The sequence below is a fragment of the Myodes glareolus genome, chromosome 16, assembly GCF_982192425.1.
Source record: "Myodes glareolus chromosome 16, mMyoGla1.1, whole genome shotgun sequence".
NCBI lineage: Eukaryota > Metazoa > Chordata > Mammalia > Rodentia > Cricetidae > Myodes > Myodes glareolus.
The window spans coordinates 48,049,217-48,174,339 of record NC_142041.1 but is presented as its reverse complement, the minus strand read 5'-3'; the positions used below and the strand labels follow the sequence as shown (position 1 = coordinate 48,174,339).

The window sequence follows — 125,123 nt, the reverse complement described above, 5'->3', positions numbered from 1 at the left end:
CTCCATCCTATGACATACCATCACATGGTTCCAACCGGTTATTCCTGGAAATAACTGTGCCCTGCCCCCTCCTGGTAAATGAGAGATCCTCTGACATAGTCTCCCGGGTATTCTTTCCCAGCATACTCACCCCTGCTCAGGATCTTCCTTCTGCCCCAGCTGGGTTTGGTGCCTCTCCCTGCCTCAGCCCCAGGTCGGGTTAGTGTGCAACAGTCCGCCATACCATACTGGTATCCAATGGGACTCAAGTCTGGCGTGAGTGAAACCCAAACACTGGATACTGAGTTGTTTACAGTGTTGGAGTTTGGTGTGGGAGAATTATCTGTATTCTGTCAATCATATTTTAATAAAACGCTGATTGGCCAGGCAGGCAGTATAGGCAGGAAAGCCAGACAGGAAGTAGGGGTGGAGCAAAGAGACTGGGAGTATTCTGGAAGCAGAACCTCCCTAGCCACTCCTGTGCAGACCACCGAAGAGGCAACATGTAAGCTGTCACACTGAGAAAGGTACTGAGCCCATGTGGCTAACATAGATAAGGATAATGGGGTAATATATGTTATAAGAGTTAACAAAAAGCCTGACCTAATGAGCCAATCAGCTTTATAACCTTATGGAGTCTTGTGTGTGATTTTTCCTTGGGACTTGCTGGCTTGTTGGGGTACTGGGAGGGACAGAAACCCCAACAAGCTGGCCCACATACTACAGGAGTTTGGTCTTGCTTGTTCAGATTGTGTCTGTGTCCTGGTTTTTCTTGGATTTGTTATGCCCAGATCTGTGAAGTCTCCCCAAACCAACAAGTAGACCGAGTCCTGTGTGTAAAAGCAAAGAGCCTTTATTTTTTGCAAGTTTGCAAATTCAGTCTCTCCACGTGTCCAACTTATCGGAATTATTGGAGAGCCCCGAGCTCTGCCAGAGTTGGGTTTTCATAGTAGTAAAGGTGGGGGTGAGGAATTTCTAAGGTTCAGGACCCCTAATTGGCTGGCATTTGCTGGGGACGTCCTGGTGAGAGTGTGTTGGCTGGTGAGCCTATTTACATTGGTTGGAACATTAGGAATTTCCTCTGGATGGTCTGTTCTTGGGTGGTGCCTGGGTAACCTCAGTTTGTGGCCCTTCCTGAAACCAGGATTGCCTAAGGATGAACTACTGAGACTCGGGCCTCTGTTAAACTTATTGATGGCTGAGTTCTCCACTGGCAGGTGATAATGGCTGGAAGCTAAGAACTTCCTTTGGGTGGTGTGTTCCAATTAAGCTTATCATGGCTGGCTGAGTCCTACAGATTAAAAATGTATTTAACTTTTATGGTTTTACAGGAGCCCACAGTTGAGAGACTTTAGATGTTTTAAAGAGATAGAGTTTTTAAAGACTGGGAATTTTAAAGTTTGGAATATGTTTTATATTTGTGGTGTTGATATTAGTATGACAACTTAGAGACAAGAAGAAAGAGAAGATAATGGTTTAAAAGTGATGTATTTGTGTGTCAGGAAGAACCTAAATATTCATAGCCAGATTAATTAAAGCAAGCTTTTTTATTTTACTACATGGGCTGCCTCTCCCTAAGATGGGGGTTCAAGAGGCCAGAATTGGATGTAGGGAAGGTAAGGGCTTTTATAGCTCAGGTGTAGGGGGATCCTAATGGGGACTTGGCAAGAAAATAGGTGGGGTTCCAGAAGTAGAACATAGCAAGGTGGGTATAGCAAGGAAGTCATAATAATCCTTTGAAACAAAGGTCGGGTTGGTTGTAAGATGGCCATGGTTATAAAGTAGTAATAGCTTTTTAAAAACAAAAACATAGTTGTCATTTTCTGGAATAGGCAGTAGAGACTGTAGTTAAAGTTACAGGTGGGACATAGGCTAATCCTTGAGAAACAGGTTAATCATAAACAGGAATGAACCTAGTGTGTCTTTACTATAAGATGGCTTTCAAACCCAAGATGGAGGCAGGCTGGTTCATCAATTTGACTTAAAAATTTAAGTTTTTCTCCCTTGTTTTAGTTGCTATTATCTCTTCAGAAATATTTGAAATTATGTTGTTATTATTATTGTTCCTGAACTGAAGATCAACTCAGCCTGGATTTACGTTGACAAAATTACCAGGGGTTCTAGATTATGGCCTCTTAGATTGTATTTGACGGATTTTCTCCTATTCTAATGCAAAGGGACTGTCTTTATAGGGGGAAGTGGGTTAGTCATTGTGGTGGATTGACTGAGAAATGTCCCTTGTGGGAACCTGTGTCAGAAAGCTGTGAACTTACTGTGAACTATGAATGGGGCTAAGTGCAGAGTGTTCTTCCCACAAAGTGGCTTTCTAGAAAGAATTGCATAAACTATGGCAAATGAATGCACTTGAGAGCGAGGGTATAAAGGGAATTTCCTGCCATGTCCACATTATCTCAGTGGGAAAGACAAAGGCCTGGGAAGAATATTCTTGGTTCTTTTTCACATAGCCAAGATGATAAGACATAATACGAGCTATATTCCCTCTATTCCCTCACCGTACTTCTATTTGCTTAAGCTAACTCATGTTAAGGAAACACCACCTCATGTTTTCATGTTTTGATTTCTTTAATAATAAAGATGAGAGGAGCTTTTTTTTTTTTTTTTAGATACTTTTGAGTAGAGAACCCTCGAGTCCCTGGTTATTTCACTCAGATTTTGCCATTTGCTTCAATCTGTGGAGGTCTGACTCAGCTGGCTGGAGCAAGTTCACAGCCCCTCATAGGCTCATGCATTTGAATACTTGTCTCTAGCCCTGTTTGGGGAGGTTGAGAAGCTTTCAGGAGGTGCAGCTCCATGAAGGAGGGAGGGCTCAGCCCACTTCCAGCTTGCCCTCTCTGCTTCTGCTCTGCAGTTGAGGTGTGAATGCTCAGCTTCCTGCAGCAGCATGGACTCTCCCTTTGAATCCAAAATAAGCATTGCTTCTTACATTGTTTCTGGTTGTGGTGTTTAATCCCAGCGACAGAAAAGTAACTAAAGCAGTTATGCATACTTCAGAGGAATTAATGAATAAAAAAATGCAGAAAAGCATGCCAGTGTTATATTTAGAAGGGGCTGTATGTATGTATGTATGTATGTACATTATATTTAAAGTCAGGATCTAACTAGCTCAAAGTTAATAAGTGGTTTTTTTGTTTGTTTGTTTGTTTTTGTTTTGTTTTTCTACCCAGAGTGTGGATTTCCAGGACCATTTGTTCTAGGCTTTCTTCTCTTCCAGAGGGACTTTTGGTGGTCTTTTCCTCCCCTATTAACTCCTCCCGATATTCTTATAGTCCATGTGGAAAGAACAGATGAGATATTCACTTAGGATTCGTGCAGTGTTCCCGGCTGAGCTAAAGCACATGCAGTTTGCACCCCAGTTGAGGATGTTTCTGGGGCAATGACGGGCAGAACGCAGTTAGACGTCTACCACCTGCCTGCCAGGCCCTGGTGCAGAAAGAGTAAGGAGGAAGGAACACGCAGATCATGCTCCCCAGTTCCAGGTGAGTTCTGCCGTGTGAACATCCTGGGGGCTCAGCCATGCAAGAATCTGAATCTTGGGAGCTTCTATTTTAGCTCTGTCACGCATTACTGAGGGTGGGCCCCAGGTGCTAATTTTAATAAGGTTTTGGGTGATTCTGATGCATAGGCAGTGTTGAAAATTCTCAATTTAGCTCATATTTAGAACAACCATTTATAGGCCTTACCATGTGTACCTGGCTATGCTGTAAATGTACGTATGTAAATTTTCTTTTTCTTTCTTTAAGACAGGGACTGTCCTAGAACTCATGATCCTTCTGTATCAGTCTTCTGATTGCCAGGATAACAGCTATGTGCAGCTGCCTTACCCAGTGAGAGACTGATTCCCGGAAAGGCCCTATTTGCCTAATATCTTGCCACAAAATTCGTTTCATGTATTTGGTTTCAGAGACAAGGGTTTTGAACTTATTTCTAACATGACTAAAAATAAGGCAGAATTTACATAATCCCAAACATACATTATAGAAAGCACTAACAAACAATATTTAAGAAATAAGAAATAAGCAGGCTGTGGTGGGGCAGGTCTTTAATCCCAGCTCTAGGGAGACAGAGACAGGCGGATGTCTGTGAGTTCAAGGCCAGCCTGGTCTACAGCGTGAGTTCCAGGACAGCCAGTGCTACAAGGAAAGACCCTGTCTCAGAAAAAAAAGCTAAAAATAAATATTTAGACAGATAGATGATTATAGATAGATACTTAAAAATAACATACCGGTTTTTATTTTGTCTAAAGCAATAATGGTGGAGTCTACAGGTCCTCCCTTGTGGGAGAGCACCTGCTAAGCTCATACGATATGCTAGGCGAGATTACCAGCCTGTGCTCTGCTCCAACACAAAGAGAAAATGACAGTGGTTTATCTCCAGTGAAACGATTTCAGGACTATTAGAGATATTTTTCTAAGCCAGGAAAGTCCAGGGCTCTTTGTAGTATCTTTTTCCTATCAAGATCTTCTCATTTTACTCTCTTACTTAGGCCCTTCCTTTTGCCTTTGAAAGTCTTTAAAGGTCACCAAATTGCTTCCTTGATAAAAAAAAAAAATCAAGAAAGAAGAACCAATCAAACAAAAAGCATTTCCAAGGTGATTCCCGCCTATAGTGCTTATTTTGATACTTATTCTTATCATACGGACCTTACGACACATGTGTGACTGTGACTGAGGGTGTGCACACATGTGGATGTCTATGTATGTGGAGGCCCGAGGTCAGTGTTGGGGCTCCTCATCATTCTCCATCTTATTGCTGAGATAGGCTCTTCTACTGAACCCGGAGCTCCCTGCTTCGAGAAGCTGACTGGCAAGTTCCAGGGGTCCTCCCATCTCTGGTCTCCAGGCTGAAATTCTAGGCTCATCCTGCCACGCCTGGCTTTTACGTGGTTGCTGATGAGCCAGTATGCACAGCAAGAGCTTAGCTGGTGGAACCATCTCGCCTCCCTTGTCATTTGTTTTTACATCAGATTACGTGGTCCATTGTGATGGCCGGTAATTGGTTTATGCCTTGGAGGGTTATGTCTCCTTAACTCGATTTAATTCCGTGGGGACTGTGATCACAATTTACATTACTGCTTCTTGACATTTAGAAGAAAGACGCAGATATCAAGAACAGTCGTGTGGCCCCCAACAAGTCAGCCAGCTGTTGAGATTTTCTTTATTTCTTAAATGAAAGGGAAGTTTTTGGTTACCCGAAAGTACCATCTAGATAGATAGACATGATATGTAAAGAATTTTATAGTATTTACAAATAAAAAGAGAAATGGTTTAGGTCTGTGAAGAATAGAAAGTTTTGTGTGTGGAAAGAAACAAGTGGAAGCCGACATCTTAATTTTATGCCATTCTGTGTGTGAATGAGTGTGGGTTCATTTGTGCTGTGACATCAGTATGATGGACAAAGAACAATTCCCTGGGAGTTGGTTCTACCATCAACCCCAGGGACCAAACTGAGGTCAGCAGGCTTGAGTGGCAATCACTTCTACCCACTGTCTCCCCAACCTGGAAGCAGGCATTTGGGGTAGGAAAGCATCAACTCCTCCATTCTAGCCCTGAAAAGATGGAATAGTTATTAAAGCATAAAAATGAAGTTGGGCCCTGTATCCTTAGGACACTGAAAATGTGATTATTCGTGGATTTTATTCTTTCCAGTTAATGACTACAGACTTGCAAAGAATTTCTATGGACTGCTGTGTAGTAGAATAGATGACATAAAAATGCAAGGCCCAACAATTAATATAGGTTGGGAGGTATGTTGGCAAAGGGGCCATAGGTTAGGGGAAAAAATAACCAAATAAAATGCTTCAGATAAAGTTTGTCCACAATTTGTTATACATCACTGAGGATGTTTCCAGTGGTTACTGAGGGCACAGCTACCCAGTTCAGAAACTTGGGCCTCCAGGACCATAAATATTCTTGCTCTTCCAATCTTAAGAGTATTGGTAAAGGACACTGGTGGGCAATCCATACCTATGGCGGTACATGTAGGTGCATTGTAGTGGGTATCTATTCATCTAGTCTATGTACTTAACCTTTGTGTAGCAACACTTTAATTTTCCTTTAGGGATCATCCTCAGCTCAGTCCGTGTGGTTTGGGTATATACGGAAACTGGTATACTACGGCTAATTCCCTTGACATAGTCGTTTTTCTTGTTTCGTTTGTTTTCAGACACAGGCAAAAGACCCCTGCCCAGCAGTGTACCCTCCATCTTGTGGTTCCAATGGCTAGTTCAGAGGTAAGCACGGGATCCCAGTGGTCCAGCGTACCTCAGCATGCTCACGTGTTGAAGGCATCAGCTGTTAAGGATGGCGGAGGTACATCTGGAGTTACAGTTCTCACTCCTGCTTAGAGAAAACAGAACCAGTACAATAAAAACACGGGAGGATGTGAAGAGAAACTGCATCTTAAGAGTCGCCCTTGAAACATCTGAAGGAAAAAAAGGAAATTTGAAAAGATCTCTTTTTTTCTGACTAGGTCACTTATTAGTCTTTATAAACATATTAGTCAAGTTCTACTCTGTACGTAGGTTTTCTTAAGTCACTGTGAGTTAAGTCCTGGCTATTAGATCCGACTACTCTATTTTCTGGTGCTATTCTCCTTACTCCTGCTGCATACTAGCCTCCTTCCAAACCTTTTACAAAACCTGGGGCTTAGGTCCTCTCCATCTGTTAACAAAAACTGCTACCACCTCTTGCCTACAGTCCTTGCACACACACTACAGTGTCCTGGGGCTGGGGGAGAACTGAGCTGATTGGGGTCAGAGCTATATGATGGCGGGCCATTTTCCGCCGCCCGCCTGGCTAGCTTTACCCGAAATAATTACACGAAAACTGTATTCTTTTAAACACTGTCTGGCCCATTGTCTTCAGACTCTTTTTTTTTTTTTTTTTTTTGGTTTTTCGAGATAGGGTTTCTCTGTAGCTTTGGTGCCTGTCCTGGAACTAGCTCTTGTAGACCAGGCTGGCCTCGAACTCACAAAGATCTTCCCGCCTCTGCCTCCCGAGTGCTGGGATTAAAGGCGTGCGCCACCACCGCCCGGCTTTCAGACTCTTATTGGCTAACTCTCACATATTGATTTAACTCCTTTCTAATAATCTGTATATCACCACGAGGTTGTGGCTTACCGGGAAGATTCTAACCCACCTCCATCTCGGAGAGGAGAGCCAAGGAGTCTGCCTCACTTACCTTCTTACAAGCATTCTGTTCCATCTATTCCACCCACCTATGTTCTGACCTATCAGGCCAAGCAGTTTTCTTTATTAATTAACCAATGAAATCAATAGATAGATAGAAGACCCACCCACATCACACAGGCGCCTTTGCAATAAAAAATGTCTCTCACACCCTCAGAGTCCTTTGCTGGGACTGATGCTTTGGAGCCCAGGTTGTATTATAATTCCTAATTACCTCATAGTTATTGTCCACCTCAGAGTGGTCCCACTGGAGTGAGAATCAAGAGGCGGAAGAACAGCTCTCTATGAATGGTCCCGCATGCTGGTCTGCTGTGGGGTCAGGACTAATGCTGATGCTCCGAGCATCCTGGGCCCTCCACTGAGCCTCTCGCCAGCCACAAACGTTGCCGATGATAAAGAAATCAGTATCATCTATCACGTGGACACAGGATTTCAAAACCAGCGTTATTGAGATATGAAGATGAAATCTTTCCTCTAAAGGAAAGGCTAGTTGATCATGACAGCCAGTGGTTCTGCCATTGCAGTTGGAGGCCACCTGATAAGTGGCTGTGGAAAGAACAGAGCATGGGTCAAAGAAAGGCGTGTTTGCCACTGTACTGCAAGACTCCTTCAGCGGTCCAGGTTCAGGTCCAAGTTTGAAGCGCTCTGGGGAGATGCGCAACACAATGTTGGAAATGAAAGAGCAGCATCAGGAAGGTTGTACACTCAGTGGAGGAAAACAGTCCCACAGAGCCACGATTTTCAATTGGCAAATGTGACCCAGTGATGGAGTGTTTGGTCAAGACCTTAACTGAGTATTGGCGACAGAAGCAAAAGCGGGGCTCCCTGGGCAGGCAAGTAGAGGCTAGGCGTGTAGGCTCTGAGCACTTACTCCCTTCAAGTACTCTTGCCCAGGAGCATAGGGGGAGGTGGTCTGGGGTCCTGGAGCTGGAGGAGTCTGAGTTTAGACTGCTGTGGCCTCCCGGGATCCCGTCTATGCTGCCCCCTCCCCCTTTCCTTGCCTCCTCCCCACTCTTTTCCTCTCCCTTACCTCGCGGCCTAACCGGCAGCGGGCGCCTTTAAGAGCGAGCGCTGGGTACCCGGGGGCGGGAGCCGTCGGCAGCCGGCAAGGCGGAGGCACTGCCGGGCGATGCCCCGACTCTCCGCCGCCGCCTCGGCCTCCTCCTGCGCCAGGGGCTCGGAGCCGCGGAGCTGCGCTGCGATGTCCGCAAAGTTCCAGGAGGCAGCGGCCGGCATCTCCCTGCGCTCCCGCCGCGGCGCCTTTTGTGCGAGGTGCGAGCGCGTCCCGGGTGGGCGGGCGGGCGAGCGGGCGAGCGGGTGGACCGGTGGCGCGGAGCGCGGCTCTCCCGGGTCCCCGCGACTGCACCCGGTTGACTCGGCAGCCAGCGCCCCGGAGAGGCTCCCGGCGGGGCCGCGGCTTGCCGGGGGCGGCCCGATGCTCGGCGCTGCTCCGGGCCTCCTTGATGCCGGGTGCTCCCGCCGGGGCCCCGCCGAACACAGCCGCGCGGAGGGCTGGGACCCTCGGGAACTTTCCCGCCCCGGGCTCTCGGTTCTGGGCTAAGACTCAGCATGTTCTCTGGCTTGTTTAAAACAGCTCAGCAACACAGCTTTATGAGAAATCTTCCCCAGGGCTGGCTCAATTTTCAAAGTGATCATTTAGTCTTTGATGAAATATTTAGACAGTCTAGAATACTTAGGAAATACGGGTATCCGCCTTAGGATACACTTTTCCTCGGTGAGGTAGGGGTGAGGTTTAGCGGTATCTTTTTAAAGCTGGATTTTCTTTGTTTATCGACCAGTTGTCTTTTCATCAAGTCTTTGATTAAGAATCCTCCAACTTCTTAGGGATTTTTAGGAGTAATGTTTCCAAGAATGGCAAACAAAACCCGGTTTATTGCCTAATATGACTTTACTTCAGACAGTTTTGCCCATGGAGGAGGTAAGTAACCATTTGATAAAATCTGAGAGAAAGTTCATTTACTACACGCACAGTCTTTCTCCGCGTGTCCGGTATGTGAAGGAAGCTCCACATGCTCACCTTCTGGCCTCGCTACCCTCCGGTGTGCTGTGTTCTCCAGGTACTGAGGTGGAAATCAAAAGTGCTGACAGTTGTGAGCTGTGTTGCATGGTACCACGTAGCCCACATTTTGGTAACACAAGTAACATCACCTAATTCACTTTGAACAATAAAAATAAAACGCCGGCCCTTCCAGCAACCTAAAGTGTTTAAAGTAAGTTCATTGGCATGTGTTTCCTAGACAGTTTTGTGGAGGAAAGATACTTGCTACTCATGTAGTCACCATGGCCAAGGAAGTGCCTTACCGGTAGCTTGGAAGCTTTGAAATGACAGCAATAGCCACGAATACTTGACAAAAAGAAATGGGAACATTGATTTTTGTCTTGGATGTGACTTTGCAGTTATATATACCAGAACTGAAGTGTAATGCAATATTTTAAGCGGGTTTTTTTTTAATTTTCAGTCAACATTCTTAGAAAAAAACTTACTCAGAAGTCACACCCTTAAAACCCTAACTCTGGCCACAATTGTCCCTTTAGTTGGGTGGACTCTAGGCAAGATGGTAAAAATTGATATTAAAGATGGCTGTGACTGAGTTCCTAGAATTGTACTTACTAGTGTGACTGCTTTGAGAATTGTATAGGTGTATTTGACTTGAGACGTACATTTTATGAGGATTCTTTTTGAGACCCTTTCTCTGTGCACATGTGTATCCATAGGGATTTATGTAGGTGTTATAATGATGTCAAACACATGAATCTGTCATCTGTCTCTGTTGTCTGGTCACAGAGAAGCGAGGGTCGCAATGATGCATTTCCACTAAGAATGGTAGATCTAAATGATTAGAAGTTGAAAACAGTTCTTTCAGAATGTGTTAGCTTTGATCATTTTAGCTAACCAAAGAACACTATTTTCTAGCACATACTTGAACTCTTATGCTTGGACCAGCATGCCATATACCAGTGGTCTTACACACATTTCTCTATTAACATGATCTCACATGTTAACATGATCAGGCATTTCTCCTCTTCAAAAATTTACCATTACTGGGTAGGCAATTTCTAGATTAAAACTTAGTTCGTCAAGATGGTGTTTAGTTTAGTTTTGTTTGTTTTTAAGCACATCAGAAATGACCGCTGGTGATTCTTCAAAAGCTGACAACTTAGAAAGTTTACCTTAAGAGGCAAACCTGGGGGGGCGTTCTGTGTTCCCCTATGTGAAAGCATCTTAAATGTTGATGGTCTTTGCTGTTTGACTTGAGAGTGGCCCATTGATGGTTGGACACATTGTACCCACAATACAATGCTGCGATCACTTTTAAGGGTAACACTATCTTCCCCTTGGAGTCCTCTTTGGAGTTCTTCTTGGTCACTTTCTACAACTGATGCTTCAGAATCTCAGCATCTGCATGAACATTAGAGGTGGAAACAATAACCCATTAGAGGGTTTTTATTTTTGCTCTAATTTGCTAGGTACTTGGGAAATCTGATTGCATTTGCTTTTGCAGTAAATGTTTACGTTGTTGCAAGTGGCATTCATCATAATCTCCACTTCCTCTGCTTTTGACAAGCAAGATTCCTGTGAGCTCTTAGTGTTCTCTTGAGATACATTAAAAAGTTCCACAAATGTTACATTATGTCTCTTTACCTTAAGAAAATAGTTTGAAATGTTTGCCTGGGAAGGTTCACAGCTGTTTGAAGCTGAGGGGATCTTGGTCAGTTACGGTTTAAGTAGCTTGAGAAATCTCTGTTTTACGGTCATATGTGTCTTTGATTTGAACTGGATGATGCACAAAACCAGTACTTTTGCAACCACAAAACATGGGGAACATTCCACATAATTTGCAGTGTGGGAAGCCCAGCATGCTTTAGTGTTTAGTTGGCTTAAGGCGGCATGTCATGATTGAAAAAAAAAAAATGGTTTCTCAAGTTGACTGCAGGTTGCTTCTGTCTTTGAGATTGGTGCATAGGTTCAAATGCCTTTGCCTCTACACAGATCGATAAAGAGGAAGCTGAGAAATGTAATTTGTATGCATTTCTGTCTGTGCAACAGAAGGTTTAGAAGCTAAAGAACGGAACTCCAGTACACTGGAAAGTTCATGATCATTACAAATATAAGGAGCACATAGGAAAGATTTTAATATAGCTCCATGGGTTTGGGGAGGAGTGTGTGTGTTTGTCATCAGGAGGGTAACTGCTGGTCACCTATTGAAATTAATAGGCCCAACTGAGATTAAGAAGGTAACCAGCCAGATCCTGTATCAATCACCTGACCAATATTGCCAATTGATTCGTAAGTAATTTCCAGTTGAAACTCTTCTTATCCTTTTATTGTGTGTTTTGCATACTGTTTGGGGAGTTTTAACCAGAGGTTATTGGCTAACTTTTTACTTGAGCAGATGAGCCTAGTCTGTATCTAAAGCACTGGGAGAAATACACCTTGGAAAAGGAGGTCGGAAGAGGCAGACATCATTCTGCTTGGTGGTGGTGACCTCCTGAACGGAGACGCCCTCATCGTGTCCTACTTTCTTAAAGGAAAAAAAAAAAAAAGGCTTAGGAGATTTTAGAGAAAGATCATCAACAGGGATTTAAAAATGCCTACAGTTTAGATGATAGTTAGGGTTTTGACTGGCAATGGTGTAAGAATCAATCAACTTGTGTGCTAGATATTTGGTTCTGTGTCCAGGCTGCAGGTATCTGCTGCAGTTCTTTGCTCTCTTGTGGTCCTGGAAGGATGCAGGTACAAAGAGGTTTGGGGTCAGAAGGGCCATGACATCCACTACCTTCCAGAGGTAAATTTTTGCCTGTATGTGTATAATACAAACCATTCTTTCCATCATTGTAGCTTGTCTCCATTTTGACCCAGGTAAGGAGGGGAGCGTTCTGCTTGCTCCATTTTGATTAAACCCACATGAACCCAAACACCCTCTAAAATCTCAGTGTCTGACACTAGCGAGAGTCCAGTCCTGAGTTTTCAGTTTGTTGTCTCTCAGTATTTGCTCACCTTCTTCGCATTGTCTAATTCTTTCGTGATGGGTTATGAGTTTTCAATTCAAGGTCTCCCCATTTTCTATAATCTGGGTAACTTTGTCCCCACGTACGGCTGAAATAATGCTGACGTCTTTCTCCTCTTTCTTTATCCCAAGTGTATTCCCATTTAAAAGTTTTACTCTGTATTTTTCACTTTCCCACTATATTAGTTTTCTCATAGTAGAAATGACATGTCTATTATAGAAAACCTACCCAGCTAAACAAAAAGAATTATACCTAGAAATGATTATTGTTAGTATTTTGTTGTGTACTCCATATACATGTATAAAATATTTTAATTTCTAATTTTACATATTGTTTTATAGCCACTTCTCATAGCATGGAATGATGTGCAATTTTGTGAGTGTTGAATACTGCTTTTTCATGGATACACTATGATTTTGCATACATGTCATAATAACAGACATGATGTTGCCACTGTTCCAGGTTCTGCTCCCACCTCTTCCCCCTTCCTCCTTTTCTACTACTGTAGGCCAGGGGTATCTTTTTATAGCTCAATTTTTGAACTCATATGAGGTTATTTTTGTTGAGCAATATCCTAACTGCAAAGTTTTGTGAGAGAAATAAGGACATTGACCTAAAGGTACTTTATTATTTCCAGTGTAAACTCTAGTGACACCTCTCTCTCTCTCCCCACCTCCATAAGGTTTGTTCCTCTTCACATAGAAGGCCCAAGTCAGAATTCCAAAACCTTTCTTTTTAGCACTTTATCCAAACGAAATAATCCTGGGTGTTCACAAAGACTTAGTCTTAATCCCCATACCATCCGCTAGAGTTTGTTACAGCTGTAAATGCTATCTTCATCTAAGGAAATCCAGACGTCGATCGTGTGCAGCAAGAATGGTTTCCTTTTATCAATTTCAGTCACCTTTACTTCATTCATGCTTGGCTACCGCAGGTTTGCACACTTTGAGGCACACATACCTGCTCTGAGATTAAATGAAAATTGCTTATTATGTGGTCATGTTTAAAACTTAAAGATGGTTTTTCTTACCTATGAGAACCAGTGCTTGGGCTCTTAACTTTGACTATAAGTTTGTGAGATTTAGATGCACGGAACTTAGCTTTGAGTTCTGTTTGCATGTGGGGACGTATATTTTGTCCATGATTAAATTGATCCTTCTTCGCTCCGTCAATAACATTAAACTATAACTTAGCCAAAAATTATCTTTGAAAACTAGAGAAGTGTCATACGGTTTTTTCTTTTAATGTGTTTATTTCAGTAACAGAACAAGAGATGCAAAATGGGCAGCGGCAGGAAACGAACACGTGTGAGTTCCCATCTCACGCTCAGAACTGAAGTTGTCTTTAATCATCTAACGTGACTCTAAGGGGTACATCATTGCTGCACTTTTCATGCTCCCCTCTTAGTTTTAGAATTTAGCATCGGCTGTGGAAGGTGGGCTGCACCTCATAGCATTTTCTGGACCCGTTATTTTTCATCCACCGAACAACAGGTGCTTCTTTCTCTGTCTAAGTCCAACAGTCAAACTTAGGGTACTGCTTTCTTCCAAGCTGGTGTTTTCCCATGACTTTGCACTTAAAAACAAGGTGTTTTGTTTCTTTGTTTGTTTTGCTTTTTTTTTTTTTAAAAAAAATTGCTTTGTTGAATATTGTTTCCCTTTTTCTTTAATATCATGAAGAACTGTGTTTGGATTAGTAAGTCTTTTTGTTTCTGGGACAAAGACCTAATTAAAAATGGCTTAATGGAAGGAAGGTTTATTTTGTTCATGGTTTCAGGAATTCGAGTCCAAGGTTACTGCCTCTATTGCATTAAGCCTAAAGAGAGGGGAACCTCATGGTGTAATGAGCCTATGGTGGAAGAGGCAGCTGTTACCCCATGGAAGCCAGGAAGCAGAGAATGAGACAGAGAAAAGTCAGCAGAAAGATACCATCCTCAAGAACCTTATCCCAGTGACCTACTTCTTCCAAGTTGGTCTTATCTCCAGAGTTTTCAGTACCCCAATATGGGTATAAGGATGAGACTGCATCAGTGGGCTTATCCATCGATTAGGTAATGGCTCTTAAAATCTACTCTGTCTGAATGATCAGAGAGATCAGACCTATTAGCTGGTGACCAGCCTGTATCATAGGAATGTGGGGGGCAGCACTTCAGATCCAAGCTACAGCAGTGTCTTTGTACGTTGACATGAATGTAATAGACTGAACAGGTTCATTTTTTTTCCAGAAAGAGCATTATTTATGGTTTTGGTTTTTTTTTTCGTACTGCTTCATCCTAAAATAGTTCATTTCTTATTTTTGTTTATTTGGCACTTTATGTCAGTTTAACTACATGAATGTGTGTCCTGTATGCATTTGCTCACTTTTACGATTTGGAGTTTCATGCTAAAGTTTATTCTTGTGGTTTTTTGTATTTTTTTTTTTTTTTACAATTTAAACGTTTATAAGGAGGTGCTTTTCAATGTTACTGTGTTTAAAAAGATAAAATTAAATGTTTTGCCAGATCGTAAAATAAATTTCTGGCTGTCCGTGGAGCCTCTCATTGTTTCTCTTCCATGCTAATCTGTGCTTCTCTTTCTCCCTTTTCCTTTTTAAATATTGTAATATATAATGTCTCTGAACTCTGTGATGTGGTTATTTGTGACTTGCTTTCTATATGTTTATTTCCTTAAATGGTGTTTAGATATATTTCACCCTATTCTGATCTCTTCTTAGGTTGGGTGTCTCGGTTCGTGCTTTATTTAAGGAATTTAGATTTCCTACATATCACCATTTTGCTCTTTTATCAGAATATCTAAAAAAAAAAATCATGCAGCTCTAAGTATTTTCTATGGTATCTTTTAAATGAACCAATTGATTATCTTACATGTATGGGTGTTTTGCGTGTCTGCATCTGTGTACCGTGTATGCAGTGCCAGTGGAGGCAAGAAGGTACATCATGTTCCTTGGGACTGGAGTTCTAGATGGTTATGAGCTATCACGTGGGTGCTGGGACTCCAACCTGGGTCCTCTGGGTGATCACCTAATGCTCTCAACTGCCAAGTGATCTTACTTGTCCTATTCTTATTTGTTTTGATTCAAGTCCTTAAGACTGCGGTTCTGAATACATACATATTGCTGTTCTTGTTCATTTCTGTTTGAGATATGCTCAGAAGAATTGTTCTGTATTGTACTAGTTCTTTGATGCTTGTTAGTGTTGTGGGTTCCAGCAGGCACTCAGCTTTAATAAAGGTTCACATGTCACTTAGAAGTAATCTAAATCTATATTCTTTTGTTTCTAACTGGGTCAGCTCTTTATGTTTGTTAAGTTTTCTGCTTAGTCACTCAACCGCTGAGATTTTATTTATCGACTTATCATTTTCATCTGGGTAATTAATGTGTTTGCTTTTTGAGGACTGTTGCAAATACAAATTCAAATTTTAAAACTTTTTTTGAAGGGCAAATTAAACCTTTTTGTCATATGTGATGACTTTATCTCTGGTACTGTTATTTGATTTAAAATCTTTTCCTTTGATATTAATGAAGCAATACATTGTTCCCTATAGACTGTGTTTGCTTTGCTAGGCCGTGCTTCTCTCTGCAATTGAAGCTGGATGGATGTCATTATGGTTTTGGATATGTCTCTTGTTAATAAGATATATCTGAGTCTGCTTTCAACTGGAGAATTTAGTCTTTTGTATTTGGAGTGAAGATTGTTATATTTAGATTTAATTATGATCTGTAGTTATGTATTTCCCCTGTCTTTTCTGCATCTTCTTTCCTGTCTTAACCTTTTTTTGGCTAGACTGACCCCCCCCTCTCCTTTCAATTTTATTTTTCTGTTTACTAAATGAGCTTAAGGTAGTGACTGGAAGCTCTGTATTCTTTTAGTGATGACCCAGATAGTTTTATTATGAACCTTCATTTTTACTCATCTATGATGATTAGTGTCTTTGTTCTCTATTGTGGAGTTGAATTGTGTCCTCCCAAATGTATATATGGTATATATATGCACAATGTAAAGGTCTTTGGAGATTGCATCTGTGTTGGGATAATTCACGTTAAATACTCTTACAGGTAGGCCCCAGTCTTGTAAGACCAGATCCAGAGATCTTCCTTCCTCTCGGCCACATGAAAGTGCTTGCCGAGGGACTCGGGAAGGTTGTACAAGTTAGGAATAACCCGATCCTGATGTCACCTTTCTCTTGCACTTCAGCTTCCAGAGCAGTCGGAAATATTCTATTGTTTAAGCCACTTCTGCTGCATTTTTTAATAAGACCTAACCTTCTTTATCAAAATCACCAGTTCCTAAAAGCAATGTATATAACCCCACCTCCAATTTATTTTTTGTCAATGTTTTAATTAGCGTTCCTTCTTCTAAAATTATCTTTTTGATGTTGTATCCAGTACTTATGTGTAATTGCCTTGACCATCTTTCTCACCTTCTTTGTAGATCAGGCCTTCTGTCTGAGGAACTGTTTTGTCTAACAAATATTCTTTTCCTTTGCTGAGTGAGTGTGTGGAGAGAGTTTGTTTATAATAATAATTTTAATTACCTTCTTTCCTGAAGAGAGATCCTCTGGGTATTAAATTCCTTTCTGACAGGTAATTACTTGCAGCATATCACAAAATGTGATTCCAGCATCCTCTACATTTTATTATTGCCATGGAGAATTAAGCACCCAAGCCTGTTTTGCCTCCTTTGTTGGGGAAACTGAGTTCTTCCAAGATCTTTTAATGACATTCTCGCCACAAAGATAGCTTCCTGTGTGGGTGCATGTGTGTGGGCACATGTATGTTATAAGTTTCAATCTGTTGTTTCTGAGTGGTAATAAAAAACAAGCATACATGATCCTGTTAGGGATCAGACTGACTCTATTTGAATATTAGCATTTTTTTGTAATTCTGTTAACTTCTATTTATTATCCTATGAATACTATTTTCTGATCATCTTACATTCCAGTTGCGTGTTCATTTACACGTCTGTATTACTTATTTTCTCATCTCTTGTACCGCTTTTTGTTCACGTCTCACTCACATATGTCCGTTCAGAGCATCCAGGGAAGTATCTGCTCTAAGGTATAGCTCACAAGCCATTTTGTTGACTTAGCTTTAATACCAGTTATTTTTTAATTTCTACATTATTATTTGGCACTTTCCCACATCTGCTTACTATCAAAATCCCTTAGTGTTTAGTGTATTCCTTGTCTAATAATTTCTGCACCTGAAGTCTTTGTGGGTGTGTATTTTAGTTTCCTTTCTGTTGCTGTGCTAAGACACTCTCACCAAGAGCAACACAGGGAAGGAAATGGTTCATTTGTTTAGTTTGCAAATCACAGCCCATCACCAAGGAAGTCAGGGAAGGGACTCAAATGGGAACTTGAAGCAGAACTCAGGAGGAGCCCTGTTGTTGCGTTAGTCTCTGCTGATGTCCAGCTAGCTTTGTATATAGTTCATGACCGCCTGCCCAGGAACGGAGCTGCTCACAATGGGCTGAGATGTTCCACATCAACCAGTAATCAGTAACCCCCTGCAAACATTCCCACAAGTGATCTGATACAGGTTTTCCTCCAGGACGAATCCAGGCTTTGCCAAATTGCCAGTTAAAGCTAACTAAGACACCGTGTCCTTGTTCTTTCTTTCCTCTTGCTCTCACGGCTCCCTTTGCTTAGGTTGATTTATGTTCTATGAGCGTGCCCTACTTTACCATTCCCTGGAAGTAGTGTTTTCCCTCAGCTGCAAGTGAGCTCCTGAGCGGGGACGTGCTTGCACCCCCACTAGCTTGGGTGCCATCTTCATCTGGGCATAGTTGAATCAGATTGTTGCTGGAGGATGTTTCTTTTGGGGTGCGGAGACTTGATCATACCGAAGAAACTTTTGTTTCTGAGATAAAGAGACGCATGTAAGGTTGGATATCTTTGTGGTGCAGATTAATAAGCAAACCACAATCAAACCACCATGGGGTTTTGTTTTGGAAAATAAAAAGCTTAAGTAGGAATGGTGGTGCATGTGTGTAACCCCAGATCTCAAGAGATTAAAGTAGGAGGGTTTTGAGTTCAAAGTTGCCCTCAACTACATGTTTTGAGGATAATATTGGCTTTGTGAGAACCTGTCTCGAAAACCTGGGAAAACATAACCCTACCTATGTTAATTTATCAAGGTAAGAAGACACAGTGATTCCTTTCCCTTCCCTTTAAGCTCTAGATGAAAGCATAAGTCACAAACAATCCCACACCAGTTTGGAATTATGATTAATAGAATGGTTATTTATTCAAAGGGGAAAAACTTACAGATTACCGTCCTGGACAATAGCCCCTCTGTGCAATCAGGAAAGGAGTCTAGGAGCCAGAAGCGGAACTGGAAGCCAGAGAGAGAATGGAGGACAGCAGCTGCTTTTTCAAAGAGAGAGAGACCACGCCCCAATGGGCTGATATCTCAGCGGCTATTGGCTGAAGGAGCAGAAGGAGCTCCCGCAGCACCTCCCCCTTTTGTTTAAGTAAGAAAGTTCTAAACCTACTATGGAATTATATACAATAAGTACAGGCCTACGAAATTATATACAATAAGTACAAATATCCTATTCTAACTAGCTTAAGTCTTGTATAATAAATAACTTGGCCAAGTCATGAGAGGAAAGTAACTACATTTATATAATCTTCAACCCCATCGAAGATCTGAGAAGGGAAATAATGTTACCTGAGTAATTAGGAAGTTCAATCAAACAACTTCCAGAACATGCAACAAATCACAGAGACAACTGGATACTTGGGCAACCACCCAAAGTTATGTTTGCAGCGTTGAAGCAACCAACTTTGGCTAAGGCCTAACGTAACTGACATACCATTTTCAAAGGCAAGAGACTTTTCAAAACTATCTTACCCTGTCTTGGCAGGATACGACAGTCCTGTTTTATCCATTTACGGATACTCTGTAACTCTGTCAGTAGTTGAGGTATGGGTATTTCTTTACCCAAAGGCCAGTTCTGCCAAGAAGAAAGGCTCCAGGTGGAGTGTCTTTGGTGCTCAACATTCTCTCGGGAATAGATCGGTGTTGCCAGAAGCGATTGTGTCTCACTACCACAGAACTCTGAGTTAGATTAAAGGCCATTTTCTACAGCTCTTTGAAGAGGTTGAAGATTATCTGTCTATACTGAATATAATCTCTATGTCTCTAAAGAACCTGATTAGTCTAATTATGAATGACAAACTTAGATGACTATTGATCATCAGCGGCTATTGGCTGAAGGAGCAGAAGGAGCTCCCGCAGCATCTAATTTTGTTCTTTGCCAAACAAAATGTAATTTTGGTAAAATTTTGGTAAAAATTGTGGTAGTTTGAATGCAATTGGTCCCCATAATCTCATAGGGAGTGGCACTATTAGGAGGTGTGGCTTTGTTGGAGTAGGTATGGTGCTGTTAGAGGAAGTGTGTCACTGTGGGGGCGGGCTTTTGCTTAAACTTTGCTCAGTGACACTCTTAGTCAACTTCCTGTTACCTGAACAATGTAGCACTCCCAGCCCCAGCACCATGTGTGCCTGCGTGCTGCCATGGTCACTATCATGATGATAATGGACTGAACCTCTGAAACTGTAAGCAAGCCACCCCAATTAAATGTTTTCTTTATAAGAGCTGTTGTGGTCATGGGATCTCTTCACAGCTTGAAAAACCCTAACTAAGTCAGCCATGTTTTCTCTGTTGATAACTCTGTTAAAATTTCTGTGTAGGACCTGAAACTGACCCTTTACTGAGACTTATTTTGGTTAAAGACATTTAACATTTAAATAAATTTCACACATTCATATACATGTATACACACACACACATACATATATATGTATATAAATGAGTGAAATTTATGCCTGTAGATGGAAGTTTCTGTTCTGCCTGGTCCCGCAGCTGTTCAATCCCAAAGAAACACACAGAAACTTATATTAATTATAAATTGTTTGGCCTATTAGCTCAGGCCTATATTAACTAGATCTTACAACTTAAATTAGCCCATAATTCTTGTCTATGTTTAGCCACGTGACTTGGTATCTTATATCAGTGAGGCAGTCTCATCTTGCTTCCTCTGCATCTGGTGGTGACTGTAGACTGAGACTTTCTTCTTTCCAGAATTTTCCTAGTCTGGTTTTTTTGCTTATACTTCCTGTCTGGCTATTGGCCAGTCAGGGTCTTATTAAACCAATATGAGTGACAAATTTTTACAGGTACAAGAGCATTATCCCACACCATGTTCCCCTTTTTTCTTTTCAAAACAAGACCTGAATCTAATCTTCTCTGTTTAGCTTTTTCCCTGACCATTATCCATAACAGCTTGTAACCAACACATTAAACAAAAATAAATATCCACAATTCATTTTTTGGGCATAGTTTTTTAGGCTACTTCCTGCTGATTGGGGTTACTGATAATCTTATGCGGACCTAAAGAAAATTTAGGATTATGATCAAGTCCTGACTGGAGTATTTTGTGAGACTAGATCATCTTAGCCAGCAGTCTTGAAGATGTTCTGGATGTTGAACTCAGAATGTTTGAACTGTAGAAACTACAACAGAGATGCTCTCAAACGTTGGATCATCTAGGCCATCTATGCCTATAGGAAACTTTTCAGGGGTTCCTCCTTGATCAGACTTCATTTTTCTTAACCCAGAATGAATCCACATATGCACTGGCAATACTGAAGCATTCATGGGCAGCCTGTATGTGGTGGTTCTGTTGAGCTTGTCCATATTGGGTTTCATGGTCTAAGTTGTTGAGGACTACTGACCAAATCTCTTCCTCAAAAGGGCACCAGATCTCATTAGATGGTTATGAGTCACCATGTGGTTGGTGGGAATTGAACTCAGGACCTCTGGAAGAACAGGCAGTGCTCTTAACTGCTGACTCATATATTCATATATATTCAAATGTTTGACCTTAAAGAAAACTCTTTGGTTTCATCTTCCAACTTGAAAGGCACAGCCAGTTAGTTTAGGTAATGATTGTCTCTGGCTTTTGTGTTTTGATTTAAAAATGGTAGTAAGTTGAAACTGGTCTGTATTGCCTTATTTCTATTCTTAGAAGTGAGTGGTGGGTGTCTGGAGGACTCATTGGGCAGTTTAGTTTTGAGAAGTAATCACTCTATGCTTATTACTGCAAATTACTAAACATTTTAAGAATTATTTATTTGTTATTTTATTTTCTTCTTATTGTTCTTGGTGCTAGGTTTGAGTATGTCATGTTTTAGAAAGGTAAAAAATTTATAGGTTGGAGCTTTAATCCAAAATGCAGTAATGTTGAGAAGTACAATTCTCAAGATTAGGTTGTGATGTCTCTGTTCTCACGAGTGTACTGATATCCTTGTCATATAAGTAGTATTTACTGCAACAATCATTCTGCTACAGGGCTTTAGAGGGGGCTCGATAAATGAAGCACTGCTGTCCAAGTGTTAGGACTGCAGTTTGGATCTCCAAAACCTTTGTAAAAGTAGGGCAGTCATGGTATCCACCTGTAATCCCAGCAGAAAGCAAGAGGTCACTGGGCAAAGCTATTTATCTGGAATAACTTCAACTGACAGTGCCAGGTTCCACCAGAGACCCTGCCTCAATAAATAAAATGGAGGATGTTGATGAAGACTGGATCTTCACATGAATACACACATGCATGTGCTCCTGCACACATGTGTGCCAACATGCATGCAAAAACCCAGGCATTCATATCTACATGCAGAATTAATGAACAGTGTTGTTCATAAATGTGAGTTTGGTTCTCTTAGAATTTCTTTTAAAGAATTATCTGTTTTGTTTTACATGTATGGTGTTCTATCTGCACCCATACCTGTGCACCATGTGTGTGTGCAGTGTCTTTGGAGGCCAGAAGAGGGCACTGAATCCTATAGGACAGGGGTTAGAAGCAATTGTGATCCACCATGTATTGGGAAACGAACCTGGGTCTTTCGGAAGAACAGCCAGTGCTCTTCACTGATGGGTCATTTCTGCAGCTAAAGGTTGGCCTTCTCTTGCTGGTGTGTGGGTTTGTGCTCTCTCTGTCTCTCAGGCTTAGCTGTCTTGCTTTTTTTCTCTCTTGTACCATGAAATGCCAAACACGAGGGCCACTTAGCACGACAGTCTTTGAATCACTTCCAGAACTGTGTCACAAATAAATTCTCTTCCTAAATTACCATTCTCAGGTACTCTATTCTTTCAGACCAAGGTGGACTATGTCACACATACTGAATCTTTCCTCTTTCCCCTACACAATGCAGTGGTGTGGGTCCCTCTTTGGCTGGGAGTAGTCAAATAGAAAGAAACTAAAGACCTCAGCCTTTGTGACACCCGATACACATTTACTATAAGATGGCGATAAAAACAAGCTCAGTGGGAAACTGGAGACTCAGCTGTGAAATCAGCCTGGAGCAATGGCTCAGCAGCTGAGGCCACCTACTGCTTTTGCAGAGGACCCGAGTTTCTTTCCCAGAATCCATGTCAGAAACCACACGGCTGCCTCCTGTTCCAACTCCAGGGGTTTCCAAAGCCCATGGCCTATGTGGGCATCTGCACTTGTGTGCACATATCCCTATAAAGGTATCCATCACTGAGAATATCAAAGACAGGTCTTTAATGACCATACTGCAATTGGCTGGGTTCCAGTTGGGTCATTGTTCTGTTCATCAGTGATGACTGCCCATCACTGGGCAATGAGAGTGGAGCTTCACTGTGTAGGTCAGCTTGGCCAACCTCTTTTATATCTGATTTGAATGAAGATATGGTCATTCAGTAAATGATATATTTTCCAGAAGTTTATTCAATTCTTTTTTTTGTTTTCTTATTCGATTTCCTGCATAACAGAAACCATGAATATAAAGAGAATTTTCACATTTATTTCATTAGCTGTTAGGCAAATTCTAATGCTTGGGCTATATTGTTGCGGAGGGTCTTGCCAGTATTGATGTATATGGGGTGCATGCATACATGCTTACATATACATCCCTTTGTAGCCTCAGTTACTCTTATAGGCCATTCTGCTAGGAAATCACATGGCAAGGGCGTGGATAAGATATAATAAAGCTGCACAAACTTGTCTGTACACAAGTATATCGGTGTTCAGAATGGCACTTTGTGCCTCTTCTTTCCTCCTTCTTGGTGCAGAAGCAATTCAGAAGTTACAGTTCTGCTATCTGTGTGTACACTTGACACGGAGCCAGTGAATTCCCTACGGGTTCTGGGTCTTCAGTCTCACCTCAGTTGCATCAGCACTTGTGAATTTGCCCAGCATTTACTGGCTCTTTTGTCTATGAGCAGCAGCAGTCTTACTGAATGGTGATACCCCTATGTCATTACTGGTGGGAACTTCAGTGACAGGCAAGTACTGGGCCTCCCTTAGTCTTTTTATCTCTTGAGATTTTTGAGAGACTTAATGAGATGTATTTCTTTGGTGTTTAGAATTTACCTTTTAAGCTGGGCAGTGGTGGTGCCTGCCTTTAGTCCCAACGCTTGGGAGGCAGAGGTAGGTGAATATCTGAGTTCAAGACCAGCCTGGTCCACAAACTGAATTCCAGGATGGCCAGGATTGTTACACAGAGAAATCCTGTCTTGAAAAATCAAAAAACAAACAAACAAAAAAAGGAATTCAGCTTTTAATTTTCTTTTATTTTTAAGTACATTGTAAATTTATTGCAAGTTTTAAAAATATTTGTGTGTGTGCACATGTGTGCACGTGTGTGCATGTGTGCATGTGTGCACGTGTGTGCATGCACATGTGGAAGTCAGATGACAGCTCTAGGTGTCTAGTGTCTCCTGCCACCTGCTGGGTCATCTCACTGTCCTGTCTTGATTTTTTTTTAAAGTTGAAAATGAATATTTCAGATTTTTTTTTAATGGGTTTCTTTTTTGCTGAGGTATTTTTTCTTGACACTAAGTGGGGTTCAGGTTGGGCATGTGGAATATTTTGAATTTACAGTGATGGTTTTTATGGTTGTTTTACTTGGACCAATCCATCTGGGTTACTTGATGCAGGTAATCTTTACTGAACTGCAAAATTTAGAAGTAGTAAAAATGTGTTCTTAGAGAAGATAATTTTATAAATGGATTTGATCTCATGACAGGATTTTGTACAGAGAATTTTTTAGCTAATGAAATTATAAGAAACATAAAATATTCTTTTATTTAAAATTATTTGTTAACAATTCAGCTTTCTAAAACTAAAAAGAAATTTATCAGGACCCATATCCACTTTGTAAAATTTTGTCTAAGTACAGTGAAAGACTCTTGTTTATAGTCATTTTTTTTTGCTTTTATTCTCTGTGACCTCTCTCTTTTCTATCCATTCCCCACCAAAACTAATATATAATCGATACCTTTGAAACCTAAATATACCTCTGTTCAGTATGTGACTTTTTCCTGCAAGGTAGTGTCATGTCACCCTGGAGTATGAGATTTAACAAACATCATTAGTAAAGTACGGACGCCTGTAATGATGGATTCTATTTCCTTATTCTGCACTCTCGGAACGTCCGGTGTGCAGCAGCTGTAAAGGTGGGCTCCCGGAGAGTACTGGATGTTTCTTGTGAGTTTCCTCACTAGGCTTTCGAGTTCTGTAAGCTCAGGAGAGTCCTGTTTGGATCCTCCTCAGACTTGGAGCAGACACTGTACACAAATTGGGTATCCCAGTCTAAAACCCTGAAGTCTCAAGAGTTCTGAAATCCAAATTATTTTCAAGTTCTATCATGCTTAGAAAGTTCTGGATTGTAGAATATGGTTGCAAAATATTCCAAATGTGAAACCTTTTGGTTCTAAACAGTTTGGATAGATGACAATCTATACTTTTGATATCAAGAAAAGGAAGGAAGGGAGTAAGCGAGCAAGGGAAGGAAGGGGTCTTGAAGAAGTAAGGAAATTGAAAAGTGTCTGTTAAAGAGCGGTGCTGGATTCATAAGATTTGTTATCAGGGCACAGTAAATGAGTCTGATAATTATAATTGACAAACAATGACATTATGGATATTGTGTTTTTGTCTCATTACTACTTTGAATACTAAAGCCAAAGTCATCTTTTGTAAAAATTTAAACATCAAGTGTTTTAAGTATGACCTCAGATTTTTCAGAATCTTCTTAAGCTTTCTAGAGTTATTTTGAGAAATGGCAGTGAATTGAGGTCGCACCCGACCTGGCACTTTTCTAGGTGCGTCTGCGCTGATGACAGATCAGGAGCAGTGTGAACTTTAGCTCTGCTCCTCTCTAGCTTCCTGCTCAGGAAAAGCGACTCATAATTCGGTATTTTTCTTGCATTCATCACTGAAATTGCTGTGATACTGAGTTATAGTTGCACAATGTAGAATCAGTGGGCTAAGGGTTTATCCTATTTTTTTTAATTGACCAGTTAGTTATTGTATATAAAGATTGAAGTTATTTGAGGGCTCTGGTGATGTGAAGGTCTTCAAAACGCCTGCTGTGAAATATCTCTTATACCGTGTCAGAAGACATGCTGTGTAATTGGGGCTAGGTGGGATGGTGAGGTAGGAAGTCTACCCAACTCTCATCCCAACATAACTGTCCGAGGTTATGCTTGAACTGTCTCCAAAGCATTGTCTGGGTTTGTAGTAGGAACAAATGCACTGGATATGCAGTATTTTCCGACCTGTTTATCTTTTTCTTTATGTGTATATATTTATGTATATATTTATGTAGGTTTGCATACATGTGTGTAGGTGGACATGCATGTTTGTGGGTAGAAATGTGTGTTTGTGTGTGTGCTTGTGGAGGCTAGAAGTTGATCCCCAGTGCTTTCTTGGGTTCCTCTCCCACTTCATTTCTGAGACAGTATTTTTCACAGAACCCACAGCTCTTCCATGTAGCCAAGCTGGCTGAGCCGTGAACTCCTGGGCTTGCTTGTCTCCACCTCGCGCAGCTCTGAAGTTACAGACAGGCACCTCCTCAGCTGCTCTTTAACGCGGGTGCTGGGGGCATGAACTCAAGACCTCATGCTTGTGTGGCGGGTTCTTCACAAGCTGAACCAACCCCACCCCCCTAGTCCTATTTGGTTCTAGAATATAACATGTCATAGACCAGGGTCAAACTCATAGCACGGTGCCTAACCGTGATTGATGCCTGAGACATATTTATTGACTTGATTCGATCTATCAGGAATAATTAGTTAGAAATAAAACTTACTGTTATGTCACAATGTCGTGTGGGGATCTAGGAATAAACTAAACTACCTTTGTGGTAGGATGTTTCTAGAAAACCTATAGGGAAGATAGAACCGTCTACATTTTTGGAGCAATTAAAACACAAAAAAGAACTCCATTTATTGAGGTGACCGGAAGATCTCTGAAGTGCACACTGTGTGGTTTCTGTTACATCATGTCAGAAGTTGTGCCTGCTTGACGGTGCTGAGGTGGGGTGGAAGGGCAGGGATTCTACCTGACTTTTCATTTGGAAAGAAATTGCTGAGAGTGGCTATCTTTTTTTTTCCATAACTGAGGTTAGAGAATGACTGAGGTTAGAGTTAGAGGTGAGTGTCAACCTCACAGAGCAGCTTTGAAGGCTGTGTGAACATTCAGGTACATGGAATTGTGTCATGTGGTTTCCTGTGACTGAGCATCTTTGCGTATAATATTGTGAAGTCCGTGTATAACACAGCACACATGGGTGTTTATTTCTTTTTTTGGTTTAACAGCTTTCTATGTGTAGCTGCACTGTCATGCTTGTTTATCAACTGATGAACTGGTGGACCTTTAGGTTGTTTGCAGCTTGGTGTCTTAGAAGTAATGCCACTGTGACCACACCTGGGTAAACTTTTGTATAGATGAGACAGGCCTTTCCCTCTCTTGGCTGAATACCTAGGAGTGAAATGTTTAAGTTTTTAAAGTTTGTTTCTTTTCTTTTTTTTTCTTTCTTTTTGGAAACGGATCAGTTGTTTGTCAAAGCAGTTCCTTCCTTTTCCATACTTACAGCAGTGTGTGGGTGACCCTCTCACCAGATCCCTTTCAGCATTTTTGTGGCTCATTTATTCCCTGTAGTCATTCGGGTGGATGTAATACTAATATACATGCTCCTAATTGCAGTGATGTGGAACATTGTACGTCAGCTTCACAGCTGTTTGCCTGTTATTCTGATAATGTCTACCAATATTTTCCACTCACTTTTGATTGGATTTGATTCATTTTATTGGAGAACTGCTCGATTACAAGCTGTCCTGTCTAGTTTAGTGCCATCTCGACCCAAGCTAGAGTTATCTGAAAGAAGGGCACCTCAAGTGGGAAAATGTCTCTGGGAGATTGGTTATCTTCTAAATTAGTGGTTGATGGGGGAGGATCTACCTCATTGTGGGTGGTGCCATTACTGGGCTGGCGGTCCTGGGTTCCATAAGAAAGCAGGCCGAGCAAGTCACGGAGAGCAAGCCAGTAAGCAGCACTCCTCCATTGCCTCCACATGCGCTCTTGCCTTCAGGTTCCTGCCCTGTTTGAGTTCCTGTTCTGACTTCCTTCCATGATGAACTACTAAATGGAAGTGTAAGCCAAATAAACACTTTCCTCTTCAACTTACTTTTAGGCCGTGGTGTTTTGTTACGGCAATAGAAACCCTAACTAAGATATAAGTGTTCTTTGTAGGATTTGGGTACAAGTCTGTTTGGTAAGTGATTTGAAAGCACATTCAGTCTATTGCTTGGTTTTTCATGATCTTCTAATTAATTAATTAATTTCCCCCCAGCTGGATCACAGTTCCCCTCCTTCCCTCTTCTCCTCCCATCTCCACCCTCATCCATTCCTCTTCCTTTCTCTTTAGACAAGGGCGGGCCTCCCATGGATGTCAGCCAGCCATGGCTTATCAAGTTGCAGTAAGACTAGGTACCTTCTCTGCTATTAAGGCTGAAAGGTAACCTACTAGAAGGAAAGGGTCCCAAAAGTAGGAAACAGAGTCAGAGACAGCACCTGGTCCCATTGCTAGGAATCTCATAAGAAGACCAAGCTACGCACTGTAACATATGGGCAGAGGGCCTATGTCAGTCCCAGATTTTTCATTATTTTTATGTTTTCTAAAATGTAAACACTTTAAATTTTGATGGGTCATAGTTATCATTTTTTCTCTTTAATATACAGTTGTTTTGGTGTCAGTTATGAATTCTTTGATCCAAGGTCTCAAGCTTCTTTATAGCTATTTTAACTATGTTAACCTTTAAAGAACATTTAAGAGGACTTCTCAAAGGTTTTTTCTGAGAAGTTAAATTCTGAAATTTTTAATGCATTCATTTATTTTCATTGCTGAGACTGGAACCCAGGCCCTGGCGTGAGCAAGGCAGACACTTATCACTGAGCTGAAGGCCCACACCCTGTTGTTTTGAGACCGTCTCATTGCATAGCTCAGATTGACCTCAAATTCACCATACTGCTCTGCCAACTGAGGACATGGGTAGGCTCCAACATGCCGTGTTTGTTAGATTCATCTAGGAGTTGTACTGAGTTGTTTGCTCACTTTAGTGGGGAAGAAATACTTTGCTATCTGAATAGATGATTTATTATTAATTCTTCTGCTCATACATACTTGTCATTCTGCTCTCTGGTTATTTCCAACGGTGCTGCTAAGAAAACATTTGTGCCATTTAATGGGTGAGAGCAGTTCTGTTCAGCCAGTACTTCATGGGGTTGCTGCATGGCAGAGATGATAAGATGGCATGTTTTTCGTAGCTGGTGGCTAGTACAGCACATCAGTTTCCACTCCCCACAGCAATGCATGGAAGTCCCGTCAGTACTACGTCCTGAACACAGTATTTTATTTCTCTGTTACTCCTTAAGCTTTAGTCATCTGGGGTTTGTGTTGTTTTTATTTGTATTTCACTGCTGATTGGTGAGAGACAACACCTTTATATATGTCATGAGTTTTGTTTATTCCTATTTGGATGTTTTAGTGCTAATTCTTTTGCTTTTCTTTCAACTTGATTGCTTGTGTTTTTATGTAAATTAATTATCACATAAACACACTCTCTCTCTGTATTTCAAATTATGAGTCATATGTTAACTTCCTTTCACTGTGACAGAGTATGTGAGCCAGTCAGCTTATATGTAGGAAAGTAGGCCCATGGTTTGTGCTCTCTTGTTTCTGACGCTGTGATTGACATGTGGGGTGATTGCTCATGGTAGAGCAACACTGGTCACTTCACAGTGGCCAGGAAACTCAAAGGAAGGCAGATCCTGGTATTCCAGCAGCCTCTTCCAGGGCACACACAGCACCCTAACTTCTTTATCATTAGGCACTGACTCCTAATAGTTCCTTTACTGTCCAACTGAGCCACAGGCTATGGAAATGGAGCCCTCAACACTCAGGCTCTTGGAAACCAATCAAGATTCATATCCATTCATATCATAGTCTTGTTGGAGAAGCCTATGCCCTGGGTTGGTTTTTTTCTTCTCAGTACCTTCTGACCACTAATGAACCTCTTTATAGTGTTTTTGACATTTGGCTTATGTTTTAAAAGGTAACTTTGATTAGGAAATTTAATTAAAGTGAAAGGACTTGCCCTAAGAGAAACTAGGTTGCAGTCCTCCTATGGACCCATTGGTTTCTTCATCCCTCACGAGTCATTCAGCGATGCCCAGGTCCCCACCCATGTGCTCTTATAAGCCTGAGCCCCTCTTCCAGCCTAGGCTGCTCTGCTGCTTCCCAGCTGCCCAGCTGCCTCTTTTGCTCAATTTCACCGTTTCTCAGCTGCTCATGAGCCTTTCAGCTGCCTCTTCTCGCGCTCTCAGCTTCTCAGCTGTTTTGGGAATCCCTCTGACTTGGCATTTAGGAAGTGGCTTGTGCATGGGAAGACGTGTGACTGACTACAGAGTTGTCTCGGCACATTTTCCTATATTTTAATCTTTGAAATCTTGGTTTCTTAAGATCCTTTGCTCTGGAAGCTCTTTGATGTCTTTAAAGAGTTTCTCAGTGTTAACCATTCTCCTGGCCTTTCATCTGCCGGTGTGTTGGTTTGTCATAGCTTGCCTTTGTCGAAAGAGATGTTTTTAAGGCAGCTGGTGCAGCTTTCTGAATTACTGTTAAAGTTCATTTCCACTGATGGAGTATCTATTTTAATTTCTCTTACCTTCATTTTAAGCACAAACCACCGAAGACTTGCTGAACAGAAATTAACAATGCATTTTCATTAAAATTTTTATTCTAGTGGGGTAGAAGGCTGTTTCAAATGACCCTTTTCATTTTCTGCATGTGACTTTCTTGTAGCATTATTTTTCTGGGACTTTAAGGAACTTTTAATGTGTAACATTGTCTGCTTTAATCATTAAGAATGATAAACTACTACCTTAATTACTTCAAAATAATCCATTTTTCTCTTCATCTCCACACAATTTTAAGAGTCGTGGCAAAAGGTGTGGCTGTTTTCACTTGCACAGCACACTTTATATCCGTAGAGAAATGGTTACTGATTTTCATAGCCTCACCCAACCCCCGGCAGCCCCCATGCTCGGCTTTCCCTACAGGTGCAACTATTTTAGACGCTTCCTCTGACTGGAGCAGAGGCATGCCGCTTTCCGTCCTCCGCGTCATTCCCACACCTACAGAAGTTACTATTTTAAGGTCGAATTCTTCTTTGTGACGCGCCACAGTCACTGACGATGAGCACCTTATTTGCAGTGCGCAGAGGGAATAAGATGTCTTGTTTCCTTCCATGAAGTGAAGTTCATCGCATTATTACAAGTCATCATACAAAGGCAACCTTACCAACTGGAGTTGAAAGGCAGTTGTGAATAAGACAGTTTTAGACTGCCTTCAGAACTCTAACGTGTGCACATAAAATGCTGAAGAATTGAAGACGTTCTTTATTCACAAACCCTTTCTAACTCTAACCTTGCATCTGCATTTCGAGAACCCATCCAGACAATTCAATTAAAATACTATATTTGAAGGATAGCGTGATTTTTCCTTAGGCTAGGCATACTTTGATTTACTTTTAAAAGTATAATATAAACTATAATAATGATATTATTAATATTTTGAGATTTTAATATATGCACCCAATGTATTCAGGTTATATTTATTCTCCCTTTGCTCCCAAAAGCTCCCAGATCCACCCCACAACCCTACTCCACCCTGCCCCAACTTCATTTCTTTTTTCTTTTAAAATAACCCACCATGTCTAATTGTACTTCCCATATACTCATGAGTCTGGGACCACATCCACTGAAGCATGATCCACCTACCAGGGGCCACAGCCTTAAGAGAAACTGACTCCTCCCCCCAGAAGCCACTTTCTGCCAATAGCTTCTCAACTATAGGGGTTGGGGCCCCTGAGACCCTTCTCTTTCCAAGCTGGAACATTGGCTAGATTAATCTTATGTAGGTCTTATACAGTTTGTGAGTTAACAGTCCTGTCATAGGCAGAAAATACTTTTCTCTCTGGACCCCCCTGACTTCCAGCTCTTACCATCTTTCCATACCTTCTTAGAGATGGCCCTCAATCTTTGGAGGGGTGATGTGGGATTCCCCCGTGTATGCTGTGGATACTATTGGTTAATAAAGAACTGCTTTCGACCTGTAGCAGGGCAGAACTTCGCTAGGTGGGGAAAACTAAACCGAATGCTAGGAGAAAGAAGGCAGAGTCAGGGAGAAGCCATGGAGCCACCACCAGAGAGAGACACTGAACCTTGCTGGCAAGCCACAACCATGTGGCAATACACAGATTAATGGAAATGGGTTAAATGAAGATGTAAGAGTTAGCCAATAAAAAGTTAGAGCTAATGGGCCAAACAGTGATTTAATTAATACAGTTTCTGTGTGGTTATTTCGGGTCTGAGCTGCTGAGTGATCAGAACAACCAAGGGGCTTTCCTACTATAAAGGGGGTGTGTGAGATATCTGTTCCATTGGTTGCTGACATTCCCTGTACTTAGGCCAGTTGTAGGCTTCCGCTGCACAAACAGAACTCCTGTGATGAGCTTTGAGAGCTGTGGTAGAAATATGCACATAGAGGGCAGCTTGACCATATATCCACTTAACAAGAGAATGGCAGTAAGTTCGCTCCAGGGGCCTTTGAGCTTTCTGGCCGTGGTTCTTTGTATAATATCCAACCATACATTTCCTTTTGATTATTAGGCTTTAAATTCAATTAGAAAGCAGAAAGGGAAGGGTGGAGGCAGGGTTGGGGGAGCAATAACTAATACTAAGGACATTAGGAAAAGTCACAAGGGAATCTATTTTTAGATGTTTAATTAATTAATTAGTTTTTTATATCTGTGAGTATTTTGTCTGGATGTATGTCTGTGCAGCACATGCATGTCTGGTGTCTGTGGAGGCTAGAAAAGGGTCTCAGATCCTCTGGGACTAGAGTTACGGATGGTGGTTGGAATCCATCCTGTGGGTGCTGGAACTTGAACCTGGATCCTCTGGAAGATCAGATCGTGCTCTTAACTGCCAAGTCATCTTTACAGCCCCTCAAATCTACTGCTATATAGCCTCCTTTTAAACACACACAAGAGTTTTATTGGAGTTAACCTACACACAGGGCATTGTGTTCCTCTCAGAATCCATAGGTTGTCAAATAAAAAGCTAAAATGGAGGTGTGGAATGCCTTTTCTTGAGCTGTTGGTTGGGGGCATCCCAGAGACCCTCTCCCCAAACACAGGCTGCTGCTATGGTTCTTGGATGCCCAACATCCTTTGATGGTGTGACCCAGTTGCTGAAGGTATTGCCCACTTTGATCGTAGGAATCAAGTTGATGCAGGCTAGGATGCTTCCTTCCTGCTGTCTAGATTCCATAGTACTGGGAGGTGCTAAACACACTATGCAGACTTCTGAGGGAATGAAAGTTATCAACAGTCTTACCTAACTGTGAACCGTGTGAGCTAAAATAGGACCTGCCCGGTAGCATATATATTGGTGCAATCTTGGCCTGACTATGATGGGACTGTTTTAAATCTGAGGTGCAGCTTTACTCAGAGAAATGTCCTTGCTTGGTTATTGTCCTACTTCTTTTCTTACTGGTCATTTCATTAACTCTGCACAACACATTGTCTGCTCTCACGGTGCCCTACGCCCTCAGAGGATAATGTTCTGAAGAAAAATGAAGTCTCCAGGGAAGCCCTATCTAAAAATAAAACCCCACGGTGTTGGGCCAGGGATGTAGGCCAGATGTAGAGACGGCATTTTTAACTTCGCAGATCGCTCCAGTGACGACATAGAAGTCACTTTCTCCTTGGATGCTGAGAGAGGCAGCAAGGCATTTTGGAAAGAGATCAGAGGTGGTGCCAAGGAGACCGGCACTGTGATTGTGGGCTCGCCTCTTGCTGAGCTTTTGTCTGCTTATCTTCAAAATGGAGACAGTAGCTGCTGCCTGCGGAGCACTTTGTCAGGATTAGATGTCGTCTTAGTTTCTCTTCTGTTGCTGTGACAAGTCACCATGACCAAGGCAACTTCTAGGAAAGGAGTTTTGTGGGGCTTATAGTTGCAGAGGGTTAGAGTTCAGGACCCTCATGTCAGGAGGCATGGCAAGCATGGCACTCTTGCAGGGGATGAGAGCTCATGTCCTTATCTGCAAGTAGAGGCAGAGAAACCTCAAATCCCATTCCCCAGTAACATACTTTCTCCAGCAAGGCCAGACCTCCTAATCCTTCCCAAACAGTTCAACTAACTGGGGACCAAGCATCCAAATATATAAGACTATGGTGGCCAATGCCATTGAAACTACTCTATGATCACCGTAGGCTTGTGCCTATATCATAATCCAAAATGCATTCAGTCCAGCTTCAAAAGTTTTCCGGTTTTCACAGTCTCAAGTTGTTTAAAAAAAAAAGTCCAAAGTCTCTTCTGAGACTTAAGGCAATCTCTTAATTGTAACCCCCTATAAAATTAAAACCCAAATGATATACTTCTAACACCCAATGACACAGAATCTATGTTACTATATAAAAGAGAGGAATGGGGACATAGTGAGAAAATATTGGAACAAAACAGAAACAAAGTAATACCATCCATCCTCCAGCAAATAAATTCTAAATTTTGTATCTCTATGTCCAGTGTCAAAGAGCTTAGGTGATATTCAACTTTGCTGACTGCAGATACTTTTCTCTCTCTCTCTCTCTCTCTCTCTCTCTCTCTCTCTCTCTCTCTCTCTTGGGTCCCACTCTCTGTGAGCATTTCTCCTTGACCAATTTCCAACTCTGACATCTTAGACATCTTGGGGTCTTGAGGCTTTACTTTCACTGTTTTGTTTTTTTTTTTTTTTTTTGCAATGGCCGGGACACCCTGCCTACCCCAGATACAAGCTTGGAATCAGTGGCTTTTCTTAATCATGGAGGAAGAGTCCACAAACTCATAACTCTTATACTTCCTGATTTTTAAAAGCAGAACCAAGAGATTGCTTCAGTCAAGTTCAGTTCCACTGCCTGCTTGGGATGCCTGGCTCCCTCCTTGGATTACATTTGTATATGATTTTCTTTGTTGCTGTTCTTTAGGAACAGATAATTCCTTAGACCTGTTTTTTGCACAGATTGCAGGTTTAGCTAGGTGGGGTCTTGCCCTGTGGATATTATTCCTTGTATTCAAATTCTCTTTAACTTTTCCAGCACAAACCATGGTTCCAACATTCAATTTTCTAGTGTTCTCTTTCTCCTCAAATTCTACCTTTTGTGTATCTTTTTGCCTCATTTGCTATTTAGTATTGTAGATCGGATTTAGAGTGGTCACTAATAACCGTGCAGTAGAGTCAATACTAGGCTGTATCGAAATCTCCTCTGCCGATGAAATTAGTCCAAAACTTTTCAATTTAGCTTTAGGCAGATTCTTAGGAGTAGGGCCAAAGCAGCCACCAAAGTATCTTAAGTATGGTTTCCAGCCCAGTTGCTAATGAAACCTCTTAAACAAGGTTTCCATGTTCTACATCATACTCGCCCACCACTGTCTTCTGTGCTCCTACTGGGATGGCCCATTCGCCCTACTTATAGATTCAACTGCTTTTCTAGCCCAAAGTTCCAAAGTCTTCCTATTCTTCAAAAAGTATCGTCTTTAAAGTGATCACATCAATAACCCACTCCTAGGCACCAACTCTTGTCTTAGTTACTTTTGTATTACTATGAAGAAACTCCATGATCAAGGCAGCTTAGAGAAGAAAGATTTCATTTGGGACTTACAGTTTATATTAGTTAAGGTTCTCTAGAGGAATAAGGGAGGGGGAGGGAAAGAGCGGCTTGTAGACTGTAGTCCAGCTAATCCAACAATGGCTGTCTACCAACAGAAGGTCCAAAAATCCAGTAGTTATTCAGTTCCCAGACAGAATTTCAAAGAAGTAGACTTTAATTCCAGTGGAAGAATGAACTTGCTAGAAAGAGAGATAGGCAGGCAAGGAGAGAAAGCTTCCTCCTTCCATGTCCCTTATATATGTCCCTTATATAGGCTGCCAGCAGAAGGTGTACACCAGATTAAATGTGGAACTTCCTGCTTTTAAAGATGTATATTGAAAGTGGATTTTCCCACTTCAAATGATTTAATTAAGAAAAAAATTTCTCACAGGTGTACCCAGCTGCTTCATGTTTTAGTTAATCCTGAGTGTAGTCAAGTTGATAACCAAGACTAGCTATCACACAGCTTCTGAGAGTGAGTTCATAACCATTGCTGTGGGGAGCATGACAGCAGGCTTACAGGCATGGCTGGGGAGAGGATGGCAGCAGCTGGCAGGCATGGTACTATAGTGGTAGCTGAGACCTCAAAACCTTGTCTGAAAGTAGGAGAAAGAGCTAACTGGGAATATTATGGGCTTTTGAAACCTCTATCCCTATCTGTCAGTGACACCCCTTATTTTGCAAGGTCTCACCTCCTATTCTTTCCCAAACAGTATACCAACTGGGTACCAAACTTTTAATATATCAGCCTATGGGGGCTATTCCCTTTCAAACCACCACTGATTCTATATGCTATGGTGGGTACTTAAGAACTGGTAGGCATATTTGTATTCTTTTTTTTGAAGTATTTTGTATAAGTCTTGGCTTTTGCTAACTTTTATATGGTAACCATTCACTGATAAGAACCCGAGTTCTCATCCCAGAGCTGCTTCTTACTAGCTCTGAGTCATTGGGCACGGTACCTGCTGTCCTTGTCCCTCAGCTCCTCATCTCTGAATGAGGATAGTGCTTGATGCCCGTCCTCTAGAGTTGTCGGTATTTTTAATGAATTCAGTTTAGCAGCTGGTTAATATGAAGGCCCTGAGCAGTTAGTAGAGAATGAACATTGACATCCAGTACTAAGTAGATATTGTTGTGAATAAGGGTCGGGGGAGTAGAGGTGGGCTGAGTGGCAGCGTTGCTGCATGTGAGCTGATGGGCTGAGAGCAGGAGCAGAGGGTGCACTGGAGTTCCCTCCGGGGAAAGCTGGCAACCCTGAGACAGCCACGGGTTCACATGACTGCTCTTCAGAGACAGACTGGCAGGGCAGTGGGAATTTTCACTTTAGCTTACTGGTAGGAAACTGTGGAGGAACAATTTTGGAAAATGACTTTTGCTGAATACTTGGTCAGGGAGGAGGGCGAAAAAGAAAATGATTCAGGCAGAAAATACTTCCATGTAACATTCTCCCAGAACGCAAACACTACCATTGTTTAAAAAGTCATTCAAGTATATGTACATATGCAGAATATGTGAATTGCATATGAAATTGGAGATCAATAAGTCTATGGCTTATTTCTGAATTGTTTTTTTTTTTTTTTTTGTCTAAAATACCCCTTTCCCCCACTTTAAATTAGTGTGAAGAATACTAGAGTTATTCTATTTTGGTTGATTTTTTTAAAATAATCATTTCTTTTATATCTACATTCCAAGTAGTTCCAGTATTCAGATGAGACCTTGTTTCTATTTAAATCCAACGTCTGGTAGACTCAACAAAGTTTCAAATGCCATCTTATGGCGCACTCTTCAGTTAAATAAAATACAGCTATTGCTGCATCCCTTTATCTCAACAGTGAGACAAACTCAGGACAGACTCAAGATCAGGTTCATGTATGAGGTGTAAAATGAAAATACGTTTTTTATGGCAGAGTGATTTTCTGTTCACCCAGACTGTCTGTTTCTGCAGTGTGTGTGTGTGTGTGTGCATTTGTGTACTGTGCCAGTGTGTTTGCTCATGAGTGTGCCTGCAAAGACTAGAAGGGGACTTCTGGTGTCTTGGAGTGTCTCACTCTACTGCTTTCCACTTTTCTTTCTTTCTTTGACATAATTTCTCACTGAACCTGAAGCTTGCCGTTTGGACTAAGCTAGCTGGCCAGCAAGCTCCTGGGATCTGCTTGTCTCTGTCCATCAACATTGTGGTTCCATGCACACACCCTGCCTGGCTCTTAAGTTTTACACTGGCTCTAGGGATACAAACACAAGCCTTCTTGCTTGTATAGCAAGTGATCTTTTCTGAGCTGTTTCCCCAGTTGCCTATAAAGTTTTCTCTTCTCCTCTCCTCCCCTCTCCTCTCTTTTCTTCTCCTCTCCTCTTCTCTTTCTCTCTCTTTCTCCTTCCTTCTCCCTCCTTCCCTTCCTTCCTTCCTTACTTCTTTCTTCTCCTCCTTTTATCCTCCTCCCCCCTCCACTCTTTTAACATGATCTTGATTTGCTGTATAGACCTGGTTGGCCTTGAACTCACATAGACACTCACCTCTGATTCCCAAGTGAGGTATTAAAGACATATGTCTGCCAAGGAGAGGCTTTTTGGAGATTTTTAATGGAGAAAAAAAAAACAGATGGGTTCAATAATTTCTTAGTATGAGTTGGGAGAATACTTCTAAAACTGATATAGTCTTTTAAAGAATGTTTACCCCAGGGTTTTTTTTTCTTTTTGTAACATAGAGTTTCAGTGGCTATACGAGGTATTTTAAGTCTAGAGGAGATTCACAATAGTAGGTGTAGTAGTGGATGTGATGGAATGAATAGTTGAGCTCTGTTCAACTATTAACACTGTGTTTCCTCTGCCTACAATGTTACTTATTAAAATATGGAAATCCAGCATTTTATTCTCAAATTAAAAACCTAGAAATAATCTCTTTTTTCCCCCCCAAGAAATCACAAAAACTACTTGGGGAGAATTAAGGCAAGAGGGGGTGTGTTTGTACTCCCGAATAGTTTCTGTCCCAAAGTAAAGCCTGTCTTTTAGCAGTTCTGGTGTCTCTACACACAGTGTTTCTGCAAAAAACTACTTGGGGAGAATTAAGGCAAGAGGGGGTGTGTTTGTACTCCCGAATAGTTTCTGCCCCAAAGTAAAGCCTGTCTTTTAGCAGTTCTGGTGTCTCTACACACAGTGTTTCTGCCATCTATCCACTAGAAACCAGCAGAAGGACACAGTTGTATATCAATCGACAGAGCAAAGTCATGGCCTTCAAAGGAAAAGAGTCTTTATTTATTGTTCAGAAATAGGCACAAAATATAATAGGGAAAAAAAGGTGTCCTGGAAAAAATGGGAATAAAATAAGATTAATGTCCCTGGAAGGAAAGAAATTGTCTACATCTATATCATCCCCAAAAGACTTAATCTTGATCGATCTCAGAAGCTAAGTAGGCTCAGTTTTGTTAGTACTTGGAAGGAAAGAGAACCCAATCAAGGATAGGAGAGACTATAAATGAAACCTTTGGAGGACTTCCTATAAGGTAGCACCTGAAAGTTGAGAGACAGTCATAAAGTAGGAACAATCAGAGTGCCAAAGACACCAGGAGAAAGCAGAAAGGGTTCTCTGGAAACTAGAAAGATGACTGGCTTAGTTCTGTCTCTTTTGCAATTTAAAGGGGCAAGGGTTTCTGCTTATAGCTTCAGAAGGGTCACAGTTCATCACAGTGAGGGAGGCATGGTAGTGCGAGCGTGACGCTGGCCTCTCACTGCATCAGCAATCCAGCAGAGAGAGGGGACAGGAAGTGAGAACAGACTGTTGCCTCTCAAAAGTTCCCTCATCTTCCCGAGCAGTACCACCAGCTGCGGACCAAGTGTTTAAACACACCAGGCTGTAGAAACACAATGGCTGCTCTTTAGCAGCACGGTGGTTGTTAGCAGGAACAAGCACCTCAGCAAAAGTGGTAAGAAGGGAGCCAAGAAGAAAATGGTTGATCTAGTTTCTAAGAAAGATTGATATGATGTGAAAGCGCCAGTGAGGCTCAGTATTAGAAATATTGGGAAGAAAAAAACTAGTTACAAGGACTCATGAAACCAAAATTGCATCAGATGGCCTTATGGGTCATGTGTTTGGAGTGAGCCTTGCAGATCTACAGAGTGATGAAGATGCATTTAGAAAACTTAAGCTAATTACTGAGAATGCCTAAGGCAAAAGCTGCCTAATTAAGTTCCTTGGCATGAACAAAATGTGTTCCATTGTGGAACAGACCATGATTGAAGCTCACTCATGTTGATGTCAAGACAACTGATAGCTATTTGGTGGATCTGCCCCGTGTTGATTTTACTAAAAAGTACAACCAGATATGCAGTAGCACATTCTATGTACAGCCCCATCAGATCTGCTAGATCTGAAAGAAGATGATGAAAATCATGACCCAAGAAGTGCAGTTAAATTATGTAACAGAAGTAGTTACTAGCTTGATTCCAGACAACATTGGGAAAGACATAGCAAGGGCTTGCCAGTCATTTTATCTTCTTTACAACATCTTCGTTAGTGAAGTAAAAATGCTAAAGAGACCCATATTTGAAATGGAAAAACTCATGGAACTTCATGGTGAAGGTGATGATTTTGGAAAACCTACTGGTGATGAGACAGGTACTACATTTGAACAATCTGATGGATATTGTGGTGGTTTGAAGAGACTGGCTACCTGTACGCTTATATTTGAATATTTGGTTCCCAATTAAAAGTGGAACTGTTTAGGAAGGATTAGGAGGTGTGGCATTGTTGGAGGAGGTGTGTCACTGAGGTTGAGCTTTGAGATCTCAAAAGCCCATGACAGGTCCAGTTTCATTCTGTAGATCCTGCTTGTGGATCAGATATAAGCTCTTAACTATTGATCTGGTGACATGCTGCCTATGTGCTACCATGTTTCCTGCCATGATGACTATGGACTCATCCTCTGAAACTGTAGGTAAGACCCCAATTAAATGATTTCTTTTATAAATTTCCTTGTTCATGGTGTCTTGTCACTTCAATACAACAGTAACTAAGGGAAAAGTTTGTACCTGGCACTGTTTTTTGCTATGACAGGTCTGACAATGATGTTTTTAGGAGAAATAAAGAAGAATGTGGGACTTTGGACTAGTAAAGTGATTGCATGCTTTAAGTAGGGCTTAGTGGCACATCCTAGTAGGAGCTTAGAACACAATAGTGCTGAGAGAAATTTGGACCATGGAGGTCCAGATCAAGAAGTTTTAGAGGGAAACAATAATGGCCTAGATACATTCTTGTCATATTTTGGCAAACAATGTGGCTGTTTTTTACCCTTGTCCTAAAATCTGGCTGAGGCTAAATTAAAGAGTTTGAGACTGATTTTATTGACAGAGGAAATTTCAAGACAGCTCAATACTGACTCTGTTGTGTGGTTATTAGTAATCATTCATGTGACTCTACAATGAAAAAGCTAGTTGGACCAAAAATATATCAAATCTACAGTTTGAGGAGGAAAAGAACAATGGAAATTTAATGTTGGAGTTAATTCTGTGCCCATGTTGTTGAGAAGTTTAAAGAAAATCCTGGTACTAAATGGAGTAAAGAGAGTTAGTGCCCTTAGGATGAGACCCCAGCCTGCTAATCCTGCAACCAGTGAAAGAAAAAGGCCTGAGGGATTTTCTCCACCTAAAAAACATCAACAAGTCAAAACTTATGCAAATGTAATTCAAGGAAGGTGCCAGATTCCAGACACAGCAGACAGTAGAATTTGGCAATGTTGGCCACCTGCTTCTGGTTTTATCCAGAAGGATACAGGAATAAAGGATTGTGGAATTGTCTTCTGCCATTGAGGAAAGCTGCTGAGACACACTGCCACATGCCAGGCTTATTGCAAGGTGTGTCCCTACATAGCGGCTCAGAGGGACCATTGCATGAAGCTGTGTAAGTGTAACCTGGGTTTCACTGAAAATTCCAAGATGCTGGAGATGGCAGAGTTTTTGGCATGTCTGCTGAAGAAAACTGCACAGAGAAAGTGGAACCAGCCTAAGAGAGAGAAGTCTACTGGGGTCAACAAAACTGGAAGGAATGGGTGATCCAGGGTACCCTTTGAGATTGGATGTGGAATTACAGGATTTGAAGTTTGTCCAACTGGTTTTTGGTTTTGCTTTGGTCCAGTATTTTCTCACTATGCTCTTTTCCCTCCATTTTTGGAATGGTAATGCATATTCTGTGCCGTTGTGTGTTAGAAGTACAATTCTTTTTCTTTTGATTTTACAGGGGATTGCAGTTAAGAGATTGCCTTTGCCTTGAGTCTCAGAAGAGACTTTGGATTTAGGAGTTTTACACTTTGTTGAGACTGAAAGATTATAAGAACTTTTAAAGGTGGATTAAATAGATTTTGCATTGTGATGTGGTTACAAGCCTATGGGGTCAGGGACTAGAATGTTGTGGTTTTAATGAGGGTGGTCCCCATAAGCTTATGTATTTTAATGCTTGATTCCCAGTTGGTGGAACTGTTTAGGAAGGATTAGGAGGAGTGGCATTTTTGAAAGAGGCGTGTCATTGAGAGTTGGCTTTTGAGACAGATCTAGTCTCCCTCTTTCTGTCTCCTGCTTGTGGATCAGATGTAATCTCTTAGCTTCTGCTTCTGAGCCATGTCTGTCTGCCACCATGTTCCACACCATGATGATATTGGCAAGCTTCTCTGAAAATGTAAGCAAGCCCCCAGTTAAATGGTTTCGTTTATAAATTGTCTTGTTCGTGGTGTCTCTACACAGCAATGGAATAGTAACTAAGACAGATAATGAAACAACATTCCAAGAATCATTTTAAAGTTCAGGTTTTTAATAGGGGCAAATAAAAAGTCTAATTTGTGAAAGAAAAAAAAGGGAAAAAGGAAGAAAGAAAGAAAGAAAGAAAGAAAGAAAGAAAGAAAGAAAGAAATCTTCAGCAACACAGAATGGAAAAGAAAATCAAAAAAAGTGCCAAGTGAAAAGCCCAGTCAAGGTGACCTGATATTATAATACTTGAAATTTTGAAAGACATAAAAAGCTAATCAGAAGTTGACTCAGTAGTTTAGTTTTCTGTCAATGACACAAACCATGAAGAAAGGAACCTCCACTGAGGAAATGCCTCCATCAGCCTAACTGGTAAGCATTTTCTTGACTGCTGATTGATATGGAAGAGTCTAGCCCACTGTGAATGGTGCCACCCTATGGGCAGGTGGTCTTAGGAGATGTAAGAAACAGAGACAAACGTGAGCCTCGAGAACAAGCCGGGAAGCAGTATTCCTCTGTAGTGTCTTCTTAGTTCCTGCCTTGGTTTCCCTTGTGACCTATAAGCCAAATAAGCCCTTTCTTTCCCTAACTATGCTTTGGTCTCTGTTTTCTCACAGCAACAGATAGAAATCTAGAATGGTAAAGATATGTAATGAAGTTTTTCTTATGCTGGAGAAATAATCTGGGTCTTTAGGTTGAAGAATTGTGAGAAGCCAGCAAAATGGATTAAGACAGCTTCAAACTCAGATTAATCTTCATAAAACCTAAGAATATTATGTAAGGAACAGATCCTTACGCTTCTAGAGAGAAGTAATGTTGTCTAGCTCCCATTTATCTTTCAGGACTTTGCTCTCTCTCCGATTGGTGGGAGAAAAAGCCTAGCAGGACTTTGTTTTTAGCTCTTTTGTCTTGTCAGGAGGGTGAGGACGAAGCCAGAAGAAATTTGCCATCATTATTAATAATTCGTGACTCCCCTCCCTGCCTATCTGTCTGACATGGATCTCTTAGTCCCTCAATAGAATCACACTCTTAGAAGGACATTATAAACTAGGAGGAAAGACTGTTTGTCTCAGCACAGGTGTGATAGGAGAGTAGGATTGATGGATATGTGTCCACGAAAGGTCAACAAGAGCGATGCTGATGTTGTGAGAGTTGTTGTGTGTCTGAGCTGCATCACTGTTAGCATCCTGGTTGTGAAACTGTCTAGTGCTACAAGGCCCCGAGGAAGCAGGGCACATGGGATCCCTGCATTGTTTCTTTTAGCTGCATGTTATCTGAAAACAAAACCTTCCACTGGGGGGGGGGGAAGCCAATTTTTTGGTTGGATGTGTAGTTGAAATTTCAATACTCAGACACCATTTTAAAACCTGGAAAAGATATGTTTAAGTTGAAGTAAAAAGATTCAGCAATTGGTTTAAAATTAATTTATTATGTTAACTGTAAATTCATTAAGAATTAATTTATATGAAAGCATGAGCTAGAGTTATTTGTATTTTGTGCACATTTCTTTTTTTCAGGTTTTAGTATTATTAAAAATTTTCACCTCCTCCCCTCCTCCCATTTCCCTCCCCCTCCCTTCATTCCCTCTCCCCCTTCCTCTCCAGTTTAAAGAGCAGTCAGGGTTCACTACCCTGTGGGAAGTCCAAGGTCCTCTCCCCTCCCCATCCAGTTCTAGGAAGGTGAACATCCAAACAGACTAGGTTCTCCCAAAGCCAGTACATGCAGTAGAATCAAAATCCAGTGCCATTGTCCTTGGCTTCTCAGTCAGCCCTCCTTGTCAGCCACGTTCAGAGAGTCCGGTTTGATCACATGCTCTATCAGTCCCTGTCTAGCTGGCCTTGGTGAGTTCCAATTACATCAGCCCCACCATTGCAGTGGTGGGGCACATTTCTTAAGTGTTTGTGATCCATAAAAACTAGTGTCAAAGTCAATGAAAAAAGGAGTCGATTCTGCTCCTCCCAACTGTGTTTCTCTTTAATTTCTCCAGTTTTGACAACAGTGTTTAAAAAACTAAATCCCATTATTGGAGTATAGATATGGACAATCTGGCCATTTTCATATATGCTAACTCCACCCCTAGACACTAGCAAGGACACATTCCTTGATTTAGTGGCAAATTAGTAAAGGTGGGGCATAGTCTATAACCTGTCCTGAAGTTACAACAGTTTTAATTCCACAAGTGGTGCTACGGATGTTTGGTGACTGAAGCAGCTTAGCCAGAAGCCTTTGGATCTGTTCTATTTCATGTGCATGGAAATCACTTCCGTGTCCTGCAAAAGGAAATTCCGATTCAGTAGATCCTGGCAATTGTTTCTGGAAAGCTTCCATGCAGATGGTTGTTGTTTACCGGATGCCCTTTAGTAGCCAGCTATTGCAGGCTGGCTAATCTTTGTGTGTATTTTTGCAAAGAAGAAATAACAAGGAAAAGAAACAAAGACAGCTTCTGGCTTCACATTCAAGACCTCTCCTCAGTACAATACATACACACATATATTATTAATTAGTGAAAAAAAAGAGACTATGAATTTGAAGGAGAATGGGGAGAGATGTATGGGGAGGATATGAAGGGAAGGAAGAAATGTTGTAACTATATTATAAACTCAAAATTAAAATATCTTTATAATTATAAATATCATTATAATTTAGATATAGTTTAAGATGATTTGTAAACTCTAAGATGTCTGTGAAAGCCTCAAAGTAGCTTTTAAAAATAACAAAAGAAATTAGAATTTTCTCTTACATAGGACTGGCTCAGATAAAGTTTTTGAAAACCCAATTTGTTCACTTTGAGAGAGGCAGTAGCAGCCAAAATATACTTAAAATCCTTAAAATGTTTGCATTTATATATATTCACATATATAAAATATATCAAGAAGTACAGTTATAAGTTATTCTGTGGAGTAAAGAATGTAGTATTTCAAGAAAGAACATTGTCCTATAGAAAAAGTACCTATTCTAGAGTAAGAGTAGTTATTTCTTAATTATACCCTCAAGAAATAAGTGGCATGTTTTTTTTTTCTTTTAATAGACAAGGATTTTGAGAATAAAAAAAAGGTGGGTGCAATGATAGGAAACAGAGATCGCCACTGGGAATGGGGACAGCAGTTGATAGTTGGTGACATGAAGTCCCTCTAGGACTCAGCAGGATATAGAAGCTGGGCAGTATGCTGAAGTCACTGAGAGTCAGAGGAGCAATAGGAAGCCAGTGGCTGGCACATGCCCCTCACCCAGTCCTTACCACCTCAACTCCACCCATCACCATCCCAAACCCACCCAAACCTTACCTAACCCTCACCCAGCCCCACCCCAACCCCATCCGACCCTATTCAACTCTATCCAACCCTCACCCAGCTCCAGCCCAAACCTATCCAGTCCTTACCCAAGGTCCCACCCCCAACTCAGTGCTGAAAGCACCAGGGTTGGGCACTGCCTGGGGTTTGTGCTCTGCTGTGATTTGCTATGGAGTTCACCATTGCAGAGACACCTGGAGGGAAGCAAAGCATTTAGAACCTGTCTCTGCAGTCTTGGGCACTCTGAAGATGTTCAGCAGAGGTGTCATGAAGCTGAACGATTCTTCCTTATCTCACATCTGATTTGTGTGTTTAATGACATTGTAGCACAATAGAAAATGAAACATATTTGTTAGAATTTTTCTGTCAGGGAGGTGGCTAAGTTCCGGTATTAGCCTCATTGTCAGAGGGGTCACTCAGCTATATGAATCGTTCTCATAGACTTAGAATTTTTTTTTTTGTATATTTATGTTGAGATAGTCTTGCTGGATAGCCCAGGCTGTCATAGAACTCATTAGGTATCCCAGGTTGGCCTCAGACTCAAGGCAATACTCCTGCCTAGGCTCCCGAGTGCTAGGATTTCAAGCCTGAGCCACCACTCCCAGTTTTAGATTTAGGATGTTTTTTTCTTTCTTTGTGTGTGTGTATATGTGTTTGTGTGTGTGTGTGTGTGTGTGTGTGTGTGTGTGTGTGCACAGATGCATACACAGTGCATATATGTAGTGGCCAGAAGTTGACATCAGGTGTCTCCCTCTATCAATCTCTACTTTAGGTTTGTGAATGGGTCTCTTTCATTGAACCTGTAGCTCACTGATTTAGCTAGATAGGCTTGCCAGCAATCTCTGGGGGCACCTCCTGTCTTCATCTCTCTAACTTTGAGATTACAGGTGTGTGCCACCATGTTCAATTTTTTGTGTGGTTGGGTGCTGGGGCTGTGAATTCAGCTCCTTGTGCTTAGCAGGCATGTTACCATCTGAGCCATTGTCTAACCTCTAGACTCAGGCTTTACTAAATGATGATTTTGAGGCTTCGTTTTAATACTTTCCTTTAAAGATATTGAGCATATTTATGGAGAAGGCAATTATTTCTCTTTTCTCATAAGAGTAACAAAGCACAATAAAATTCATGGAAAAAATAGAACAGCCCATATTTCACATTTCTTTGTTCCTATTTCTCCTTCTTTCTCTCTCTGTATGTATGCATGTGTGTATAATATTCATGATATATGTATATATATGCAGTATTAGTACCTATGCAAATAGCATTACATTATAAGCATTCGTCTATGTTTTGCAGGTCTATTGCTTCAAGCTACTTAATCATCTCTTACTGAGTTAATAAGGTACCTAAATATTGTTTCTTTAGGTTGAAATGTCCCTGATGTGCGGCCAAGTTTGCAATATATGTAGTGAAGTGGAAAGCAGAAATAGTTTCTATTTCTATTTTCTATTCTTTCTATTTGAAGTATTTGTAGGCCGACTTTTCTGTCCTGCCAGCCAGTTTCCAAATAACCACACAGGGACTTGTTAATCATAAATGTTGGGCTGATAGCTTAGACTTGTTACTAACTAATTCTTACAATTTAAATGAACCCATATTTCTTATCTATGCTCTACCATGTGGTGGTACTTTTTTTCAGCACAGCATAGTCATCTTCTGCTTCCTTTGTTTCTTGGTGGTGACTCTGCCCTCCTTCCCAGCATTCTCCCAGTTTGGTTCTCCTGCCTATAGCCTCTTTCTGCCTAGCTATTGGCCAGTTGGGTCTTTATTAAACCAATGAGAGCAACATATCTTCACAGTGTACGAAAGAATTATTCTACAGCAAGTATATCTTGCTAAGTTTGCAGTTATGTCTAAATCTTGAAAGTGTTTGAGATATTTCTGATATTTCTGGTATATATTTGTGATAAAGAGCTTCATACTGAGCTAGTATTCTTCTACTAGGTAGTTATATTTACAGAATATATTTAATTTAAGGAAGTCAAAATTGCTGGGTCAAAAAGAAACAAGCAACAACCAAAACAAAAATCAAGTCATTTTATGGTCTTAGCTAAAGACCTAGGGAAAATTCTTACCTGGTGCCTTGCCCCTGGGGAGCCACCGGCACTGAAGCACAGGCTTCACCAGTAGTTGAATCTACAGTGGTCTTGGAGCAGAGAGAGTACACCTTCTCCAGGCTGCTGCCTTGAGAAAGATGTCTGGAAAAAGTGATATTCTAAAGGAAGTAGAACATTAAGAATGCCCCAATAAAAGCAGGGATCTTTGGAGACAGGGACCAGCGGGTCTATTGGCCTGTTCTCAGACCAACCGCTTCATGGAGATGAAGTGTTTATTCATGATGTGACTAAGGTCACATGAGTCAGGAAAAGATGTTTGATGAAGGATGGTATTAAGAAGCCAAAGAATTAACTATAATCTGGGAGAGAAAAGAGCGGTAGGAAGTTCCCAACTGAATGCTTGTCTGTCATGTACTATGACACGGGGTTTGTAGGTGATCATCCTTTGTGAATGTCCTTTTCTTCAGGGATCATTGGCCACAGGTCCTTGAGGGCAAAGGGAGGAGAGGAGAAGTAACAAGCATGGTACAGAAGGCCGTGAGTATAATGGAAAGAACTTTGGGTGGTGAGCTTCAGAGAGACAGCTTATTGTATTTTCCAGGGGTAAGGTGTATAATGGCTCTAAAGGCTCTTAGGGTTATGGCTGGGAAGGGCTGATTGATCATAACACAGCACCAAATTATCATGCAGGCAGGAGGAAAGAGTAGCACTTATTTGCTGAGTCATACAGTGTTTTCAGTTTTCAGGGAGTTCTGTGCAGGGTCATCCGCCAAGCAATGGTAGGCATCTGAGCTTAGGAACTTAAAAAGTTCCTAACCCAATTTAACCCAATTTAAGTTGTCTAACCCAATTAAGGTTATACAAAGAGGCAGTCCTGCTGAGAAAGGGAGTTCTCCATTTTTGCACCAAGTTCCGAGAGCTATCTGGACATGGTGGATTACGACCTTAAGAGTGGGGTTCTCAAGCACTCCCATCTTCTTCAGTCCCTAAACACTTTATCCGCTGCAAATTTATTGGATGACTTGATATTGTTTAGGACCGAAAAGAGATTTACCACCATTGTTGTAGTTGGTTGGGATTTATAAAGTGTTCAAAAGATTAAGATTGTCATTTTAAAAGTTCGTCCCTGAAAACATACATACAAGTAACATTATACAGGCTGAGGGTGTATTTATGTACTTAGGAATATATATGTATCTACATATATGTATGCAATAATAGTTGAAAAAATACGTCATGAATTTGAAAGAGAGCAAGGAGGGCATGAGAAGGGTTGGAGAGAGGAAAGGGAAGGGAAATGACTCTTTTTTAATCTCAAAAAATAAATAATTTTTAAAAAGTTCTTCAAGCTACTGGATGTGGTGTTACTGAATGTCAGACTCAGTACTCAGGAGGCAGAGGCAGGGGGTCTGTGATTCAAGGCTAGCTTGAGTTCTGGGACAGCTAGGTTACATAGATTCTCCAAAAGCAAGACTATAAAACCAACTCTTCTTTTAAGTATTTCATAATAGGAAATCAAAAAAGGATAACAGATTCTGAGTGAAGAGACAGAAGTGCATATCTCTGTAGATTTTTGTTGAGCATGCACTAATTCTGAATTTTTAGCTGGGTTAAAAAAACCATCGTCCCCCCACCTATACTCCAAATCACATCTGCCTCCCAAGAATTTATTCTCCAAGTGGCATGAGTGAACATGGGGGAAGAAGGGATGTCTTGGGAAAGTGGTACTTGACTGCCCTACTTTGTTTTCTATTGTGATAAAACACAAACCAAAACCAACCTGAGGAAGAAAGAGTTTGTTTTAGCTTATTGTTACCAGCCGTCATGGAAGGAAGCCAAGGCAGGAATCTGTAAAGTAGGAACTGAAGCAGGAAAATGGAGGAGTGCTGCTTACTGACTTGCTCCCCATGGCTTGCTCAGCCTGTTTGCTTAAACTATCCAGAATGACCTGCCTGGAGATGGCACTGCCATAGTAGGCTAGGTTCTCCCCTATCAAGAAAATGCCCCCCAGACATGTCCACTATGCCCCCCACAGTCTTAGGGAGGCAATTTATCATTGATTTTGTTTTCTGAGCTATGCATAGGTTTATACCAAATTGACAGCACCCAAACAGCGCAATGACTGCTCACTAAGACTGAAAATAGGTGATAGATGAAAGTTGGGTTTGGGTTATGCAGAGGCCAGAAAAGAGTCTCATGAGAATGCAATCATAATGTATAGGCATGGAAAGATGGCTCAATGGTTAAGACTACACACTTGCAGAAGACCCCAGTTCATTTCTTAGGGTCCCTGTAGGTTGGTTGGGTGGCTCATAACTGCTTGTATCTCCAGTTCCAGGGGAATATCACACCCTCTTCTGGCCACTGTGGATCCTTGCACTCATGTCTTCGTGCCCTACATAAACACACACATATAGACGTAAGGCTAGAACTCAGAGGTTTGGTTTGGGTCATAGAAATACATTTGTTACTTCTCTGTATTTCTATAGCAATTGGAGAATATGGCAAGGAGGAGATGAGAAGCAAAGGACCAAGCTACTAGATTTCCTCTTTCTATTTATCTTGCTAAAATTAGACTAAGTTGAACTGCTTTGAAAGTACATGGATTTTACTTTGAATGCTTATTCTTCCTTAGGTGTAATAACACAAAACTTTTTGCCTTTGTTCTTTGTAATTAGTTTTTGGGTGATGTTACGGTTGCACTGAGGTTTGTTCCCATGGAAACTCATGTTGAGGGTTGGTTCCTAGTATAGCATTGTTGAGAAGTAGTAGAACTTCTAAGAGGCTTTTAGTACTTGGGGGATCTATCCCGAGGAATGGGTCAGTGCCTCCTTATGGAAGTGAACTTTCCCTCTGTGGTCTGGACTGGGGACCATGAGCATCAGTTGCCCCCAGGTGGGGCTGCTTGCCTGTGTCACTGGTAACCTAGTTCAGATTCCAGCAGTCAGGGAGGTGCACTAGTAGGAAGAACTAGTACTCCGGTGGAGTGCTGGCATTCTCGTTTGATGCCATTTGCATCCTGAAGATTTGCCACAGCCTTGAGCTTCTTGAAGGGAGATATGTGTTTGTTTCTGATTGTGCAGTGAGGGGAGACAGGCCTGACTGGGTTCCCAGTATCTTAGTTTTCTGTCTCTTTCTTTTTTTTTTTTAAACAGTTTATTCATTATGTATACAATATTCTGTGTGTATGCCTGTAGGCCAGACCTCATTACAGATGGTTGTGAGCCACCATGTGGTTGCCGGGAATTGAACTCAGGACCTTTGGAAGAGCAGGCAATGCTCTTAATCACTGAGCCATCTCTCCAGCCCCTTTCTGTCTCTTTCTTATTTTCAGCCTCACCGGAGCTTTCTGTGGTCACTGCTAATTAGTTTCTCTGAAGGTCTATAGATAACTTGTTTTCCTCTAAACAACATTTTTCTTGAAGTTCTGGAGATGAAGGCTGTCTTTTCTGTTTTATTAGGCCAGTTACCTCAGCAGCATCTGCTTGGTTTGTTGGCTAAAAACATTTTAAAAAATTATTTACTAATGAACTTTAAATTTATACATCTTATTCATTTTAGTTTATACATATATTCACAAAAATCTATTCAAAGTGGATTTCAAAATGCAGTTAGTGTCCTTGGTCAGTCCGCTCTCTTTAACTCAAAAGCCAAGAGCATTTGTTAATCATTTTCCTTTTAGTGACTGGAACACAGAATGCCCTCAGTAAATATCTGAAGGCTGAGTGGTAATTGAGCGAATTGAGTTTGAAGTTTGTGTTGTAATGGGAGGCTTAGAAAACAAAAAGACACGTTGGTTGTGTATGGAACTATAAAACATTAAAAAGCACAATTTAATACTTTTCATTTGTTTCTTCCTATTCTTAATTGTTTTTCATCATAACCAGAAAAGCCCTAAGTCTAATTTAATTACTTTTAATCAGTTAATTTTGTTGTTCCAGGAGTTGAATCTAGGGCTGTTTGCATGCTAGGCAAGGGCTCCAGTACTGTCCTCTCAGCCTTAGGGACATTACTTCAAACTTACTACTGCACATCCGATAGATGGTTGTTGAAATAGAATTTAAAATTTTGTGTTACGTTTGTTTATTTAATTATTGTAGGTATATATGTGGGGGAGGATGTATATGTCACAAAACACCTGTGAAGGTTAGTGGATAACTTGTGGGAATCAGTTGTCTCTTACCAAACAGGTCCCAAAGACCACATTCACATGGTCAGCTTGGTGGCGAGCACCTTTCCTCACTGAGCCATCTTGTCGTCTCGGAAATGCAGGTTTAAACATTTTAACACAGTTTGCCAAGCAAGGTTTATTTAGGATTACCATGCGTTCTGTCTATGTAGGGCTTTTTCTGGAGGTAGGTCTGTACAACAGTGATTTATGTACTGCACATAATAACACTACGTACTTGGGGTCTCTCTGAATAGATTGACTTGATTATGGTGGGCAATTATGATAATCTTTCTTCCTTTCCTGCTGCCCCTTTGGGATTATAGACTTTGATAGTCACTAATTTCATGTAGCATTTTGTCAAGGTTGATTTGCATTTTTGAGTGACTGCATGAGGTCGTTTAAGATCTAGTAGGTAATGACAAAAATTAATCTGTAAAATGGGAAAAACAGCAAAATCAGTATTTTATGTAAACTGCTATTTTTCTTATTTACAAAATAAACAAGGACATAGGTCAATGGGTTATAGATGGTAGGAAAATTACGATCTGGCTGTGGGAACTGGGTCTTGGCTCTCACAAATGAAATCCTGTCTCTTCCATTCACACCCCATGAAATGGATGAATGAAATGTTGACAATTACCCTTAAATATCAATCGCTAAGTCTAAGGTCATATAATATGTGAATTGTAGTTTTCTTTTAATCTTCTGTATATTAATTATTTTTTTTACCCTTTAAGGGTTTGTTGAAGGAATCTTTCCAGAAACCCAGTCCTCTGTAACTAAAGAGCTTACCCCTGAGTTAAGAAAAGCATAAGGGAGAAGCTGTGTCAGAATGTGGTTGACAAGATCGTAGATTAAGAAATCTCCCTACAGAAGACTGAGGGCTCCATAAATTGGTGAGAGATTGGGAGTAAGGCTAAGTAAAAGCTAAATAAGTCTTTGAGAAATGAGAACCAATATCTTTGTAAAATTTCTGAATATGTTCTGGATATTCAGTCCCCCCCCCCCATTGTCCTTATCTCCATCATTATTACTTGGTTAGCATCTCCTGTCAAATTGCTAACAGACTATCAATTCAGTCTTTGGGAGAAGAAATAGAAGCCTGAATATCAGAAAAATTATGCAAATGGCAGGCCTGCATCTGGGGTCTGTGTCAATGTCCCTAGACCATGTTGCCATGAGGGCCCACATGGAGGCCTGGGGTGTGGGCCATAACTTGTGACCATGTTGGTATCCCAGGACTATGCCACTACTACAACCAGGCTGATTTGGATGGCCAGGGCTATCAACTGAGGCCATGGTATTGTTTTGATCAGAGCTGTGGCCGAGGGCCTTGTCTGGGTTTGTGGCCCTGCCGAATCCAGGGCCGGGGTTGATGTCTGTGGCTCCTGAGACCATCGAAGACTGTACCAATGCCCAGGGTCTGGGTCTGTGACCCTATAGCAGCCAGGGTCTGAATTGATGTCTGGGGCTCCTGTTGTCACTGAGGGCCATGTGGGTGACCAGGGTCTGGTTGGCCACCTTGAACCATGTCAGTGTCTGGGGACTGCACCTCACCTGGGGCCTTGCTGATCTGGACGGCTGGCACTGTCACCTGGAGCCATGGAGACCTCCGGTACAGGCGACAACCTAGGACCATGTCTAGCAGAGATGGGGGTCTAGAATGGTGTCTATGGCTCTAGTTGCCCTGAGGACTGTGTAGATGCTGATGTCTGGCCAGCCACCTGGATCCATGTTGGTACCCAGGGGCCCTACTGATCAATGGGGCCTGTGCTGCCACCAGAGCTGTGGTGGTGACCGAGCTGAGCTTCTGCTGAGGGCTATGTCTGGGTCCATGGTCTTGCTGCAGCTGGAGTCAGTGGTGATGCCCTTGGCCTGTGTCAGCACAGGGGTCATTGGAACCATGCTGTGTTCAGCCGGTCTCACCCTTCACTGACCCTGGGAGGGCTGACTGGTCCTGCCCCTTGCTGGACATTACAACAGGCAAGCTGGCCTTATCCCTCAGGGAAGAATTCACACCCCCCCACACACACCTGGGAAAGATGGCCCTACCCCTCACTATAGGTGTGCACCTCACCTGGGAAGCACACCCTGATGTCCAGGATGTAGGTGAGCTGAGCCTGAGGGCATGAGAGCAGGAGAGCTGACCCTGCCCCCCCCCCATTTACCATGTGGTGGCATGAATGAGGGAAAGGTGCCCACCTCCGCCTATCCATTATCACCTGTGGCAGATGAGAGAGCTGCCCCGGGGTCACGAGAGAAGGAGAGCTAGCCCTGACCCTTACTGGCTGCAGTGCGTGAGAAAGTAGCATTTGCTTTCCATCTGGGCAGCCAACTAGAGCTGACCCTCTTGTTGGGATACAGGTGAGACAGCCCTGAAGGCGTGAGAGTAACAGAGATGCCCCCCCCACATCTGCCCTGTGGTGGCATGGGTGAGGGAAAGATGATGTTCCCCTTCCACCCTTTGCTACCTTTGACAGATGAGGGAGCTAATCGTGTTGTCAGGGTCTCAGGTGAGCCAAACCTGAGAGCAGGAGAGCTGAGCTGAGCTGATCTGACCTCTTGTATGTCCCCTACAGCAATCAAAAGAGAGGGTGCTGCACCTTGCCTCGGCAAAACAGTAGAACTGATCCTAGTGTTCAGAGTGAGGGGGGCCAGGATCTGAGGGTCTGAAAGCAAGAGAACTGGCCCTACTCCTTGCTGCAGGCTGCATTGGGTGAGCTAGCCGAGGCAGTTCTGGAGAGCTCTTCTGAGTAGTGAGGATGAGGGAAAATTAGCTAGCTAGCTGACCAACACAGCTACAACTGAGATCCAGAACCAGGGCTATGAGTTATGCTGGATCTCATCTATGAACTTTTGGAGCATGTAAAGGGGATAAACCTACAGATGCAAACTGCAGGATCTCTAAGACACAACACAACAACAGCAACAACAGGATAGCACAGAGAAGCCCCCATGAGAGCCCATTATCAGTGATGTAGCAGAAGCCAGAGACCTTGAGCCAGACCAGTGACTATGACAACAAACACAAGTAAAGATGAATGGACTAAAGGGTAAACAGTGTGACTCAGCGGAGCACCCTACAGCTTCCACGATGAGATTCTTCTCCTATATTTTTTTGTTTTGCTTTGTTTAATTTTGTTTTTTTTTCTTTTAAATGCTCTGTTTTGGGGGAGTTGCCAGGACAGAGGAATGGGAGATAAGTGGGATCAGGATGCATGATGTGCAACCCACAAAGAATCAATAAAAGTAAAACATAAAATGGACAGGCTTAGAAGAAAAGAGAGAATATAAGAAAGAGCTTCGGAAAATGACTCCTTTATCCGAAAGGCTTTTTCTAGTGTGTTTGGTGGGGAGTTCCTGGAGGGGGATGGATATGAGCAAAGATCTGAAGGGAGGGAAATGAGGAGATAGAGGAGGGTGGAGGGAGGGAGGAGGAGCAGGAACAAGAAAGAGGCAGAGAGAAGAAAGGGGGGGAAGAAAAACAAAGAACACTTTTAGATCTTAATTGAAAATCACCCCAGTCTTACTTTTAAGGGCTGTCAAAACTAAAGTGTGTTATTACCACATGTTAAGCTGGGAATTGAGGTTAAGTTATTTCTACCATCGAGCTTTATGCTAATGTAAAGATGGAATAAGAACCCATAGGAAAGAGCTGTTGAAACTTGTTCTCAGAGAAATAGCGAAATGTTTATTAATAGTGATTGGAAAGCTATGATGCTAATGCATTTTCTCAAAGTTTACTTTTTAATATTTTTATTAATTCTTGTAGCCTTTCATACAATATATTCTGATTATATTCACCCCAGTTCCTTCTCTCAATCCACCACCCCTCCCCTATACCCCAAACTTTGTGTCTTCTTTATTTGATTCAATAACCTATTGAGGCCAACGTGTGCTGTCCATTTACTTCTGGATGTAGAACATGGAAGCACACCCTTAGAGAAAACTGTCCCCCAACAAAGAATATCAGTTACCCATAGCTCCCCAGTTAGGAATGGGGTCTCAGGAGCCCACTGCTACTCCCTGCTAGAATGTCGAGTGGCTTTATCTTGTACAGGTCTTCTGCAGCCTTCCATAGCCTCCGAGAGTTTGTGAATGCAGTGTGCTTGCTGCATCCAGGACAGGTTTTCTCAGGACCTCTCCAAGATATGACTCCTATAATCGTTCTGCCCCTTCTTCCTCGATGGTCTGAACCTTAGAAAGAGCTACTGCAATCTTTAAAAAAGCGTCAACCATGGGTTTGAACTTCTGTCCTTGGTTCATTAATGTATTTCAAGATCCATCTTGCTTTACATACAAATATTGTAAAATTTCCATCATATTTAGTTAAGACAATGTAACAGTAATCTTTTAGTGACGACTAGGTTAGAGAACACAGTTTTAGAGGCTTAGAAGGTAAGAGAGTGTTCCTATAGGATGAAAGATTTAAAAAGTCAAATGTGTCTATACCATACTGTTCCGAACATACTTAGACTCTTCTGACCACAGAAGTTAAGCAGAGATGTAGTCTTTGCTGGTATTCGGATGTTGTGACACAGCAGAGTGAAATGTATATACTAATCTCACCTCATGTCCCATTTTGGGCTTATTTTCAGGCAAAAGGATTCCTGTAGAAGATGGAACTCTGTCCGTTTTCCAGAATGTGTATCCGAGCCCATCAGTGGAACCTGACCCTACAGTGCTGTACCGAAATGCCTGGAGAGAACCCACATTTCTGCCTGAAGCTTCTGTCCTCCTAACACCATGGTTGTCTCGGCGGTGTTGACTGCATCCCATGCTGGAACATCCAACACGACGTTTGTCGTCTATGAAAACTCCCATGTGAATATTACAACCTCCCCACCATTCCAGCATCCCAGCCCTGGTCCGCTGATTAGATACAGTCTGGAAACCATGACCAGCACTGGCTTGAGTTCCTTAGCAGTGAACAGCACAGCCGTGACCCCGACACCAGCAGTTTTTAAGAGCCTAAACTTGGCTCTCCAGGTCATCCTTTCGGCTATCATGATATTTATTCTGTTTGTGTCTTTTCTTGGCAACTTGGTTGTTTGCCTCATGGTCTACCAAAAAGCTGCCATGCGCTCTGCCATTAACATCCTTCTGGCCAGCCTGGCATTTGCAGACATGCTGCTTGCTGTACTGAACATGCCGTTTGCCCTGGTAACTATTCTTACCACCAGATGGATATTTGGGAACTTCTTCTGCAGGCTGTCTGCTATGTTTTTCTGGTTGTTTGTGATAGAGGGAGTTGCTATCCTGCTCATTATTAGCATTGACAGGTTTCTGATTATAGTCCAGAGGCAAGATAAGCTAAATCCCTACCGGGCGAAGGTCCTTATTGCAGTTTCCTGGGCTACTGCTTTTTCTGTAGCTTTTCCTCTGGCTGTGGGAAATCCTGATTTGCAAATACCTTCCCGCGCCCCCCAGTGTGTCTTTGGGTACACAACTAATTCTGGATACCAGGCTTATGTGATTCTGATCTCACTCATTTCTTTCTTTATACCTTTCCTGGTGATACTGTATTCATTTATGGGCATCCTCAACACGCTTCGGCACAATGCCTTGAGGATTCACAGCTACCCAGAAGGAATATGCCTCAGCCAGGCCAGCAAACTTGGTCTCATGAGTCTGCAGAGACCCTTCCAAATGAGCATCGACATGGGCTTTAAAACGCGTGCCTTCACCACCATCTTGATCCTCTTTGCTGTTTTCATCGTCTGCTGGGCCCCGTTCACCACGTACAGCCTTGTGGCGACCTTCAGTGAGCATTTCTACTATCAGCACAACTTCTTTGAGATTAGCGCCTGGCTACTCTGGCTCTGCTACCTCAAGTCTGCATTGAACCCCCTGATATACTACTGGCGGATTAAGAAATTTCATGATGCCTGCTTGGACATGATGCCCAAGTCTTTCAAGTTCTTGCCACGACTCCCTGGTCACACAAGGCGACGGATACGCCCCAGTGCTGTCTATGTGTGTGGGGAGCATCGGACGGTGTTGTGAATACTGGAACTCTGAGACATTTGGAGTCGCTACGGTTCTCTACTGACTGAATTTTTTTTCATATGGCTTCGAAACTTTTGTTGTTTTTCTCTATAGTGTGCGTGCGTGCCTGCGGGAATGCATGTATGTGTATGTGTGTGTTGTAAAGAAAGAATGGTGAGTACTTTGATCCTGAAACCAAGGATGTACTGCAAGACAGTGGTCATATTTGTTACCTGTAGATTAAGAAAACTTTTAGGGGGATGTTTGTTTAGTTGACTGGTTTTATTTTCGTAGCATGAATCGGGATTGTGCTTCATGGAGCCTGCAGTTAACTTGAATTGTAGGTGTTTTTTAATGCTGCTGAGGCAAGCTTGGTGGAGTTAATCAGTTCCTTTTCCTGTCCTTCAAGACACTGCTGCTCTTTGCCATTATTGAAGCCCAGTCCCTAGGCATCTCAGTTGGTAGCTTTTTAGTTTTCTTTAAAAACAAAACCCAAGGAGGTTGGTGACATTTTAAAGGTTATTACAATTTACTTTGGTGCACTTTAAGAGACAATGTACAGATTAATTCAGTTGTGTTCTTAGAATTGTTTTTATATATGACGTACTGTGCGTTGGGAGGTTTGTGCTTATTCTAGGTAGATAGTTTTAGCTGCATGTACAATGTAAAAGGGAAGATAAACACACAGGGATTTTTCTAAGCACAATAGTGAGCTTTCAGAGCATCAGGGAACCCTCGAGGAGGCACAACACTAGGGCAAATTTCAGGGAGGAGCAGAATGAGAGGGCGGCTGGCCCAGCTTGGGAGCATCTTGCTGATTCAAATATTCGCACCAAGCTTAGAGAGAATGGGCCGCCACTGGGTGGTGGTGCTGTATGCAGGTGCCACATGGTGCTCTGTCCTCCTTGCTCTGGGTGAGGTAGGAATCCTTTGTTTCCTTGTTAAGATGAAAGAAATCCAAATTTCAAAGAAGCAGAAATCCTGTGCAGAGTTTCTGGTAGAGCTGGACTCCAAACATCTGAGACTCAGATGCCATTGTTCCATTGTGCCGGAAAGACTCCTCATTCAGTCTGAACCTGGCATAGTCAAGGAGGATGTCGCATATTCTTTCTCTCCTCTCCTCTCCTCTCCTCTCCTCTCCTCTCCTCTCCTCTCCTCTCCTCTCCTCTCCTCTCCTCTCCTCTCCTCTCCTCCCCTCCCCTCCCCTCCCCTCCCCTCCCCTCCCCTCCCCTCCCCTCCCCTCCCCTCCTTTCCCCTCCTCTCCTCTCCTTCCCTCCTCTCGTTTCCCTTCCCCTGCCCTTCTCTCCTCTCCCCTCTTCTCTTCTCTTTTTTGAGACAAGGTTGCATGAAGACCAAGGAGGCCTTGAAGTTGCTCTGTATCTGAGGAAGCCTTGGAGTTTCTAAAGGAAACAAATGACTTCAACCACCCTCTCAAGTGGGTGGGTCTGAAGATAAATATAATGTGAAAATAAGATAACTTTCCGATCTATAAAACAAGTGACTGATAGTTACTGGATGCTTAATACAGCTGCTCCTGGATCTTGCCCTGGCAGCTTTGGAGGTTTGCAGCTATCTAGTGTGGTCTTTACCATGATCAGTAGTAGGGCCTTTTGCCTCAGTGCTTGCCTTAGCAAACCTGATGTCTGTGAACGTCAGAAGTGTGTCTTCCCAAGAAAAGGGAGAGAAACCCTGTCAGAGCTTAGATCAACTTTAATAGGTCAGGCTTTGGAGTTTTTATTCTTTGCCTTTAATTGTCTGCCTGTCCTGGTGCATCCAGGATCTTGGTCCACTTCGCTCTGTTAGCAGTGGCGCACCTTGTAAACTGACTGGTTGGGATACAACTGTAGACTAAAGCCAAAAGGGCTGAAAGCGTAGCCTTTTGAGTGCACTCTGGGCTAGACAGTACTTTAACAGGGATGTGTATATAGTACCTTTTCAGAATTCTACTGCTTTGTGAGCCACTGGGAGAAACAAGCCCGTGCTTCCTCAATTATAAAAACCCAAGTCGGATTGCATGAATTGCTGAGATCTTATCTAGCCCTGAGGGATATTTGTTTTGTGTTGTTCGTTTTGTTTTTCCATATGCAAGTAAAGTTGGAAGAGCCCCGCCTACTTCATGAGTATTGTCTGGTCTCCAGTATTACTCTACATTTGCTTTGTTAGTTCTCTATTAAAATGGTGTCTGAAGAGCTCTGGCATGGTCATCAGGAACTGGGATATTGGAAATTTGTTGACAGCACCAAAGACCTGGGAAATCCTGCTCTTGAGGCAATTGCAACCGTGTTGTAAATCCCCTGTCTGTTTAATCAGCTTGAGGGACCGGCATATACTATTTCCCACATCATGTTGAGATCATTGTGTGTGATAGCCACCTACCTCTTTAATTCCTAATCTATATTTCTCACAGGTAAATATGTCTTTGTCCATTTGGATCATACAGGACTTACACACTGTAGTAGATATTAACAGCACATTGAAATGCATTTTGCTTTCTATTGTCAATATAAACTGGATTGAAAGCAGACATTATTACAGTTGCTTAAAATTCAACTTCCAAGAAAGACAACATTGTGTATATTGATGCACACTGGTGACTCTTCTGACTCCTTTTGTGACTGGAGTCATGTTGAGTTTCACACTCTGTGTTCTGGTCGGTGTGCAGTGGAAGGTACTCTCTTGTGGTTTGGAGGCAGCTACTCTTGGCGAGCGCTTTAGAGAGACTGCTGAGCCAACACGGAAGCCATAGGCAAGGGGACCTTGAGCAACAGCTCTCTCTGCACTGGCTAATCTGTTCAGATGGCAGTTTACAGATCACCTTAAATATTCTCAATATCTATACCTTTTGAGAGCTTTAGGAAAAAATATTATGGTGCACCGTCAAGGAATTTAGGCATGAAATTGCATGTTGCCTATTATTCCACGTTTTCTTGATGGGGAAATACCACTATTAGCCACTGCTGACTGACATAATCAGGAATTATTTATTTTTCCTCCTAGCTAGTTTGCATGAAAGAGGTAAGAAAATATTTGTTGTCAAAAAAAAAGAGTAAAAAGAAATTTCAAATAGTTGGCAGTAGTGATATTTAAACTTTAATGAGCATTTGAATATCCCCAGGGAAGGTCAATAATACAGATTCCTGGGCCTCTGTGTCAGGGATTGGGCACAAGAATGTTTATTTTTATTATATTGAGTGTTTTGCCTGATTCTGGTTTAGATGGTTGCTGGGACACAGTTCCAAGAAACCCTCCTGTAGAAAATAAGTATACCTTTTAAATACTGCCTGTTTTATCTTCAAGCAGTTGTGTGTCAGAAGTCAATGGTGACCCACAGTGAAATAAAGTTGACCTGTTTGGGCCTGCCTGGCCGCCAGGTGTGCTGGTGTGGATATGGCTAGCACCAGCTCTGCTTTCTTTTCACTGGCAAAGTCTGATGAACCATGTAGTTTCACAGTCGGGGTGAAAGAATGACTCACTAATTGTAAGTCATGACTTCCAGAAGGCTGATTAGTATAGTATTCCTTTTCTGCGGATGTCTCTGCAGGGCATCTTCGTCTGTGTAATTTCCTGAAGAGAGTGAGGGGAATGAAAAGTCTCATCTAATTCCTAGTTCTCTGCTTAGAGCGGTTGTTCATTTGAAGCATGAAGTAAAACAAAATAGCCTTTTATCTTCATACTTTTGTTGCTGACAATGATATTTAATTTCTTTGACCTTTGTTTACAAGGAAATATGTATGTATATATCACAACTATTTCCGTACGCTTGCTATTTTATTCTGTCATGATTTTTATTTAAGTGTAAAGTACTACTAGATTCAAATTTATTTCCATAACCATGATTTTGATGAACTGCCTTCATTGGAAACTCTGTTTTTATAACAATGAATAAAAATATCAAAGCACATGTTTGTTATTGCAAGTAAATGTTAATACGTTTTTTAGCTATCTATAGTTACATGTCATTTTTAATTAAAATTAATTTATTTTAAAATGATGCCTAGGTTTTAGTGAATGGATAACTTTTAATTTGGGGTTGTAACATTTAAATCCCCAAAGTATGTTTATTTGTTAATATTCTTATTACAACCAAGAAAAGAGCTACCAATAAGAAAATGAATAAATGTTTAATATTTCTAAAGTGGAGTTTTTTGGGTTTTGATTTAAAGACTTCATTTCATCATAGAAAATTTGGGTTTGAATGATGAGAAACTGAATTTCACTTCACATTCTGCGCCCTTTGGATTCTTGACTTTAACTGTCCAGTCTGTTTGTGTAATGGTGTTTTAGGTTTAGAAGGTCTCAGTGCAGCTCTGGCTGGAATGAAACCCGACAGAGGACAATGAGCATTAGAAAGAAACAGTGAGGAGATTCTGTCTGGGAGAGTTATGAAAATGTATTGCTGAGTCATTTAAAATGATTAACATTTGTGAAGCAGAGGATACTTCTGTGTAGATGAGATGGTTCATGCTGCAACTCCAATTCCAGACGTCCCTTTAGGTAAACACAGGGGCTATTTATCTCAATATAAGAGATGCCGCTTTGTGCCCATTAGACATGAGGACCTGGTTTCTTCCCTTCTAAATGCAGCTGAGTGTACTTCATCTTTAAGCTTACAAAGGAAGGTTACATTGACTATAAAGCCATTGTCTTCTTCTGAAACAGAAAGATAAGCGAGATTTAGCAAACTAGAGTAACAGGCTGTCTTTAAACCTACTCACGTCTATGAAAATCATGAATCCAGCAATTTTTACCTCTAAACTTAAAAATGTAAGCAGTTGACTTTGCTGTGGAAAGTCACAAGTTCTGTGGCTGTGTCAGATCAGATCTAACCAGAAAGAAAACTCCAGTAGGAGATTAAGACATTTATTGAAAAGAATAAGTTAATACAATTTTAGGGCAGGCTGTGCAGAGCCAAAGGGCAGAACTGGATGAACAGACCGGTTCAAAGGGGAGGTGTCCACAGCTAGCATTCCTTCCTCCTCTGAGAAACCTTAGCCCCTGCTTTGAAGAATGTCAGTTGACTCAGGCCAGGGATTTACTTGCCCTCCTCCCATCGCTCAGAAGACATGAAGTTAACATTAAGCTTGCCTTTTTGTTTTCTTGTTTTTTTCTTCCATGTGAGTTCTGGGACTGAAATTTGGGTCCTCATTCTTGCAAGGCGAATGCTTTACAACCTACCTAGTTCCCTAGCCCTAGGAGAGTCGTTTTTGTGGGCACGGAGGAGAGGAGCGGAGTTTTAAGTTATTTGTGACTTCAAGTTTAAACACAAAGAAAAAGGATGCATTTGTAGCCAGCCAAATAGGCCAATGTGGTGAGATTAGGGACTGCTGCCTCTCAGTGTTTGGACCAGTAAGATGATCTCAGCCCGGACTTCCTGAGACCTAAAAGCTGAGATTTCACCCTCCACCTGTTGCATAAGTCTTTGCTGTCACGGTTGCTTCCTGGACTGGAGACTTCTTGGGAAATTACCTGTCGTGGTAATTTTTTTTTTCTGCTTTGACATCTTTCTGGAGCTTATTAGCATTGCATCTGTGAATGACATAAAACATTTTTCCGTGCAACTTCACCTAAAGTATAGCCTCCAAAGCTGTGCCCATCTTAGACTGTAAGCAGCTACACTATTTCAGGGTACCCTGGGTGAAGACTACTGTTGCTGAGTAATAAATGTGTACTGTGTGCTCTTTCTTGAGGCCAGTGACTTCTCATGAAAACATAGTAAGCCCAAATGGAAGCAGAATAGAGCACAGAAGTGCGAAGTCTTAGAGGTATAGTGATAGCCGTAAATAGATGCCTTCAGCCTTTTGTCTTCCTTCCCTTTGAGCTCACAAATTCCTGGAGACTACCATTCCTGGCGGCAGGAGCACTGGGCTTGCTCACGGTTTCTCTGACTTCTGTCATGTCTGTGCACATCGAGCAGTAAATCCCCCGAAGTCTAGAAATGAACCTTCTGATAACAGACTCTTGGCCAAAAACATAGGCTCTAAGCCGTGAAAGCTGAGTCGAGCCCGGGTATTGAGTCTTGCAGTTCAGAGACATACCCGTTCTACTGACTTGCTTCCTGAAGTCAAGGAGAAAATAATTGTGGTTATCGGTTTATTTTATTGTTTTCCTCTAATGAATCAAGTAACATCAGGAATGAGTCCACCAAGTGGAGATGGTTGCTAGCTTTATTTGCTAGACCTGATAGCCTGAAAAATGGTCTGCATGTGTGTATGCGGGTTTGAATCTGTGATCTCCAGCTAGTAGCATGGAGGGATCTCTCCGTTCCATTCCTTTAAACTCTGTCTGTGACTTTGTCTTGTGGTCTTGATTAAGTGCACAGGACCCCTGCTTTTCAAAGGTTAGAGGGAGGACGTGAGTGACGTCAGTGAAGTCGGCTCTTTCCAGGGAGCTGTGTGTTAGTCCGAGAACTGCGCTCCCTCTCTCCTGTGTGGTCTCAGTGTGTTTGTTAATGAATGATCTTGTCCATAGACAAGATGCGTGCTGTAGTTTTCTCTGTCATGACAGTGTGGCTGGGAAGGGTTTCTGTTGATGGTGTTTGACATCCGTATGTCAGACACCATTTTAAACACTTCCAAGAGCTCTGTGGATTGGAAATCGCTTTCACCACAGACCTGGCAGGACTCCGTATGCATTGCTTTTCAGCTGTTCTTCCTGATTGGAGCTATAAATAGCGCTAGGGAAGTGTATAATTATCTCAAAGTAGGAGCTAAAGATAAAAAGCTGCTTGAGATTCCAAAGGAACATTTAATAGTTGTTATTATGTAACATTTATGAATATGTCCACTGTGCTCATTGTCTTTGCCAGGAAGAAACTGGGAGTAAAGAGTCAATCCAAGATGTGGCACATGTTTGAATAGACATAAAGGTGCATTAGCCTCCCATCAGGACAGTACACTGCCTTAGCTGAAAAAAGAAAAAAGAAGAAAGTTTAGAAAAAGACGAAAAGACAGTCAAGTGAACCTAGAGTCTTGTGGATGTGCAGAACACATACACATTGCAACAAATCTGTAAAACAAAAATGGCTGTACGCTTATGAGCAGAGTGTTACAGTGTACATGGGGTGGACATAGGGGATGCTCTGCTCTTGGAAGGCCGCTCAGAAATTAATCTGATCAAGGTGACCATTCTCTCTGTTCCATGAATAAGCAAACACTAAAAGACTTAAATACCAAAGGAGCATGTAGTAATAGTTAACGCAAAGTAAGTTTTCTAAGTGGTAGACTTGCCAACCCCAGGCTAAGGCTGTAACAGTTCTTTAAAGCCGTGGGAAGTCTACACCAAGTCACAGTCATTCCAGCCGTCGTTTATTTGATGTCTGACAGGGGATGCAAATACTCTATTACCTTATCACAGTTGTCCTGTAGTCAGATATCAGACAACCAGGGACAGTACTGACGGCCCAATCTTGCTGGATTTGTTCCAGATAGTCAAGAGGCCTCTTTTTCTGTCTCAGATTTCTTTCTAAGGAGTCATAAGCAAATTTTTAGCCCCACAGTAAAGTCCTCCCACCTTGAGGCATACCCTGGGAATTCCGTGTAGCTCCCTGTAATGTAACAATGTACCCTTCGACTGACCACGGTTAGCAGAATGAGGGATCTTCAGTGGCAGCCATCTTCCAGTGTGTGGTATAATCATAAGCCCTGTGGAAGCACAGCTCCAAGCTAAGGAAGGAGAAAGGGGCACCAAGGAATTGTTTGTAGAACAGGCTTAGAGGTCTGATGAAACAGTAGCTGGTCAAGGTTCAACTACCTCCTCAGTTGGAACAGTAGGGAAGTGAGTATTCAAATTAGCCTGTGAGGGACATTTTACCCTCATAATAAATAAGCATACGGCAGGGGGTCTGGAAGTATTTCAGGCCCTGTGAGATCATCCCGTCCTGGCAAGGAATATTTGCCCCCTATGCAGGTCATTGGCTGGGTGTTTAAGTCGAGTTGTTAGAGAACATTGTATCCTAGGGTAAAGAGAGTTCCGGTGTCTGATACATCAAGTCTTTCTGGATACTTATGATTTATTTGAGGTATTACTCTTGCTCACAAAGACAGTTGTGTGTGTGTAGCGTGCCAGCTGACCAGCTAGCAATGCATTCTCATTAGTGGGGGCTGTAGAAAAGCAATGCAAGTGGAGGAAACAGGCTGCTGCTATATGCAAGTACCAGTAGTGGGGGCATTGCGCTTACGATGCCGAGGAAGTCACCAACGTCTGTCAGTCTTGCTCTCCACCCGATCACAATGCCTCTGATCTAATGGTTTCACAAAGCACCTGTAGTTAGTTTTGTTTTGCTTTTTTTTTTTAATTTTTAATCTCTTCTTCTAGCACTTCCTTTTCTTATACACCACTTTCTCTTCCACCCAGACTGTCTGGATTCTCACAGGACTGAGGTGCAGTAGGCATAGCCCTAAATAATGGTAATGGTAGACAGTCCTGTCCTCCTTTCCCTGGTGTGTGGAAGCCACCTACTGACCTGGACCAACTTTGTTCGAATCCAAGTAAATATTACTAACTGCTGCTGATGGATAGGTAGAGCTTATGATTCATAAGGTCTGAGCGGGGTGTCATACGGAGCTTATTGCATAGGTCAACTGAAAACAGGAATCCCATGTAAACAAATACTGCTCCTGTCTCAGGGCATTCGCATTGGTGGTGAATCATGGATGATATTGTTTTACCTTGTGATTTCATTTCTGAATTATTAAGTTTATATACTCACTTTCCTCCTTGGGACTAATGCCTAGTTGTAAATTTCTATTGTATTTTCTGGCTCTATCCACATTATGCCCCTGGTATCCTTGCTGCAGGCTTCCCAAGGAAGTTTTACAGCTGATTCAGTATTTCTCCCCATTCCTGTAGAAGATGAATGCTATGATCATTGGCGCTCCTGCAAAGACTTTTTGAGCCACAGGACATGTGACCAGCTCAGAAAAAATCATTTAAGCAGATTGGACTCAGTGAGTGGTCCCCACCGGGTCTTTCGTCCTGTCTGTCTGTCTCTCTCTTATATTGTATAATCAGAACATTTAACTTTTAACCAAGACTTTCTGAACCATAGCATCCACTAAATTCCCCTACCATGCTTCCTAGACACTCTTTCTTGTCAGTGGCTGTCCATGGCTCATTTCAGATGGGTCTCAGGAAGAATGAGCCTGTCAAGAGTTTTGTTTCTTAGCCATTTTACTTTAACTTAGTAAAGCCTCGGGGTCCTGGGACATGATTTAGAGCTCAGAGCAAATTCCTAAGCAATTTATAAGGGTTCCTACCCACAGTTCTTTGAGTCTCAAGAGCTAGGAAGCAAAAGGCCTTATGTTAAGAGAAAGCTTGAACTGTGAAACTGGGCCTTGTGACTTCAGTTTTCTTAGCAGCTGGCCCTGCCTTAGACGTGGGCTCATGTATTTGGCCCTTGTTATGGTTTGAACATCAAATGTTCCCTACGGGTCATGTGATAAACATTTGGTTTCCAGATGGCGCACTATCTTGGGTGGTTCTGAAAACCTTAGGATGTGGGATCTAGCAGCCATTTTATCCCTGGCCTTTCTGGCTTGTCTTTTTGTTGTTGTTGCTGTCTGTCACGTGACTCACTCTCCTTTCCACGTTCCTGCCACAGTGATAAGATGTCTAAGTATAACAGGGCCCTAGACTTAGTAGGCCCTGAAGCCTTAGCACAACTGACTCCATGATGGATGTCCGCTGAAGCTGTAAAACTCAGCACATAGGCAGTACCACTTGCCAAAACTTAAACCAGGGTCTAGTCCATCATTGTTCATGGCTGTGACAAAAATCTCTAAATGTAGTAACCTTTCCTTTTGGCTTTTACTGTTCCTCTTCTGGCTAACTGCTTTTGTTAACTGATGTATGTCAACCCAGAACATGATTTTTGTAGTTAAAAGCTCAATGTGAGAAAGTTTCTAGACTACACTGGGATTTTGAGCACCCGATATAGTCCCGGCTGGCTAATAAATACTTTCTGTTGGCTTAAACCTATGTCCAAGCAGTCTTCTCTGGTGAATACCCCACAACATAAGCACATGTGACCAAACAAGCAGGATTCTATCAGATTATAATACAAAATAATTATGTCAAGTCACTGTGGTGGGCATACTTACTCACTGATTGAGCCTTCAACCATCAACTGAATTGGCTTCGAGGGGTCAAATTAGCCTGATATTTGGTGGGAGTCCCCAGTTAGACCTCTCTTCAGCTGGTAATTCTCTTTGTGGCTTTCGGGGTATATAACGACGGACTGAAAGTGAGACCACACCCGACTTTCATCTGGTAAGATCCTGTCTCTGCTTTCTGCCATACACCTTCATTGGCAGTACCTCTGCCACATTCCCCACCCTGGCCTCATTGATTGAACTTTAAGTCAGGTTGAAACCTATCTCAGAAATGGTCTCCAGTACTACAGCCATATTTGTCCTTCCTTTCTGTTTTGGGGTGAGCTAGTTTTGGGCTCAGTAAATCTTTGAGTCTTTCCTAGAGAGGAAGGCTACAATAAATGTCCCTGCCCCTATCCTTTACCTGTCAAGTCGTGCACTGGTGAAATTCTTAAGAGTCTTCAGTCTCAAGATAAAGGTCAGCATATCACTTCCTCAGCAAGGACTGCCACTTCCCATGAGAAGGACAATTTTGGTTCCTTTCTGTTCAAACTACCTAGTTGATCCTTTCTTTCATGACCTTAGACCACCCCATTTCCAGTATCTCTTTACAGGACAGTGGTTTAGATTCTTCCATTACAAGAGACAGGAAACTGACCAATAGAACTGAGTCTATGGAACATGGTCTCCCTGGAGCCCAGAGATGCATTGACTGAAGGTGACAGAGACAGTGAGCACTGCCTAGGGAACTTCATCTATGAATACTGAGAGATCAAAACCAACAAATTCCTATGTCTGCAAATTTGTGTAGATTTGAAACCACTTTGTTTCCTTTCTGGCTCCTGCGTTCTGCAACCCAGCTTTTCATCTACACAGGAAGACTTCAGTTTTCACCGAGCTATCTCTTTCCTGTATTTGCACATCTTTTTAATCAGAATCCCTTTTCCAGTCAGGGCTTGATGGATGTGAAGCTAATGAAGCTTATTTAAGTTTGATGATTTTCTCGCTCACTCTGGAAGCACAGCATCTTTTCTTCGTGCTTGGAACCTCTTTTCTTTGTGCCTAGGAGTTTGTAGACATTGGAGCATTCTAATTGAATTGGGAGCTTTAACTGAGTTTAATGGGATTCAGATGTAGCTCAGTTATGATTGCTAACAAGCCTAGTGTAGGAATGGCTCCAGGGACACTCCCATTACTCACAGGGTCACCTGTAACATGAAGTTACTGTGAGGGCAGAATTGGAAACACAATGTTATAGAATTAGGAGCTGCAAACCAATAGGTGGGGATTTGTTCCAATTTTAATGTGAAAATTATAATAGAGAATAATAGAGAATTGAATAGAGAATTTCAATTTTCACTGAAGTCTAGGGAAGCCAGACTTTCTTGCTATGGTAGGAACATACTCTACAATAATAAGTTCAACTCATGTATGTGTTTCTTCTGAGATAAGAATAAAGGAAAGTAGAGCTTATCTGAATTCTTAATATTTGCAATTTCTGTGCAGGTGATAGCCAAAGTTGCACAGTACTGACAATAATGTTAATAAATAAATTATGGTCAAGTATATGAGAAAAATGACTGAGTTAATCTGTGATATGTTTTAAAGAAAGTGAGATCGCTTTTCTCCTACAATGAAATAATCAGCATATACACTGAACATATGTAGGAAAAGACTATTACAGAGCTGTCAGCTATTACTTAATATTTTAAGTTTTAATATTGACTTTCTAGATTGAGTGATGGTATTGTCTTATGATGTTTCCTTTCCCAATCAATATTAATTCCATACCTTAGCCTAGATTTTTACTGTCTTGTTATTTTTCTTTTTTTAAATTAATGACATTTATTTATTTATTTTGCATCCTAACCGAAGTTTCCTCTCCCTCCTCTCCTCCCGTTTCCTCCTCTCCTTGACCCCTTCGGTTCCTACAATCCTTCCCTCTCTCTTCAGCAGAGTTCCCAGAGCTCAGTCTGATATTTACTGTGGGTCTCTGTATCTGCTTCCATCAGTTACTGGATGAAGGCACTCCGATGGCAATTGGTCTTTACCTATCTCAGAGTATAGCAGTATATCGTTAGGCATCATTAATGTTGGCAGGTTTTTTTTCCCCCTCCAGTCATGTTTGCTTCTACCCTAGGTGTTTCGGCCATCCAGCATCTGGGGTCTGGTGCTCCAGGCAGTGTCAGGGGTGGGCTCACTCTCATTGTATGGGCCTGAGACTGGACTAATCATTGATTGGTCACTCCCACAGTCTTTGAGTTCCTCTTACCTGCAACCCTCACATCCCATCAGAAGGACAGACTGTAGAACAAAGGTTGTGTGGCTGGGTTGGTATCCCAGTTCCTGGAAGTCTTGCCTGACCAAAGGTAATGGCCAGTTTGGGCTACATATTCACTATTGCAAAGAGTCTTGGCTGGGATCAGCCTTGTAGATTCCTGGGAGTTTCCCTTTTGTCAGGTTTCTACTTTTCCCCCAAATTTCCCCCTTTCCAGTCAAGACTCTCCCCTTCCATTCTCCCCCCACCCAATCCCTCGTGTTCCCATCTCCATTCACCCCAGTTCACCCATGAGATCTCTTCTGTTTCCCCTTCCCCAAAAGATCCGTGCGTATGTCTGCCCTTGAGCCCTCCTTGTTACCTAGCCTCCCTCGAACTGTGGGTTGCAGCCTGGTTATCCTTTACTTTACAGCTATTATCCACATATAAGTGAGTACAAACCAGGTTTGTCTTTCTGGGTCTAGGCTACCTGACTCAGGATGATTTTTTGCTAGTTCCATCCATTTGCTTTCAACTGTCATGATGTCCTTCTTTTAAACAACTGAGTGATATTTTTCTTTCCCAAAACTTGGATACTTGACTGTGTTTAGTGTGTGTGTGTGTGTGTGTGTGTGTGTGTGTGTGTGTGCATGTACATGGGTGTGTTTGCGCATTTATTACCCAATGACTGACTGCTTTTCTTCTACCAATCAGGAAAATCAATTTTAGCTTTGTATATGTACTTTCCAGATATTTATGAACCCTGTTTATCTGGATTCGACTTCCCTTGCCGCCAAACCTTCTAAAACTGACTATTGGTTGCTAATTGCAGTAGCGCCCTCCAGTTCCTCTTCATTTGACGCAAGTGCAGCCTGTGTTAGTCTCTCCTTTCTCTTCTTAGGTTCAGGCTCTGCTTTATCTTTGGGGCTTCTACCTCTTAGCTTCCTCTTCTATATTTACCAACCTCTCTGGGAAACTTCTTATTTGTTTCTGGATAACTTATCTTTGGTATAGATTTAAAATCTTGATAAAGCTATAACAAATGACCATTAACTTGGTTATTTAAAACAGGACAATTAAAACAAAATATTTATTTGTGTGTGTGTGTGTGTGAGAGAGAGAGAGAGAGAGAGAGAATGTTTGTGCGTATGTATGATACATGTGCCCGAGGCGTTCAAAAGAGGGTATTGGATTCTCTGAAGCTGGAGTTGTAGGACATCCAATGTTTGTGCTAGGAACTGAACTGTGGTCCTCTGCAGAGCAACAAATGCCCTTAACCACTAGACCATATCCCCAGTTCCCAAGACAAATTTTATTTAACAGCTTTGAATTGTAGACGTAATTCTACAAATTTTAATTAACAGCTTTGAAATGTAAGACGTGGGTCTTACTGCATGAAAATAAAGGTGTTGGCAGAGCTTCACTTTTTTTCTGAAGATTCTAAAAGACATCTTTTCCTTTATGTTTCCCAGCTTCTAGAAGCTAAGATGGCTTGTGGCCCCCTCAGCATCTCCAAGTCCAGCAGAGTAGCATCCCAGTCTCTGAGTCCAATACCTCTGCGGTCCTTGTCGCTTACAAAGATACGTACACTTAACAGCACACCTTTCCAACTCCAAACCCTCAAGTTACTAATGTCCACTGAGTCTTGTTTTACAATAGAAGGTTAACATGTTCTTAGGTCTTAGAATGAGGCCGCAGATGTGTTTAACAGGCTCTTATTCTTCCCACCATGAACATTACTGTTTCTTTTGTTCTTTGTTCTGTGTTCATATTTTAGCATCTCATTCCAGTATTCAGTCTTAGCTCTCACTAATATGGAAATAATTATAACCCACATTTATGTTTATACACATTTCTAACTCAGAACACCATGGAGCATTATATCTTCATCTGGATATTCCTAACATACAAGTCTACATTAAAATAATCATACTTACCTTTCATCCATGCCCAACTCCCACACTAATGCAACCCTGCTTGTTATATTTATTTCCCACCTCAATTTGAAGTTTTCTTCTTGTTAGTTTTTTTGTTGTTGTTTTGTTTTATATTTTTGGCAACTAGAGTTATTTGGGGAAAGGGAACCGCAATTGAGAAAATGTCCCCACCAGTTTAACCTCTGGGCAAGCCCTTGATTGCTCACTGATGTAGGAGGCCCCAGCCCATCTTAGGTGGTCTTACCCCTGAGTTATTTAAGAAATCAGGCTGTGGAAGCCATGAGGAGCAAGCCAGTAAGCAGAATTCCTCCATGATGATTGTTTTGGTTCTATCTTCAGGTCCCTGTCCTGCTTAATTAAGTTCCTGCCTTGACTTTTCTCAGTGGTGAACTATTACATGGAAGTGTAAGATAAAATAAACCCTTTCCCCCCCACATTGTCTTTGGCCATGGTGTTTTATCACAGCCATAGAGACCAAACTAAGATGAAAATTTGTATCATGTTCATGGGGTATTGCTGTAACAGACCTGATCATATTGTTACTGGAAGACTGTTAAACTTTGGACTTGAAAAGCTGTTGAGTGATCAGAGCCAATGGACCCTTCTGTGGGTGCTTGGGCCATAAAAATATGAAGGGAAATGTAGATTATGGAGGTCAGGCATGTGATGTTTCAGAGGGAAATAAAGATTCTACTGGGCCCTCTCATTGGCCATTTGTTTGAAGACTGTGTGGCTCTAGTCAGTAGGGACAAAGATTTAATTATGATTAAGAAGAGACTAGAACCATTTAAAGTGAAATCTGTGCTTTATTGGGCAACCAATAAGGGTTAGCTGAAGCTAAGAAATTAATTACTATTAATCAAGAAAAGATTAACATCACTGAGGCAAAATCTTCAGGAAGTGTTCGCTCAGGGTCAGCACACAGAAGGTGAAGTCCAGCAGGGACTCAGGCTGCATCTTCTGCTGGCAGCTGTAGTTGGTGATATGTAAGAGGCATCCAGGTGGTACTGATTTTGAAGCCACGAAGAGATATGGAGAGCAGCTGAGGTTTGGCACTGTGGGGCTGGTCTGGAGTATGCCAAAGAAAAGTCTGCATGGACGCTGGTAAGGGTTTGGCCTCAGTTTCAATGGCCACTCCAGCACACTGGAAACGCTAGTAACATGGGACAACCACCGAGTACCGCAGCAGCTGTGCAGCTGAGCCAGCCTGAACTGATACACAAGCAGTGTGTGCTGTGGACAGCAGAGTGGGGGAATGCAGCTCTTTGCTGATAGAATGACTGTGAGTCCCAGATCTAAGACGTTGAACCTTTTACACTGTTGGGCTTTGATTTTTGCTTTGAACTGATTGTTACTGTGCCCTCACTCTCCCTCTTTGAAATAAGAAATGATTTTTACCTATTTTTGATTTTACAAGAGCCCACAGTTTTTGGAGAGAGTTAAGAAAATTTAAAGAGTTTTTTTTTTATTTTAAAAGAGACTTTAGATACTTTAGATTGACTTTGGATATTTTAGAGAAGCTTTGGATATCTTAGATATCCTTTGAAATGTGAAAGAGACTCTTTGGATGTTTTAAAGAGACTTAACTTCTAAAGTGTTTGAATTCTCAAAGACTGAAAATTTTAATCTTTGGAATGTGTTTTAAATTGAGATATTGGTATTAATATGACATCTTGGAGATGAACAAGAAACAAAAGTTTGTAGTTTAATAGTAATGTAGTGGTGAATCCACCTGAGAAGAGGTTAACCATCCTGATTAATTTTCTATCAAAATGACATAGACTAGAATCATTTGTGAAGAGGGAACCTCAGCAGAGAAACTATCCCCACGAGACTGACCTGTGAGAAACTTGATGGGACATTTTATTTGAGTATGGGAAAGTGGCCCTGAGTTGTCTGAGAGAGAAGGCTAAGCAAGTCGCTAGGAGTAAGCCAGTAAGTAGCACCCTCCATGGCCTCTCCTTCCTGCCTTCAGGTTCCTATCCTTCCTGAGTTCCTACCCTGATTTCCCTCAGTGCTAGGCTGTTACCTGGCAATGTAAGACGAAATAAACCTTTTTCTCACTAAGCTGCTTTGGGCCATGGTGTTTTATCACAGCAATAGAAAGCAATAACTTTGACAAGAATTTTCCAATTAATTTAGAAGATTAGAAAACTGTGTTTCTTTCTTGATGGTGTATTGCAATAACATCTGTCCTGTTTGTTCTAAATTATGTCAATTCTACTTTTAATTTTTTTTCTCTTCCTTTTCTCTATTTCTTGAAGATGGACACTAAAAAGAAATTCCACACTAGCTCAGAATTGAGTATAAGAAAGAGTTATTTATTTAGGGGTAGATTCACAGATTACAGTCCTCTGCATAAATAGGGAAAAGGAATTGAATCCAGCAGCCAGTAGAGAGAGGGGATGTGCACTTTACAGGGGCATTTGTAGGATAAGAGGCCATGCCTAAGTGGTGGGTAACTTAAAGGCTACTGGCTGTAGGATTTGCTACAGCAATTTTTTGTCTTTCAATTTTATTTTCTTAATTTGTCTTTTGTGATATACTTAGTCCTACCATCTACACTTGTACTCTGTACATGATTGCCTACATGATCTACTTTACAAGGGAACCTAACCTAATAGATGTTAAATATTCAACAAGGATACCCAATCTATTAAATATGTTAAATACATAGCATAAAATAGTTCACATTTATCAAGAACATCTACTACAGTTTGAATAAATATTCCTTAGAGAATATATACTAAAAGGTTAGTTCCTAGTCCAAAGAATCATTGAAAGGAGATGACAGTTTTAAGAGATGGGGGCTATAGAGTGTTTTAGGTGTGGGAGAACGCCCTCTAAGATCACTGTGGTTTCTCTGTGTCTTCCTCTTTGTCTTCGTTAGGGTTTCTACTGTTGTGAAGAGACACCATGACCATGGCAACTCTTATAATTGAAGACATCTAATTGGGGTGACTGACTTACAGTTTGGAGGTTCAGTCCATTATCATCATGACAGGGAATATGACAGCATGCAGGCAGACAAGGTGCAGAATAAATAACCAAGAGTCCTACATCTTGCAGGCAACAGAAAGTGGACTGAAACACGGGGTAGTATCTTGAGCATATATGAGACCCCAAAGCTTGCCTCTACAGTGACACACTGCCTCCATCAAGATCACACCTATTCCAACAAGGGCACACCTCCTAATAGTGCCACTCTCTTTGGATGGCATTTTCTTTCAAACCACCACACTCTTCCTTTCATTACTGGACTTAAGACAAACAACTTTATTCTACTATGTGCTCTCAGCATGATTTACTGCTTCTTTAGAGGCCCCAAAGCAACAGGGACCATCAGTCACAGACTGTGCCTTGTAAGCTCTGAGCAAGATAAGTCTTTTCTTTTTTTATGTTGATTATATCAGATATTTCATTACAGTCACAGAAAGATGACTAAGAGTATGACAAAATATTTTTCTCTCCCCTACTTTTTTCTGTTTTTTATTTAAAGGGAATATACTCTTTAGAAAGAAGGCAGCATCCTAAGCACAATGTATATTTGGTTCCTAGTTGCCTCTATTACCCAACTTTCTTTCGTTCTTGTTGCAGTGGCACCATGATGTTCAGTAATCACATGCAAGGTCCTTCTGTGGTGTGTATGCTTTTCACATATATTATTAGTGTTGATATGTTTGTATTCCCCAAATTAATATGTTAAAATACTAATGCTTAAGGGATGAGACATGATCACATTATAAAAAAGTCATGAATGGGATCAGTGACCTTTAGAAAAAGGCCCGTTGAGTTCCCTTGCCCTTTCCATCATGCAAGGATACAGAACTAGTAATAAAATCCACTATTGCTGTCGAAACAAACGTGAAAGAGCAAACAAGCAGCAACACTCCGTCCATACCAGCACCTGTACCAGTTTCTGCATGGCCGGAGGTAGATCTTCAGCGGATACCCAACAGTCCAATGCCATCACCTTGGATGTCCCAGCTTTCACAGCTACTCAGTTTCTGTTGTTTATCAACTACACTTTTGGTGGAATTTTTTTTAGTCCCTGAATGGATTAAGAAATATATTTAAGTGATAAATTCTGATTCATATGAACTGAACCTTTGTATCTTGGGGTCTTCCTCTTCCTTGTCAGTGCCATTGGTGGGACTTACATGTATGAAATATGTGTAAACTCTCAAGTATTAGAACATCTAGTTCACCATTTAGGAATTTAAAAAAAATTGAAGAGGGTCATCTTGCTTCTTCTTAGATGCCCCTCATCAGGGGTCTCTCATGAGTTCCTCTGTCTCTCCCATTTCACTCCTTTATTTTCTTGTGTTGCCTGTTTCTCTTGCCTATAGTCCTCACGTTGTGGGTAAAAGCCACTTCTGATATCCAGCTTTATATAGACAGTATAGAATATAGTACAGGGTTCCCCAAACATTACATAATTTTACATTAATTACCAAAATACAGATATTGGATAATATTTAAAAATACAAACTATGGATGTAAGTAACTATGCATTGGGGAAGCAGGCTAGTGATCAGCCCAAGAGAGATCATGGGCTTTGAACTGCTGCAGATCTGGCTTTCAGTCTTGACTCCTCCAGTTGTTAACCTCCAAAGCTTTAATTCTTCATCTAAGAAAAAAAGTACCTTTGTTTCTTATCTTACATTTTCTTAGGACATTTACAAATGAAATCATGTTTGTGTGGCCTTGTCACATAAAGCTTATTCTGGTAATAATGTTACTAACAGCGAGGATGAGCCTATATCCACCTGATAGTAGTTGCTTCAATAGTATCAATAGCTACCCTGTTTTGGGCACTTACCAAGTGGTCCACTTATCACAATCATACTATATGATTTTTATTTAATGGAAAATTACAGGATACCATTTATGCATTTTAAAACTTTTTATTGATTTTTTTGTGAATTTAACTTCATGTATGCCAATCCCATTCATCTCCCTGCCTCTCCATATCCACCCTCCATCCTTGCCTACCTGACAAAAGGAAAACAAAAAAATAAAAATAAAAATTGAAAAAAATCTTGTCATGATAGCTGCAGTGTGTCACAGCCCAAGCAGCTGTCCATACAAATATTCCTTGCAGTGAGTCACTGGTCTGGTTCGAGGCCTCTGGCTTCTGCTACACGATCCATACTGGATCCTCACTTAGACTCCTCTGAGATATCCTGCTGTAGCCTTGTGTCATAGAGATGTCACAGGGTCAGTTCTGCAGGGCCAGTCCCTTCACATACCCTAGCACTTCCTAGATGTTCTTAGATGGGGTAAATGGAGTGGGCTAATTCAAAGTCCTGGATCTGGGCCTGGATGGCAGCTGAGTTGGTCAACCTGCCCACTCGTCTTCTTCTTTGCTCTGGTGAGGGATGGGGTCAGCTCGCCTGCCCATGTCAGCTGTCAAGAAGTGGAACCAGCTCTCCAGCAAGGCTCTTGCTATTGGGGCCAGCTCTACTGCACCCATGCCACTAGGCCCTGCTCTCCCAAATTGCCCAGACAAGTGGCAGACCCAGCTCTCTTTCTCTGACATCCATGGCTGACTCTACTGTGTCTCCCAGGGGAAGTTTAGGGTCTCTTTCCTGAGTGCTGCAGCTGGCAAGGGGCAGGACCACCTCTACTGCTCTCCTGGGGAGCTCACCTGCCTGCCTGCCTGCTATAGATGGTGAGGGGAAGGAGAGGGACATTTTTCTGTTTTTCTACTTTTTATGTGACAAATTATATTCTTTTTTGACCATGATGAATCATATTTACCATATAAGCCATCTGGCTTAGTAGATATAGTTGCAAATGACTTAATAAAGATTGACAATTCTCCTGACCTGTCTTTTAAAACATTTAAGAAGTGAAAGTAGTGATTTTTATTTACTTGCTTTTTTATTTCTTTATTTGTCACTAAAATATACTTTGAATTTTTCATACATATATACAATGTATCATAGTCTTATCAATATTGGCATATATCTGTGTTGTCTGTCAACATATCAAAGCCCATGCTGGCCTTCAGGCTCCTTCAGTTCCTTCACACATATTTATTACATATCTCAAAGCCCACACTAGCATCCTGGCCCTTCATACAAGCTCTTCTACCATAAACTCCCAAACTGCTCAAGTTAGCAGGGTTCTTTCCCCCAAGCTACTCATCCATCTTATAACTTGCACAATCTGTCTACACTCCCAGTTCCCCATCCCTGGCCATGTCTAGCCTGCTTCAATTCTCTCTTGGTCCTGGACTTTGGATTTCTCTCTCTCTTATCCACAATAAAAATTGTCCCCCAAATCATGGAGCAGCAACCATATTGTTATCTTTATTGCACCCTTGCTAATAACAATAACCATTTTTAAAAAAATAACAGTAGGGGGTTTCCTCTAGTGCCTGTGACCTGGCTGTGGACTTTTAAGAAACAAGTTTCCTATGGTAGGTATGAATTCCATCCTGTGAAATAAGTGTAAAATCCAATCAGAAAGTGGTTGGTTACCATGTGACAGTCATGCCACTACGATTATAGGCATGCACCAATATGCTGAGCATTTATGTAAATGATAGGGATCCAAACTCAGGTCTTCATGTTTGCATAGCAAGCCCTTTATCAAATTAGCCAATGATAAACCAGCCTGCCTTCATCTTGCAACTTGAAAGTCATTTTATAGTAAGAACAAACTGGGTTCATTATTGTTTATGATTAAACCTATGTTTCCCAAGGATTCAGTTATGCCTGACCAGTAACCTTAACTACAAATAGCTCTGTACTGCCTGTTCCAGGAAACTGACCCTCCCTTTGTTTCCAAAGGTTGTAATGACTATCTACGACTGCTTTGTTATGACTACCTGTTATGATACCATATAACCACCTTGCAATCAAGTCTTTGCTTCTGGAGGTCATTATGACTAATCTATTATGCTCACGTTCTGCTCCTGTTACCCCATCTATTTGCCCCCCCAAATCACCCATTTGGAAACCGCCTACCTACACCTGAGCTATAAAAACCTAGTCTTCCTCATGTCCAATGCTGACCTCTTGAGCCTTACCTTAGGGGGAGGTATCCCATGTGCATGAATGAGAAGCTTACTCTAATTGCTTGCTTTAATTAGTTTGGCCATGGTGATTTGGGTTGGTGGTCTTCCTCTTTGAATCTTTGGGATTAATCCCACCTCCCCAGCCTGAAAAAGAATGATTTGAGAATGCACAGGAACATTCATTGGAATTGTTATGCTCAAGATGAAATATAGTCAAGATTTTTACTACTTCCCCTAAGGAACAGTTCATTTTTGACGACAGTAGAATACAAGAGAGAAAGAAGGAGCAGGGGCCCCAAGCAAATTGAATAGTATAAGAAAAAGACATAGGTAGGTACAAATGTCCCAACTATTTTAGTGAGTGAGCCAACACCAAGAAGAATTAAATGTAATCCTCCATGGTCAGTTAACCCATAGATTAGAGACTTAAAGGGGCTATATGGTTCTGCCTAAGTTCAAGGCACAGATGAAAATTAGTTCCTCTGTTTATGGTCATTTTGAGCTCTAGAATATTCTAAGATCCAGAATTTTCTGAGGTTAGGAACAGTTCAGAACTTTCAAGCTCAGTTTTCCTGTAGATAACAGCTCAGCTTTCATAAGAAAGCAAAAATGGTCCAGGTTTTGGGACATGTAAATTCTGTATTGCTCATGGAGTCCCTGAAAACAAAGACAGACAGAAACAAAAATGAACAAGTAGGTAAACAGAAAAGGACAAAGAAAATGGGTTGCTTTAATCTTATTACAGTCATAAACAATTTGCGCTTTCTCAGTTTTGACTTTTAAAGGAATAACAACGTGTTAGTCACTTTTTCATTACTATTAAAAATATGGAGGAGGAACTTACTTTCCCTCACACTTTCATAAGTTCAGTATGTAGAGTCATTTGGTTCTGTTGCTTCTGGTCTTGGTCTTGATCATGATAAGGTAGAATGTTCTGCCAGGAAGTAGTAGGCATAACAGAGATGCCCTGCTGGTGCCAGACAGTAGACAGAGGGTTATAAAGAAATGAGGCATGTTCCCAGTGAAGCACCTCTTGCTGTGGTCCAAATTTCTCCTGGCACAGTCTGCAGCCTCATTATGCAACTGTCTCTCAATAGTATCACCAGCTCTAAAACACAGCCTTTGAGGCCATTTCATATCCAAATCTTAATAACCAGCCATAAACAGAGGCGGAGCTTTCACATTCTAATGGCACAGTTCCAAATAATCACACAGAAACCTATATGAATGACAAACTGTTTGGCCTATAGCTCAGGTTTATTACTAACTAGCTCTTACATTTAAATTAACCCACCTGCTCATTCAATTTGAGTTGTTTGGATTTGGTAAAATGCTAATCTTAGTATTTTTGAAACATCTGAAAGAACAAAATACATAATTTGAATACTTATTAATACCATCATATTTAAAATTACTTTAGTTGACCATACCACATACACAATTCAATAAAATGACATATTTTGAAATAAAAGGGAGAAAATGAAAGGTAGTAAGAGTTGAGCGTCCTCTTAGGACACAACTGAACATCAATCATAGATTCAAGTCTACTTCCTTCTAGCAAATTCAATGAGGGGACAGGTTCACAGAGGAATACAGGATCTCTGAGACAAGCAAAGTCCAGTGTCAATACAATATTACCACTATTCCTGGCATAGAGCAGAACATTCAGTTTTTATTACAAAGGACCCTGGATGTGCCCATCTGAATGGCATCCCTCCTTCTCCCTGCACAGTCAATGATTTTCTAGAATCCCTAAAGTCCCCTGAGCATCAGTAAGAGCTTGTGTAAGAAGAAATTACAGCAAGACCAGTAGTCTGGGAGAACCATGAGTCTAAACAGCTCATGACTATTGCTCTGGTTAACTGGAGGGCCCGGTGCTGGTCAGAATAGTTAGGAGAGCTGAGAGCATCTGACTCTTCAGGAAGACCATCATAAAGGGTGTCCCTTTCAGCAGAACTTCTGGGGATTGCAGTTAGGGAGCAATATTCCTGACAGGAAGCTAGGCTGTGGCAATTCACTGATGGTAGCTTTGAGTCATAGCTTTCACTGTTGCTAAGGAGAGTGACATCCTCTGTTGAAGTTATCTAGCCAACTGGACATGGGCCTGGAAGTTTATCATCATGCAGGCTGTATTTTGGGTTAGCTTGTGATATGCTCAGAGAATTAGTCAATGTCAGTAGGAACTTGTTAATTTTGCCCGTACCATAAGTCTTACAAGAGTCGGTAGCCCAACAGCTCAAGTGGTTTTCTTCTCTTGGAGCTACTTCCAATTCTCAGGAGAATTTAGCTTACTTTCTTTAGTTTTTCACTTTTCTCTTTAACTCTTCTGAACAGTTCTGTTTTCACTTTGCTTATCCCTGTATGCCCCACACCACTAATTGTTACCAGCATGGGGCCATGAACTTAAGAGTCACCATCTCAGGTTAACTTTGAATGACCATTGAGTTTCCAGCACCTAAGTTTTTGGATTACATGCATTTGGCTTGAGAAAATTCCTGCAATGTTCAAAGAACTAAGACCAAGGTACACAACTGTAATATATGTGCAGAGGACCTATGTAAGTCTTCAGGCTCCCTGGTTTTTGGTTCAGTTTCTTTGAACTCCTATGAGCCTACATTAGTTGATTCTGTGGGTTTTCTTGTGGTGTTCGTGACCCCTTTGATGTCTACATTCCTTCCTCACCCTCTTCTGAGGGATTTTGTGAAGTCTACCTAATGTTTGGCTGTGGATCTCTGAATTTGTTTCCACCATTTGCAGGAAGAAGCCTCTCTTATGACAATTGCTCTAGGCCCCAATCTACGAGTATGCAGAATATCATTAGAAATCTTTTTCTTGATTTTTTTTTTCTGCCAGTCATGTTTGGGTTTATCCTGAAAGACTCCCGTGGGCGTCTTCCTTCGGGAGAGACCCCGTGCCCAAAGATCAGTCGAAAACACGCAGCCGGATGCAAACAGCAAGAGGTTTATTGGATACGCAGGTACCTGGGCGACAGAGTCTCTCGAAGGACTTGCGCACCTGCAGGTTGGGGGTGAGGGGTTTTTATAGGAGAGCAAAAAGCGAGGTTTACAGAAGCAAGATGCAGGGTGGTAAATTTTTAACCTAAATAACAATGAGGGGACTACTCAGCGGTTTACTGTTCCTCCTATCCTGCCCCCCCCCTTTCCTGGCTGGCAACCAGATGTCTGATTGCACAGCCCCTGACTCGTGAGAGCCCCGCTTTATACGTGACTCAGGCCTCGCAATCCTCTCTTTCTTTGTTTCTATGGCCAGTCCATAAATCCCTGTCTTTCAGCCAGATAAGGCTGTCCTTGCTCTAACCTCAGGTATCTTTGCTCAGCATTCCGGAGGCCCTGAATTAAGCTTGTTATTTGTTCAGCACTCCGGAGGCCCTGACTAGGCTTGTTATTTGTTCATCCTTTGCAAGAACGGTATGACTGTGGTTAAAACGAGTTGGGGTCCTTCAATCCTAGGTCTCTGGGCTATGGGTCCCGGCCCTCTAGGCAGTGTCAGAGTTGGGCTTCTTCTCATGCTATGAGTCTCAAGCTCAACCAGCCATTGGCTGCCACCCACCCCATGCTTTGTCTGCCACCCACACCCCAGCACATATTGTAAGCAGGGCAAAATGTCGAGTGAAGATCGTGTGGCTGGGTTGGTGCCCTAACCCATTGATTGGGAGCCTTGTCTAGTATTAGGAGATGACTACTTCAGGCTCTACATCCCACAATGCTAGGAGTCTTAGATAGGCTTGCCTTTGTAGATTCCTGGGAATTTCTATTGCACTAGGTTTATAGTTTGCCCCCAAGATGCCCCCCAATTCCAGCTGTCTCTCCCAGCTCTCTTTCTCTCTCTCTCCCCTCCCCCTACCTGATCCCTCCTGTTACTGTCTTCCCCACCACTCCTCCACCTGCAATGTCTGTTCTATTTCCCTTTCTCAGGGATATATATATATATATATCCCTCATCCCTCACCCCAGCTCTCCTTGTTGCTTAGCTTCTCTGGGTTTGTGGGTTGTAACATGGTTACCCCTACTTTAGCTAATATCTACTTATAATATGTTCCTGGGGACATTCCTCTTCATGTTTTAGCCTTCCTTGCAAGTCCCAGTATCCATAGCAAGGACCATGTAACCATTCTTCCTCTTCATTTCTATCAATTCTCATTCATTTCTATACTGTGACTTTTCCTAGAGAGATGTTAAAAATATCTGTTTATCCCATATAGGACACTATAAGCAGACCAAAGAAATAATTCTGTTCAAATCTAGCTTAATGAACCAGTGAGTTTTCCAGAATTGCAGGGGTTTAGGTGAAAGAAAGGAGCATTGTTGACTCAAAGACAGATGAATAACAAGCAGACAACCAATCCATACCCCGATTATATAGCTTGCAGGCATCTCCGTGGATTGGAGAAAAATGCTCTTTCACTAGCCACCCCCACCCAAAATTGAATTTTATGAGTTTCCCTCTTTCCTCCAGGGAGGAATGACTCAGTTGAGAGGAAGTAGCTATGTAATATCACCTAGTAGCAGTGTTTACTTTTATCATCAAGAGTCTTCTAATGTCAATACAACATCCTGGCAGGAAATTTTAGGGGAAATACAGGTGGATTTGGCTTAGGTGTAATATGGTCTTCCTAAGAGGTCCAAAATTCTGAGAAAAGATGCCTGAGCCTCAAGACATGTTTCAGGGTTGTGCTTAGGATCTCACTGTGAACAAGCAGAGAAAAGAGAGGGCCTGGGCTGCTTTTAATACGGAAAATGGACAGTTTTTTTGTTTTTTTGTTTTTGTAAGAAAGAAATCAGGCAAGCACTTAGGTTTGGGGTCTTTTGGTTGCTTGGTGATATATCTATTGATAGGGCACTTAAGGTGTGCAGTCTGATAGGAGGAGAGAGTAATGCCTTTCGTCAGGACAGTTCTAGGGATTAACTAGGTTATCCACTTTCTTGTCTAGAACACTCACTTCATTGATCTCTTAGAATTATCAAATAACCTTTCAGAAAAGAGGACGAAATCTTCATCTATTATGGACTTTCTTATTGCAGTTTATATGCCAAATGCACCGTTCAGTGTTTTTTTCCATGATATTAAATAATGTCATGGGATGTCCTGGGACACATTAACGAGACCTCAAATGTTGGGATCTGTGAGTCATAGATGAAATGTGATTGCAGTCTATCACTTTTCTAATATTGCATAAACATGTGAAGGCAACCAGACAGAAAAAAAATCTGGAAATTTGTCAAAGAGTCAAATTGTATGACATCTAGAATTTGAAGATACTAAAACATTCCCACATATCTGCCTTTTTAAAGTACAAAGTTTTTGAAAATAAATTTTTTTCATACAGTGTGTACTAATCATGCCTTTCTCTCCAGCAACCCCACACAACCAAATTCAATCTTTTTCCACTATAATTAGATAAAGAACAGTCAGCTAGCCTCCCACAAACACACACCAAACAAACAAACAACACACATACACAAACACACACCAAACAAACAAACAAACAACACACATACAAACAAACAAACAATAGAATAGGACAAAGCAAACAAACAAAGAATCAGGAGAAAAAGAGGCAGCCAAAGAAAGAACATAATAAATACTTCCAGATTCTCCCACGTACCCGGTGAGATTTGATGGAGATTTCCCAGTTAGGACTGAATGTTTTGAGGTCTTCCATACTCTGTACATTGTCCAGTTGTGGGTCTCTGTCTTTGTTCCCATCTGCTGCAGAAGGAAGCTTCCCTGATGATGGCTGAGCAAGCACTGATCTAAGAGATAGCAGAATATTTCTGGGTCATTTCATTGCTACATTCCTTACAGAGAACAGCGATATCTGGATTTCTCTCAGATCCCTGCCTATTTTGTCTCAGATTCTTGGGCACCTGAGCAGTGTTCATCTCCCAGAGTGGGCATTAAATCCAATCAGTTGCTGGTTGATTACTTCCACAACTTTTCTCCCACTAGCACATCTTGCAGGCAGGTCACCCTGTAGGACATGGTTTGTAGCTGGGTTAGTGTTTACCTTTCTCTTCTGATAGTATGCATAGTACCTTCCAGTAGCATGAACACAAGTGAACAGGCATGAAGGATCTGGGTAGGAAAAGAGCTAGACTTCTCATATTCAATGAGTTTTGTAGGTATTGCCTTCAGCAATAGGGCCTTACCCTCAGTTTGCGGAGGGCAGTCAATAGCCTTGGCTATAGCCTGGGTTGTTTGAATGTTTCCATGGGACCCCATTGGTGAACAGCCAATTAGATATAACCCATTTCATTAGATTCAATTAGATATAACCCATGAAATGGGTGTTTCATTTAGTACAAGAGGTATCTGGTTGAATCTTCCTGTTACTTGGTGAGTCTATTTAGATTTCTTTCATATATATATATTTAAATATATATATATATATTAGGAAGCAGCAGGAAATCATCTTCAGCTTCATTTTCAAGTATCTCACACCTGCATTCTGAAAAGCAGAGACTTAGGGAAGATTGGGTCATCAAGGGTCATTTTTAGAAATGATAAGCATTGCATTTTGATTGAAGCTAAAGCCTCCACGAACCTCACACTACTGACTGTAAAATCCTAAGGCCCTAATTTGCATGTTTCTCTTTGATGTACTTTAGGAAAATTCTAGAAACCATATGATTAAAGGTTTATGGTTATGACCTTGGAACTTCTTAAACATCATGTATTTAAGTCCCCAAGTAAAAATAATTATGTATTAATGTTTATAACAGAGCAGTGTGTTTTTTTGTAACCTATTGACAGTAAGTATTGACTGAATATCTGTAACAGTACTTGATCTTCAATAGATGGAGATGTACTATGTAGAGAACTTCCTTAAGAAAGTTGAGAATTAACTTAAAATATGTGCTTTCTTACAATTACTGAGCAGTGGGGCTGGAGAGATGGTTCAGGAGTTAATATATAACCCATACTTCTTTGACAAAGGATTAACACTCCATTCTAAGCACCTATATAAGGCAGCTCAAAAACCACATATAATTCCAGATCTTGGGGGTTCTAACACCTTTTCAGGTCTTTATGGATATCTGCACTTATATGTATAAATCCCATATACATAATTAAAAACTAAAATAAACCTTAAAAGACTTTTAATAATTTCAGGGTTACTGCTTTAGCAGACATGTATGTTATTCTTAGAAAGGGACTTTTGGAATTCATTGGAAGAATTATGGCCTAATAACTTATCCAAACACATTATACTTTGTTACCTTTTATCTTACCTTGCAATAGTGAATTAAGGTGTCTTTTTTATTACTGAACTGCCTTTTCAAAGCATATTTTATCACAGTTAACTTCTTGACAAGTGTTGGTTAAATTATAAATGCAACTTGTACAAATAAGAGAAAAGAACAGAAGGATTTTTCAAAGGCATGAGGGGATTTTAATTCTACCTGTGAAGCCCTCCCCATGCACCATACAGTAGTGAACTGATCAGCAAAAGGATGACCCAAAGAGAAAACAAGAGACCTTTTCTTATAGAAGACCTCCCAATCAGATTTGAGCTATTTTAGCCTTGGTCAGAGAGACTTCTGTTTGCAGAGAGCAACAGTTAATACAGAGAGGGGCTGTTGGGTGCCTAGCTCTAAGTACAGCATCTGTATCACCCTCCTCCAGAGCCCATGGGACACTGTGGAAGACGGATACAAAAGATGTAAGAAAGAGCTGGAGGGCGTGGAGGAATGCTGTGTAAGTCTGTCTTTGGGAAACATGAGGTAGGACCTGCCCACATGCCATCCTGGATGGTAGAAGAGCTTAAGAAACTCTACCCCTCCCTGGGAGCGCTCTGTCAGTTAGTGGTTGTTGGGGATGTCCTTTCTTTAGTGGAAACTTGCCCGTGCTCTAGTAAATACCAGTAAATATCCCATCCCATCCATGCTCATACATCCATATTCATACAAGCAATATTATTTAAATCTCAGCTGGTCATAAAATATGAAAACACAAACAAATCAGAATAACTACTGCAAAAGAGACAAAAGTAGGAAGAAACCAGGAGTTTAGGAGGAGTGAGAGAGAGATGACCGAGTACAATGAGGGATAAAAGTAGACGAAATACATCATATATGTGTGCAAAGGTGTCAAGAATAAAAACTGAGAAGAATGCATCTTATGAAGCTGGCAGTGAGCACAGGTAACTATTTAAATAATGGAATGGATTAAATGAAACTCTAAGTTCTAAACCCTTGATTGTTGAAAACGATTGTTACCGAATGCTATTATGTTGGAGTTCCTTCATCCTTCTTGCTCAATTAAATGTCTTTATACATTTTATTTATCCTCCAGTACTGAATTGAAGTTGTTTAAAAATATTTTCCATCACAATTGCTTTTCATATGTTCAAATAAATTGAGCATAATTACTACTGCAGTTGTATTATGCATGTAATCATTGTAATTTTATTCTTGCATGTGTATTTATTCCTTGAGAAATATTTGCCACAGAATGTGGTATGGTGGTTAATATTAACACACGAGAAAAGAAGTTGCACTTACCCAATTAAGATATGATTTTAGAAACCTGTGTAAAAGGCAGTTCCTCCTACTCAAGCCATTTTGTTCTTTGTAGTTTTAGCTAATCCTTGTAATTATGAGGTTAGATATTGAATAGATTAGGGATATGTTTTTTTCACTTCATTTTCTCTTTAGCTGGAGATATTTGAGTGATGTTAAGTGCTAGCTACATACTTTAACCCTTTACCATGCTATTCCCATTTCGTACATTAACTACAACAGATCTTTTAGCAAAATTAGTAAGGACTTACTCTAAGTAACATTCTGAGTTAGACTATTTAAGGCCACATTCTTTTGTTAATTTCCCATGTTCCCTGTGAATTCATGATTGTCGGGCATGCAGGCCTGTGAACTGTTAGAGAGTCTCTTCTGAGCTATTTCAATTTAGTTATAGCCTCTTTTACTTATGTAGATGCAAAGGGGAAATGTTGCACTATGAATGCCCGACTCCAGAAGAATAAGAGACTTTCCATGCTAGCTACTCATGCCTGATAGTCATGGCTACAGACCTGTGCTCTTCAATGGAAAATGCTAATAGTGCAGATGGTTCCTGTAGGGTACCACTTGTTATTTGTTTGTTTGTTTTATTGTTGAGTTTTGATCCTCATTTTCAGTTAGTTCCTTTTGGAACAGTGGTTTCTAAGATCTTTCTTAGATTGGCCTTCAGTTTCCTTGAGAAATTTCTCACCAAACAACACCCTCAAAAGCATCATAAGAGAATTTAAAAAAAATGTAGTATTTGCTTTCCATTGATTTATTTCTTCATCTGGATCTAGTTGAAGGGGTGAGTGTCCAGTTGCATTTAGCTTTGAGCTGAAACTGTCTAAGGAATCCACATCTATGTTGAAGTTCTCTAAGAAAAATTGGCTGACTTGAGATGATTACGAGGAGATGAAATGCTACACGTGAAAGCCAACATTATCATGGGGCCATCTTTAGTTCCCCTTCCCAGTCACTTAGCTAGTCCAGGAATTTTTCCAAGTCATTACAGTCTCAGAACTATTCTTAGAATATAATTGCAAAGACCTGTATTATATCCATTTCCATTGCTAAATAATACAGTGTTCAGGAATTATCTTGATCTTCAAAGCACTTAGATCTAGTCACACAGATACCATAATATGGCTCTAGCAAGCACTCATCCCAATGAGGCAATGATTTAATTAAAATGATTAGTTGCAATTACACCTAGCTTCCAATTTAAGAACGAATTTCCATGTGATATATTCCCTTGCCCATACTAATATTTAACTTTAAAAAGCACAACTAGGGAGCCTCCTAATTATCATCATCTGTCACTTACCAGATATTTAGTATTAGAATCCAAGGATGCCAGTTTTATGTAACTTACATCAAGACTGATATATTTACCTAGTTGTACTTATTGTTATTCTAGTGGGGAAAACTTCTCTTTTTCATAAGTTTTTTTTCTCTCTCTCAATAAAATACTGCAATAAGTCATTTGCATACCCAAACTAGGCTGTTAAAAAGATTGTTACCAAGGAGTTGAAAAGATTTGGAAAAAGAAGTTCTGTATACTATATTCATATTCCCTTTGTCTTAATAAGAGAGGTAAAGCATACATTAGGAGTGTGTCTTCGTGTGTAGTGTACATGCATGCACATGTGTAGGCCAGGGTAAACTGCGAGTATGTCCTTCTGTTGCTCTCCTGCCTCTACCAAATCTGAAGCTCACCATTTCAGTTATGCTGACTGCAGAGTGATCTACTGGGAATGGCTGTCTTGTCACCTTTTGTCTAGAGTTCTAGTTGTTCTCAGTTATGCCTAGCTTTTTGCCTGGGTCCTGGGGATTAGAACCCAAGTACTCACGATCGCGCAGAGAGCACCTTTATCCACTCAACCACAGGTTTCACCTTAGGTTTTCAGCAAACACCTTTCTAAGTAGACAATTCTATCCAACCATGTAGTTTATTTTAGACTGTCATTAGGTCATCTTTTGAGTTAAATAATGAAAATTTACTGTGGGAAAATTCTCGACTTTTCTTCCTCTGGAAATGCTTGGACATCTTATAGAACATTCTACACTTTACTTTTCATAATTTACCCTTCTTAATTATAAAAATCTGCTTGCTTATATTCATAGTAACCATGAAGCAGAATCAGCCTAAATCTCCATCAACAGATGAATGCATAGATAAACTATGGCACAAACAGCTGTGGAATTTTATACTGTTGCAAAGAAAAAAATGAAAGTCTGACATTTTCCAGAAAATCTATACAACTGGAAATCATATCAAGTTAGATTCTTGACTCGAAGACAAATGCAACATGTTTTCTCTCATATGTAGGAACTAAATTTAAACAGGTGTGTGTACATGTGTGTATTGTTGTACGTGTGCTTGCATCTTATAAAACTAGAAATGGGATCATGAGAGGAGAGGATTGAGGCTTTGAGGGAGGTGGGAGATAGGGTAATAGAATACATGTGTGGGAAAACAGAAAGGTAGATGAACTGGCAGAAGACAGGCAACTTGCTGGAGGGGAGAAAAGATGTTTGGGTGGGTAGAGAGGGATAGGAAGAAAAGAACCCCATGTATCTGTGACCATGCCACAATGAATTCTATTACTTTATTTTGTAACGTAGACATAATTTGAAAATCTCATCTATTTACATGAATGGATTTTCTGCTATATGTGGTTCCCCTGACAGCAAGGAATTTTTAGTCTTGTTCACACAAAACATTAAATGGTATCATATAATAAGCAGCAAATAAACATAGTGACTTGAATGTTATTGTGTTGCAAGAGAAATTCAATATAATTCATGGATGTCAAGTTTCCTTATTGTAATGTGTGTGTGTGTCTGTGTGTGTGTGTGTGTGTGTGTGTGTGTTGTAGTTACTGAGAATAATAATTATATAGTGAATTTCAGAAAAAATACAATGTCTTGAGCTTCTGGGACTTCAAAACCCAACCCGTAGTGCATCTAGTTATGCAGTTCCTTCAACAAAGCCACATCTAGTTCAACAAGGCCACATCTCCTAATAGTGCCACTCCATGTAGGTCTATGAGCATTTTCTTACCACCGCAAAGAGAAAGTAGGGAATAGCCTACTTTAACACAATAGCACAGGAGACAACTTCCTAAATAGAACACAGTAGTGCAAGCACTAAGATCAACAATTAAAAAACAAGACCCCATGTAACTGAAAAGCTTCTGTAAGGAAAAGGACACTGTCAATAGGACAAAATGGCAGCCTACAGAATAGGAAAAGATCTTTACCAACCCCACATATGATAGAGGGCTGATTTCCAAAACATTTAAAGAACTTAAGAAACTATCCATCAATAAATCAAATAACCTAATTTAAAAATGATGTAGAGAAAACAGAGAATTCACAACAGAGGAATCTCAAATGGGTAAGAAGCACTTAAAGACATTTTTAACATCCTTAACAATAAGGAAAATGCAACTCTAAATGACTCTGAGATTCTTTCTTATGCCTGTCAGAATGGCTAAGATACAAGGGTCAGCACATGCTGGAGAGGATGTCGAGCAAGGGAAACACTCCTCCATTGCTGGTGGGAGTGCACATCTGTACAGTCACTTTGGAGATAAATATCGCAATACCTTAGAAAATTGGGAATCACTCTACCTCAAAACCAGCTATACCTCTCTTGGGCAGATAGTCAAAAGTTACTCCTTCCTTCCGCAAGGACGCTTGCCCATTTATGTTCATAGCTCCTTTATTCATAACAACCAGGAACTGGAAATAACCTATATGTCCCTGAACCGAAGACTGAATAAAGAAAATGTATGTTACTCAACAGTCAGACAAGATGACTTCATGATATTTGCAGGCAAATGGATCTCTAGCTCTAGAAAATAATCATCCTGAGTGAGGTAACCCAGACCAAAAAAACAAACATCATATGTGCTCACCTGTAACTGGATCTTAACTATTGAGTAAGTGACAATCATGCTACAATCCACAGACACAAAAAGGCGAAGCAACAAGGATGGCTCTAGGAGGGATTCAAGGATCTTCCTGGGAAGGAGAAATAAAATAGATTTTCTAAGTAGGACTGGGAATGGGTGGGAATTGGAACAGGAGGACCTGGAAGGGAGGAAGGGATAGAGTTTGGGGAGAGATAACTAGAATTTGGGGACCTTTTGACAGGATGTGAAAACTTCCCGGAGCATATTGGGGTGTCTCTAGTGAGGACTTCCAGTAATGGAGGATGCAGAGCCTGAACTGGCCATCTTCTGGAACCAGGCAAACCTTCCAGTGTTGTAATTGAGACACCAGTTCAACCACAAAACCTTAGGCATATGCCCTGTTCTGCCTGCAAGATGTGCTGGGGAAGCAGTTGCCTGAGCTTGTGAGAATAATCAGCCAATGAATAGTCTAACTTAAGGCCCATGACATGAGATGGAGCCCTTGCTTCACACTGCCTGAATGGCTAGGAATGGGAAACTGGATGGCACTGAGACCTAGGGTAGAACCAAACACATGAAATGATTCCTAATGATATCTTGCTATACCCACAGACTGGTGCCTAGCTCAATCACCACCAGAGAGACTTCCTTCACCAGGTGGTGGGAGCAGATGCAGAGACGCCCCGGGCAAACATTAGGGCGAGCCTGGGGAACCCAGTGGAAGAGGAGGAGGAAGGATGTAGGAATGAGAGAGGTTGAGGATACCATGAGAGCAAGGCCCACAGAATCACCTAAGCAGAGATCTTAGAGGCTCACAGAGACTTGAACAGCAATTACAGAGCCTGCATGGGTTTGCACGGGGTTATCTGTAAATATGTTGTAGGTGTTTAGCTTGGGGTTTTTCTTTGACTCCTAAAAGTGGGAGTGGAAGTGTTTCTGGCTCTTTGGCTTGCTCTTGGGACCCTTTCCTTCCTATGAGGTTGCCTCATCCAGCCTCAATGTGAGGATTTGTATCTGGTTGTATTGCATCTTGTTATGACTTGTTTGTTGATGTCCCTGGGGGGCCTGCTCTTTTTTGAAGTGAAACTGAGGAGTAATGGATCTGGGGAAGAGAAGGAAGGTATGCTCGGATGTGTTTAGGGAGGGGAGACTGCAGTCAGCATGTTTTGTATGAAAGAAGAATAAAAAGAAAATTGAAAAAATAAAACTAGTAAGATCTTTGGACCAAATAGTCATAGTTTTTACCTTTTTAGAAGAACAATCTGTCAATAAAAAACTACTGGAGGAAAACTGGAATTGTGATAAATATTACCTTTTAAAAGATAAATAGAAGGAAAAGGAGGCGTAATTTTCCTTATTGAAAAGACAAGAAATTTTTCTTCAATCTTATCTGTTTGAAGTTTAAGCTAAGCTTGAATTGGCTAAAACAACATAGCTTAAAGCAACATAGGAATTTGCCACCTGCCTCTACCTTCTCCAGTTCTAGGTCTGTCCCTCCATGTTAAGTTTATTCGGTGCTAGGGGTTGATCCTAGGGCCTTGTGCCTGTTAAGCCAGCACTCTACCAACTGTGCCATAGATATAACCCATCCATATATATAACCCATGCCCACTTGGTTTGTGTTGTGGTGTGTGTGTGTGTGTGTGTGTGTTTTAAAGAGGATTTACTCTTAAAAACTTGGAGCTACTTTCTTCTCTAAAATGTATAGAAAGCTTTGTGAAGACGAGATAAGATTTTGGTCTTCTTTTTGACTCATTCGTCACTTCTGAAAAATTGGGGAGCCATATCTTTATTACCTACACATCTGGAATTACATCTTGTTTCACATTCTCTGCAGGACTGCAGGAGACTAACCTTTGAAGGCACCTTTCTCTAAGCCGTGGATGCGGGAAGCTGGGAGAAGTTGGTTTCTTGTCTGGATAAACTCAGTTAGTGGTAATACTGACTGAAAGAAAGTACAGCAGCAGAGATTAACCAGGTGTTGAGCAGACTTTTTATCATATTTACCAGCCAGCACTCAGGGAGGGAAGAGAATATGGGGCTTCCTGTGGGGGGGGGGAGAGTTACAGAAGTGAGCTTTATAGGGGGAAGAATAGTGGCAAGTTTAGATGTTAGCTACTCAGGCCCTGATTGGTGCAAATAAAACCCTTTCAAATAAGAAAATGGAGTCAGCTTCCTAGGGGTGAGTTGATCCGGGCCACGGCAGGGGCCCCGGCGAGGGGGAGCTAGGGCTTTCCCCGACCCCATAGACTCCCAGGTCTGCCTGCCCTGCTGGCTCCACCCAGCTAGCTTCCCGTCAGCCATCCCAGCTTCCATCCAGAGGGCCTTCCAAGGGGTGAGTTGATCCGGGCCACGGCAGGGGCCCCGACGAGGGGGAGCTAGGACTTTCCCCGACCCCATAGACTCCCAGGTCTGCCTGCCCTGCTGGCTCCACCCAGCTAGCTTCCCGCCAGCCATCCCAGCTTCCATCCAGAGGGCCGTCCGAGGGGTGAGTTGATCCAGGCTACGGCAGGGACCCCGGCGAGGGGGAGCTAGGACTTTCCCCAACCCCATAGACTCCCAGGTCAGCCTGCCCTGCTGGCTCCACCCTGCTAGCTTCCCGCCAGCCATCCCAGCTTCCATCCAGAGGGCCTTCCGAGGGTGAGTTGATCCGGGCCACGGCAGGGGCCCCGACGAGGGGGAGCTAGGGCTTTCCCCGACCCCATAGACTCCCAGGTCAGCCTGCCCTGCTGGCTCCACCCAGCTAGCTTTCCGTCAGCCATCCCAGCTTCCATCCAGAGGGCCTTCCGAGGGGTGAGTTGATCCGGGCCACGGCAGGGGCCCCGACGAGGGGGAGCTAGGACTTTCCCCGACCCCATAGACTCCCAGGTCTGCTTGCCCTGCTGGCTCCACCCAGCTAGCTTCCCGCCAGCCATCCCAGCTTCCATCCAGAGGGCCTTCCGAGGGGTGAGTTGATCCGGGCCATGGCAGGGGCCCCGGCGAGGGGGAGCTAGGGCTTTCCCCGACCCCATAGACTCCCAGGTCTGCCTGCCCTGCTGGCTCCACCCAGCTAGCTTCCCGTCAGCCATCCCAGCTTCCATCCAGAGGGCCTTCCGAGGGGTGAGTTGATCCGGGCCACGGCAGGGGCCCCGACGAGGGGGAGCTAGGACTTTCCCCGACCCCATAGACTCCCAGGTCTGCCTGCCCTGCTGGCTCCACCCAACTAGCTTCCCGCCAGCCATCCCAGCTTCCATCCAGAGGGCCTTCCGAGGGGTGAGTTGATCCGGGCCACGGCAGGGGCCCCGGCGAGGGGGAGCTAGGGCTTTCCCCGACCCCATAGACTCCCAGGTCTGCCTGCCCTGCTGGCTCCACCCAGCTAGCTTCCCGCCAGCCATCACAGCTTCCATCCAGAGGGCCTTCCGAGGGGTGAGTTGATCCGGGCCACGGCAGGGGCCCCGACGAGGGGGAGCTAGGACTTTTCCCAACCCCATAGACTCCCAGGTCTGCCTGCCCTGCTGGCTCCACCCTGCTAGCTTCCCGCCAGCCATCCCAGCTTTCATCCAGAGGGCCTTCCGAGTGGTGAGTTGATTCGGGCAGGGCAGGGGCCCTGCGAGGGGGAGCTAGGGCTTTCCCCGACCCCATAGACTCCCAGGTCAGCCTGCTCTGCTGGCTCCACCCTGCTAGCTTCCCGCCAGCCATCACAGCTTCCATCCAGAGGACCTTCGGAGTGGTGAGTTGATTCGGGCCCGCGGCAGGGGCCCGGTGAGGAGGTGCTAGGACTTTCCCCGACCCCATAGACTCCCAGGTCAGCCTGCAGTGCTGTTTCCACACTGCTAGGCTCTCCCGCCTGCCATCCCAGCTTCCATCCAGGTACAAATTTCTATATTTCTCCCCTTCCACTGAGGCCATAAAATTTCCCCAGTTCAGCTGCCTTGCACACTGGGCCTGCTCTGTAGGGGCATCCCGGAAAGAGGGAGTGCCTGTGCTTCAATACCCTGCCTGGGGAAAGGTAGGCATTCTATCAGTGAACTCCCTGCCCAACAAGGGAACCTGACCCGATACCAGAAGTTCCAATAGAGAGCATTTGATCGAAGAGATGGGCAGACGCCAAGGCAAGACCTCCTCCAACAATCTGAAAAACAACATGAAAATATCAGATCCCAACGACCCTACAACAGAAGGATTTGAACACTCTAACCCAGATGAAGTGGAAAAAAGTGCCATTATGAAAGCAATAGAGTCCCTTAAACAGGATATGAATAACTCCCTTATGGAACTGGTCGAGAAGTATAACAAAAAGTTTGAAGAAATGAGTATAGAAATGGATGAGAAATATAACAAAAAGTTTGAAGAAATAAGTAAATCCATGAGTGATACCCTGAGACACCAAGAAAAAACAATCAAACAAGTAAAGGAAACAGTCCAAGAATTGAAAACTGAAATGGAGGCAATGAAGAAAACACAAAACGAGAACCGGCTGGATATGGAAAACCTAGGTAAACGAGCGGAGACTACAGAATCAAGCATAACCAATAGAATACAAGAGATAGAAGAACGAATCTCAGATTCTGAAGATACCATAGAGAAAATAAATGCTCTGGTCAGAGAAAACGACAAATCCAACAAATTCTCTTCACAAAACATTCAGGAAATCTGGGACACAATAAAAAAACCAAATCTAAGAATAATAGGGATTGAAGAAGGAGAAGAACTGCGGATCAAAGGCCCAGAAAATATATTCAACAAAATTATAGAAGAAAACTTTCCCAACCTAAAGAACAATATTCCTATGAAGGTTCAAGAAACATACAGAACACCGAATAGATTGGATCAGAAAAAAACATCCCCGCGTCATATAATAATCAAAACACAAAACATAAATATTAAAGAAAAAATTTTAAGAGCTGCAAAGGAAAAAGGTCAAGTAACTTATAAAGGTAAACCTATCAGGCTTACACCGGATTTCTCTATGGAAACCATGAAAGCCAGAAGATCCTGGATAGAGGTACTGCAGAAACTAAGAGACCATGGATGCAAACCCAAACTAATATACCCAGCCAAGCTATTGTTCACTATCAACGGAGAAAACAAAATATTCCAGGACAAAAACAAATTTAAACAATACGTAGCTACTAATCCAGCCTTACAGAGAATATTAGAAGGAAAATCACTACCGAAGGAATCCAACATTCCCAACACGGCCTACAATAACTCGAACATCTAGCGACCATTCACAAGCACAAAGCAAAGAAGAAAAACACATACACTCTACTACCTAAAAAAAAATGACCGGAGTCAACAACCACTGGTCATTAATATCACTTAATATCAATGGACTCAATTCACCTATAAAGAGGCACAGACTTAGAGATTGGATACGAAAACAGGATCCAACATTCTGCTGTTTACAAGAAACACACCTCAACCACAAAGACAGACACTTACTCAGAGTAAAGGGTTGGGAAAAGGTTTTCCAAGCAAATGGACCTAAGAAACAAGCGGGCGTGGCCATTCTAATATCTAACAAAATTGACTTCAAACTAAAATCAGTCAGAAGAAATGGAGATGGACATTTCATACTCATAACTGGAACAATTCATCAGGAGGAAATCTCAATCCTGAATATCTATGCTCCTAATATAAAGGCACCCACATATGTAAAAGAAACTCTTCTAGAACTCAAGGCGGTCATCAAACCACACACACTAATAGTAGGAGACTTCAACACTCCTCTCTCACCAATGGACAGGTCAATCAGACAGAAACCAAACAGAGAATTGAGAGACCTATTGCAGGTATTAAATCAAATGGATTTAACAGACATCTATAGAACACTCCACCCAAATAGGAAAGAATATACCTTTTTCTCTGCAGCTCATGGAACCTTCTCGAAAATTGACCACATACTCGGTAACAAAGTAAACTTCCACAGATACAAAAAAATATTAGTAACTACCTGTGTCTTGTCAGATCACCATGGACTAAAATTAGAATTCAACAACAATGCTCCCCCCAGGAAGCCAACAAACTCATGGAAACTGAACAGTCAACTACTAAATCACCCCTGTGTCAAGGAAGAAATAAAGAAAGAAATTAAACTCTTCCTTGAATTTAATGAAAACAAAGACACAACATACTCAAACCTATGGGACACTATGAAAGCAGTGCTAAGAGGAAAGTTCATATCACTAAGTGCCCAATTAAAGAAAGCGGAGAAAGCACACATTGGTGAATTAACAGCACAATTGAAAGATCTAGAAAAAAAAGAAGCTGATTCACCCAGGAGGTCTAGAAGACTGGAAATAATCAAACTGAGGGCTGAAATCAACAAAATAGAAACAGAGAAAACAATCCAAAGAATCAATGAATCAAAAAGCTGGTTCTTGGAGAAAATCAACAAGATTGACAAACCCCTAGCCAAGTTAATCAAAAGGCAGAGAGAGAACATGCAAATTAATAAGATCAGAAATGAAAAGGGGGACATAACCACAGACACAGAGGAAATTCAGAGAATCATTAGATCTTACTATGAAAGTTTATATGCCACAAAGTTGGAAAATGTAAAAGAAATGGACATTTTTTTAGATAAGTACCATATACCAAAGTTGAACCAAGAACAGGTGAACAATCTAAATAGACCTGTTAGTCGCGAAGAATTAGAAGCTGTTATCAAAAATCTCCCTACCAAAAAAAGCCCAGGACCAGATGGTTTCAATGCAGAATTCTACCAGAACTTCCAGGAAGAGCTAATACCTATACTCCTTAACGTATTCCACAATATAGAAACAGAAGAGTCATTGCCTAACTCCTTTTATGAAGCTACAGTTACCCTAATACCAAAACCACACAAAGACACAACCAAGAAAGAGAATTACAGGCCAATCTCACTCATGAACATCGACGCGAAAATTCTCAATAAAATACTGGCAAACCGAATCCAAGAGCACATTAGAAAAATTATCCATTATGATCAAGTCGGCTTCATTCCAGAGATGCAGGGCTGGTTCAACATACGCAAATCTATCAATGTAATCCATCATATAAATAAACTGAAAGAAAAAAACCATATGATCATCTCACTAGATGCTGAAAAAGCATTTGACAAAATTCAACACCCATTTATGATAAAGGTGTTGGAGAGACTGGGGATACAAGGATCATACCTAAATATAATAAAAGCATTATACAGCAAGCCGACAGCTAACATCAAACTGAATGGAGAGAAACTCAAAGCCTTTCCACTAAAATCAGGAACGCGACAAGGCTGTCCACTCTCTCCATACCTCTTCAATATAGTGCTTGAAGTTCTAGCAATAGCAATAAGACAACATAAGGAGATCAAGGGGATTCAAATTGGAAAGGATGAAGTTAAACTTTCGTTATTTGCTGACGATATGATAGTTTACATAAGTGACCCCAAAAACTCTACCAAAGAACTCCTACAGCTGATAAACACCTTTAGTAACGTGGCAGGATACAAGATCAACTCCAAAAAATCAGTGGCCATCCTATACACAAAGGATAAAGAAGCAGAGAGGGAAATCAGAGAAGCATCACCTTTCATGATAGCCACAAATAGCATAAAATATCTTGGGGTTACTCTAACCAAGGAAGTGAAAGACCTATTTGACAAAAACTTTAAGTCTTTGAAGAAAGAAATTGAGGAGGATACCAGAAAATGGAAAGACCTCCCCTGCTCTTGGATTGGGAGAATCAACATAGTAAAAATGGCAATTCTACCAAAAGCAATCTATAGATTCAATGCAATCCCCATCAAAATCCCATCAAACTTCTTCACAGACCTTGAGAGAACAATAATCAAGTTTATATGGCAAAACAAAAAACCCAGGATAGCCAAAACAATCTTATATAATAAAAGAACTTCTGGAGGCATTACCATCCCTGACTTCAAACTCTATTATAGAGCTACAGTATTGAAAACAGCTTGGTATTGGCATAAGAACAGAGAAGTCGACCTATGGAATCGAATAGAAGATCCAGATATTAACCCACAAACTTATGAACACCTAATTTTCGACAAGGGAGCTAAAGGTATACAATGGAAGAAGGAAAGCATCTTTAACAAATGGTGCTGGCATAACTGGATGTCAACCTGTAAAAAAATGAAAGTAGATCCATATCTATCACCATGCACAAAAATCAAGTCCAAATGGATTAAAGACATCAACATTAATCCGTCCACTTTGAACCTGATAGAAGAGAAAGTGGGAAGTAGTCTACAAGATTTAGGCACAGGAGGCCTCTTCCTAAGCAGGACCCCAGCAGCACAGACAATAAGAGAAACAATGAATAAATGGGATCTACTGAAACTGGGAAGCTTCTGTAAAGCAAAGGACACTGTCAGTAGGACAAAAAGGCTGCCTTCTGACTGGGAGAAGATCTTCACCAACCCCTCATCAGACAAAGGTCTGATCTCCAAAATATACAAAGAACTCAAGAAACTAGGCACTAAAACTCTAATTAACCCAATTAAAAAATGGGGTACTGAACTTAACAGAGAATTCACAACAGATGAACTTCGAATGGCCAGAAGACACTTAAGGTCATGCTCAACCTCCTTAGCGATCAGGGAAATGCAAATCAAAACCACTTTGAGATACCATCTTACACCTGTCAGAATAGCTAAAGTCAAAAACACCAATGATATCCTATGCTGGAGAGGATGTGGGGTGAGGGGAACACTCATCCATTGTTGGTGGGAATGCAAACTCGTGCAGCCACTGTGGAAATCAGTGTGGCGGTTTCTCAGGAAACTGGGAGTCAACCTCCCTCAGGACCCAGCAATTCCACTCTTGGGAATATACCCTAAAGATTCCCGATCATACTACAAAAGCATTTGTTCTACTATGTTCATAGCAGCACTATTTGTAATAGCCAGAACCTGGAAACAGCCTAGGTGCCCCTCAATAGAAGAATGGTTAAAAAAGGTGTGGAACATATACACATTAGAGTTTTACTCAGCGGTAAAAAACAATGACATCTTGAATTTTGCATGCAAATGGATGGAAATAGAAAACGCTTTACTGAGTGAGGTAAGCCAGACCCAAAAAGAGGAACACGGTATGTATTCACTCATAAGTGGATTCTAACCATAATTAAAGGTCTTTGAGCCTATTATTCGTGATCCTAGAGAAGCTAAATAAGAAGATGAACCTGATGAAGATTATTTAGCTATCCACCAGGAGGTAGGAAATAGACAAGAGTCCCAGGTAACCTCGGGTGCATGGGGGGGAGGGAGGGTCGATGGAAGGGGAGAAGGTTAGAGAGAAGGGAGTAGGGGAAGAAAGGGGAAAGCTTGGTGGCCTGGGATGGGGGGGGGGAGGGAGGAAGGATGAATATGGGATCAGGGAAGATTATATTTCAACTAAGGGACCCATTTTAGGGTTTACAGGAGACTTGATTATATATGGGATCCCAGGTCCAAGGAGAGATCCCCCAGATTGCTCTCTGGACAGAGGAGTGGGTGCCTGAATCGGCCGTGGCCCATGTCCATACTGATGTATATTTTGCTTATCACCATAGATCCTGCATCTGACGAAGGACGGCGATACAGTCGGTGACCCATATTGCAGCACCGGACTGAGCCCCCCGAGGTCCAAATGAGGAGCAGAAGGAGGAAGAACATGAAAAACGAAATCAGTACTGCGAGGGATGCTATCACCCACTGATACAAGGGAACGGATCTGATGAGAGTTTACCAAGGCCAGTTGGACTGGGACTGAAAGAGGACGTGATCTAACCAGACTCTCCGAATTTGGCCGGATTCTCTGACTGTGGCTGACCCGAAGTCTTTCTGAAAAGCCATTGACTATGACACTGGGACCTGTTTCCTCTACATATAATGGATTTTGGGGATCCAGTCTGTTTGGACACTCACCTTCCTGGACCTGGAGGGAGGGGGAAGGAACTGGAACTTCCCACAGGGCAGGAAACCCTGACTGCCCTGTGGGACGAAGAGGGAGGAGGAGGGGGAGTAGGGGGAGTGGGAGGGTGTTGGGAGGGGGGATGGAAATGGAAACTTTTATAATTTAATAAAATTTACTAAAAAAAAAAAAAAAGAAAATGGAGTCAGTGCTAGCTGTGAAGTTGGGAATGCAATGGTGGGTTTTGTTTTGTTTCTGGTGGGACGAATTCATCAGAAGAATTGAAACACATTGCCTTGTAGTTAACTGGCTGGTGAAGGTGGACTGACAAAATCCTGTCACTAATGTTAAGCTCTATCAGAGTCTAGAGGAAAAGAAATGGTTGCTGGTTGGCAAGTCAGTTTACTCAGGGCTAATTGTTACTTAAGGGACTACTTGACGACTGAGCCTGGGATTGCTTTCTGACTGAAAATTCCTAGCAGCTGTCTCTGATTCACATCACGTTTGTGTCTCATGTTCATTCCATTGCTTTCTTCCCCAAAGTCCTGCTGTGGAGAGGATTTGGGATTTTGATTGTATTTTCCCAACATTTTCAAGAGCAATACATGTATAGAGTAAATATTTGTTTTTATTTTATGATTAAAAATGAAGCAAAAATAGCATTAAAACTCAAAATTCTTATATTCTTGTAAGACTTTAGAGACTGGGCCTCTAAAAACTACTTTCTATGTAAAGTAATCCAGGCATCAATAAAAACAAATCCCAAACCCCCCCCCCTCTCTCTCTCTCTTTCAGACACACACACACGCACACACACACACTCATGATTTTTACTTTGAAGATGTTATAGATGAGTCATTTCCATGGCATTTTAGTGAAAAAAAACAACCTAGTAGTATTAGGAATTTGTATGTCTCAACATCAGGTGTAAGGTTGAAAGTGTATCCACCTTGTCTACTTCCAGTGAAGACTTACCATGCCTCAGAACAGTGAATTCTTGTAAACAGAATGCATGTATCATTTCAGAAGTCGGTGATTATTAAATATACAATAAGAGTTCATTTGCATAGTTAGCTATATTTGCTTCCTCTCAAACTGAAGATGTATTACTGGGAAAGTAATTCTCAGGAGGAAGACAAAGAAGAGAAAAAGAAGGGAGGAAAAAGAGGAAGAAGAGGAGGGAGGGGGGAAGATGTTAGTAATCACGCTTAAGCAAGTCTTCAAGTAAAAAGAACAGGTGGGGCAAAAGAAATACAAAATACATAGTTTAAAAAAACACCAGAATATTTAATGTTAGAGCCAGGGATTGTGCAAAATAAAGGGAATGGTGCCCTTAGGGCAAGAGTCAATCTTGCTAAGCTTATAATTTATAAAAAGAGAAGGCCTCCAAAACAACAACAAATCTAAGCTGTTATGGCTATGATGCAAAGGTACCAGGGGTCATCCCTAGTTGGTAGTCAGATATGGCAGCAGCAACCATAAGGCTCTGGCTTTCAAATCATACAGGAATACAGGGGTTGTGGAATCTTCCTCTATGATTGAGGAGAGCTGCTGAGGGCAGATTTGTAGCAAGGGGGTCCCTGAGAAGCCACCTTGTGAAACTGTGCAAATGAAGCCTGGATTGCACTGGAGACCCCACGATGTTGGAAGTGGGAGGGTTGAGGGATTCTGCCAAGGAGATCTGCATACAAAGAATAGAGCCTCCCTGCGACAGAGAAGTGTGCTGTAGACAACAAAGCTGGAATGGCATAGCTATTTAATTTCTTTGACATAAGACATGGAGTCACAGATTTTGGAGTTTGTCCTGTTGGATTTCAGTCTTGCTTTGACCTAGTATTTCCTCACTATAACCCTATTATTGTCTTTTGGAATAGTAACTTATATTTTGTGCTACTGTATTTTGAAAGTATTTAATATTCTTTTTGATTTTATAGGGAGTTGTAATTATGAATTTCTTTGACTCAAAGAAGAGACTTTGGGCTTTTAAACACTGCGAAAGACTATGGGACTTTGGGATTTGGGCTAAATGAATTTTGCATTATGATTTGGTTGCAACCTTTTGGGAGCCATGGAGTAGAATGTGGTGATTTAAATGAGAATGGCCCAAATAGGCTCATATATTTGAATATATATGAATATATATATAGTCACTAGTTGGTGGAGCTGTTTGGGAAGGATTAGGAGGTGTGGTTTTATTGGAGAAGGTGTGTCACTGTGGGAAGGCTTTGTGGATTCAAGTAATTCCCAGTTCTCTGTCTCTACTTTGTTGTTGTAGATCACAATGTGTGCTCTCAGCTGTTTCTTCACTTTTTGCCACCATGGCTTTTAACCCTCTGTGCTGATTAGTTGTCTTAGGACAACTTGACACAGCCTAGAGTCATTTGAGAGGAGGGAAACTTAATTGAAAGATATCATTACAAGATTGCCCTGTGGGTAAGTCTTCATGGCGTTTTCTTAATTAATGACTGATGTGGGAGGGCTTAGTCCATTGAGGGTAGTGACACCCCAGGCTGGTGGTCCTGGATGCTAGCAGAAAGCAGGCTGAGCAAGCCACTAAGCAGCATTCCGTTATGAGTTCTGCATCAGCTTCTGCCTCCAGGTTCCTGCCCTAACTTCCTTCATGATGGATTGTGATCAGAACATGTAACTGAAATAAACCCTTTCCTACCCCAAGTTGCTTTAGGTATTGACATTTTATCATAGCAATAGAAATCCCAACTAAGACACCCTCTGAAACCATAAGCCAAGCTAAATAATTTCTTTTACAAGTAGCCTTGATCACAGTGTTTTATTATAGCCATAGAAGAGTAACTTAACATAGACATCTACTGCTTAGAAAGCTGCAGTGGTCAGAAGCACCAGCAAGTGCTTGACTTCTTTTTGGAAAGTAAACTTTGACCAAACACGGGAGATATAGCTTTGAAAACAATAGAGGCCTCTTAGGCTCAGATGAGAATTAAGGATCTGGGTGCTCACGGTCAGAAAAATAATCCACTCGGACCTCCAGGTCTTTGTTTCATGAATTCCAAGAATGAAATTCATCAAATAGGAAGTTCTTCAATCTTTAGAGGAATGCTCCTCACTGTAGGTGTGAGCAAAATGTAAGGAAATGTGCCTGCTCTTAATGGCTCAGGATCACAAAATACAAGCAGTAATTTTCAATTTTATAAAATAATAAGGGTGACTAGGAAATAATAAATAATACTAGTTGTTGGGCCAGATGTAGTGACATTTGCCTTTACGTTACTTGAGAAACTGAGGCAGAAAGAACAGTGGACTAGCCTGGACTGGTATAGGAGGTCCTTTTGTATTTGTGTTGTTTTTATTGGTCATTAAAGAAACTGCCTTGGCCTAGTTGATAGGGCGAAACTCAGGTAGGCGGGAACGACAGAACAGAATTCTGGGAAAAAGAGTAGAGTCATGCAGATGCCATGAAACTCCTGCCTGACGCTGGTTAGAATCTTTCCCAATAAGCCACAACCTCGTGGTGATACACAGATTGGTGGAAATGGGTTAGATCAGAATGTAACAGTTGACCAAGAAGAGGCTAGATGTAATGGGCCAGGCAGTAATTTAATTAATATAATTTCTGCGTAATTATTTCGGTATAAACTAGCCGGGCAGCCGGGACAAACAAAGAGCCCACTCTTCCTACTCTGCAACTCCTGTCTTAAGAAAGCAAAACAAAACAAAACAACAAAAACTGTTGTTTTGGAACAAGTGTTTTTCTAGAAGTCATAAGATTTTTCAATTATATATGCCAATGAAATGCGCATTTTTTCTCAGCCTCTATTTCCTTATTAAATTAAGGTTTTGAAACTAGTAATTCCATTTCATGCCCTTACCAGTAAAATAAAATGAAAAAAGCAAAGTCAATAAACTAAATCCATATGTATCACATTTTTTTTTTAAAAAGAATTCCATTCATTTGTTGGTGGCCATAGCAACTGCCTCCATTTCTTGGTTATCATTAGAAGTTAAACACTGACAAATATTGACACTCAGGTATTTGTGCTGTGTGCTGACTTAGATTCCTTGAAGCATATTCTGAGGAGTGCTGTGGCTGGTCTGTTTCTCTCTCCTTTCTAAGTCTTTCCATTTTTGTTTTGGCATTGCACCTAGGATATTAAGCCTCCTAGTAAATTAAAGATGGTTACCAACATTTTCTTTGCTCTTGTCAAGGTTGCTTTGATCTCTTCCATTTCCATTAAAGACTTTGCTCAGATGTTGGTAATCCTTGTCTGTCCATGATTAGAATGAGAGATCAAAGCTTCTGGCTGCACGGGCAGTCTGCGTTTACACTGCAGATTTGAAGGCTCTGAGGAAGTAGCTTCAGAGGAACACTTAGATATTTGCTTCACAAAATATCCAGTTCTATCTGGGTAATGAGTGTCAGGCACTTCCCACCGTGGCATCCAGACTTGCCTTGGGTCTGCGGCGGTGAAGCCAACTGACCACAGATGCAAACTCTTTAGAGCAGAAGTAACATTTTCTTCCTTTCAGTTGATTCTCCCAGCTGAGTGTGGTAGCGCACATCTGTGAATCTGGCATTTGGGAGGCCGAGACCAAAGGACTGGGAATTCAGGGACAGACTCAGTTCACAGTGAGTCTGGGATCAGTGTGAACTATGTGAGACCTTATTTAAAAAAGAAACAAAAGAAAGTTGGTTTTCTCAAGTACTTTGTCACAGAAATAGACGACAAACAAAAAGAAAAGTGCCTTGTAAGAGCAAGAGCATTATTTCTTAGACCTTCTATAAGCAGAAGTGTCCTTTTAATAAAGATGATGGTGGTTCTCTGACACCACACCTTCATTTTCCTTCAGAACTTCCACAGACTGTTATGGTTTTCTGGAGTAAGGGTAACCCAGACTCATGGACGGTGACACCATACTGTATTGTTCTGTCTTAATTAATGATTGTTGGGGAAGTGGCAAAGAAAAAAAATGTGTCACACAGGATTAAAATGAAGCACAGACACGTTAAATTTCAGAGTGTTCTCCAAGGGGAACATGTTGGTTGGCTTTTAGATTTTATTGCTCATCCCATGGCTGAAGCAGATGAGGATAGGAGAGAGACAAGATGTAGCTCCCAAGGACATGTTCCCAAGCATCCACTCCAGCGAGGCCTCATCTCTGAAATTCTGTCACTCCCTTTAACACTTCAGATGATGAACCTGTCAGTAGATGAATCCACAGATGAGGTCAGAGTCCTCATGTGGTAGTCACGTCCTACCTCTGAGCATTGTTACACGAGGTTCCAGACTTTACCTCACGAGTCTTTGGGCAACCCTCCACAACCAAGCTTCAGTGTCTGTAGCTAAGAATAAATTTAAACAGCTGAACATAAAGAGATCTTTTGGCTGTGATCTCCCCACTTGTAGTTTAAAAGGAGTCTGGCTTTGCAGCTACATGCTGTTGAGTCAGAAATTCCTCTACTCACAAGCAAAAATATATTGAGGTAATTCGGAGAAACGTATGGGAAAATGGCCACTTTACAGGCATTGTGGGTGCTCACATTTTAAAATAGATGCAAAGCGATGTCTTCTAATTACACACAGAGTGACGTGCATTTCAAGCATCCTAATATAAACATTCTTTCAAAGAAGTCAATCACAGGATAAATATGGGATTTGAGAACCTTAAGGAAAACTCTTTCTTTAAAACTGAAAAATATGTTAGCTTGCTATTTTAACAAGAGCCTTCTGAGGAATGGGGTTTCTGGTGCTTTGCTGAATACATGAACCTTGCTGACACTCTCTGGGTCAGGGCTCTGGACACCATCAGTGCTCTGGGAATATGGGCCGAGTGAAAGAGGGGCTAGAATGAGTGGTGCAGAAAAGACTCTTGTAAGAATCTTTATAGTGAGTTATTAGTAGAGATTGCTAGTGTAAGTTTTCCGAGTGAAAGGAGAGTGTATAACTTAACATGTGAAGACTTTTGCTTCCCTGTTTTCTATGTCACTGTGTTGTTTCTATGGGAAACCCACATCAGCTCTCTTTCTCTTGCTAAGGTTGCTCCGTGGACCTGCTGTCATAACTAAACAAATATAGTAGGAAAACATTTATTTACAATGTGTCTTGGGAAATTACTGCCAGCCATCAGGGGCCAAAATTCCATGTGTTTAGATTTGTCTTAAAACGAGGAAAGAACCTCTCTGTGTAATTCTAGCCAAGTTTACTTAAAACTTTTTATTATTACTAGTTTGCACGCAGAATGTGATAGTTCCCGTCCTGTGTAGCAATAATTTGAAAAATGTCTAATTTAGCATAAAACCTCCCTGCTAACTTTACGGATCTGCATTAAAGCATTTGAAGAGAGCTGGCAGAGTAGGCGTGGCTGTCTGCTTGTGCTTTTGTCTAGGCGAGGACGTTCAGAACAGTTGCTGCTCTTTGCTGGATACAGGTTTTCATTCTGTATGTTCTCAGCTCTCCTATGGCTCTTCTGAAATCTAGCCCAGGCTCCCAACTGTGTCATTTCTTTGAAAAGGCGTATCTAACTCTAATAATATCGACCTCATTCCAAATCACACTCTGTCTTTGGCACATGCACCCAGAAAGATGTCAGCTGGGGTGCTGGGAAGTAAAGAGAGAGCTGTGTGCCGGGTCCCAGTGCTGGGAGCATTGGGACTGGCTTTTGCTTCTTGGACCTTGCTGCTGTAGCCAGCTGTAAGCGGACGTGGTCCTGACATAACCCAGCATCAGCCACCATGCCTCTCTCTCCTGACTGTTTTATGTGCAATGGGGAAAGATTAAGGAGTTAAAAAGCCACATTTAGCCACTTGGTAATAGCAATCAGAGGGCCAACACTCCTTCCTTCCACCTCTAAGGTTCTCCTGGCCCTTGGGGGAAAAGGCAATGGGTTATGCAGGTTTAAAGGAAGGATTAGATCATAGGTTTACATAAGCTAACTCCTTCATGTGTCTGCAAGGTGGGGTCCCTGAAAGCAGCTGATGTAGTTCTAGCCCAAGACTGAGAAGCAGGGGTCTGATGATCTACGAAAGTGGACTATGCTGTCTGAGAGTAAAGATGGGGATGTCATAGCTCAGAAATGGAAAGACAATCTTTCCTTTTTTGTTCAGGTCTTCAAAGGATTAAATGGTCTCCATTTACACTGCTAATTGGACAGCATCCTTTATTAGGTCCCCATCTCTAAATGGACATCTTAACCACAGAGACAGCTCACAAGGGTGCTGTCAGGTCCCATCTTAAAGCAATCCAAATCTCCTCCACTCCCCACCCCCAAGGTCACATCAGTTCTCAGTCACTGTGGAGAGGAGTCACTTTACTTTCAGTGGAGGGAACTGGATCAGAGAGGTTCCCGGGGAACCTGATGACACACAGTAAAATGCAGAAGAATGGAGTCAGTGTCACCTCTGCACTAAGTCCTTCCAGTTCAGGGACGGTGAGTTTTCAAAGGGCTTTGTGAAGAATGTGGAAACAATTTATTTCAAATTATTTAACTTTCTCATTTCCTACACAACATGCATGCTCTGTTATAGGAGAAGCATGTGGGGACTTTTTCATGTGCTATGAAAAGTCACCTATAGTTGACATCAGATCATCACACCAAGTACAGGACTCTTCAAAGCATAGTGCTGGGGTGCTGTGCACACAATACAGACCCGTGAAGCCAACTCCAAGCCAGAGGGTTTTTATTTGGGGTGGGGATGGTTATAGTTGTTATGGTAAAAGTAATATGCTGCAGGTTCCCCAAACGTTGCAGCAGCAGAAATACTGCAGGTCCCTGAGTGGTGGCAGTGGGTAGCAGACCATGAGACCACGCCACAGGTCTCTGAGCAGCAACAGGCCCTGAGACCATGGCGGGCCATGAAGGCTGCCAGTCCCAGGCATGGAGACCCTGAGTGACCCATGGGACATGAGGGCCAGCAGGTCCTAGGCTGGAAGCCATGTGGCAAGTGAGAGACCGAGACAGATAAGCAAGCCTTACAGAATGAGTTTGGGTATTTATTTAGTGGGTCATGGAAGGGAAGGGGAAAGGGGAGAAGGGAGAAGAGCAGAGAGTCAGAGAGAGAAAGAACCAGAGGAGAGGAGAAAGTGGGTGGGGCTTGTCTCTTCTTAGAGGGACAGGACAGACCATTACAATAGTTTTTGTTTGTTTTGCTTTGAATTTTTAAGATTATCTACCACTAAGGATAACCTTGAACTTCTGATCGTCCCACCACTATTTCCCAGGTACTAAATTCAAGTTCTGTGGCACCATGTCTAGCCGCAGTCCAGTTTTTGGGAGGATTCTGCATTTAGTATCAGTATGTTGGTTTAAAATAACAGTAGGGAGCTGGAGAGATGGCTCAGCACATCTCATAACTCCAGTTCTTGAGGATTTGATACTCTCACACATGCATATAGGCAAAACATCAATGGACTTGAAATAAAAATAAATAAAATAATATAACATGAATACTTGAAAGGCACAGACACAAAGACTAGTACAAGCTTGAGCCCAGCCAGGGTTACATAGAGTCTCTGTCCCAAACCAACCCAGCAACGATCATGCTGATGATGACCCAAAACCACAGACTGAAGACCAATGTTTAGGCTGGCTAGTTTTATATCAACTTAACACAAGCTAGAGTCACCTGAAAGGACAGACCCTCAATTGAGAAAATGCCTCCATAAGATCAAGCTGTAGGGCATTTTCTTAATTAGTGATTGATGGGGGCAGCCCATTGAGAGTGAGACCATCCTTTGGCTGGTGGTCCTGAGTTCTATAAGAAAGCAGGCTGAACAAGCCTGGAAGAACAAGCCAGCACCCCTCCACAGCCTCTGCATCAGCTCCTGCCTCCAAGTTTCCGCCTTGTTTGAGTTCCTAGCCTAACTTCCTTTAGTGATGGACAATGATGTGTGAGTGTAAGGCCCATAAACCCTTTCTTCCTCAACTTGCTTTTGGTCACAGTGTTTCATCATAAAAATGGTAACCCTGACTAAGAAACCACTGAATGACTCTATGGTTTTGACTTTAGTTTCTGTGTTTGTTTATTTACCATTTTAAATGCAAGAATTTTTCTGAAGCTGCAAACTGAAGTTCACTGTGCTCTCTCAGTCTATGTGCTTGCGGCCTAAAGCAGAATCTGCCAAACATGGAGCTTTTATAAGTTGCCTTATTTTGGGAGTTATTCCACAGAACATACAGTAACACTGGGAATTGTATTCCAAAAAATAAGAAATCAATGTGATGGTCAATTTTACAAGCAAACTTAACGGGGAAAAATGAAACCTAGATCATTAATTAAACAGTCTTTGGGTGTCTCTGTGGCTAGTAGCCAGGGTATATAAGCATATGGATTGTACAACAGAGTAACTAAATTGCTCTCAATGCTGTTGATGGACATCATTCAGTCTTTATTATTTTTCTCCTTCTGAATTGAAACTGTTTTCTCTGCTCTCAGCCAGAAGACTGTACATTCTCAGACCATTAAATCCCTGCTTCTCAGCCATCAGCTTGAGCTAGAACTATATCCCTTGTTTTCCTGGGGTCCCACCTTGCAGAAAGATCAGGGACTTAGCTTATGTAAAACTGTGGACTAATCCTTCCTGTAGACTTGTCTATAACATTGCCTGGTCCTCTGAAGAACGCTGCTGAACAGCAGAGTGTCACTGAGACAATTCCAGCTTTGGACACCATCTGAAAGGCCAGAAGAGTGTGCCTCAGTCTTCTTGTGAAGACACAGACAGCCCAGAGTCTTATGACATGTGTGTAGTTATGAGCAGAACTGACGCAAGTGATTATCTTGTTATGTATCAAAGAATAAACTTGGACTCCTGGGGATGTATCTTGGGGGATTATGAATCATTGTCATGCCCAAAATAGCAACATTTATAATATTTTAGCTTCAGACACTGAGACATAGTAAATGTGGTAGGAACAGAAATCAGAATTTAAAAGAAATAGGGCATTCTGTCACTTTTCAAAGTCTTTCAACCATGTTTTAAAAACAAACAGACAAACAAAACTATTAGAGCATCTTTCAGTTCCAAGAGAAAAAACACAGTTCTATGTACATCAGTTTTAGGGCTTCCTTAGCATTACTAGGTGGTCTCTGTTTGGTTCAACTGTTTCTCCCTTGGTTCTTGACATCTTAAAAAAAAAGAAAAAGGAAAACTAAAGAAGCACACATAGTTGTACACCCATTATGTGGCAAAGTCCTCATGGGTATACAAAGTGGAATATGAATATTAAGTGATGGATAAGGATATTTGAGTTAACTTCCAGGTTTCTCTAGAAGCTCACCTAGTGGACTCAGTTTGCCTTATTTTGGAGACTTGCTAAATCAGTCCAGACTAGCCTGGATTGCTGCTCCTAGTTGCCACATATATTCCAGGATATGTCTGCAAACAAAAGGGGGAGTTATTTAGTCAGACACCACCACAGAAAAACACAAGTCAAAATGCAGAGTTGTGGATCCTAGTCCCAATGGGTAAATCAACAAAGAACCTAAGACTCAGGGAATATTGTGGAAGAAGGGGCAGAAATATTGTAAGAGCCAGAGGTTCAGGGAGTTTCCTATGAGACCGTGGCTTCTAGTAACATCAGAAGCTACACTGATAAATTCTTACCAACATGACTGCCTAAACATACAATGAATAAAGGTGACACCAATGGGCATGCCAAACTGGATACAGAAAAGCCTATAAGGTATCAAGCTTACACAAAGAACTATAGGAATCTGAAAAAAGCTGGGAATGGGAGAGTAACCTTCCCCAGGGGAAAAAAAATACACCAATTGCCTGCTTGCCCTTCCTTGGTAGCAAGTTCATTTCTTCACTGGCATTAAAGATGCCTTCTTCTTCTTCTTCTTCTTCTTCTTCTTCTTCTTCTTCTTCTTCTTCTTCTTCTTCCTCTTCCTCTTCCTCTTCCTCTTCCTCCTCCTCCTCCTTCTTCTTCACTGGATTAGTTGGACCATAGCCTGTAGGTCACTCTAATAATTATATATATATATATATATATATTTACACAAGGATATATATATATCCTTGTGTAAATTCTGCTTCTTTAGAGAACCCTGACTACTACAAGGACGGAGATAGATATATGTATGTATGTATGTATGTATGTATATGTATATATATATATATATATTCCTAGTTTCTGAGATATTCCTTTACTTGCCTGCTTCAAGAGAGACTGTTTTATTAACAAAATGATGACTGAACAAAGAGCAGAACAAAAGACAATATTGTGAAAATATTGATGAAATAGCTGCTTGCACCTACAGTATGCCAAAGTTATTAAAATAAAAAGTGAAGAATATTATTTGAAAGATAAAAGATGCATCTTAATGCTTTCTAGATTTCTCTCTGATAATGTAGAAGGAAAGCATTATCAGTTTACTGTGTGTTGGGTAATAGCTATTTTTAACCTAGCTGTCCCATAGTTAATACAGACTTCGTTACACTTTCTCTCAAAATCAATTGTTTTCTGGGAAAGAAGAGCAAGCCAGTTGCCTGCCATTTTTCTAGCAAACTCAAACTGTTTCCCCCACCCCAAGGCCTCTTTCAACTGTCGTTCTCAGTTTTGTTTATTATCATTCACTGATGTTTATCTATATAAAGTCAAGGCAATCGTCTAGTTGCCCTTAAAATTCAATTTGTATTTATTTTTTAATATTAATATAAGAGGAAAACTCTATTCATGACATTCTGATTCCTGCATTCAATGCAGTTCTTTGTGATACCACTCTGTGCAGAAGGCCATGTACAGAAAGCCACTCACACTGAATGATGCCTGCCCTCATTGACTAGCCTGAAACTTAGGATAACACCTGCCCTAATCAGCCATCCCTTCACCCAGGTTTGTGTTTCTTTCTTTTTCATTTCACTCAACCTGTAAAGTTTTAGAGATATTTTGGAGAGAGAATCAGGTCCTTGAGTTAGTGGTATGTGGTTATTTCCCTGGTTGCATCTCTGTCTTCCTTTTGTGCCTGGGCATGATCTCTATAGGAAGTGTCAAGCTTTGAATGAGCGTTGGTAACATAAGTGTGGATGACAGTTATGGTTTTTATGTTGATCCAAAATCTGGGCTTTTATTTAGAAATTAAATAAATGAAAAAAGAAAGAATTACATAGCATCGATGTTTATTTTGGGGAGTTCATCAAACAGCATGCCAAAAATGACATTGTGTTTAGAGAAACCGATTCTGAGGCAATTCAGGACTCTATTGATGCTTCATCCCATGACAAAGCTACATGTCATCCTGTCATGTTTTATATCTTTGGAAAGCCAATAAGAAAGGATAGCATATCACCACTTAAGATTTATGACCTATAACTTGTGTATGTCCACTACTTTTCTACACCTGTGTAGTAGTCATATAGTTTTGTAGATTGGTAATCATGGGTTCTGAAAGCTTAAATATCTGTGTATAGTCACTAGAGCTCATGAAACCCTTTAGTTATATATTTGCTAAAGTGACCACTATGCTTTTCAACCAGTGTTCTAATTTGAGCTATTTTATTTTACTAGCCCTGTAAAAAAAAAAGACTCAAAGAACCATGCTTTCTATGGATATCACACATAGAAAATTAAATCTGCTTACTTCATCAAATATAAACTTATGATTACAATCTTTAACTGAAGAAGTACAATTTTTAGTAATGTTTAGTTCAGTCCCTTAAGGGTTTATTAAAGTACATTTTGGATACATGGGGCATGGGGTTTATCTCATTAGTCACTTAGTTCCTATGCAGTGTTTTGTTAACATAGACCTTCACTTGAACTTCCAAACTGACATTTGTCTTTCATCCCAGCTTAGCATTGTCTTAGATAATAAAAGAGCTGCTTTATATACTGTAAGTCTCTAATACAATGTGATCCTTGTAGACTCATATTTTGTAATAAAAACTGTGGTAACTCTGATGGTTTAAATCCAACGTCTCATAGTCCCAGGCTGGTGGCTTTATGGAGAGATGACTGGGTCAGGTCAATGCTCACCTCTACAGTGGATTAATCCATTTGTACATTTATTTTTGCTTGAATGTCTACTAGGAGGTGAAGGCTAGTGAAAGGAAGTAGGGTACCAAACATATTGGAAAGTCATACCTTATTCCTAGCTTCATTATTTTTACATTTATCTACTTTTTGGTTGCCACAAGGTTGTCACCTTCTCTTTATCATGTTTATTGACCATGCTTTTCCACCATGGTATGTGTGGGTATACCACATGGATGGATGCATGTGAGGACCGAAGTTGACTTGTTTGACTTTCTCAATTACTTTCCATTTCACCAAGGCAGGGTGACTTGCTGAGCTCCACACATGCTAATTTGATTTGGCTAGGCCAGCTGGCTACACTAATATAGGATGCCCTGCCTATGTCTCTCTAGTGCTAGAATTATAGGGAATTTTCATGCCTGACCAATTTTACCTGAGATCTTGGCTATGGGGTATTTGAACTCAGATCCTCAAGCTTGCCCAACAAGGCTTTATCCATTGAATCATTTCACCAGCTCCTACATGAATTTTGATTTTAAAGTGTTTATTACTGTTCAGAAGACTGGGGGGTGACCATCCACATAGAGAAGACAAATAGAGAAATCTGTACTAAATTTCTCATTGAATACAGCAGCAGGATCCTTATCATAGGAATTTGGTTCATAATGATATGCATAGCTAACTGGATTTTTTTTTTCAAGAGAAACTTAAAATGTAGTCTGAAGAACCTGAACATGAGCTTAAAAGCCCATTGTGTTGCCTGAAGGAAATACTGGTCTTAGGCCTCATTATTTCTTATCTGTGTTGTTAAAATCTAGAGTTCTATAAGCTCTAGGATCTGTAGTTTTATCTATTTCTGTATTCCTAGCACCAGGACAGGACTTGGCATACACGAAACACTCAGGAAATGTCTGATGCTTTGCCCAAACCAGCAGAAAACCAGAGCCAGATAACCATTACCATCAATTTCTTTTTTCTTCTTATACAGAGAAAAATTATCAGAAAACTTATTTTTTCTTTGTTAGTTCTTTTTTTAAAAAAACTATAATGAAAATTATGGATGTGAAGAGATAATTCATCTGCTCTGTTGGAAGTTGGAAAAAAGAATATCATTTAAGTGATTGTTAAAGTTCAATAAACAAAAGCATCTTGCCTTGTAAGTAAGTCATTTATGTGAAAAGCTATTAAGTATTAATTATATTATTATGATTCTGAAACTTTGCCTGCTTTGATAATTTATGGTAATAGCTTTCTGTGAAGTCTCAGGAGAAATTGAATAAATAGACATAATTTGATCATGTTTGATGATAATTAAGCAAATTTCTAGTTTTGTATAACTCGTACTATTTCTTCTCAAGTTTCTCTGACCACAGGAAATTATAACAAACTTGTAATACATAAAATACTCTCTCTTGAGATTTGTTGCTGAAACTAAGGAGAAATATTCTGAACCCACAAAAGGACACACTAGAAAGATCTATGACCATTAGATTCTGAATTGGTTTGTCATCTCCAAATTTAATATTTAAAATGTTGATCTTAGAATTCTCTAATAAATGAAAATATCTTTTCCACTTCACAATATGAGTAAGTGAGTTTAGTTGTTAATGGGTGGGAAACCAAGGCAACACCATAGATACTCGAATTTGCTAACCCAGCTAAGAAAAGCATAGTGGGCTCAGAGCTTTAAGTAAAATCCCTTAGGACAGAAGCCAGTAAATGAGACGGCCTGAATGCCACTGCCATTGTTATTCAGTCAAAAATTTGCACTCCTTACAGATAATGGCAGTGTATTATTGAAGTGTCAATGCTCCAAAAAGTAACATCAGATGCTACTTGAGGCATTTTCACCAAGTCAGGCTGTATCTTAAAGCATATGTAGGGCTCTTAGTAATGATATTCCTAGTGAGGATGGGAGAAATAGAGATGCAAGAAACAGAAGATAATTCTTTTAACGCCCTTGAAAGTTTTAAGCTTCAGTACTTCTGCAAAGTCCTTCTTGTCTTATATTATATTATATTATATTTTATTTGTCTTATATGGTTTGAATGTGTGATGTCTCCCAGAGGCTCCTGTGTTTGAACACTTGGCCTCCTGGATAGCAGTGCTGTTTTGTGAGATTGTAGATCCTTCAGGAAGTGGGATGTAAGTGTTATATTGTGACCCTGGCTCCAGCCTGTACTTTCAGTTCTTTGCTCTCTAAAATGTGAAGAACCCTAACCACATTCTCTTGCTGCTGTGAACTCTGTCATGCTTTCCCCAACATCAAGGACTTTGTCATTTCAGACTATGAGCTGAAATGAATCCTTCCTCCATTAAATTGCATCTTGTCAAGTATTTAGTCACCATGATGAGAAAAAGTAACCAATATGCCATATAAACGAACAGGTAGAGATTTGGAATGGGACATGACTATTGGTGGGAAGAATTATTCTACCTATTACAATCACTGATGATTATAGATTGTACTTAAGTGTGTGTGTGTTTAAAACTCTTCTAATTGTGGAAAATAGAAACTATTTTTATTATCTATCTATCTATCATCTATCTATCTATCTATCTATCTATCTATCTATCTATCTATCTATCTATCTATTTGTCTGTCTATGTATGTATGTATACGTGTGTGTGTATATATATGTATGTATGTATGTATGTATGTATGTATCTATCTATCTATCTATCTATCTATCTATCTATCTATCTATCTATCTATCCATTTTGAGACAGGGTTTCTCTGTATAGTCCCGGCCATCCTGGACCAGGCTAACTTCAAACTCAGTGATTCACCCACCTCTGCCACACATATATTATAGAACTTCCATTAAAGTGGTCTTGTGAAGTAGTTATTGCCTATAGGATGTGAAGAGAAATGGTGAATGTAGCATCAAGGCTAAGTGGGTCAAACCTACAGTCTCCCTCCCTAACTTTTGTCAGCTGTCCAGATGAAGAAAATTTAGCAGAGGATTTCAAGGCCCTGAGACCTGTGAAATTATTAGTCAGAAGCATCTGAGGGCCCCTCATATTGCATAGAGCATACCACTCACTCTCATTGCATTGCGATTGGAGCAAGAGTTACTATGAAGCTGATTTGGGATGTTGTTGTTGTTTGGAGCATTGACCTGATCATTAGCCATAGAAAAAGTTGAAAGCCAGACAATCTCTCATTCTTTTCATCATTCAGGACCAGAAAGTAAGGCTCATACATGGCCACAGGAACCCACCACTTCTTCATCCAGAAAAGCACAGCAGGGACTATGGAGGTCATACCCATTTCTGTGAGACTCTTCATTTGTTCTTCAATGGTACCTGCCTCCAACCCGTATTGACATACCACTGCCTGTTTAGTGTCTGGCATAGGACTAAACTGAAGCGGATTGTCCCAACTTCAGCTCATTTTGATTTGTGACATTTGATGCCTAAAATTATTTCTTATACGGTTCAAACATATAATACACTACTTTATGAATATGACATCTTTTAACACTATATTTACATTCAACATGGAAATCCATTAATAACTCTTAATTTTGAGAAAAACACTTTTTGATCTTTGATCACTCTGAATATCCCTAAGGAGAATATATTCTGCTATGGATGAATTTTTAAAGTGGCTTTAACAAAATTTTTCCTTTTATACATGTCATCAATAAATATAAAATGGGTAAAGTCAGAATCAGCTGGGTGGTGCAGAATTGTCTGTATTCTGTCAATCATGTATTTTAATAAAACGCTGATTGGCCAGGCAGGAAGTATAGGCGGGTCAACCAGACAGGATGTAGAGGGGGGCAATGAGAATAGGAGAAGGCTAGGGAGGAGGAAGCTCCCTCTGCCATTCCTACCCAGACCACCGAAGAGGCAGCATGAGAGCTGCCATGCTGAGAAAGGTACTGAGCTGTGTGGCTAACATTGATAATGATAATGGATTAATATAAGTTACAAGGACTAATAAGAAGGCTGACCTAATGGGCCAATCAGTTTATAACCTTATGGAGTCCTGTGTGTGATTTTCTTTGGGATATGCCGGCTATGGGGTACTGGGCGGGACAGAAACCCCAACAAGCTGGCCCTACATGTTACAGCTGGGTCATTGATCATATATTTAGGGCTTAAATTTGAAAGATAATTTTGCTTTCAGCTTTGTTTTAAAAGTTGGTGTACAAATGTGTTGCCAAGACAGCATGAAAGTGTCCTAGAGGAATACAACATCAGGATAATTTAGTCAAGTGGGTGGGGATGTGAAGAAGATCTTGAAATCACTCAGGGATCTATAAAATATACTCCATATAAAACGTATTTCATTAAAAAATTTAAAGGAAATAACAACCAAAAAGTGCCTTTCTACAGGAAAAAAAAAGCATTTTCAGCTAGTTTAGGATTTGTGGACACCATCTACTTGTTTCCGAAAGAGGATGAGCTGTGGCCAGAAGCATCAGCTGTGAGTCCTGCACAGGTGTGAGTGAGGATGACAGCTACAGCTACGGCACAAGCCTGCTTAGAGGCAGGGCAGGCAGGGCAAAGACAGAGAGATGGAAGCTAGGGTGTGGTGGTGCTTGCCTCCTGTCGTGGAAGGCTTCGGTGCCTTAGTTACTGTTCTCTTGCTGAGAAAGATGACCATGGTAACTTTTACGAAAAAAATCATTTAACTGGGAGCTTGCTTGCAGTTTCAGAGGCTTAATATGTTATCATCATGGCAGAGAATGTGGCAGCATGGAGGCAGGTACGGCATTGGAGGTAACTGAGAACTTTACATCCTGGTCCTCAGTCAGCAGGCAAAAAGAGAGAAAGAGAGAGAGAGGTGGGCTGGGTCCATTCCCATTCCCAGTGACACACCTCCTTCAACAAGGCCACATATCTTAATCCTTCCCAAATAGTTTACCAATGATCAGGGTTAGGGAGAACTAAACATACAAATATATGAACCTATGGGACATTTTCGTCCAAGCCATCACAAATAATATACTAATTAACATGGGGTCTATGAATCCCCCCCACACACACACACGGCAAAAAAAAATGCTATCTAAATGAAACCTGCTTCCTAAGTATGGTTGTGTTTCCTCCTCCTAGGGAACAGCTAAATTCTTAAAATCCAAAAAGGTTTCTCATAATAGCCACAGTGTTGTGGAAAAAACTCAGCAAAGATAAATAATATTTTGTTCCATAAGTCAAGAGGACAATAACGAATGTACACTCACTTGAATATATGTACCACTTGGGTACCAAAGATGCATGAATAAATACTACCAAGAAGCATTAGGAATGCTCTAGATTGTTATTGTTATTTTTATTGTTAATTATTAGGCAGGTCATGGTGACATATACCTTAAATCCCAGCACTCAGGAGACATAGGGAGGTAAAAGACAAACAGATACATAAATTATGAATTATAAAGTTATCTTCATACTAAGCCAAAGAAACAAACTGTAAAAAATGTACAGTACAATTTTATTTTGTAGCTAAAAAGAAGAGGAGAACTACATTGCTAGGAAAGTAACTAGACATCTATTAAAAATACAACCTTGTTTATCTCTAAGAATATACAATATTGTCTATTCATCTTGACAACGTAACACTTGTTCATGGTCCTGGATTGTTGCAGCTACTTTGAACACTGTGCACATATCAGATTCTTTGAATGAAGACCAGAAAAAATAGAGAAATGGAGTAGGAGATGTTTGTGGTGGTTTGAATAAGAATCCCACATGTAGAAGGTTTTCTTTTGAGCCACCAAACAGTTCCTAAATCATGTCACAGAGACTTAATATTGGTAATGAATGCTTATCTTCTCTTATGGTCATTTCTTGCTAACTCTTACAATTTAAGCTGTTTATCTTTATTTGTGTTTTGCCTCAGGGCTTCCTCCCTTCCTTCCTTCCTTCCTTCCTTCCTTCCTTCCTTCCTTCCTTCCTTCCTTCCTTCCTTCCTTCCTTCCTTCCTTCTTTCTTTCTTTCTTTCTTTCTTTCTTTCTTTCTTTCTTTCTTTCTATACTACTTCATCTAGCTGACTGGCAGCTGCCTGGCTGGCTGGCCCAGAAATCTCCCTCTCTTTCTCCCTGATTCTCTCCTTCATGGTTTCCCTCTCTCATGCCTATATTTCTCTTCCTGTTTATTCTCTTTGCCCACAAACCCCGCCTATCCATCTCCTGCCTAGCTATGGCCATTCAGCTTTTTCTTAGAAAAACCAAGTGCCTTAGGCAGTCAAGGTACAACATAAGCAACACATCTTTACACAATTAAACAAGTGTAGTACACCTTTACATAGTAAGAGTAATATTCTGCAGCATAAACAAATCTAACACATCTTTGCTTAGTTAATATTCCACAACACCCATAGGATCATAAATTTGGATGTTTAGTCCCCAGAGAGTAGTACTATTTAAAAGGGAGGGGGGTGTGGTCTTGATGGAGAAGGTGTGTCCCTGGGGGTAAGATTTAAGGTTTCAAAACCCCAAGCCAAGTCAAAAGTATCTCTCTGCCAATGGATCAACTCATTGCTACTCTCAGCTACTGCTCCAAGGTCTGTCTGCATGCCATCATGCATCTGACATGATGAAATTGGACTAAATTATCTGAAACTGGAAGCAAGTCCCCCGTAAAATGCTTTTTTTCATAAGAGTTGCCTTGGACATGGTGTCTCTTCACAGCAATATAACAATGACGAAGACAACATTCTTACTCTGTTATTAAATTAAGCAGTATAATCCACTTTTTTTCTGAAATATATTATTATGTGAAATATTAGATGTTACTATGCAAGTCACTCTGAAATGGCTTTTTAATGGATCCCATATCATTCTCAAAATTATTTTAATAGACTCCTAGTTACTAATATTTTTATTAGATTTAAAATTCACCTATTAATAGATCTGTGAATGTATATTGCTAAATCTGTGTTCATATAAACACATGTGCACTCAGTTACTGTCTTCAGACAGGCATCTTTGTAAATGCTATACATTAGACACATGAAATAAACTTGCCCTGTGAATTTATAATCTCGATTCTGGTGTAAGAGGGGCAACAAAAGCAAGTTAGTACATTGTGTTAGTATACACAAAACTTTTAATTGATTGTGACCAAACAGAGCAGAGAGGACATGGGCAAGGGATAAGATAAAGGATGCCATTTTAAACAATATGACCACAGAAGAACTTATTCTGTGAAAGTTTTACAATTTCAATTATATAACATCTCTCAGATGCTACATAGATTAAAGATTTAAACTATAGAAATTAAGCTGCATCTTGTAAACCTTTTGTATTTCCATTACAAAAATTTCTTGATCCACGAGGTTGTTGAATCCATGATGTCCTCTCTAGAGGACATTACTTGAACAAAGAGATAATTAGTCATTCTCTGGAAGACAGTACGCATCAAAGCATTGGTGCAGGACAATTGTATATATTCTGTCAATTATGTTTTAAATAAATTCTGATTGGCCAGTAGCCAGGCAGGAAGTATAGGCAGAACAACCAGATAGGAAGTAGAGGTGGGTCAATGAGAACAGGAGAATTCTGGGAAGGAGGAAGCCCATTCCTCACCAGTCCTGCCCAGACACAGAAGAAGGAAGATGTGACCTGCCCTGCCAAAAAAGGTACCGAGCCATGTGGCTAACATAGATAAGAATAATGGGTTAATATAAGTTATAAGAGTTAATAAGAAGCCTGAGCTAATGGGCCAATCAGTTTATCGTTAATGTAGACTTCTGTGTGATTCTTTGGGACCTAATGACTGTGGGCATTGGGCAGGATAGAAACTCAGTCAACAGGTGGAATCAGGAGAGATATCAGTAAGTCACCAAGAAAGCAGAACATATGAAAAAATTAGATAGCAAGCCATGAGCCACATAGCAAAGTATAGATAAGAAATATGGGTTAATTTTTATATAAAAGTTAGTAATAAGCCTGAGCTATTGATTGAGCATTTGTAATTAATATTACCTCTTCAAATTAGTTATTTGGGAGCAGGCAATCAGAACAGGAAAATTCTTCCTACATCCTGTTGTAATTCCTTGACTGTAAAGTGAGTTTCTTAGTAAGGGGCACCGCTGTGTGGAATAGCAAACAGGACTGCCTTCAAGTTTCTGACTTGACTTCTGTCAGTGATGGACTGTGACCTGGAATTGTAAGCTGAATAAACTCTTTCCTTTCATAAATTGCTTTTGGTTAAAGTATTTTATCATAGCAACATAAATGAACCTAGAACAGGCCCTAATTTACAATGAATAATGTCTTTATAAAAAGGTGAACTGGCGTGGAGATGCATGGAGGGAAGACCATGGGAACAGTGATCCACAGAAGGCAAAATCCCCAGCCAAAGAGTAAGCCTTGGAACACACTCCTTTCATAGCCCTCAGAGAGACAGTGTTGACTGCAGACCTCTGAACTTCCGCCCCTGTAATGCTTTGAATAAGAATGGCCCATATAGTTGAATGTTTAATTATTAGGGAGTGAGTCTCTTTGATAGAAGGGTTAGGAAGTGTGGCCCTGTGGGAGGAAGTATGTCACAGGGTTTCAAAATATTTGAGGTTTCAAAATATTTCTCTTCCCCCCCCCCCTCTCTCTCTGCCTGTGGATCAGGATGTAGCCCCATTCCTGCCATGATAATGTTGGACTAAACCTTTAAAACTATAAGTAAGCCCCCAATTAAAAATGCTTTCTTTTATAAGTGTTGCCTTTGCCATGGTGTCTCTTCACAATGATAGAACAGGGCCTAAGATAGAATTTGTTGCCAGAGTGAGGTATTGCTATGACAGGCCTGACCATGCTATTTGTTGCAGGTATATGGAAGATTTGGGACTCTGGACTAGAAAAGTGATTGAATGCTGTAAGTGGAGCTTACTGGTCCATGTAGAACCATGGAAGATAGTACTGAGGGCAATTTGGATTTTGTAGTCCAATTTGAGGAGTTTTAGAGGCAAAGTATTTTAGTATGTGGCATAGAGAACATTCTTGTGGTATTTATCAATGGATATGGCTCTCTTTTGTTCTTGTCCTAAAAAGCTGCCTGAGGCTAAATTGAAGAGTTTTGGACTAATATCATTGGCAGAGGAAATGTCAAGACAGCCTAGTATTGACTGTTTCTTGTGGTTATTAGCAGTCACTCTTATGGAGATCTACAATTAAAAGGCACAACTGTATCAAGGAGAAATGGAAAATGTATAATTTGAGGAGAAAAAGAGCACCAGGAAATGTGATGTTGGAGCCTGGTTCTATGCTCAAGGAGATAAAACCCTTAAAGAAAAGCATGATGTTAAATGAAATGAAGGGAGTTGTAATCTCAGGGTAAGACCCCATTCAGCTAAGCTTTCAACTTGATGAAAATGAACTAAAAGAGTTGAAGCAACAACAGGAGCTATCAACAACAGAAAACTGTGGCAAATGTAATTGAAGTAGGCATGCCAAGTTCCACTCACATCAAGAAGCAGAATTTGGCAGCTGTGGTCATGTGGTTCTGGCTATAAAATCAAGGATAAAAGAAAAGCTTTGTGAAATTTCCCTCTGCAGCTAAGGATAGCTGCTGAGGCCAGGTGTGTGTCAGGAGTGTCCCTGCCTGGAGTCTCAGAAAGGCCCATTGTGTGAAGACGTGAAAGGAAAGTCCAGGTTGTGTTGGGGTACCCCAAATGTTGAAGATGCCAGAGTCAAGGGATAACTGCCTAAGAGAGCTGCAAATAGGGAGTAGAATCAACCCAAAAGAGAAAAGTGTGTTGCAGTCAACAAAGCTGAAAAAAGTTGAAGATTTAAAGAGTACATTGATAACAGGCATGGAGATTCAGAATTTGGAGTTTTCCCTGCTCCGTTTTGGTCCAGTATTTCTTTACTATGCTACCTTTCTTCCTTTTTGAAATGGTTTTGTGTGTGTGTGTGTGTGTGTGTGTGTGTGTGTGTGTGTGTGTGTGTTTGTATACACACACACACACACACACACACACACACACACATACACACACACACATATATATATATATAGTACTATATATGTTGGAAGTATGATATTTACTTTGAGATTACCATGAGTCTCAGAAGAGACTTTGAACTTTGGACCTCTAAACAGTGTTGAGACTGTGACAGACTATGGAGACTTGAAGTTGAATTGAATGTATTTTTGCATGATGATATGACTACAAGTCTATGGGGGCCAGGGAGTGGAAAGTGGTGGTTTGAATGTCTCCTATAGGTTCAACTATTTGAGTACTTAGTCACTAAAGAGTGGAACTGTTTTATAGTATTAAAAGGATTATAAAACATTGGAGGGAATGTGTCTGTCACTGAGGTTTGGGCCTTGAGGATTCAAAAGTCCATGCCAGGCCCAGTCTTTCTCTCCCTGTCTCTCCCTTCCCTAACTTCTCTGTGGTGTGTGCGCGTGCCTGTCTGTTTGTCGTTCTGTCTGTCTTTCTGCCTGAACATCAGGACATGGTTCTTAACTTCTGCTCTTCTGCCCTGTGTGCTGTCATGTTCTGTCTTTCCTTCTCAAATCCTCATTCTCTTTCTGTTTCGGTCTTTTAGGAAAGCTCCAAGATGTGAGCAGGCAACACAGACTGAGCATGCTTATGTCCAGGTACCACTGCAGGACTGCCTGTATACTGACTCAATTCATCCTCATTGCACTCATTCTGTGTAGTTCTTTATAATTCTGTTTGTGACTATATGCTCCTTGTTTATGTGTTCTGGCCTTTAAGAATTCATGTTTCAGTTGATACATAACCAGAACTGACCATCTCCTATGACCAGATTGCTGACTACCTCAATTGTTATCACAGAACCTGCATCCAGTAATTGTTGGAAACAGATGCAGAGAACCACAGCCAAACATCAGGCTGATCTCGGGAAATCCTGCTGAAGAGAATGAAGAAAGACTGTAGGAGCCAGAGAAGACAAGGACATCACAAAAAAAAAAACAAAACAAAACAAAAAACCCTGAAGAAACAACAAACCCGAGCTCGTAGGAGCTCACAGAGTTTGAATCAACAACCAGGGAGCCCGTGTGGGACTGACCTGGGACCTCTACATATATATTACAGTTGTATAGCTTGTTACTTGTGGGATTCCT

General features: G+C 41.2%; 1 protein-coding gene, 1 long non-coding RNA gene and 1 pseudogene across 2 annotated transcripts; 2 read left to right on the top strand and 1 right to left on the bottom strand.

Annotated features, from left to right (window-relative positions):
* Positions 1-5,102: 5,102 nt before the first annotated feature.
* Positions 5,103-7,931, bottom strand: LOC146891470 (uncharacterized). Its single transcript, XR_014997359.2, has 2 exons — positions 7,402-7,931; positions 5,103-6,335 (listed from the first exon to the last, which is right to left on the bottom strand). It is a non-coding gene; the product is annotated as an uncharacterized LOC146891470 (long non-coding RNA).
* A 313-nt stretch (positions 7,932-8,244) lies between these two features.
* On the top strand, positions 8,245-58,698 carry Gpr63 (G protein-coupled receptor 63). Its single transcript, XM_085677286.2, has 2 exons — positions 8,245-8,459; positions 56,120-58,698. The coding sequence occupies exon 2, from the start codon at positions 56,268-56,270 to the stop codon at positions 57,525-57,527; it is 1,260 nt and encodes a 419-aa protein (XP_085533412.2). The 5' UTR covers positions 8,245-8,459; positions 56,120-56,267; the 3' UTR covers positions 57,528-58,698.
* On the top strand, positions 32,796-39,978 carry LOC148119579 (small ribosomal subunit protein eS1 pseudogene; annotated as a pseudogene).
* Positions 58,699-125,123: the final 66,425 nt, after the last annotated feature.

What these genes read in the sequence shown, in the direction of transcription:
- Gpr63 (XM_085677286.2), top strand. Translation starts at nt 56,268, where the DNA reads ATGGTTGTCTCGGCGGTGTTGACTGCATCCCATGCTGGAACATCCAAC.